The 115368-nt window shown below is 42.6% G+C and overlaps 5 protein-coding genes across 10 annotated transcripts; 3 read left to right on the top strand and 2 right to left on the bottom strand.

Moving 5' to 3' along the window:
* The first annotated feature begins 3099 nt into the window (after positions 1-3099).
* trip10b (thyroid hormone receptor interactor 10b) lies at positions 3100-27963 on the top strand. The gene is made up of 15 exons (XM_066660449.1): positions 3100-3255; positions 7895-8010; positions 8335-8388; positions 8957-9104; positions 18475-18537; positions 19379-19483; positions 20155-20283; positions 22061-22207; positions 22388-22546; positions 23008-23031; positions 24274-24383; positions 24523-24655; positions 24838-24890; positions 25046-25182; positions 26070-27963. The coding sequence occupies exons 1-15, from the start codon at positions 3232-3234 to the stop codon at positions 26210-26212; spliced, it is 1545 nt and encodes a 514-aa protein (XP_066516546.1). The 5' UTR covers positions 3100-3231; the 3' UTR covers positions 26213-27963.
* Positions 27964-27985: 22 nt separating this feature from the next.
* sh2d3a (SH2 domain containing 3A) lies at positions 27986-43742 on the bottom strand. Its single transcript, XM_066660447.1, has 14 exons — positions 43571-43742; positions 40375-40408; positions 39633-39739; positions 38952-39095; positions 36963-37219; positions 35960-36042; positions 35545-35801; positions 33708-33856; positions 32941-33184; positions 32667-32782; positions 32084-32255; positions 31593-31704; positions 30454-30639; positions 27986-30346 (listed from the first exon to the last, which is right to left on the bottom strand). The coding sequence occupies exons 3-14, from the start codon at positions 39726-39728 to the stop codon at positions 30171-30173; spliced, it is 1992 nt and encodes a 663-aa protein (XP_066516544.1). The 5' UTR covers positions 39729-39739; positions 40375-40408; positions 43571-43742; the 3' UTR covers positions 27986-30170.
* Positions 43743-46964: 3222 nt separating this feature from the next.
* On the top strand, positions 46965-86987 carry LOC136686572 (proto-oncogene vav-like). Of its 2 annotated transcripts, none has more exons than XM_066660446.1 (28): positions 46965-48097; positions 52421-52537; positions 57001-57117; positions 57506-57564; positions 57667-57732; positions 58020-58128; positions 59907-59999; positions 60206-60274; positions 60575-60678; positions 62644-62743; positions 62915-63010; positions 63220-63288; positions 63434-63520; positions 68242-68327; positions 70090-70225; positions 70509-70618; positions 72376-72477; positions 72595-72689; positions 72872-72894; positions 73189-73228; positions 73850-73866; positions 80070-80135; positions 84950-84981; positions 85124-85234; positions 85369-85456; positions 85630-85756; positions 85921-86072; positions 86192-86987. In XM_066660446.1, exons 1-28 carry the CDS (start codon positions 48011-48013, stop codon positions 86243-86245), a joined length of 2412 nt encoding a protein of 803 aa, XP_066516543.1. In that variant the 5' UTR covers positions 46965-48010; the 3' UTR covers positions 86246-86987. The 2 variants fall into 2 exon arrangements, with proteins under 2 accessions (XP_066516543.1, XP_066516542.1); XM_066660445.1 differs by having other exon boundaries at positions 46966-48097; positions 73850-73986.
* A 2621-nt stretch (positions 86988-89608) lies between these two features.
* ubl5 (ubiquitin like 5) lies at positions 89609-91827 on the bottom strand. 5 transcript variants are annotated; one of them, XM_066659679.1, is made up of 5 exons: positions 91217-91520; positions 91037-91107; positions 90730-90813; positions 90364-90401; positions 89609-89828 (listed from the first exon to the last, which is right to left on the bottom strand). In XM_066659679.1, exons 2-5 carry the CDS (start codon positions 91090-91092, stop codon positions 89785-89787), a joined length of 222 nt encoding a protein of 73 aa, XP_066515776.1. In that variant the 5' UTR covers positions 91093-91107; positions 91217-91520; the 3' UTR covers positions 89609-89784. The 5 variants fall into 5 exon arrangements, with proteins under 5 accessions (XP_066515776.1, XP_066515777.1, XP_066515775.1 ...); XM_066659680.1 differs by having other exon boundaries at positions 91258-91520; XM_066659678.1 differs by having other exon boundaries at positions 91265-91520.
* A 607-nt stretch (positions 91828-92434) lies between these two features.
* pin1 (peptidylprolyl cis/trans isomerase, NIMA-interacting 1) lies at positions 92435-96911 on the top strand. Its single transcript, XM_066659675.1, has 4 exons — positions 92435-92605; positions 93734-93928; positions 94749-94859; positions 96383-96911. The coding sequence occupies exons 1-4, from the start codon at positions 92548-92550 to the stop codon at positions 96490-96492; spliced, it is 474 nt and encodes a 157-aa protein (XP_066515772.1). The 5' UTR covers positions 92435-92547; the 3' UTR covers positions 96493-96911.
* The last annotated feature ends 18457 nt before the right edge of the window (positions 96912-115368 follow it).

The raw sequence follows: 115368 nt of genomic DNA, 5'->3' as shown, positions 1-115368 counted from the left end.
GTGTAGTCTATGGAGCTACATCTGTCCACAGAACACAGTTCCACTGTTGTACATTCCTCTAGCTCACCTTTGGCTCTGGATTCCAAAGTAGTTCAGAGATCGGACAGACTGTAGTGGTGTGTGATCACATGGAGGACCGGGTTAAATCTGAAAAAGAAACATTTCACAGCAAAATTACACAAGCTTCCAGCTGTAAAGGAGTGTTGGGAAAACACTTTAGCTGTGATGCCTCACTTCACCACAAGGTGTCAGTGTCAGCACTTTCTTCTTGTGACAGTCTGAAAACAAGGTTTCATTGGCCTTATTGCCAGTAACAGGACAATTTCGCACAATCACCCAGTCACACACCTGTGGACGAATTCACACACTCACCCAGTCACAAACATGTGGACAGTGACACACTCAGCCAGTCACACCTCTAGACGATTTCACACACTCACCCAGTCACACACCTGTGGACAGTGACACACACTTACCCAGTCACAAACCTATGGATGATTCCACACAGTCACCCAGTCACACACCTGTGGACGATTTCACACACTCACCCAGTCACACACCTATAGACGATTTCACACAGTCACACACCTGTAGACGATTTCACACACCTATCACACCTGTGGACGATTTCACACACTCACCCAGTCACACACCTATAGACGATTTCACACAGTCACACACCTGTAGATGATTTCACACACCTATCACACCTGTGGACGATTTCACACACTCACCCAGTCACACACCTATAGACGATTTCACACAGTCACACACCTGTAGACGATTTCACACACCTATCACACCTGTGGACGATTTCACACACACACACCCAGTCACTAACCTGTGCATGATTTCACACACTTATCCAGTCACTAACCTGTGAACGATTTCACACACTCACCCAGTCACTAACCTGTGGACAGTGACACACTCTCCCAGTCACACCTCTAGACGATTTCACACACTCACCCAGTCAGTAACCTGTGAACGATTTCTCACAGTCACCCAGTCACACCTGTAGATGATTTTATACACTCACCCAGTCACACACCTATGGACAGTGTCACACACTCACCCAGTCACACACCTATGGACAGTGTCACACACTCACCCAGTCACACACCTGTGGACAATTTCACACAGTCACTAACCTGTGAATGATTTCACACACTAACCCAATCACACACCTGTGGACAGTGTCGCACACTCACCCAGTCACTAACCTGTGAACGATTTCACACACTCACCCAGTCACACACCTGTGGACAGTGTCGCACACTCACTCAGTCACACACCTGTGGACGATTTCACACACCCAGTCACACACCTATGGACGGTGTCACACACTCACCCAGTCACTAACCTGTGAACGATTTCACACACTCACCCAGTCACTAACCTGTGAACGATTTCACACACTCACCCAGTCACTAACCTGTGAACGATTTCTCACAGTCACCCAGTCACACCTGTAGATGATTTTATACACTCACCCAGTCACACACCTATGGACAGTGTCACACAGTCACCCAGTCACACACCTGTGGAAGATTTCACACACTCACCCAGTCACTAACCTGTGAATGATTTCACACACTAACCCAATCACACACCTGTGGACAGTGTCGCACACTCACCCAGTCACTAACCTGTGAACGATTTCACACACTCACCCAGTCACACACCTGTGGACAGTGTCGCACACTCACTCAGTCACACACCTGTGGACGATTTCACACACCTATGGACGGTGTCACACACTCACCCAGTCTCTAACCTGTGAACGATTTCACACACTCACCCAGTCACTAACCTGTGAACGATTTCACACACTCACCCAGTCACACACCTGTGGACAATTTCACACACTCACCCAGTCAGTAACCTGTGAACGATTTCTCACAGTCACCCAGTCACACCTGTAGACGATTTTATACACTCACCCAGTCACACACCTATGGACAGTGTCACACACTCACCCAGTCTCACACCTGTGGACGATTTCACACACCCAGTCACACACCTATGGACGGTGTCACACACTCACCCAGTCACTAACCTGTGAACGATTTCACACACTTACCCAGTCACACACCTGTGAATGATTTCACACACTAACCCAATCACACACCTGTGAACCATTTCACACAGTCACCCAGTCTCACCTGTAGACGATTTCACACACTCACCCAGTCACACACCTGTGGACAATTTCACACACTCACCCAGTCACACACCTATGGACAGTGTCACACACTCACCCAGTCACACACCTGTGGACAGTGTCACACACTCACCCATTCACACACCTGTGGACGATTTCACACACTCACCCAGTCACACACAACTGTGGACGATTTCACACAGTCACACACCTGTGGACGATTTCACACACTCACCCAGTCACACGCCTGTGGACAGTGTCACACACTCACCCATTCACACACACCTGTGGACGATTTCACCCAGTCACAAACCTATGGACGATTCCACACAGTCACACACCTGTGGACGATTTCACACAGCCACCCAGTCACACACCTGTGGACGATTTCACACGCTCACTCAGTCACACACCTGTGGACAGTGTCACACACTCACCCAGTCACAAACCTGAAAACGATTTCACATAGTCATCCAGTCATACACCTGTGGACGATTTCACCCAGTCACACACCCGTGGACAGTGTCAAACAGTCACTCCATCTACCATAGTGTGTGTGGATTGTGGCACCTGGAGGAAACCCACACAGACACAGAGAGAACACAGACAGTGTCCTGTGGAGAGGGTCCCACCCTTGACCTGAGCCCCCTGCAAAACCTTTACCACTTTCATCCAAATTAGTCTGTGTATCTCTCACTTTTTGAAGTGAAACTGGAGGCAACAGAACTTCAGCTGAGACCAGGCTTCAGAGGAACTTCAGAGGAAAAGACACAAGCTGAGTGTGTGTGTGCGTGTTGATCTGGTGCCTTTAACACACACACACACTTCTGCAAGTGGAGGAGCAGAGGGAGTCCCGCCCTTCTCCAAACCTCACAAACACACAGCAGAAGAGAGGGCAGCAGTAAAGCCCTGCTCTGAGAGAGTAGAGGACTGAGGACCTAAAGCCTGAGAGACTAAAGTGGAGGACAGTAGCCAGAGCCTTATATCTGTTTATTCACCGCTCACTCAGGGACGCTGTGTGTGGTGCTGTGTGGACATTTCTGGGACGACAGATTTAAGTTAAAGCCATGGACTGGGGCACGGCGCTGTGGGTGAGTTTACTCCACATTCCTCTGTTAGTTTAAACCTTAAAGATCCGAGAGTCACAGCTGCTCTGTCCAGACTCCAGGAGTCGAGGGGGCTTCGAGTTCTGCTGAGGTTTAACCCCTGAGGAGCTGAGGAGCAGGTGCAGGATTAAAGCTCCACATCTGAACTGGACTCTCCTGTTTTTCACAGACTTTTAACTTAAAGGAAAACAGGCTTCACTCTGATCTTTCTAGAAAAACACATTCAGAAATTGTGAATTTCAGAATTCAAAAAGGAAAGAGAAAATACATTTTCCAGAAGAAAACCAACCAAAAAACCAGTAACTAATTTCCCTTTTTCCAGGAAACAAAACTCATTAATAAATGTTTCCCAAAATGGACATTTTCCAAGAAGTTTATTCAGTAACTGAAATTCTCCTAAAAAAAAAAAAAAAAAAAAAAAAAAAAAAGAATAAAATTGACTGAATGTCCATGATATTAAGTGTACTGTGACTTTTCCATAAAACAAGTAACTAATTAAAATGTTATTAAAACAAATCAGTAAATAAGCATTAAGTTAGAAATCAATAGAAATGAAAATGATAAAGGTTTTTATTAAAACAGTGTGTCACTGCTCAGGTTGGTGAAGTGTGTGCTGGGGTATCGTCCACAGTTTCGCTAAAATGGAAACTACATCACATTTAAAATTAATACAGAAGCCCCGGGTTAATCCCACTCTGAAGATTTAGTTGAAGGGAGGGTCGGGTGTGTGTGGGGGGGGTGGGGGCAGGTAGGACGGGTTTGTAAGAGACTGGACGAGGCGTAAGTTGCTGTCAATCAAACTCACTTCATCTTCAGAGCCATGGAGAGCAAGGAGAATGAAAGAGGACAGAGGACTGAGCAAGAATGAGGAAAGGGGGAGAGAGACGCAGAAACAGAAGGACAGAGATATAGAGAGGGGTATTTCCTGCTGATCTACATTCCTCTTCCTCTCTGTGCGCTGGGAGGTTGATCTGAATAATGTTCAGATGATTTTTTACTGACCTCCAGAAATAACAGCAAAGAGCTTTTATTATGAAGAGTTTCAGAGTATACTTTCAGATCTCAGATTAACTTCCAGATATGTCTGTGAGAGAGTGTGTGAGTGAGTGAGTGTGTGTGTGTGTGTGTGTGTGTTAGTCTCACAGCTATAGAGCCAGCCAAAGAACTGAGAGTTGACTGACTTGTCTAACAGGATTGTGTGTGTGTGTGTGTAAAGCACTCACATACACTCACAAATTTCTTCCATACATTGTCAGAACTTTACAAAGACCTCCAGGTATTTTGTGGAGTGTTAATTTTATCCAAACCGTAACATCATCTTAAAATGTATTGATGTAAACTGTGGGCTCCAGCTGATGGTCTCCACAAGGACGAGACGTCCCCACACGGTGTTTTACCCACTGCAGGGTCCCTACTGGACTCTACTCATCTACCCTTCTCTACCAGGTAAATCAGGTCCTGGATCTGGAAGCAGGTTCTTGTTTAGTCACTGTTCTCTCATGATTCAGAGCGAGACGATTAGGGACTAAACCGTGGTGTGTAAACCTTACAGAGCGCCGATTGTCCAGAGAGAGTCATCGCTCTACACCATGCAACGCAGACGTCCAGCACCAACTCTCCATCTGTAAAATCTCCAGCTGCAGCATCACATTTTTTTTATCCGACTCGTGATGGCAGCTCGTAAAATTATGCCATGGTCTAGAGGTTGAAAGAGGTTCAAACACTCCTTGGATCAGTGGCCGAAGAAAGAATCCAGCGAGAGCTGGACGCTGCAACAAGGAAAGAACAAAATCTACTGATCTATCTGAACTGACGACGGAGCTGTGTTCAGTCCCAAACAACAACAACAACAACACGCCTATACACCATGAGTAAACACCGCTTTACGTTACCGCCGTTGTTGTGGTTTCCAAAGCCCACTGTTCCCCATAGAGAGAGGGGTTTAGAGATGACACCAGATACATTTCAAGGGGGAGCTGTGGGAAACCAACCAGGGACCAATCAGAGAGTAGAGTCCAGTAGAGATCAGTAAAATCCAGTAGAGATTAGTGGAGTCCAGTAGAGATCAGTGGAGTCCAGTAGAGATCAGTGGAGTCCAGAAGAGATCAGTAGAGAGCAGTAGGAATCAGTCGTGTGGGGAATGTGCAGTGGAAAAGTGGTCAGATTTTGGTTTCCTCAGAGTAATACACACACAGTCATTGATGTATTTCACACATAAACACCCTCACAAGCTTCAGAATGTGGCTGCTCCTGAGATAAACACAGTGAAATCTACACTAGGTTGACCAGATGTCCTCTTTTACCCGGACATGTCCTCTTTTTTAGACTTAAAAAAATGTCCAGGCGGAATTTCACAAACGTCCGGGATTTTGTTTTTCTAGAGTTTACATAGAATTTCGATAAGCGTTTCATTCACAAACTAGTCCCGCCCTCCCCTACTCCGATTGGTTCGCTTGAGTGAGAAGGGGGAGTGGTGAAGTAGCCTAAAACCTTCTGATTGGACGGTCTGACTGTAGAGCTACCGCTATTGGTCGATAACCTTCTCTGTAAACATTTAATTGGTCAGTCTGCACTTCACTGCACATCAGAAGTCCTTGTTTACGTCAGGCAAAACTCATGTACCTACCTTCATCTCGAGCAGCTATGCCAAAATGTAAATGTAAGTCCTCAGATGAATTAAAAAAGAAATTCCCATGTTTTCCCCTGTGTAATAAAGGTGTAAAGGTCCTAAAAGCACACATAGGTTCAGCTAAGCATACAACGGAAGCAAGGGGCGAGAGCTCATCACCCCCTGGAGCGTGTTCTCTTTTTCACCATCTCAGATCTGGTCATCCTAATCTACACCGTAACCCCAGGGACCACCTGATTGTCCTGCTCGGGCTGTGCTGGAGGATGTAGAACTGAAGGCTCTAGGCCCAGTTCAGTAAAACACCTAAAGTGGACATTTCCCTGTTCCCACAGAATTCCCACAGAAACTCATTAGCACTGCCACTAATGTAGTTAGCTGTCTCATGAGTTTGGAGACATTTCCACCTTAAGTGATCCGATACATTAAACATAAGTCAGTGTTAACCCCGTATGGAGCAGGAATAGAGCAACATCCTCATCTCAGTTGGTGCTTTTGAGTGTTTGGAGTCTCTCCGTTGTCTAAAAACCTCCAGATTGCGTTTCTCTGCCATGAGCAGAGAGAGAGAAAGTCTAGCGTACTGGACCCAGACACTTTGTTTTTTTTACCCATTTACAGATATTGGGTCTTCATAAACACATTAGAGCGGTTTCCAGGGCAAACTGACTGCAGAGCAGTACATGGAGTTTTTGAATTATATCAATGAACTACACCTTTAAGTATTACTTTAAAAATGTTGCAAAAAACTACTTCATTCTCAGTACCCTTAGGATTATTGAAGGGATATAAAAGCTCCCCTTAAATGTTTCCTTCATGATTTTCACATAAGCTTTATGAAACACTGAAAAGCACCAACCGAGATGTAAATGTTGCTCCATTCCTGCTAATAGGGGGGTAACACTGACTCATTTTTGCTGTTACAGTTACATTACTTAAGGTGGAACTAACTCTATTGCTAACTGCATGAAAGTAAACACAGAGCAAAAGTGCTACAAAACTAAACAGCTCAAGTTACACATGAGTTTCTGTGGGAAGTCAAACAGTGAATAAACACTTCACGAATTACACTTCAGCCGCATACAGACAACATTCATTTCTTACTCAAATATACGATTCCACCTTAAACAATGTGGAGCTTCTGAATGTAAACAAACTACAGAGTATTTCAATTCCCAGAATCACATATATATCCTTTAACTCTCTAAAGACAGAGAATGTGTTTGAGGTTTTTGAAGCTGATTGTGTAACGCTGTTCTGAGTGATGAGACATATTTGACCATCATTAAACATATGACCCTCCACACAGCACCATCTAGTGTTACCTGCCGTTTACGGCACCCGATAACGCTTTACTTCTTCTTCTTCTTTGTTTTCCCATATTCTTCTCCTCCTCGGTCCAGGGTGGGTTTCTTTTCTTGTGGCTCTTTCTTTTCCACTGCATTTATTGAAAAAGTTCAGGTGACGTTTTTTTCTGAGGCATTGTTGTCATGGAAACAAAACCTCAGTCAGTGCAATAAAACCCCTCAGTTCAGTGAAACAGTGAAAGGGAATTTCATGCAGCTCACTGAAGTAATTCTTTAGGGGACATTCTCTCCCTGAGGTTTATTCTGAAGGGAAAGGCTCAGGGTGTTTTATGCTGCAGGGATCTGGGCTGAAAGACGGTAAACAAGTGTCTGTTTGTAAACAGCAGTCCTTTTGTTTCTGACAGCGGTCAGTTTTGGTTTCGGTGGTGAATTCCCACTTCTGCTCTTTTAGCTTCCCCCAGACCTTCTCACAGCGACCAGAAAACTATCCTCATTCACTCAGCGGACTCTCCTCAGGATTAGAAAGTCCCAGAATCACCAGGCCCACGTTTACATCAGCGTGATGACGTCATACACACACACACACACACACACACACACACACAAGGTTATGATTTAATTTATCCACCCAAACTCTGGGGTCTTGGGACAAACTTTGTGTATGTGTGTGTGTGTGTGTGTGTGTGTGTTACAGGACCAGCATGATGTCATAGAGAAACACACTCAGTCCGGTCTAGAGCTGGTGGAGCGCTACATCAAGTTTGTCAAAGAGAGAACGGAGATCGAGCAGACCTATGCCAAACAGCTCAGGCAAGTGTGTGTGTGTGTGTGTGTGTGTGTGTATGTACATTGTACATGGTACATGTCTGAAAGCTGCACACTGTCACCAAAGCCACAATAATTTAATCCTCATTCAAGTACATCCTATAAATGAGTGGAATGTCTCACTTTACCAACCCCCCAGAACTATTCTCAGCTCTCACCCTCTTATTTCAGCTGGACTTTCAGTGCATCATATAGAGTTCTGAAAAGGGACAGTGAAAAACCCATAGAGGAACTGACACTGATGTTGATACTAGATATTAATCATAATGTAGGAGTGTGTGTGTTCCTAAAGTTTTCTTTGTCTTACAGGGGTCTTTGTAAAAAATATTCAAGGCGAGGAAGCAAAGAGGACCAGGAGACAAAGTAAGTGTGTGTGTGTGTGTGTGTGTGTGTGTTTGGGAGAGAGAGGTAAAAGTGTCAGTTTTACAAACTCTATTTCCACAACCTTTGGGGCTTTTCTAAAGTGAAATAAAATTTGTGACGTGTTAATTTTCTCTGAAACTTTTTTTGTGAGTGTAAAAATGTAAAAATGTCCAGGGTTTTCACTGAACCACAGAGATTTATTGTGTAAATAGAGACACATTTAGAAAGTGAAAGGTTCATAGAAAGCTCCTAAATCATTGGATAAGAAGAAGGTAAAAGTCAAGGTTTAAATCAGTATAAATTAAAAATGTTTTTAGCATTCTCCTACTTTGTGATTTTTTGGTAACTGTTGTATAGCATTAAACATGACAGCTGTCATTTTATTTTAAAAACAAAAACAATTTAAATTTGATTAATTTTACAAATAATTTACATTTGATATTATTCAGTAAATACAATGTAAATCTAAACGACTGAGTTACATGTATTTGTTTAGGTATTATTTCAGGATCAGTTCTGCTGTTTAAGAACCAATCACATGCTGCGTTTATATCTGTCCTGTTTTCAGATTCACCAATCAGCAGGCATTTCAGGAAGTGGTGAATGAGCTGAACGATTATGCCACACACAGGGAGCAGCTGGCGGAAAACATGAGCGTCCAGATCTGCGTGGAGCTCACCAAAAATCTGCATGACCTCAAACTGGAGAGGAAGAGTGTGAGGAAAAGAAGATAAACAAAGCTTTTATTTTATATATATTATATTTTATAATAATGAATTTATCAAAATATCTTATAAAGATCCTACCTTTAGGTTAAAACTAAGACAAATCAGAATGTAAAATGGTCCTCCCTCTCCCCCATCACTCTGAGTGATACATGTCAGCACAGTATAGAGTTAGTGTTCTCTTCCGAGCGTGTTTAGTCTGAAGAACAGAGGTTAGTGTTCTCCTCCGAGCGTGTTGAGTCTGATGAACAGAGGCTAGTGTTCTCCTCTGAGCGTGTTGAGTCTGATGAATAGGGGTTAGTGTTCTCCTCCGAGCGTGTTGCGTCTGAAGTACGGAAGTTAGTGTTCTCCTCCGAGCGTGTTGAGTCTGATGAACAGATGTTAGTGTTCTCCTCCGAGCGTGTTGAGTCTGATGAACAGAGGTTAGTGTTCTCCTCCGAGCGTGTTGCATCTGATGAACAGAGGTTAGTGTTCTCCTCCAAGCGTGTTGAGTCTGATGAATTGAGGTTAGTGTTCTCCTCCGAGCGTGTTGAGTCTGATGAACAGAGGTTAGTGTTCTCCTCCGAGCGTGTTGCATCTGATGAACAGAGGTTAGTGTTCTCCTCCGAGCATGTTGAGTCTGATGAATTGAGGTTAGTGTTCTCCTCCGAGCGTGTTGAGTCTGATGAACAGAGGTTAGTGTTCTCCTCCGAGCGTGTTGAGTCTGATGAATTGAGGTGTGTTCTCCTCCGAGCGTGTTGAGTCTGATGAATAGAGGTTAGTGTTCTCCTCCGAGCGTGTTGCGTCTGATGAACAGAGGTTAGTGTTCTCCTCCGAGCGTGTTGAGTCTGATGAATAGGGGTTAGTGTTCTCCTCCGAGCGTGTTGCGTCTGAAGTACGGAAGTTAGTGTTCTCTTCCGAGCGTGTTGAGTCTGATGAACAGAGGTTAGTGTTCTCCTCCGAGCATGTTGAGTCTGAAGTACGGAAGTTAGTGTTCTCCTCCGTGCGTGTTGAGTCTGATGAACAGAGGTTAGTGTTCTCCTCCGAGCGTGTTGAGTCTGATGAACAGAGGTTAGTGTTCTCCTCCGAGCGTGTTGAGTCTGATGAACAGAGGTTAGTGTTCTCCTCCGAGTGTGTTGAGTCTAATGACCAGAGGTTAGTGTTCTCCTCCGAGCGTGTTGCATCTGATGAACAGAGGTTAGTGTTTTCCTCCAAGCGTGTTGAGTCTGATGAATTGAGGTTAGTGTTCTCCTCCGAGCGTGTTGAGTCTGATGAACAGAGGTTAGTGTTCTCCTCCGAGCGTGTTGCATCTGATGAACAGAGGTTAGTGTTCTCCTCCGAGCATGTTGAGTCTGATGAATTGAGGTTAGTGTTCTCCTCCGAGCGTGTTGAGTCTGATGAACAGAGGTTAGTGTTCTCCTCCGAGCGTGTTGAGTCTGATGAATTGAGGTGTGTTCTCCTCCGAGCGTGTTGAGTCTGATGAATAGAGGTTAGTGTTCTCCTCCGAGCGTGTTGCGTCTGATGAACAGAGGTTAGTGTTCTCCTCCGAGCGTGTTGAGTCTGATGAATAGGGGTTAGTGTTCTCCTCCGAGCGTGTTGCGTCTGAAGTACGGAAGTTAGTGTTCTCTTCCGAGCGTGTTGAGTCTGATGAACAGAGGTTAGTGTTCTCCTCCGAGCATGTTGAGTCTGAAGTACGGAAGTTAGTGTTCTCCTCCGTGCGTGTTGAGTCTGATGAACAGAGGTTAGTGTTCTCCTCCGAGCGTGTTGAGTCTGATGAACAGAGGTTAGTGTTCTCCTCCGAGCGTGTTGAGTCTGATGAACAGAGGTTAGTGTTCTCCTCCGAGTGTGTTGAGTCTAATGACCAGAGGTTAGTGTTCTCCTCCGAGCGTGTTGCATCTGATGAACTGAGGTTAGTGTTCTCCTCCAAGCGTGTTGAGTCTGATGAATTGAGGTTAGTGTTCTCCTCCGAGCGTGTTGAGTCTGATGAACAGAGGTTAGTGTTCTCCTCCGAGCGTGTTGCATCTGATGAACAGAGGTTAGTGTTCTCCTCCGAGCGTGTTGAGTCTGATGAATTGAGGTTAGTGTTCTCCTCCGAGCGTGTTGAGTCTGATGAACAGAGGTTAGTGTTCTCCTCCGAGCGTGTTGAGTCTGATGAATTGAGGTGTGTTCTCCTCCGAGCGTGTTGAGTCTGATGAATAGAGGTTAGTGTTCTCCTCCGAGCGTGTTGCATCTGATGAACAGAGGTTAGTGTTCTCCTCCGAGCATGTTGAGTCTGATGAATTGAGGTTAGTGTTCTCCTCCGAGCGTGTTGAGTCTGATGAACAGAGGTTAGTGTTCTCCTCCGAGCGTGTTGAGTCTGATGAATTGAGGTGTGTTCTCCTCCGAGCGTGTTGAGTCTGATGAATTGAGGTTAGTGTTCTCCTCCGAGCGTGTTGCGTCTGATGAACAGAGGTTAGTGTTGTCCTCCAAGCGTGTTGCGTCTGAAGAACAGAGGTTATTGTTCTCCTCCGAGCGTGTTGAGTCTGATGAATAGGGGTTAGTGTTCTCCTCCGAGCGTGTTGCGTCTGAAGTACGGAAGTTAGTGTTCTCCTCCGAGCGTGTTGAGTCTGATGAACAGATGTTAGTGTTCTCCTCCGAGCGTGTTGAGTCTGATGAACAGAGGTTAGTGTTCTCCTCCGAGCGTGTTGCATCTGATGAACAGAGGTTAGTGTTCTCCTCCGAGCATGTTGAGTCTGATGAATTGAGGTTAGTGTTCTCCTCCGAGCGTGTTGAGTCTGATGAACAGAGGTTAGTGTTGTCCTCCAAGCGTGTTGCGTCTGAAGAACAGAGGTTATTGTTCTCCTCCGAGCGTGTTGAGTCTGATGAATAGGGGTTAGTGTTCTCCTCCGAGCGTGTTGCGTCTGAAGTACGGAAGTTAGTGTTCTCTTCCGAGCGTGTTGAGTCTGATGAACAGAGGTTAGTGTTCTCCTCCGAGCATGTTGAGTCTGAAGTACGGAAGTTAGTGTTCTCCTCCGTGCGTGTTGAGTCTGATGAACAGAGGTTAGTGTTCTCCTCCGAGCGTGTTGAGTCTGATGAACAGAGGTTAGTGTTCTCCTCCGAGCGTGTTGAGTCTGATGAACAGAGGTTAGTGTTCTCCTCCGAGTGTGTTGAGTCTAATGACCAGAGGTTAGTGTTCTCCTCCGAGCGTGTTGCATCTGATGAACAGAGGTTAGTGTTCTCCTCCAAGCGTGTTGAGTCTGATGAATTGAGGTTAGTGTTCTCCTCCGAGCGTGTTGAGTCTGATGAACAGAGGTTAGTGTTCTCCTCCGAGCGTGTTGCATCTGATGAACAGAGGTTAGTGTTCTCCTCCGAGCATGTTGAGTCTGATGAATTGAGGTTAGTGTTCTCCTCCGAGCGTGTTGAGTCTGATGAACAGAGGTTAGTGTTCTCCTCCGAGCGTGTTGAGTCTGATGAATTGAGGTGTGTTCTCCTCCGAGCGTGTTGAGTCTGATGAATAGAGGTTAGTGTTCTCCTCCGAGCGTGTTGCGTCTGATGAACAGAGGTTAGTGTTGTCCTCCAAGCGTGTTGCGTCTGAAGAACAGAGGTTATTGTTCTCCTCCGAGCGTGTTGAGTCTGATGAATAGGGGTTAGTGTTCTCCTCCGAGCGTGTTGCGTCTGAAGTACGGAAGTTAGTGTTCTCTTCCGAGCGTGTTGAGTCTGATGAACAGAGGTTAGTGTTCTCCTCCGAGCATGTTGAGTCTGAAGTACGGAAGTTAGTGTTCTCCTCCGTGCGTGTTGAGTCTGATGAACAGAGGTTAGTGTTCTCCTCCGAGCGTGTTGAGTCTGATGAACAGAGGTTAGTGTTCTCCTCCGAGCGTGTTGAGTCTGATGAACAGAGGTTAGTGTTCTCCTCCGAGTGTGTTGAGTCTAATGACCAGAGGTTAGTGTTCTCCTCCGAGCGTGTTGCATCTGATGAACAGAGGTTAGTGTTCTCCTCCAAGCGTGTTGAGTCTGATGAATTGAGGTTAGTGTTCTCCTCCGAGCGTGTTGAGTCTGATGAACAGAGGTTAGTGTTCTCCTCCGAGCGTGTTGCATCTGATGAACAGAGGTTAGTGTTCTCCTCCGAGCATGTTGAGTCTGATGAACAGAGGTTAGTGTTCTCCTCCGAGCGTGTTGAGTCTGATGAATTGAGGTGTGTTCTCCTCCGAGCGTGTTGAGTCTGATGAATAGAGGTTAGTGTTCTCCTCCGAGCGTGTTGCATCTGATGAACAGAGGTTAGTGTTCTCCTCCGAGCGTGTTGCATCTGATGAACAGAGGTTAGTGTTCTCCTCCGAGCATGTTGAGTCTGATGAATTGAGGTTAGTGTTCTCCTCCGAGCGTGTTGAGTCTGATGAACAGAGGTTAGTGTTCTCCTCCGAGCGTGTTGAGTCTGATGAATTGAGGTGTGTTCTCCTCCGAGCGTGTTGAGTCTGATGAATTGAGGTTAGTGTTCTCCTCCGAGCGTGTTGCGTCTGATGAACAGAGGTTAGTGTTGTCCTCCAAGCGTGTTGCGTCTGAAGAACAGAGGTTATTGTTCTCCTCCGAGCGTGTTGAGTCTGATGAATAGGGGTTAGTGTTCTCCTCCGAGCGTGTTGCGTCTGAAGTACGGAAGTTAGTGTTCTCCTCCGAGCGTGTTGAGTCTGATGAACAGATGTTAGTGTTCTCCTCCGAGCGTGTTGAGTCTGATGAACAGAGGTTAGTGTTCTCCTCCGAGCGTGTTGCATCTGATGAACAGAGGTTAGTGTTCTCCTCCGAGCATGTTGAGTCTGATGAATTGAGGTTAGTGTTCTCCTCCGAGCGTGTTGAGTCTGATGAACAGAGGTTAGTGTTGTCCTCCAAGCGTGTTGCGTCTGAAGAACAGAGGTTATTGTTCTCCTCCGAGCGTGTTGAGTCTGATGAATAGGGGTTAGTGTTCTCCTCCGAGCGTGTTGCGTCTGAAGTACGGAAGTTAGTGTTCTCTTCCGAGCGTGTTGAGTCTGATGAACAGAGGTTAGTGTTCTCCTCCAAACATGTTGAGTCTGAAGTACGGAAGTTATTGTTCTCCTCCGTGCGTGTTGAGTCTGGTGAACAGAGGTTAGTGTTCTCCTCCGAGCGTGTTGAGTCTGAAGAACAGAGGTTAGTGTTCTCCTCCGAGCGTGTTGAGTCTGATGAACAGAGGTTAGTGTTCTCCTCCGAGTGTGTTGAGTCTAATGACCAGAGGTTAGTGTTCTCCTCCGAGCGTGTTGCATCTGATGAACAGAGGTTAGTGTTCTCCTCCAAGCGTGTTGAGTCTGATGAATTGAGGTTAGTGTTCTCCTCCGAGCGTGTTGAGTCTGATGAACAGAGGTTAGTGTTCTCCTCCGAGCGTGTTGCATCTGATGAACAGAGGTTAGTGTTCTCCTCCGAGCATGTTGAGTCTGATGAATTGAGGTTAGTGTTCTCCTCCGAGCGTGTTGAGTCTGATGAACAGAGGTTAGTGTTCTCCTCCGAGCGTGTTGAGTCTGATGAATTGAGGTGTGTTCTCCTCCGAGCGTGTTGAGTCTGATGAATAGAGGTTAGTGTTCTCCTCCGAGCGTGTTGCATCTGATGAACAGAGGTTAGTGTTCTCCTCCGAGCATGTTGAGTCTGATGAATTGAGGTTAGTGTTCTCCTCCGAGCGTGTTGAGTCTGATGAACAGAGGTTAGTGTTCTCCTCCGAGTGTGTTGAGTCTAATGACCAGAGGTTAGTGTTCTCCTCCGAGCGTGTTGCATCTGATGAACAGAGGTTAGTGTTCTCCTCCAAGCGTGTTGAGTCTGATGAATTGAGGTTAGTGTTCTCCTCCGAGCGTGTTGAGTCTGATGAACAGAGGTTAGTGTTCTCCTCCGAGCGTGTTGCATCTGATGAACAGAGGTTAGTGTTCTCCTCCGAGCATGTTGAGTCTGATGAATTGAGGTTAGTGTTCTCCTCCGAGCGTGTTGAGTCTGATGAACAGAGGTTAGTGTTCTCCTCCGAGCGTGTTGAGTCTGATGAATTGAGGTGTGTTCTCCTCCGAGCGTGTTGAGTCTGATGAATAGAGGTTAGTGTTCTCCTCCGAGCGTGTTGCGTCTGATGAACAGAGGTTAGTGTTGTCCTCCAAGCGTGTTGCGTCTGAAGAACAGAGGTTATTGTTCTCCTCCGAGCGTGTTGAGTCTGATGAATAGGGGTTAGTGTTCTCCTCCGAGCGTGTTGCGTCTGAAGTACGGAAGTTAGTGTTCTCTTCCGAGCGTGTTGAGTCTGATGAACAGAGGTTAGTGTTCTCCTCCGAGCATGTTGAGTCTGAAGTACGGAAGTTAGTGTTCTCCTCCGTGCGTGTTGAGTCTGATGAACAGAGGTTAGTGTTCTCCTCCGAGCGTGTTGAGTCTGATGAACAGAGGTTAGTGTTCTCCTCCGAGCGTGTTGAGTCTGATGAACAGAGGTTAGTGTTCTCCTCCGAGTGTGTTGAGTCTAATGACCAGAGGTTAGTGTTCTCCTCCGAGCGTGTTGCATCTGATGAACAGAGGTTAGTGTTCTCCTCCAAGCGTGTTGAGTCTGATGAATTGAGGTTAGTGTTCTCCTCCGAGCGTGTTGAGTCTGATGAACAGAGGTTAGTGTTCTCCTCCGAGCGTGTTGCATCTGATGAACAGAGGTTAGTGTTCTCCTCCGAGCATGTTGAGTCTGATGAACAGAGGTTAGTGTTCTCCTCCGAGCGTGTTGAGTCTGATGAATTGAGGTGTGTTCTCCTCCGAGCGTGTTGAGTCTGATGAATAGAGGTTAGTGTTCTCCTCCGAGCGTGTTGCATCTGATGAACAGAGGTTAGTGTTCTCCTCCGAGCGTGTTGCATCTGATGAACAGAGGTTAGTGTTCTCCTCCGAGCATGTTGAGTCTGATGAATTGAGGTTAGTGTTCTCCTCCGAGCGTGTTGAGTCTGATGAACAGAGGTTAGTGTTCTCCTCCGAGCGTGTTGAGTCTGATGAATTGAGGTGTGTTCTCCTCCGAGCGTGTTGAGTCTGATGAATTGAGGTTAGTGTTCTCCTCCGAGCGTGTTGCGTCTGATGAACAGAGGTTAGTGTTGTCCTCCAAGCGTGTTGCGTCTGAAGAACAGAGGTTATTGTTCTCCTCCGAGCGTGTTGAGTCTGATGAATAGGGGTTAGTGTTCTCCTCCGAGCGTGTTGCGTCTGAAGTACGGAAGTTAGTGTTCTCCTCCGAGCGTGTTGAGTCTGATGAACAGATGTTAGTGTTCTCCTCCGAGCGTGTTGAGTCTGATGAACAGAGGTTAGTGTTCTCCTCCGAGCGTGTTGCATCTGATGAACAGAGGTTAGTGTTCTCCTCCGAGCATGTTGAGTCTGATGAATTGAGGTTAGTGTTCTCCTCCGAGCGTGTTGAGTCTGATGAACAGAGGTTAGTGTTGTCCTCCAAGCGTGTTGCGTCTGAAGAACAGAGGTTATTGTTCTCCTCCGAGCGTGTTGAGTCTGATGAATAGGGGTTAGTGTTCTCCTCCGAGCGTGTTGCGTCTGAAGTACGGAAGTTAGTGTTCTCTTCCGAGCGTGTTGAGTCTGATGAACAGAGGTTAGTGTTCTCCTCCAAACATGTTGAGTCTGAAGTACGGAAGTTATTGTTCTCCTCCGTGCGTGTTGAGTCTGGTGAACAGAGGTTAGTGTTCTCCTCCGAGCGTGTTGAGTCTGAAGAACAGAGGTTAGTGTTCTCCTCCGAGCGTGTTGAGTCTGATGAACAGAGGTTAGTGTTCTCCTCCGAGTGTGTTGAGTCTAATGACCAGAGGTTAGTGTTCTCCTCCGAGCGTGTTGCATCTGATGAACAGAGGTTAGTGTTCTCCTCCAAGCGTGTTGAGTCTGATGAATTGAGGTTAGTGTTCTCCTCCGAGCGTGTTGAGTCTGATGAACAGAGGTTAGTGTTCTCCTCCGAGCGTGTTGCATCTGATGAACAGAGGTTAGTGTTCTCCTCCGAGCATGTTGAGTCTGATGAATTGAGGTTAGTGTTCTCCTCCGAGCGTGTTGAGTCTGATGAACAGAGGTTAGTGTTCTCCTCCGAGCGTGTTGAGTCTGATGAATTGAGGTGTGTTCTCCTCCGAGCGTGTTGAGTCTGATGAATAGAGGTTAGTGTTCTCCTCCGAGCGTGTTGCATCTGATGAACAGAGGTTAGTGTTCTCCTCCGAGCATGTTGAGTCTGATGAATTGAGGTTAGTGTTCTCCTCCGAGCGTGTTGAGTCTGATGAACAGAGGTTAGTGTTCTCCTCCGAGCGTGTTGAGTCTGATGAATTGAGGTGTGTTCTCCTCCGAGCGTGTTGAGTCTGATGAATTGAGGTTAGTGTTCTCCTCCGAGCGTGTTGCGTCTGATGAACAGAGGTTAGTGTTGTCCTCCAAGCGTGTTGCGTCTGAAGAACAGAGGTTATTGTTCTCCTCCGAGCGTGTTGAGTCTGATGAATAGGGGTTAGTGTTCTCCTCCGAGCGTGTTGCGTCTGAAGTACGGAAGTTAGTGTTTTCTTCCGAGCGTGTTGAGTCTGATGAACAGAGGTTAGTGTTCTCCTCCGAGCGTGTTGAGTCTGAAGTACGGAAGTTAGTGTTCTCCTCCGAGCGTGTTGAGTCTGATGAACAGAGGTTAGTGTTCTCCTCCGAGCATGTTGAGTCTGATGAACAGAGGTTAGTGTTCTCCTCCGAGCGTGTTGAGTCTGATGAACAGAGGTTAGTGTTCTCCTCCGAGCGTGTTGCATCTGATGAACAGAGGTTAGTGTTCTCCTCCAAGCGTGTTGAGTCTGATGAATTGAGGTTAGTGTTCTCCTCCGAGCGTGTTGAGTCTGATGAACAGAGGTTAGTGTTCTCCTCCGAGCGTGTTGCATCTGATGAACAGAGGTTAGTGTTCTCCTCCGAGCATGTTGAGTCTGATGAATTGAGGTCAGTGTTCTCCTCCGAGCGTGTTGAGTCTGATGAACAGAGGTTAGTGTTCTCCTCCGAGGGTGTTGCATCTGATGAACAGAGGTTAGTGTTCTCCTCCGAGCGTGTTGAGTCTGATGAATAGAGGTTAGTGTTCTCCTCCGAGCGTGTTGCATCTGATGAACAGAGGTTAGTGTTCTCCTCCAAGCGTGTTGAGTCTGATGAATTGAGGTTAGTGTTCTCCTCCGAGCGTGTTGAGTCTAATGAACAGAGGTTAGTGTTCTCCTCTGAGCGTGTTGCGTCTGAAGAACAGAGGTTAGTGTTCTCCTCTGAGCGTGTTGCGTCTGAAGAACAGAGGTTAGTGTTCTCCTCCGAGCGTGTTGAGTTGATGAACACTATTGGCCCATATTTCCAAAATTTGGAATTATTAAATTACTTTCATTACTGTTATTATTTATAAATCAGAAAAGACATTGAACATTTTGTTCTTTCTCTGTTTCAGCTCCTGGCTGAAGTTAAGAAAGCTCAGCAAAACCTTGAGAACAGCTTCAAACAACTGGAGATGGTACATACTTTGAATAATTGGCATGGCTGGTGGTAAATGAAGGTCATGTTTTAAATGAAAAAAATAAATTAAGGAACACCTCCTCTACAGAAACCTCACTTTGTACAGAGGAACAAATGAAATGAGTGAAACACAAGGGATGAATCTCATTTCACCCTTAGACACCCCTGTCCCCCTCCCCATTTTGCTTAGGGTTGGGGTTACTCAATTCATGTTGAGAAAAAGGGGTGGGGCCGAGGGGGAGGGCTGTATAACCCTTGAAACTAAGATTTTTCAGAGACACACTTCCAACAGAGGGTTATGATGCCTTCTGAATCAAGCGACCAAAAAAATAGCCACAGATGTATCTGAATTTCCATTTCCACCTTCAAAGGTGAAGCATTTATATTTTAGAGCCTGGGGCTACAACATTTAAGGTGGAACTGGAGGTTTCCCTCAATGGGGGCAAGATAACACTGAAAAGGTGGGATAGGTGTAAAATTAAAATGACTATCCCCCCTCCCCATCACTGTTCTGTTGTCAGGAGCCCCCACCTCACCCACAGTAACCTCCCAGAGTGAAGTGTGATTCACCTCTACAGAGAATAACTCTCCATGCTCTAGACGTCTCCTCAACATACACACATCAGCCATAAGCTTAAAGACACCTCCTGGTTTCTCCCCTCACCTAGTAGCTCCACTGACTGACCACACAGGAGCACGCTGCAGTTCTCTGAATACTCTGTAGCCACCTTTCACCCTCTTTTGCAATGGTCAGGATCAACCCCCCCCACCCCCCCCCCCCACCCCACCAAGACCCCCCAAGCAGGTGGATCATTGTCATTGTTTTTTGTTGACTTTAGACTAAGAAGCGTTTTGAAAAGGAGTGGAAAGAAGCAGAGAAATCCAATCAGCAAATGGAGAGAGTGGACCAGGATCCCACATCCACTAAAGTGGACGTAGATAAGGTACACACACACACACACACACACACACACACATACACATAAATGTATGTTGTGTCAGTCATTTCTTCCACTGATAATTCTTTTTCATCCAGTGAAACAGCCATTACTTGGACCCCTAGTGGCTTGGATGTGTCTCAACCATAATTAAACACGACCGCCCTCATGTGGCTGGCCCACTCTGTGGAGCATAAACTGCTTCATTAAAGGACGACAAAACAGTTTGATACTTTATCTCCCCTGAGCTGTGCTTTATAGAAAAACATAGAAATAATAATTTATAATTATTATCAACATAGTTTGCTTTGTTTCTAGTTGTAGGGACTGAATTAACACTATTAGAATGGTGCTATGTTTACAAAAAAAAAAAGGTTGGATCTCTGGTGAAACACAACCAGCCTCGCTCACTTTTCTGTTGAAAAGAAGCAGTGGTTCGGACCTTAGCTAATAATGGTTAATCACAATTATTTTAACCACTGGTGATATTAAACAAATTGTGTGTGTCGCCCTGTGAAGGACTGGTGCCCCCTCCAGGGTGTGTTCCCACCTTGTGCCCAGTGATTCCGGGTAAGCTCCGGACCGAACTGGATAAAGGTTACAGACAATGAATGAATGAATTAATAAAAGAATAAGTGAATGATTAAATAAGCAAGCATTTTTTGTGTGTAATCCAGGCCAGGGCTGCTGCCCAAATTCGTATCCACACAGCAGACGAGTGCAAGAATGAATACGCCGCTCAGCTCCAGAAATACAACAAAGAACAGAACAACTACTACCACAGAGAGATCCCTATGATACTCAACGTGAGTACAGTTCAAAGCCATTACAGTAAGGTTCCCACCCCAGAGTTCCTCACATTCTTCACATTCTTCATCACCAGCATCCGGTCTGACTCCACTGTACCTGTCCTCGCTCTGACACACACGCAAACACCTTCACACTTTCAGTTCTGACACACTCTTTATGTCTAGAACAATGTAGACACCTCTATAGTTAGTGAATAAAGCTGTTTTCTCCCAGTCACTGCCATAAAACTATATTAAATAAAAAAAATACAGAGCTTCTGAATGTAAACATACCAGAGATAACTGTGTTTCCCAAGAATCATAGATATTCTCTTAAATAACAATTAAATATACTGAATTTAAATCTTTTATAAAATTATAAATTTTCATCCAATATTTATTTAATTAATTCCATTATTTAAAGAGATTCCACAGGAGTAGAGATTTTTCTGCAGTGAAGAGGAACACACTCCCGATAAATACCCTATTTTGGAAGAATATTCACAGAAATAGTTTAGTACTTCCTTTTTCTTTCCTGGTATCTTTCACTTCTTAAAACATTTCTCTGAACAAAGAAAAGTACACAGAACCTTGTTTTACTTTCTTAAATTACCCCAGGTTCTCCCTCTTTAACTGTAACAGTGGTCAATCTGAGAGTCCCCTTCAGATTTCTTTAGCTTTACACTAGAGCTACAAAGCTAATGAGAGCATATGCTAACATAGCATGATTACAGTGTGATACAGTCTGTGAAACCACAGAATTCATTAAATTTCATAAAATTTGAGATTAAATAATTAAACTGGAGGTGACTGACTAACTCCACACTGTTTGAGACGATTCTGTGAAGATTCAGAAACGCACCTTGCACATTAGCTACATTAGCTTCACAGCTCCACTCTAAAGTCTCTCCAGCTCCAGTCCAGTGGCTCTAATCTGATTTGATCTGCAGTCTGAACAGTGAAAACCCACATGAAACTGGATTTTCAGATTTAAATCTGACCTGTACATGAGACACATTTTGGCCAGTAAGATCTTATAGCATTAGTTATTTCTTCATTTATGGCAATTCCTGCCTTCTGCCCTTAGGCCTTAGAGTACTCAGGCCTGCATCATTACTATGACAACCACTGTCTGATTTGTTAGTCAGAGCCTGCATCATTAATCTGACCATTTCTGCGTTATTACTACGACATGTAATTTCTTTGACAAACAATGTCTTCATTTTGACCGTGGCTGTGAATGAAATGTCTCCCTACTCCCTCATCAGTAGTGAGCTACTATAGTGGAGCACTATTGAGTTCACTAAAACAAGTGAATTTAGACACTTCCACTGTTGGTTGCTTAGTAACAAAGACACCCAGTGCATCCTGGTTCACATATGGCTCATGTAGTAAGTTCAGATGTTTATTATAAATTCCAGGTGCATTGTGTCCTAAAAATCATGCTTGAATTCAACTTAGTTCTTTGAGAAAAATGTATGACTCACTCAGTAGTGCCCTAAAAGTTAAACAGGGAGCCATTTCGGACATAACGCTATGTCAAACAATGTCTGCATTTTTACTGTGACAACCAATTCCTTTATCATTACTATACAAAGCAATAGCTGCATTATTACTATGACAACCAATTTCTTTGTCATTACTATGACAAGCATTGCATTGCATTGCATTAAAGTTTCTCTTTAGCAGTTAATATAGTCTTACTGCTATAGAGCCTTTGGGATTCTGGGTAAATGTGAGTGGTTAAAAGCTGAGTAATAAAGCTTAGGTTGTGCCCCCTGCTGTTGAGTGACAGAAGCTGCAGGATGTGGATGAGAGTAGGATAAAGAAACTGGCCGAAGGGTACCGACTCTTCGCCGAAACGGAGAGAAAGATCCTGCCGTCCATCGGCAGTTGTCTGGACAAGATCACTACGGCCAGCTGCAAGACCAAAGAGAAGCAGGTACACACACACACACACACACACACACACACACACACACACACACAGAACGTTTTAGGTTGATCATTATTAAATATGAGGTGTTGCTGCCCTCTGCTGGTAGGGCTTAGAGTTAGGGTTTATACATAAATATTGTCTAGAGGTTCAAAACTATAAAATGAAAACATTGTGTGTGTTTAGGACTCTCTGATCCTGATTGAACAAAACAAGTCTGGTCTAGCGCCCCCTGCTGATGTGGAGTTTGAAGATTACAGCCAAGGAATTAAACCAGCTGGTCTAGAAACCACACACAACCATGCGACAAAGGGGCGCATCAAACATTTATTCAAAAAGAACAAGGTTAGTCAACTGTATACACACTCCACACTGTACACACCGTCTGCTATTTACACACACTTCACACTGTACATAACCAACTGAAAATACTGGTTTCAATTTTGTGGAATAAATACACCCCAGTGTTTCACAGTAAACAATTTATTTTAAAAATACTACATCTGAAAGGGATTTCATTTATTACAGTTACATGGACCTTGAAGAATTTCAGCAAAACTTTAGAATTTGAACTTGAAGATTTCTAGTAAATTGACTTGTACAACTAGAATATTGTAGAATATTAACTAGACACTTAAAGTTGGATATCTGTCATTGAACCAGGCCGGAGACGTCTAGAGGCATTTACACTGCTGGAAATAAAACTGGATTTCTAGAATGAAGCCTGAATGAAGCAGTGAATGTTTACTGTGTGTTGTTGTGTGTGGTGTCATTTATCTTTGTGTCCACTGTATCTTTCCTCACAGGTTCCCGCTGCAGAGAAGAACATGGTACGGTGATCCTTTCTCTTCTTGTCTCTAAAAAAAAAGCAAAAAAAAAACAAAAAACAAATGCATAAATAAGTAGAGAATATGTTAAATAAGATTGTAATAAAGTTATTCTCCATCTGTTTATCTTGTACTAAATAGATAAAGTAGACACATTGTTTAAGTTAGGTGTTGACTTATTTTAATTTAGCAAATACACAGTACTGTGCAAATGATTTAGACCCCAGAGATTATTTAAAAAGCTTTTTATCTGAGCATTAGGTGTTTATTTGCTCAAAACAAACAAACTAATTATAACAAATAACATTAGAATAAACCCAATCACATTAATCCAGTATGATACTGTGTGTGTGTGAATGTGTTGGTTGTTGGTTTAACTTTGTCCAAATCTCTCCTGGTGGAGTCCGTATTATTTGAGGTTATCATCCATAAACTAGCTTTGCACTGGTGACAGACAGGATGTGTCTCCTTTTCTTTCACCTGGAGAACATGATGCCAATTGTCTCCTTGAATAATATGAAAATGTAACACTTCAGAACAATATCCACGTCAATTTCCGATGAGCTCAGTCCAGAGAAACTGGCAACAACTTTATACCAAAGAGGTTCCAACAAAACCTGAAAACTGACAATGGATTGTAGAAGTATTCCAGAGCACAGTTGGGATATAGATTACAGAAAAATGAGCTGGTTTCTAATGCAGGTGTGTCTGAGGGCTAGAAGGTCAGCTGGGACTTTCAGCCTTACCCATTACATACAGAACTTTTAGTGCATTACCTAAATATTTGGATGATGTTATTTATTGTAGAGAGCTAATAGCTGAAATTCATTGCAATTCTTCATTGAGGAACATTGTTCTTTAACCAGATTATTCACTGATGCACTTATTTGCAAAGTGTTATAGAACTAGATTTTCCTGGATGTCTCTTTGATACCTAAACAATTAATGCATTTTTTTAGTTTACAATATTTTTTTGTTTTTTATGTTTTGTAGCATTCCTAGTCTAATACAGACCCTGTCCAATGTTTTTGAATGTTGCAGGCATTAATTTCTGAATAAGTCAATAACTATGCACAAGAATGAAGATGATGGAGTTAAATATTATAGATTATTTAAATACTGATCACAGCAGATTTGGAAATCCCTGCTTTCAGTCTCGACTAGCGCTTCACATACTGTCTCCGTTTATTTGGGATTGAGTTTAGTAATTACCCTCTGTGTGTGTGTTTGTGTGTGTGTGTGTAGCCCCCTCCAGTGGAGGACTACTCTCACCTGCCTCCAGAGCAAAGGAAGAACCGTCTGCAGGAGAAGATCAGCGAGATCAGAAAAGAGATTCAGAAAGAAGTGGAGAAGAGGTAACACCAGCGTCATTCATTCAGCACTCTCTTTGGTTCTTTAGTGAAACAGAAGTGGCTCTTTATTTCATTCTCCTTCACTCCACAGAACTCTGATTATGTCTGTTTTCTCTCTCTCTCTCTCTCTCTCTCTCTCTAGTGAAGCCCTCAGTAAGATGAAGGGTGTGTATGAGCAGAACTCTCAGCTGGGAGACCCCTCTAGTCTGGAGCCCCAGATCAACCAGACCTCCCACAACATCTGCAAACTGAAAGGGGAACTCCAGAGATATGAGGTATCTACACACACACACACACACACACACACACACACGTTTATATATAAACCCCTAATGTTCATTCGTTCATTGTCTGTATCATGTTATATAAAACACTAACCCTAACTCCTACCAGTAGAGGGCATCAGTGCCTTATATTGAACATGAAAATAAAGTGTGTGTGTGTGTGTGTTTTGCAGGCATGGCTGAGTGAGGTTGGAGGAGTTGGTGCACCCAGCAACAACCAGCCAAAGTAAGTAAGAGAGACAGAGTTTACGTGTGTGTGTGTGTGTGCAGAACAGTTACGGCCTTCCAGCTTCTGCAAACAATAATACACACTCATTACTTGGTTGCCACAATGTTAATCTGTAAACTGTATGAATATGACAGTTGTGTGTGTATGTGCAGGTGTTTGTCAGTAAAAGAGTCCAGGCCCAGCCCCTCTCAGCCCCCAGAGCACATATATGAACATGACTTTGATGAAGATTTTGATGATGATGATGACGCTCCTATTGGTCAGTGCTTGGCGCTGTATGACTTTGACGGTGAGTTCAAATGACTTTGACCATCCCAGCTTTATACATACAGAGAAACCCAGAGGAATCACACAGAGGAGTGTGTGTTTCATCAGTGAGCCCGGTGTGTGTAAGCTTTAAAATTGAATGCTAGTATTCTCTTAAAACACTGTGATTAGTGATGACCTTGTGATAAATTGCTTAATGCTGAAACAGATTGGTTTCAGAGAGCTAGTCTAAGCCACAGATACTCTGTCACTACCAGAGACCTCCCACAGGGGGCGCTGGCCATCCTCAGGGTAAAATTGGTCATGAGAGGAGCGTAAGGCCAGACTTAGTGAATGTTAACAAGCCGCACTGAACCCACAGATTTACAGACGAACATCACAGTGTAACTACTTCACATCGCTGTTCCTTACATTGAACCATCACTGGATTAGGAACCGACCCTGTACCTGCACTCACTGTCCACTCTCTCAGCTCCACTCACCACTCTGGCGCACTCTGTAGTTAAACGCTTAGGACCCCCACAGAGCAGGTGTGATGTGGTGGTGGATCATTCTCAGCGCTTCAGTGACACTGACGTGGTGGTGGTGTGTTAGTGTGTGTTGTGCTGGTGCGAGTGGATCAGACACAGCAGTGCTGCTGGAGTTTTTAAACCCCTCAGTGTCTGTACTGAGAACCAAAAACATCCAGCCAACAACATCCTGTGTCACTGATGAAGGACTAGAGGATGACGATGTATCTGATCTACTTGTACCAGAACAACACACACTTACACATCAAGCTACAGCTGTTCTCCCAGGCTCAGGGCTGCAGTGTGTGATAAGGGGACCCCTCGCTGATGCGGGATTGGCAGTGGCTGAACTGGGGAGATATTAGAGAGAGATGTAATGAGTATTTTGACTGTATTTCAGGATCCAGCGAGGGGGCGGTGGGTATGAAGACCGGAGAGAAGCTGAGTTTGATGCAGGAGGATCAGGGAGACGGCTGGGTTCGAGTGAAGAGGTCAGATGGTAGCGAAGGATATGTACCTGCCTCCTACATCAAAATAATCTGAAACACAACGTACATCCAAATTCATCTGATAACCGCTTAGTTACAGCTATGTACACCATAACACAATGGACCCCACTCAGGTCTGTGAGGGCCCCTAAACCACGGGGTGGGGGGGTCCCAACACAATCTAAATCTCATTCCAACTAAATTTAGCAGGATTTCAGGCTTGATTCAGCAGTTCTTTTACGGTGTGGTAAATTTTGGAGATGTAGATTCAAGCAAAATCATGGAGCATCTTCAGCACGTGTTTACCACAGGTTTACTTTCATTTACAGAGGAGAGAGAGAGAGAGAGAGAGAGAGAGAGAGAGAGAGAGAACAAAGCCAGATCATTCAGCAGCTCATGAGCCCATGGTTGTCATAGACTGAGATTCTGTTCTTACAGAAGGTACACAGCTTGGTCGTATGGTCTTCCTTTGGCTCTTGCCTCTGAGGCCTGTGAAGTTGTGTGGTTATATTTCATTCATTCACTCATGCATATTCTGTTTTGGGAGGTAGTGGGTAAGGAGCTCACACAGAATCACTAGGCACAAGGCAGGAACAAAACTGGGACAGGGCTGGATAGAGTTCACCTTCAGTCAAACTGACCTTAAATTATACTTTGTCTCACTTTTTTTTTTTTTTTACCAAAGTGATTACCACAGTGGTAATGTTTTTTTTTTTTTTACATGAATCACAATTTCATTCATCATTAATTTAATGGTTCACATCAGTCATTTTCTCCACCTACTGGTCTGGACCTAATCATGATCGCCCCCCTGTGGGGGGCCCTCTCTATGGAGCATAAACTTGTTCACTGAGGGGCTTCAAAGCAGATCGATTTTTATATTTTTTTTATCTTCTGAGTTGAAATTTATAGAAAAAGTGTTCGGCAATGTTCTGCTAAGTTCTAAACATCAGGAGAAACGTGGACCAGGTTAATGTTGTTAAAAATCTTAGGAAAACTCCTGTTTGTATCAGTCCTTTGTTGCTTTAAGGTGAAGAAAATGCTGGAGGCTTCTCTTTGTTTGCAGACTACAACCTTAATGTTTTTTGTAATATTTTTATTGGAGGACTTGTTTCATGGGCGTGTCTTCAGGAGTTTGCAGAAAGACTCAAGTGCACAATGCGGGTCATGGTTTGGGTTCCCCTGAGCAGGGAACTGAACCCAAATTAGGTGATGTGGGGTTATTCATGATGCTGTTCGACCTGATCTACTAAACAGCCTGGACAAAACTATAGAAATCGGAAATAAACAAACTTTTAAAATTGAGATGATAAAGATTGTAGGGTATTATTAAATATATTTTGAGGTTTGTGTTAAACCCAATTAACTTTTACAGAATGTATAATATATTAGAGGTTTAACAGCATATTCATGTATAAACGTATGTCTAACCCTCTGTGTAAGAGGAGCTAACTGTTATCTTGTTGGATGTTTGGTCTGGTGGTTTGATCTGGATGTTGGAGCATGTTACTTTTTCCTAAATGTCTGGTTGCTTTGTTTAACTGTTTTCTCTGGTATTTTTTGTCGAGTGTTTTAGTAATTTTCAAGATTTCCTGCAGATTTAAAGTTTTTAGGACTTTTCTTATTTTTCTGTGCTCTTATTTTGTCTGAACATCTGAATCTTTGTGTCTCACAAAACGTACCCAAATAGGGTTTCATCAACATTAAAAAAAACCTTTTTAAAAAATACCATACAAAGGACCTTGGATTGATGTTTTATACAGGGAGGCTGTGAATGTGTCTGTGGTCAGAAAATCAATATACGAGTTTGCTGCACTAAAAATAATTTCATTTTTATTCTTAAAAGCATTTTTATATAATTTGAAATAATATTTCCAGTGATTTTCAGCTTCAGATAAAAATACAATCATGGTTTTTCACATGAACAGGGAAGACACAGGGCTGGAATTAAAAAATAATATAAAAAAGTAAACACAAAGTCAAACACAAATACACTGAAAAATAACTACTCAGCTTAAGACAGTGAGGAAACCTTTATGCAGAATCTCCAGTTAAATCAACTTGAGGAGAGAGTTCTCTTAGTTCTTATGACTTGGTGACAGTTGATGACAGTTTCTTCCAGTTTTTGGTTCAATTTACAGACTTCTGTGGCATCGCTAGTGTTCAAACTCTTGACTTAAAATGCATAACGTTTGCTTCATTAATGGGGCTCCTAAAGTTACTTAATTTTATGTCTGGAAAGGTTTATCTCACTGTACTTATGTTCATTTGCTTTTTTAAAATAACACATTCACATGATACCACCCGTAACTGTTCACAGCTCTGTTCTGATAAACCAAGACAGTTTACTCCTGCTGAGTAAAGGGTGTGGGTGTGGTTTATTTTATCTTCTCACAGTTCCTGTAACCTGGTTCATGCTCAGTTTTGGGTGTGGTCCATGCGTGTGAAGTACTGACTTTTCCCACTTGCTGAGACTATGTGCACCTCCTTGTCTACCATTTACGGATGACACCACTGGGGTGGGACATCTGATGCTGGAGTTAAACTTTCTACAGTTGTAACACTCTATTATTTTATTTTATATAAATATACAAATATAGTGTATTAACACACCCATGGACACAGATATCTCCCAAATGATGACTAAGTGATATTATCCATGCATAAAGTAGAACCCAGGAATAGGAAATGCTTGTTTGGATAATGAAATGTAATATAATGGATAGAAATTCAGATAGGATGAAGGGAGTAAGAAATAATCTCAATAGGGTTTGTTCCAACTGAGATTAATTTGGGATACACCTACAGAAATTTTAGTTTCCACAGTCTGAGAGAAAGCTAAGTTTACTCTGAAAATTCTTCGTAGTTCCTATAATTTAAACTGACTTCTTTACAGTGTGTACACACACACACAGACAGTTTGACAGTGGAATGTATAAACATGTCTGAACACCACCTCCACACATCTGTGTGTGAGAGTTTCTTTGGTAGCTCTGAAATATCTATAAATGTCTTAGAAATGTTCCTAATGCTACATTTCTCTGTTTTATTCTATTGGTTTTTATCCACTTCGTGACCCACCCACACCAGAGGCTCCTCTGCTGAAGATGTACTATAATATTCAGTTTATTCCTTTGGAATGTACTAAAATGAGACAGTAATGTGCTTAGTTTAAATGAGGGTATCCAAGCTCCACCCACCAATGTTTTTTCCCTAGCAACTGTTGCCGAACAATGCTCTCTGCCATTTGCTCTAATGCTAGCTCTGCTAAATATACAACACTACCCACTGCGTAATGTTGCTGTGAAGCAGACAGATGCTGAGTTGCTGGGGAAATTCAGTGTGATTTCAGTATGGCTCCCTGCCGTGGAACAGTCTGGTGTAAAAGTGGGTACTTCCTTGGGGCTCTAGCCCTGAAAGTAGGACTAGAAGAAAAGTTCCTCTGGTAATCATCTACGGCTGGGAAACAGGACCAGAGAAATCCTAATATACAGTCCCAACTGTATGAAAACAGTCTGTCAGTCACCATCCCTCTGTGTCCTCTACTGCCCGTCAGTCACCATCCCTCTGTGTCCTCTACTGCCCGTCAGTCACCATCCCTCTGTGTCCTCTACTGCCCGTCAGTCACCGTCCCTCTGTGTCCTCTGCTGCCCGTCAGTCACCGTCCCTCTGTGTCCTCTACTGCCCGTCAGTCACCATCCCTCTGTGTCCTCTACTGCCCATCAGTCACCATCCCTCTGTGTCCTCTACTGCCCCTCTGTGTCCTCTACTGCCAATCAGTCACCGTCCCTCTGTCCTCTACTGCCCATCAGTCGCCGTCCCTCTGTGTCCTCTACTGCCCCTCTGTGTCCCCAACTGCCCGTCAGTCGCCATCCCTCTGTGTCCTCTACTGCCCGTCAGTCACAGTCCCTCTGTGTCCTCTACTGCCCATCAGTTGCCATCCCTTGGTGTCCTCTACTGTCCATCAGGAGCTGGAAGAGTGGATGTCAGGTGGACCTCAGAAGGTCAGGTTGTCAGAGTTCGGACGTCTGATTGGGCTCCAGTTTATTCGACAGGACGGTGAGGATCTTCTCAAATTTTTCATATCGCTCCTTTTTTGGTGCCTCTGCTCCAGACTGACCCCAAAACAAGCGCAGGGCAAATTCTGTCCTGAAGGCCTCCAGCAGCTCCGGGATGGGCTCCCACCCAACTGCAAACAACACAAACTATATCAGACCACTCCCCTCACAGGCACACCAAAGGAAATCTGTATTATGTGTATATCTGGGAGCACTGTGTGTGTGTGTGTGTGTATACCTGAGAGCAGTGTGTGTGCATGTTGCTGACATTGGTCAGCATTTATGGCTGTTTTGCGTGATGACTGCAGGATGTTGTACAGTATCTGGCAACCGCTCTCTGAGTTCTCCACCACGTCCTCTCCCTCCATCAGCTTCAACACCGGGACAATGTGGGGGAGAGCTATGGGTCCAGACATCATAGAGTCTGTAAAACACACACACACATTGTGGTATAATATGCTAACTCTAACATAACTATAATTTTCTACAAGACCTAAATACTAATGCTAACAAACCAATGCTTTTCCAGGTAAAGTACAGTCAGAGAGTGTTTTATGCTATTGCTAAAGCTAGCAGCCTTCAGAGATAGTCTGGGTTTCAGAAGGTCTTTAAAAAGACAACCTTCTACCAACTGAGCTGTTGGTAGAAGCTCAGAGTTTATAGTAAGATGTCTTCACTAGGAGCGTAAGAGTCCTGGTCATCTTTCACAGACCACTATTAATGTAGGATGAGTTGTGTTAGCAGGATTAGCCTCCTCTGCATTGTTTTTCCGCTAAATTCAAACTGCTGCTACCGCTGCTTCAGAATTTTATGAAATGTCATGTTATTCCCAATTAAATCATTAGCAAAGGTCTTTAATTTGAAATGACAAATACAGAGAGGAGATAATTAGATTAAATTAGCTAATAATGTTTCATAGTTTTACAGTCAACAAGAACATTCATGAGGTAACATAAAAAAGCACACGCTAGCGGCACTGCACCATGGCACCAAGCCTGGAGGCACACAGCAGCTCCAACACCCTGAGCTCTGTTCAGTTCCATAGTGCTCCACAATGCCCCCTGCTGCATTCTGACAGTATTGCATTACATTAAAGCTCTATAGAGACTTATCGCCTAGGAGTTCTCTCAGCAGTGACGCCCCGCCTTTTCACATCCACCTGGGGGCTGTGTGGGGGGCTGCTGCTGTGAAAACTCTTAGAGGATAAATTACATCATCTGGACATTTATACAGTACGGAGATGCTAATGATAAGCTGATTGTGTTCTGTGATCTGTTGTGTATTACCACACAGAGAGTAGCTTTATTTTCATACAGTGGTCTTTACTAAGGTTAGCTCCCATGCTAAACCCCCCTCTCATTTGAAACACACACTGACCATCCCCTTCATTCAGAGACTTCATGAAGGGTTTCAGGTTCTTCTCGAACATCACGGCGCTCTCTGTGTGGTTCCTCCTTAACACTCGCCACGTCATCTCCAACCTCACCACCTAAACATACACACACACACACTTAGAAACACACCAGACGTCATGTGAACGTTGTTTTTTGGGTTACATCTGCTCAGTCTGTTGTGGCCTTTAGGCTGAAATTTGGGCTCTGTTTGGTTCGTCAGATTTGGTCCAAATTTAGCCCAAGACAGATTTCTTTTTTTCAGACTACTTACCACATTTCAACAATTTTTAGATGTAGAAGGACGTCTTTTTGTAGACATCTTTTCAGCTTTCATGTTTTAACCAAATATATAAACGTGGTTTAGACGGCTGAAACGGCCAAGTCATCTTTTCAACAAGTTTTCACAGGTTGGGACTGAACATATCTACATAAAAAAAACACACACACACACACACACACACACGCACCCCTGACCTGGGGCAGCTCCAGGGCCTTCATGATGGCAGAGAAGGCATAGAGGTCATGGGCTGTGTCCCTCAGGGCCTGGGCCAGTAGGATGACTTTATGGAGGACAGAGGCTCTCTGATTAACAGACCCTGTACATCCCAGAACATCCACAGCTATCCCCAACACAATCAGGTGATGCCTGAGAGAGAAAAAGAGAGAGAGGGGACAAGACAGTATGTGGCCAGTTTATTGGAAACACTATATATATAATTCGAGCCTGTCTGTTACTGCTCAATTTTGAAACCCCAAATTTACTGTATTCATCACTGAACATGGACCAACACACACAACTTCACACACAAAATCTTGTATCTGTGAATTGTGGGGACATTACATAGACCTCCATTAATTTTGTGAGGACTTATCATTAATTTTTCCATAAGTGTTACTACCTTAACCCTAACCCAACCTGTCTCTACTTGAAAATGTAATGGTTACATTGTGGGGACCTGCTGCTTTTCCACACAAGGAGGAAAAGTCCTGAGTGTGAAAAATGTCTGTAAAAGTGTAATTTTGGTCCCCACAGTATATCCCTGGTACACACACACACCTCTCCAGCAGGTCTTTTCTGAGCTGACTCCCATGAGGCAGTGTGATGAGCTCCAGTCCAGAATCCACTCCCATAATCCTTTTCTGCTCTGTCGTCACACCTGTTACACGAGCCACCTGACACACACACAAAGAGGGTCTTCTGCTTAGGATGATGTGCAGCTGCTTGTGTATCGTAGAGTATTTTAATTCTCCTCAAAGCTATGGAACACACAGACACAGGTCTAATAACAAGTGATCCTGTCTGCTGGTGGATGTGTGTCTGTGTTAGTTACCTGGCAGTCCACACTGAGCAGGTGCAGAGCGGTTGCCGTGGCGTCGGTGCGGGTGAACAGCTCTTTGAGGGCGTGCAGGACGCTCTGCTCCAGCGGACGGTTGTTGTCGGGTAGAAGCAGCGACCTGAAGGCATCCAAACGAAAGCAGGACATCGTCTCCGTCTGTGGACGCTCGAAGGTCCAGTCCCTGTCTCCATCCGTCCCTCCGCTCCCTTCCTCCAGCATAGGCTGCTCTCGCTTATACCTGCCACCAGCACAATGGATCATCTGCTCATTCATTCATTCACTCATCTGCTATAACTATTCTATTCATCTTCTCTTCATCCTGATCAGGGTCGCAGTGGGTCCAGAGCCCACTCGGAATCACAGGGAGCAAGGCAGGGACACACACTGGACTGGACATCACACACTCACTCAGTCACCCACAAACTCACTCCATCACACATTCACTCAGTCACCCACACACTCACTTAGCCACTCAGTCGCACACACACTCAAATATTCACTCATTCACTGGGCACTTTCACACAATCACTCAGTCACCCACACATTCACTCGGTCACTCACACACTCACTCAGTCACCCACACATTAACTCAGTCACTCACACACTCACTCAGTCATCCACACATTCACTCAGTCACTCTGGACAGCTTTACATGCTCAGTCATTCACACACTCACTCATACATACACACCCATTCAGTCACTCACACACTCACCCCAGTGACAGGATGAGACCTGTGGTCCCTCTGGTGGACAGTCTTACCATGTCCTGTCCTGCGTCCTCCCCCTCTCCTCATCTCTCTGAGATTCCAGGAAGCTGAAGCTGGTCTCTGTGATTCGAGCTCGGCTGCTCCACTTCTCCTCGGCCCGCAGTCGTGCTGTGTGTCCCTTCGGCAGCATGGACACCGGGATCTGAGGACAAGGACGTTAAAAGACGAATGTTAAAGGTGTGTCCTCAGGTGTCCATCTGTCTGACTGCTCGTCTTTTGTCTCCACGCTCATTGAGGAGTGTGGACTAGAGGGGTATGGAGCCGCTTAATCTTTAGTTGTGGAACAATGCAGTGTAAATTTCATTAAAGAAAAATATGATGAGAAATATTCACAGAGGACCAGTTTTTCACAAAGAAAACTAGATACATCATTCATTCATTCATTATCTGTAACCGCTTATCCAGTTCAGGGTCGCGGTGGGTCCAGAGCCTACCTGGAATCATTGGGCGCAAGGCGGGAATACACCCTGGAGGGGGCGCCAGTCCTTCACAGGGCAACACACACACACACACACACGTGTGTTTTTGGACTGTGGGAGGAAACCGGAGCACCCGGAGGAAACCCATGCGGACACGGGGAGAACACACCAACTCCTCACAGACAGTCACCAGGAGCGGGAATCAAACCCACAACCTCCAGGTCCCTGGAGCTGTGTGACTGCACCACCGTGCTGCTAGATACATTATTAAAAACTAAATTAAAATGTGAAAGACTGAAACTTGAAAACTCAGGGAAATGGCACAGAAAACACCCCGCAGTATCTTTTTACTTTAGGAGTGTGAGGAAATTTTTATTTAAAATGCAAAGAGTCGACTTTATTTCTATTTGTTCAGAGTAGATAGTGAAGAGGAGTTGACTCCCAAGGAATCGATCAACTGTTGGCCAATGATTCATAGAGTTGAATCTCTTGGAGTCGACTCAGTCTCCGTTTGCAAATTGTTCTGCAGTGACTTTGGCCTTAAAATGTTAAACAAATTATAAATGTATTTGAAGAAAAGAGTGGCATAGTCCTTCAATAATTTGGGACTCTAATGTGTTTTTAAAAGTAATGTAACTTTAAGCTGTTTTTAATGAAAGTTAGTAATAAATAAACAGTCTTAAACCTGCTAAAATTGTTAATGATTACAGTTATGCTTTTATTTATAAATGACTAAAGACTAAAATTAAACAAAAAAATACGATAATTTACATTTACATTTACATTTATGCATTTGGCAGACGCTTTTATCCAAAGCGACTTACAAAAGAGGATCTAACATTCGAACTACAGCACAAATTATACAAAATACCTTACATTAAGTGCAATATGCCAGGAAGTAATAAGTGCATTAAAGAAAGACATTCAGTGCAAAAGATACTCTCGGAAGAGCTGGGTTTTCAATGATTTCTTGAATGAAGAGAGGGTTTCTGTTGCTCTGATAGTGCTTGGAAGCTCGTACCAGAGATGAGAATAGCCTCAATAATAATAATAATAATAATAATAATAATAAAATTTCTAAATATAACTGAAATTAAAGACTGAGAATAAGAGACATTTAATTAAATAAAAATCAGCTGCAAATGTTCGCACATGGAACATTGGAACTGTGTTCTCTGGAGCGATGGAGCTCCATCCTGTTCCTCTGGGATGAGTCGAAGTGGTGGTTCTGATCCAGAACTTATCACCAACAACAACAATCCCCAACCTCACGAACATTTTTGTGGCTCAATACCATCAAGTCCTCACAGCAATGTTCCAGTGTCTAGTGAGGCTATTCCTGCAGTGAAGAGAGGAACACGCCCAGGTGTTCCTCCCTTCACACTCGTCTGTCCGCACCGTGTGCTCTCACCTGGGGGACGAGCTCGTCGTAGAAGGAGGCGGGGTCCACCTCTATCCTCGGGGTGGTGGGGAACAGCATGGACACTCTAAGGGGTTTGGGAGGGGCTCGGGGGTGCAGCTGTCCATCAGAGCCTCGGAGGGCGGAGCCTCCAGAGGGACGAGGAGACGGGGCGGAGCCAGGGCTGATTAATGGGTCACTGCCTGTCCGGTACATCTGGGACATGGGGGCGGGGCCAGAGTCTTGAGACGCACAGCTCGGAAGGACAGCTGCAACAACACAGTAACATGACCAACAGGTGAGTGTGTGTGTGTGTGTGTGTGTGTGTGTGTGTGTGTGTGCGTGTGTTTGCACATGTGTGTGTGTGTGTATGCCCACAGTTTCATTTATCATTGAACTGACTGTGTTGGTGTGTGTGTGTGTGCACCTGGGCGTAGGTTACTGTCGGACTGAGCTGATTGCAGAGAAGGTCTCCCCACTGTCTCCAGATTAGCAGGTTGACTACCACTCCTACACACACACACACACACTATATTATTATGATGATTATTTCATCATCATTAAAGACAAATTTTATATCAATGGTTCCCAAAGTGGGGGGCGCAGAGCTATGACTGGGGGTGGGTGGTGAGGGGGGGGGGTCATGTCAAAGTAAATGAATGAGATAACACCTGTCCCTTTAATAATTCTACTGTAAAGCTGTAAAACTCTGTATTTTCTTTAGTTTAATTAGAAGTTGCAGTTTTGTAAGATATACAATGTTTAAAATGAATTCCACTTTATTTTGATAATATTCTCATTAAAAAAAGGGAGCGCTGGAAAATAAAATAAAAATAATAAATATATAAATGTGAACCACTGTGAATAATTTTACACAACAGTAGTGCTGCGTTCCATTTGAACTCTGAGTTTCTGTGTTCCAAGTCGGAAATTTCAACTGGAATGACCTGGCGGGCGTCGGATTTCATACTGGGGAAAGTCAGGGTGAGCCTCACTGGCCCAGAGTTCAGAGTTTAAGATGGCTTCCCAAATAACAAGTATGTAAAATTAGTGTTATACGGTTTATTAGTGCATCCATCCATTAGTGTCTCATTAAATCAGTTGTACACTCAGTTCTGATCCACTGTTGTATGGGGACATGTTTCCATGGTGTTTGGAAGTGTAAAATATTACATAATGCACTGTTATCAACTGCTATCGCTAATAATTCTAATCAAAAACAAGCTAACAGTGAAAACCAAGGGCATTGGGTTTTCTGAACGTTAAACTGAAACACGCTCAGCTCCGGCTCATGAGGTCACTGATGAAGGAAATCTAGCACAATATAAAGTGCAGCTGAAGTTTTCAGATTGTGTTGGAAAAGACGGAGAAGTGAGGTTATACCTCAGGACCCTCTGATCAAGAAAAACACAGACCCCCGGGAAGCGTACCTCAGCAGGTTGTTGCTGACCTGCAGCGTTTCCATGTGGGTGGAGCTAAAGCTCCGCCTCTTGTTTTTCTCCACCCTGGACTTTGCCGCCTGGCGCTCACTGATGACTCGTAGAGGAAGGGAGCGTGTGATTGGATGAAAGATTATGGCTCCGGACGCCTGCGATATCGGGCGACGCCCACCAACATGGAACCGCACCAAAGCAGGAATGTTATCAAACTGATCGTTCTCAAACTGGAACCGCTCCCGTGAGTATCCCTAAATATCACACACACACAGCAGTTAAGTTCCATATGACTTATGGCAACGTTACACTCAAATACATTAATTATCCAGAGAATTACCCTGAACCAAAATACTGCTAATCTAATGCTAACCATTACCATAAACCTTATCCTTAACTACTAGCCTAATGCTAACCCCAACCTTTATCCCAACACTAACCTAAATCACTACTAGCCTAATTCACTACTAGCCTAATGCTAAGCCTAACAAATTCCATAACTCTAAACTACAACTAGTCTGTGGCTAAACCCAACCATTAACCCTAACTTAGCCTCAACTAATACTAGCCTAATGCTAAGCTTAACCATAACCCTAACTTTACCTACTACTAATGCTAACCCCACCCTGATGGCAAAAGCTATTTGGTCCAAATGTGTCTGCCATCTGGACCTTAACTTAACGCTATCCGTACACCAACCCTAATAATAACTCTAAACATAACGACTACTGGCCTAATGCTAACTCTAATCCTAACTTCAATATTAAGTGGTTTACATTGTTGAGACATGCTCTTGGTCCTCACAAGAAAAACAATTCCTCATAATGTGCCTGTGTGAACAGATTTTCTTTGGTTCACACAATAACAATTCAAACACGTTTTGCATGTTTCTGATTTAAGTTTTTTTTATATATTATTATTATTATTATTTATTGCAGGTCACATGACACCACTACTTCACCTTCTTGGCTCCACCCCTGAGTGCATGGAGAGTGATAGTGGATACATTGACTGCATGTTCAGGCAGGTCAGAGCTGGAAGATAAGCTACTGACCCGCTGTATCTGTGTGTGTGTGTGTGTTTGTGTTTGGAGATGGTAACCAACTACACCAAACATAACACAGTGACTGAGTCCTAATGCAGGGTTAGGGGTGTTGCCCAGGGGCTCTTAAAGTTGCAGTGTGCTTGTTAAGGCTTGTCCACTGCAATAAGCTACAGTAGTGACCACATGCTGAGTGTGTCATGAGTGTGCAATCTTTCTGCAACGTCAAAGGAGTGTCTCCCTTTACCGGACCACCAGCCAACATTCACGCCCCTCACCCTCCACTCCCTCTGACTCGGAGCTACATGCCCCCACCCTCTCAGACGGAGGATGTGGGACGTTTCTGGCAGGTCCCGACTGGTTCAGTGTGAGTCCAGCCGGCAGCCAAACCTTGCGCAACACAGGGTGCAGATTTGCCTCTGCCTTCCAGAGATCAGCAGGTAAGTAAACCTGTGTGTGTACTGAAACAGGGCCGTAGCGCTGTAGAGAGGTAAGTACACCTGTGTGTAATGGAACGGAGTTATAGAGAGGTAAGTAAACCTGTGTGAGTATTGGGACAGGGCCATAGAGCTGTAGAGAGCTAAGTAAAACCATGTGAGTATTGGAACGGGGCCATAGAGCTGTAGAGAGGTAAGTAAACCCATGTGAGTATTGGAACTGGGCTGTAGAGAGGTAAGTAAACCTGTGTGACTAATGGAACGGGGCTGTGGATCTGTAGAGAGGTAAGTAAGCCAGTGTGAGTATTGGAACTGGGCTGTAGAGAGGTAAGTAAACCCATGTGAGTATTGGAATGGGGCCATAGAGCTATAGAGAGGTAAGAAAACCTGTGTGAGTACTGGAACTGGGCTGTAGAGAGGTAAGTAAACCAGTGTGAGTATTGGAACAGGGCCGTAGAGTTGTAGAGAGGTAAGTAAACCTGTGAGAGTATTGGAAAGGGGCTGTACCTGTTTTGGCCTCAGGACGATGCGGATGATTTTGAAATGCATGGGCTGCTCCTTCCACCTGCAGCTGAGAACATAATCCCCACTGCAGGATAAAGAGTCTCTGACCAGAAAATCACCATCTCTCTGTAACAGCTCCTCAGCACCCTACACACACACCACACATGTTTATTAAACTATTCTATTTTACAACAATTCACTCACTTTGTGAATTGGAATATTTATATATGATTTATATTCTATGTAATCCCAGGGTATGTCTAAAGGGTGGTAGAAGGTGGAATCTGAAGGGTTAAATGGTTCGATCAGGATTTATTCTTTCTGGTATCTAGGTAGGTTCAACCAGGAGAGCTCTCCCATTCGTCAGGGCTTCAGCAGCTGGACTGTAGGCCTAACACTCCTCTCTGAATAGAGATCTAACTCTCACTGATAATGGCATCACAACTGTAAGAGAATATATCTCTATATTTAATTTCTTTTACAAGCTTAACACTAACGTACCACTAGAATCCCACAGGGCTACCAGCAGAAGTAAGCATCATAATTTCTGATTTAAACATTAGATCTAGCTCTAATTCAACACAGAACGTTATAAAACATAACATAAAATCTACTTCACCTGGATTTGATTTACTCTCTCTCTCTCTCTCTCTCTCTCTCTCAAAAACACACAAACACACACACCTCTCTCTGAAGCTGGCCATGGTACCAGGCGTGACTCCTGATATCTTCAGTGTTGAGTTTAAGCTCCTCCTCCAGCTCCTTCTTCAGGGAATCCATCTCCCTACGACCTAAAAACATGCCCAGGTTTTATAAATGGTTAAACAACTATATAATGTTTCTGTAATGGTTAAACAACTTCTACACAATGTTTCAGCAACATTAGGGCACACATTTCAGTAATGTTTAAATAAATACACAGCATTTTATCAAAGGTACCTAAAATATCTACACCATGTTTCAGTTTAACATTCAGCTGGTTATTAAAAAAACTGAATTAAAATATTAAGATGTTCAATAAACGTTATTTTCAATAAACAAACTTTCATATTCAAAACTGTATTAACGTATTTAATGTTCAATTTTCAGAGTACAATCAAATCTAGATCTATATGTTCTCTATATGACTCTAAAACACCAGCATGTTTCAGTAACGTTAAAATATATCACACTACTTCACACTGCAGCAGAACTCAGAGTACATCCCATTTATATTTTGGATATTATTTGTTAGATTAACGAGTCTGACCCGAAACTACTTCCATTTATCTCCACCTACAGCTAGTGTTAGTGTTCTTCAAAGGTACTAAACTTGCTACACCAGCCCACACCATTCCAGGAACACTCACCGTGTGAAGAAATTAAATCCCTATTTTACAGATGGTATTTTTCATGGTCAAGAATGAACTGGACACTAGAAACTCACCTGGGAGAGGAGGCCCCGTGCACTCTTCCACTCGCTGCCAAACACAGAGAAGTCATGTTTATACATTATGTATTACAGTCATTTTAATTCTCATAATCTGAACATGAGCAGCAAGTAGTGTCTCTGTCACAGCTCCGGGATCCTGAAGGTTGTGGGTTCAAGTCCCGCTCCGGGTGACTGTCTGTGAGGAGTGTGGTGTGTTCTCCCTGTGTCTACATGGGTTTCCTCCGGGTGACTGTCTGTGAGGAGTGTGGTGTGTTCTCCCTGTGTCTACATGGGTTTCCTCCGGGTGACTGTCTGTGAGGATTGTGGTGTGTTCTCCCTGTGTCTACATGGGTTTCCTCCGGGTGACTGTCTGTGAGGAGTGTGGTGTGTTCTCCCCGTGTCTGCGTGGGTTTCCTCCAGGTGCTCCGGTTTCCTGCCATGTTCCAAAAACACATGTTGGTAGGTGGATTGGCGACTCAAAAGTGTCCGTAGGTGTGAGTGAATGATGTCATGATTAGTTTCTGGGACACAAGTTGTTAAAAAAGGGGCATGGTCTTTAATTTTGCTTTAAAGTGTGTGTCTCTCTCTCTCTTTCTCCACCCCCCTCTCGCTTTCTCTCTGTATGAGTTGTGATTGCTGACCGCGCCCTCACACTGAATCTGAGACTCTTATCAGCGTTTAATAAATGAATTAATTAATGAATGTATGTAAGATCAGTGCTGGTCCTCAGAGTTAGACCCAGGAGCTGACGAAGGGTCTGCCCGTGGTGGACCCTCGGCCCGAGAAAGACCTAAGGCCAAGGTCACATCGACCTGCGATGATCTGACAACACACACAGCTTTTAATAGCACTTCCTTCCCGAGTCCTCGTCCACAACCCTCACACACACCAGCTCTGACCATCACTCACTACACACACACACACACACACACACAGATTAAATGTTTTACAGATTACAGTCCCGTTTCTCCGAGACAAAGTTGAAATGTTTGATTTGTTTTATACAATATTTTTACTGAGATTTAAAAAAAAATGGCTGACTTTTCTAAAAACTTGTCATTATTCTGGATTCTGCAGAAACCTCTGTTCATATTCATTCTCAGATTGAATAACTCAGTATACCATAAAAAAAACTACTGGTGTAATTGAATCAGTACTCAGACTCCAGTCTGAATGACTCCACTTTAGAATAGGACCACGCTGATAAAGGGTTTAAAATCTGTTTATTAATTATGTTTATAAGACATTAATAGTCATCAGTAATCTGTTATAACACACAGACAGAAAGGGCAACAGTAATCTGTTGTTTGCCAAATAGTGAACCCACATCCATCTACAGTTAACCCTCAGATCTCACTGAATACTGCCCTCACTGTGTCTCCTCCATTATTCAACATTAACCCTGTCACCTCCAGCAGATTTTTTAATGACTTTAACCCTTTAATGAATTACCCACTGACAAGAGTGTCTTTTAGACGTCAGAGATAAAGTGGTGTGGACTTTAACGTGTGAAATGACTATATTCACATCCTCAGCTCTGAACTTATTATTATTGATATTTTCAGTGAGTTCTGACTCTTTCAGCATTAGACACAAACCTTAATTTAAAGTGGTAGGGAATTATTTCATATGAACTAATCAGTATATAATACGCATTATTCCATATGTGACATGACATTTTCTATTAATAAATATAATATGAATATTTATTAATTATTAACTATGAACTATGCAGTATACACACACCCACACAAAGACTACAAATGAACGGTGTGAAGGAAGTAAAACACAAACATGCGTTTATCTATCGCTGCCATTCTTCATTTTCAGGTGTGATCGGCAAATCAGAGCGGAGTGTGCACTCCAGAGGTGGATGAGGATTGGACAGAGGGTGGACGGAGGACGGGCGGGGGACGTTAATGTCACCTGGGGGAGTTAGAGCTCTGGAAACTTGTTTTCCTGCTGTTTTGACTCTGTCTTCCTCTGGTCTTCCTCCCTGTGCTCAGGCTGTTCCACTGCGGTGGAGGGATACCACACAGTAACAAATCGACTGGAACTCATTCCCTCACTCTGAGGACCCAGTCAGGGCTGAGTTCCATAAGGAAGAGCATTCCCAACACAACTTTCTGAAAAATCTGGAATGTCTTTAAAACACAAACATTCTAAAGGCAAAATGTCACACACTCACCCAGTCACTCTCTCACACACACCCCTGTGGACAGTTTCACACACTCACCTTGTCAGTCTCACACACACACACACACCTCTGGACAGTTTCACACACTCACCCAGTCACTCACACACACACCCCTGTGGACAGTTTCACACACTCGCACAATCACTCACACCTCTGGACAGTTTCACACACTCACACATCTGTGGACAGTTTCACACACTTGTGGACAGTTTCACACACTCGCACAATCACTCACACACACACATCTGTGGAAAGTTTCACACACTTGCACAATCACTCACACACACACACCTGTGGACAGTTTCACACACTCGCACAATCACTCACACCTGTGGACAGTTTCACACACTCACCTTGTCAGTCTCACACACACACACACACACACCTCTGGACAGTTTCACACACTCACCCAGTCACTCACACACACACGCCTGTGGACAGTTTCACACACTCGCACAATCACTCACACACTCACACCTCTGGACAGTTTCACACACTCACACATCTGTGGACAGTTTCACACACTTGTGGACAGTTTCACACACTTGCACAATCACTCACACACACACACCTGTGGACAGTTTCACACACTCACCTTGTCAGTCTCACACACTCACAAAACACACAGCTGTGGAGAATGTCTCACACTCACTCCTCCTACCACACACACTCCTCACAGGCAGTGACTGGGGGAGAGGACCCAGAGACCCTGAAGCTGCACCATGTCGACCGCGTTACCGAGAAACTGACGAAGACGGACAGTTACGAGTTTACAGGATAACTCCACCCCAGGTCTCCACCTGGGGTCGGGTGGAGGTGTGGAGTCGCGGTGGGGTGGGTGTAGATGTTAAAAGAGTGTGGGGTGACACACCTCACAAAGTTAGAGCAGAATGAACAGGATGCAGCTGAGTTCAGCCCTCTCCACCTCAACCTCTCACTTCACTCTTACACCGGAGAGGGTTACAGGGATTAATCATTAACATCTGCTCCGCACACACACACTAAACAACTCACCTGGAATAAACTGACAGTCCACTACAGGTCCAGCCTTGCCGCCATGAGCAACGAGAAGTGTAAATACACACAGAGTCCAACCGAATCCAGAGTCCAAGTCTCTCTCTCTCTCTCTCTCTCTCTCTCTCCTGTGTCTCTCTGTCCTCTCTCCGTCTGTACTCCCTGAGCGTTCTCTCTCTCTCTCTCTCTCCTGACGAGTTTCCACACGTTGAACTCTGCGCATGCGCTCTCCGCCACATTCCCTAGATTCCGAGCGGCCACGCCTTCAGGCTAGAGGTGGAGTCACTGGTCAACACCCCGCCCTCAAACTGTGAGAAGCTCAGGGCTTCCGAGATCCCGCCTCCTTTTCCTCTTCCTCTATCACTCTCTCTCTCTCTCTGTTTGTGTGAGACTGTGCACAGGTGTGTGACAGGGTGAGTGTCTGTAGATGTATAACAACAATTCTAACAGGTAAGAGACCCCACCCTTCCCTGGAGCACATTCTCAACCTCACATCTGCTCGGTGTGTCTTTACTGAGTTTAGCCACCAGAGAGCGCCATCGATCCACATTAAATCTGTCAGGGCAGCGACTGCACAGAAACTGTACGTTACATGGCCAAAAGTTAGTGGACCCCCACTCCTCACCGTGTCCTCTCCCTGAGGGTCGTTATTAAGGAAGATGGGCTTAACTACACACTGGAACATTGCTGTGAGGATTTGATGGTGTTTGACACATAAACATTGGCAATGTTGCAGGATTAGTTCCACCACTACAGCTCTTTCCAGAGGAACTGGATCGCCATCTCTCCAGAGATCACAGCGCAGTGCAGGGGCTTTATTTCTGGAGAGGGATTAGTCTAAAAATACTTGACAAATGCGTAAATGTTAATCCACAAATTAAACACAAGTCGCAGGTAGTGACTCTGGCACAGCTCCAGGGACCTGGGGGTGGTGGATTCAAGTCCTGATCCGGGTGACCGTCTGTGAGGAGTGTGGTGTGTTCTCCCCGTGTCCGCGTGGGTTTCCTCCGGGTGCTCCGGTTTCCTCCAACGCGCCAAATACACGCGTTGGTGGGTGGATTGGAGACTCAATGTAGTGGGGACTGATGTGAGTATGTGTGATTGTGCGTGTGTATGTGTGAGTGTGTATGAGAGTGTGTGAATAATTGTGATGTAGGTTATAAATGTCTATTTATTTACGTATATTTATTAACATTATTTCAATGATCAGCCTGGTTCCGTCTTTTTTGTTTGTTGTTTATTTATTTTTGTTTCTTTCCCCAAACTCTAGAGCACAAGGCACATCCACGAAATGGACGACATAACTCATGAAAACATGAACCTCATTTCAAGAACTGACTTTAACACACACACACACATATGTAAACCATATTAAATTGACATTTAAATTCCTCAGTAACACACTCAGTCTGTGCCCGCTGTAGCGATACGTCATTAGTCCGATAGTATCGGCCAGTCCCTGCTATAGTGATAGCTCATTAGTCAGATAGTATCGGTCAGTCCCCACTGTAGCGATATATCATTAGTCCGATAGTATCGGTCAGTCCTGCTGTAGTGATACCTCATTAGTCAGATAGTATCGGTCAGTCCCCACTGTAGCGATACGTCATTAGTTCGATAGTATCGGTCAGTCCCGCTGTAGTGATACCTCATTAGTCCGATAGAATCTGTCAGTCCCCACTGTAGCGATACGTCATTAGTCAGATAGTATCAGTCAGTCCCCACTGTAGCGATACGTCATTAACCCGATAGTATCGGTCAGTCCCGCTGTAGTGATACCTCATTAGTCCGATAGTATCAGTCAGTCCCCACTGTAGCAATACGTCATTAGTTTGATAGTATCGGTCAGTCCCGCTGTAGTGATACCTCATTAGTCCAATAGTATCTGTCAGTCCTGCTGTAGTGATACCTTATTAGTCCGATAGTATCAGTCAATCCTGACTGTCCTCGCTGTACTGATATATCATGAGAGATAGATTGAGAGAGAGAGAAATAAAGAAAGAGAGAGAGAAAGAGAGAGAGAGAGGAAGTGGGAGAGAGAAAGAGAGAGAGAGAGAGAGAGGACAAAAGACAGAAAATGGGAGGGGAAAAATAGAAAGTGAAAGAGAAATGCAGAGTGAGAGAGAGAACATAGAGATGTTCACAAAGAGAGAGAGAGAGAGAGAGAAAGAGGGGAGAGAACAGCTGAAATGTTATGGTCCACTGCTGGTTTGTTCCTCCTCAGTGAAGCCTACAGTCCACATCTCTCTCTATCACAAACACACACACACACACACCTCACAAAAAAAAACTCATTTCACATACACAAACTCTCTCTCACACACATATATTTAGTAGCATACACACACACACACCTCACACAAAAAACTTCACATACAAAAACTCTCTGTCTCTTTCTCTCTTTCACACACACACACATATATATACCTAACACATACAGACACAAACACCTCACACACAAACATGCCTCAAATATGCCTCATACACACATACAAAATCTCTCTCTCTCTCTCTCTCTCTCTCTCTCTCTCTCTCTCTCTCTCTCTCTCTCTCTCTCACACACACACACACACACACACAAACAAAAATGTTAATTGTGTTGAAATCAAAGTCAATAAAATTAGTTAAAAAAGAAAACACTTTTTTTCTCAAACTCTGTGTGTGTGTGTGTATGTGTGTGTTTAGAAATCCCCCTTGGGATCACAGTATGAGCTGAGATATGTGTAATGAAGACGTTTGTGTACTGTCTATGCTATGATGACTATGAAACTATGATACTTTGCTGGATGTTGGTCATTTTAACACAACGCCACACAGCAGTGTCCAGACACTTCGCATTCCACATCACCACAACTGGGCTGTGTCCCAAACCGTGCCCTGCTCACTATACAGGGTTCTACCATTGTGTAGTGGTGTCCAAAAACATGGTGGACCATTTTCATTGCACTGATGCAATCCCACAATGCACTGCAATAAGTAGTGTAACCCTAATGGATAGTGGCTGCCCAAATGTCCCAAACCCACCCTCCCACAGGACCCCCACCATGTGAGCAAGGCTAGCACTGAAGTTTGGCACCGTCTCTCCTGTGGTGCGCTTGCCCTTGTGTTGAGGATCATTATCTTTCCTCATAACTCCACAGTGTTCAGACTCCGGATCACGGCCTGATGACTGAATATAATCTGCACACTGTTGCAGTACAGACATGCAGTGTGTGTGTGTGTGTGAGTGTGAGTGTGTGTGTGTGTGTGTGTGTGTGTGTGTGTGTGAGGAAAAAGGAAGTTAAGTGTGCATTTGAAAGGCTTCCTCTTTGCTGCAGCCTTGCAGTAAAATACACCCACCAGCGCTTGACAGAGCGAAAGAGAGAGAGATATTGAGGGGGGTGGGGAGAGGGTGAGTGACAGTACAGAGACAGAGACAGAGACAGAGAGAGAGAGAGAGAAAAGATTGAGAGTGAGACAAAAGATACATGGACAGAATGGAGAAATAAAGAAAAAGTGAGGGTGCAACAGACAAAGACAAGAAGACGGACAGCCAGGAAAAACGGAGAGTATCATACGGACTGAGAGAGAGCAAGACAGTGAGCCTTACAGAAGGAGATAACAGCAAGAAAGTGCGAGAGACATCTATATTGTGTGTGTGTGTGTGTGTGTGTGTTTGTGTGTGTGAGAGAGAGAGAGAGAGAGAGAGAGAGGGAGAGAGAGAGAGAAAGAGAGTGGAGGCCTCAGGACATTTTGTATATTTGGATTTGTTGTTTAAGAGATGTTTACAATTTGTTTAGATTTGTTTACCATTTGTGTGTAGATCAGTGTAGGGGTTGTGTGACAGGCTGTGTGTATGTTACATGTGTGTGAGTCTGAATGGCTGCTGTCTCTGGGGTCGTGCCTGACCTTCTCGTGGTGATTTTTTGACCCTTTGGTCATCCCCCTGACTCCGGGGTCTCTGGTCAATCTCAGGTCACTGGACGGAGTGTGTCTCGGTGTCTAGACAGAGGTTATCCACAGGTTAGCAGAAGGTGGTCTGAGGTTACTTTAGGAAATCAGGCACTGGGCAGAGGAGGTACTAAGGAGCAGAGACTGAAGGCTGTAGAAGTGGGTTTACAGTTGATTCTCTTATTTAAGTGGGTTTATGGGGTGTTTTAATGAGTTTACAGATGCTTATTTTAGGATTGAATTCAGGTTGTTGGACTAGGCTTAGAAGTGCTTTTAGTGAATGAAGGGTGACTTGGATATGTATGACTGGGTTTAGAAGTGATTTTAGGATCTGCAGTGTGGGGTGTATGTTTTTAGGGTGTATGTAACACCAGATTAGACGTGATTTAAGGATTTAGGAAGTTAAGAAGTGACTTTTAGAGAAATAAGGGTTGTTCTAGTCTCTGAGGTTTGTAGTGTTAGAGTATATGTAATAGCAGATTGAGATAACGGCGTAGTGAGGCTGTAGTAATGGAGCTGTGGAGGCAGTGTGCTTCGTGGCTGATTCAGTGCAGGGTTCTCCCGGATAATCACAGGGTCACCTGGGAGACTGCTCAGGTAAGTGTGCTTTAATATCTGCTGTGTTCAACAAGGTCTGTCTTTGCTAATGGCATTAAATTACTAAAACATTATTTGATTCAAACCCCATTTTTTTTAAAACTCCCTCCATTCATGTTGATTTGAGAGACAAGGTGTGTGATGATAAGAATAAGGAGAGACAGATCATGCTGAGGTTAGACAGACAGGTGACCGACAGATGACAGGTCAGCTGACTGGGTGTTCGCTATTCTGCATGTTACATAGGTTGGCAATGAAATATTAGCATCAGAGACTTCTCAGTCGACACCTTTTGGGTTCTGATCTCGTCAAGTCAAGGACCTGCCTGACAACTTCAGGCAGCAGACTATAAAACCTCACCAAGATACATGAACATTGGTTAAGCCTTAGCCTAAACAAGGCTGCTGTGGTCATCAGGAAATATCGGAAGAGGCACACTACCAGTACTCAATGTCAAAGTGGCTATCCTCAAAAGGCGACCATTTATGCAATCCGCTGCAAAACCGAAGGACATTTGCCTCTAGATTTACACAACACATATCATCAGGAACTGGTCACCCAGCTTTGGCTAATGTTACTCAAACGTTCTAATAAACTTTCAAAGAATATGTTTATGTTGGTCTTACACCAGGTGATTTTTAAAGGGATTTCAATGTGGCAGACAAATTTCTAAATTCAGAATAAAATCATGCAAATCCTTGCTGTTGAATCCTGAGTTGCATCGGTCTCCCGCCATCTCCATTGTTTGGTATGAGGGGGTCAGGAGCACTGTTTTTCTCTTGATGCTCCATTAAAATCAGCTGTGTAAAATGATCACAAGTGTTTAGTGTTTTAAGTATAGTTGAAGTGGAAGCTGTAAATAACCAATAAATGCTGTAAAGTACTGTATTTAATGTAGGAAAACCTCTTATAAGCTGCAATCTACCAATGTGCATGTCAGGCTTGGCACCCATATCCTATGACCAAATATACCAAATATAATGCAGCTTCACAGTGTCGATTCCTGACGAAGGGGGCTCCTGACCAAGCAGCTCTTTGACAGCAGTGAGATTGTGGAAGTGCCGGTCACTAATAAAATTGACGGTGAAACGGCAGTGGTTTGGTGGGTGAAGTGGTTCAGTCCATTCAGTCCTACACTGTCAAAGAAGAACAGCACTGTACAGGTACATAACTGTTACTAAAGGTACAAACAGTGTAAATAAACCTTTTAAAAGTACAGCCGTGGTTTTAAAGTCCACTTGTGTTCCCAAAAATTACATTCTCTTCTCCAGAAAAAGAGGATGATATCTGTAATCTTTCGGTATATTTTAATTAAAAGTTCTATAGATGAAATGGTTAATATACATATATGTTCCCTAACTAAAAGTACTGAATACACAGTGACAGTGCAGTCTTGCAGAGGAGATGGTTAGAGTGAGAGGAGAGGGCGGCCTTGTGCTGGTGATCACTAGTTGTGGACGAAGTGCACAAACCATGTACTTGATATAAATTAGAGATACTCACGGTAAAATATTACTCCAGAAAGAGTAGACGTCCTATTTTTGTACCTCACTCTGTGTAAAAGTATTAAAGTATCTGCCTTCAAAAGTACTAAAGTATCAAATATAAAAATACCATGATTTATTACAGCTATAACATCCTATTATCATTTTTGAGCACATTGTGGATTAAAAGACACTGGTGTCACTCTCAGTTCATCAGTCTTTAATGACACCACTCTCAGATTTATATGTTCGACAAATGGGTTCTTTGAACAACCACTTGTGGTTCCACAAAAAACCGTGTTTGTTTAAGACATATGTGAGTGTGGAGAACCTTTAAAGGTTTAAAAATTCATCACTCAATTAGTGAAAATGTTTTTTTATGGAACCAAAAGTGGTTAATCTATGCCACAAAGAACCTCATTTTTCTGACATCAAATGGTTTTCATCAAGTAGAACCAGGCGGCTCTGAAATAACTTTTTAGGAACCAGTATTGATTTTAAGATTCATTTCTCACTTAGTTAGAAGTTAACTTTTAATAAAACTTTGCTTTAAACAAAGGTTCACAAATGAGTGTGCACTGTTCCCGGAATGGTTTGGCTGATTCCTGCTGCTTTCACTTTGACATTGTTAAAGATTTTGTCTTATGAGACTGGTGTTCACACTTTGGCTTGAATCTTCTGTCAGAAACAGTGAAAAAGTGCAGCGATCCAGAGGTTTGAGTCTCTTTTTAAATTGTAGTTTATTCTAGAAGCCAAAGGTAGACAGTAAACAAACAGAATAATTTTAAAAAATGAAGAAACGGTGCACATACTGGGGTCAGTATGCTTGGCATCTGTAATGAAGTACATTAATACCATCCAGTTAGTAAAATACAAGCATTTTCAATACGTAACAGACATTTAAAACATGCAACAACACAGACTAATTTTCTAATGTTTCTGTTACATAACCGTGACCATAACTGGAGAGAGAAGTTAATATACAATAGCACACAGCCACAAAAAATCGTGAAGGAACTAAACACAGAGCAGGAATAGCCGAAGATAAAGTACAATGAACCAATGAACTATGTTATATTTACAGATCTGTAAACTGTGCAACCTCAGTGACACTGCAGTTCCTGCTGTATCATGCCCAATACTAAGCTGTACAATTCATTGTGTTAAAGCATAACAGGAACAATGCTGTCTCCTCTCTCAACATGCACAGCTGAAGTGCCCTTGAGCAAGGCATTTAACCCCCAACTGCCCTTGAGGGCAGAAATTGCCTCACTGCAATGTGAGGGGTAAATGCAAGGGCACAGTTTTGTTGCAAATTGTGTAAATTGTATACCTTTAAAACATTTCATATGGGAAGGAATATTTCAGCAAGACAATGATCCTAAACACTCTGCAAAAGCAGGAATGTGAGACATGCCCATTGTCTGAGTCTACTGACCCGATCCCACAGAGCAGTGCAGAAAGTAGAAGCTAGAGAGATTGTTTTGTCAGTCTCTAAAAGTTAGGTCTCATGGGCTACTCCCAGTGTGTGGTGGACAGTACCAGCCAAATGTGAGCCCAGGAAGGGCGAGTTGTGGACAGTGACATGTTCCTGGCGCCCTTAGGAGTCCTGGTTTATTTTGTCTTGTCTTGTTTTGTTTCGTAAACCTCTGATTTTGCCTTTATGTGTCCCATTAAACAATGTTAGGAATCTTTTTTTTCGTTTCTCTCTCCGCCACCTCTCTCTATCTCTACTGTCTCTCTCTTCTCTACTGTCACTCTCTCCCTCTCTCTCTCTCTCTCTCTCTCTCTCTCTCTCTCTCGCTATGTCTCTCTCTTCCTTCTAGTATGTTCACACTCCCCAGCTCTTACTGCATTCTGAACAGACTCTAGCTTCTCAGCTTTTATCTGTAGCACAGGGTACAGCATAGGGTTCACGTTGATGCATAGCTTACGGTTCGAAGCAGAAGTATAAATTGGGCTGGCCCTGGTTGTCCTCCACTGGAGCAGTTTGTGTTGGTACTGACTACTACACACTGGGAACATTCAACAAAACCTGAGCTCTGGAGCTGCTCTGACCGCTTTTGGTAGATTCTCCTGAGTCTGGGGGCACTGTGCAAGGTTGGGAGAGATTTACTTATGGTAGAATTGGTGATTATAATTGGCTATAAATTAGGACTTACACAGGATGAAAGACAGATTCAGACTCTGACCAGACCGACCAACAGACTGTGGATTAAATGACATCTCACTGGACTTAATAATGTGTCCATTTTCTACATCTATCTGCTGGAATAGGAAGTTAGTAAAGATCAGCTTGAGTGTGAAGAAAGCTGTTACCTAGCAGCAAGTTCAATCAGGGCCCAGATACTCAAACTACTGAGTGTTCAGGGAGACACTCATTGATGGACAAAGACACGGAAACATAAAAACAGTGAATGATATGTCCATCCATCCATTATCTGTAAGCGCTTATCCAATTGTTGGGTCACAGGGGGTCCAGAGCCTACCTGGAATCATTGGGCGCAAGGTGGGAATACACCCTGGAGGGGACGCCAGTTCTTCACAGGGCAACACAGACACACACACATTCACACCTACGGACACTTTCGAGTCGCCAATCCACCTGCAATGTGTGTTTTTGGACTGTGGGAGGAAACCGGAGCACCTGGAGGAAACCCACGCGGACAACACACCAATTCCTCACAGACAGTCACCTGGAGCGGGAATCGAACCCACAACCTCCAGGCCCCTGGAGCTGTGTGACTGCGACACTACCTGCTGCGCCACCGTGCCTGAATGATATGTGACTCATGTATATATATTTCTCCCATGTGTGTGTGTGTGTGTATGTGTGTAGGTGTGTGATTTGGCTCAGGCTCTGAGGGATGGTGTGTTGTTATGTCACCTGCTGAATAACCTACTCCCCCACTCCGTCAACCTGAGGGAGATCAACCTACGACCCCAGATGTCCCAGGTACAAGACAGAGTGTGTGTGTGTGTGTGTGTGTGTGTGTGTGTGTGTGTGGTCCTGACATATGTAAAAGCATGGGAACCAATGGGGTTTAGGGTTTAGTTTTAGAATTAGTGTTTAGAGTTAAGTTTTAGGGTTTAGGATTAGGATTAGTGTTTAGGGTTAAGTTTTAGGGTTTAGGATTATGATTAGTGTTTAGGGTTAAGTTTTAGGGTTTAGGATTAGTGTTTAGGGTTAAATTTTAGGGTTTAGGATTAGCATTCATTTTTAGGGTTAAGTTTTAGGGTTTAGGATTAGGATTAGTCTTTAGGGTTTAGGATTAGGATTAATTTTTAGGGTTAAGTTTTAGGGCTTAGGATTAGGATTAGTGTTTAGGGTTAAGTTTTAGGGTTTAGGATTAGGATTAGTGTTTAGGGTTAAGTTTTAGGGTTTAGGATTAGCATTCATTTTTAGGGTTAAGTTTTAGGGTTTAGGATTAGGATTAGTGTTTAGGGTTAAGTTTTAGGGTTTAGGATTAGGATTCATTTTTAGGGTTAAGTTTTTGGGTTTAGGATTAGGATTAGTGTTTAGGGTTAAGTTTTAGGGTTTAGGATTAGGATTAGTGTTTAGGGTTAAATTTTAGGGTTTAGGATTAGCATTTATTTTTAGGGTTAAGTTTTAGGGTTTAGGATTAGGATTAGTGTTTAGGGTTAAGTTTTAGGGTTTAGGATTAGTGTTTAGGGTTAAGTTTTAGGGTTTAGGATTAGGATTAGTGTTTAGGGTTAAGTTTTAGGGTTTAGGATTAGCATTCATTTTTAGGGTTAAGTTTTAGGGTTTAGGATTAGGGGTTATATTTTGGAGTAGGTTTTAGGGGTTAGGGTTAGGTTTGGGTCATTTTAAATTACGTATCAGTCTGAATCGTTTCCGGTGTGAATCAAATTGAGTCATACTGGAATATGACTCTGTGGTCTGTGTTGCAATGTGTGATGTCAGCATCCTCTGATTCATTTTCTAATGAACTGGATCAGAAGTGAATCCCACTGAGGTCACACTGCCCCCTTTAGGAAGGGGCTTCTCAGCTTGTCCCAAAGTTTGAAGATACTCTGACCCTGTAAGTCTTTACCCTCATTACCCAGTTTGCAGTGTGTAAAGTGTTCTCAGGAGAGTAGAGGCTGTTACTAATCAGGAACTCACTCCTGATTAATTAGTGTCTACTAACGTTTCATCACATATACAGCAGCTGTGGACATCAGGTGTCTGCACTGTGGTAGTAAGTGGTAGACAGTGGGTGAGTGTTTGAGAGAGAGAGAGAGAGAGAGAGAGAGAGAGTGTGTGTGAAAGGCTGGGAATCACTGTGGAGTGTGACTGTTTGTGTGTGTGTGTGTGTGTGTGAAAGGCTGGGAAACCCTGTGGAGTGTCACTGTGTGTGTGTGTGTTTGTGTGTGTGTGTGTGTGTGTGTGTGTGTCTGTGTGTGTGTTGTTTTTCGTGTGCTTGTTGAGAAAGACACAGTTTTCCTCAGTTGGTTCATTTCACGTGTGATTGGTTGCTCAAGCTGAAGGACGTTAACCCTTTAATTCCTCAACTCTTACATCAGCAACACGCAGATACCCATGTCTCCAAACAGCCAATCAGAGAGCAGATACAGGGCTATTGTGTGGTCACTGCTCCTTTCATCAAGGGTTCAGTCCCTGGTGATGCCCCAGCCCCATGTAAACCCCCCGCCTCTCTCTCTCTCTGTGAGGGGAGGACGGCACACTGCAGGCGTCTGTTCGCTGATAAACTAGAACTGGGCAGTGTTAGTGTTCCCCTCCAAGTGCATCGAGCTTATATACTGACCCTAATGGAGACTGCAGTTGCAGTAGAAGGATGACTAGGCCTCGCACTCTCTGGGTTGTAGAGGGTGGCCCTCCCTCTCCCTCATCATTCAGTGGGTGACATTATAGAACACTGTTAGTATTCTCCTCCAAGTGTTTTTAGCTACAGTGGCTTTGTGGCATCAGACATTGGAAAAGGAATAATACTACTACTAATAATAATAATATTAATAATAAAAATAATAGTAATAGTAGTATTTAGTATTGTTGACTCGGTGGTTGTCAGGGCAGGACAGTGATGCAGTAGGATGTCACACAGCTCCAGGGTCCTGGAGGTTGTGGGTTTGAGTCCCGCTCCGGGTGACTGTCTGTGGAGAGTGTGGTGTCTTCTCCCTGTGTCTGCATGGGTTTCCTCCAGGTGCTCTGGTTTCCTCCCACGCTCCAAAAACACACGTTGGTAGGTGGATTGGAGACTCAAAAGTGTCCGTAGATGTGACTGTGTGAGTGAATGTGTGTGTGTGTGTGTGTGTGTGTGTGTGTGTGTGTGTGTGTTACCCTGTGAAAGACTGGTCCCCCCCCCCAGGGTGTATTCTCGCCTTGCGCCCAGTGATTCTGGGTAGGCTCTGGACCCACCACTGCCCTGATCTGGATAAGGGTTACAGACAATGAGTGAATGAATGAATGGATTAATGGTGGTTGTCATTGTTTTGTTCTTGATTTAATAATAATTATAATAATAACAACAGCAACAGTATTTTTATTATTGTTGTTGTGGTTGTTGTTAAAAACAAAGGCGGAAGCCAGTGCTGAGGTGGGAACACACATGGTTTAATATTATTAATTGATTATAAGATAAATAATAATAAGAAAGAAAAAGGAACCAGAAACAAGAGTAACACGGACTAGAACAAGCAACAATGAACATCCAATACTAGAGACACAGGACAGGTTTCTACAGAGATAACCTGTGAGCTGGGTCACATGACTACAAACAGCTCACAGGGGTGTGGCCAGATCACAGGGGCGTGGCCAACTGAGACCAAGGGAGTTTACATAGGACAGGAAAACTAACACATAGCTGAAACAAAACAGAGATTAATCCTGCATTAACAACAACAACAATAATAATAACAATAATAATAATTATCATATCAATGATAACAATAAAGAGCATTATAACTAATAATGCTACCACCTGGTCTGTTCAGTTCAGGCCACTTCTTCTTATATGGAGTTTCCACGGTTTCAGAGAAACTAGAGGGTTTCCCTACACTTACTTGTGTGTGTGTGTGTGTGTGTGTGTGTGTGAGAGAGAGAGAGAGAGAAACTCTCACCCACTTTCTTTTCAATTCATATTGACAGAAATAGATTAAAATTCATTTCCTTAAACTGCAGTGTTTAGAAATGTGTGTATGTAAGTGTGTTGTGTGTGTGTTTGTGTGTAAGTGTGTTGTGTTTGTGTGTGTATGTAAGATGTAAATGTGCTGTGTGTGTTTGTGCGTAAGTGTGTTGTGTTGTGTTGTGTGTGTGTGAGTAGATGTGTGTGTGTGTGTGTTTGTGTATGTAAACGTGTTGTGTGTATGTTTTTGTGCGTAATTGTGTTGTGTGAGTGTATGTGTGTGTGTGTGTGTTTGTGTAAGTGTGTTGTGTGTGTTTGTGTGTAAGTGTGTTGTGTTTGTGTGTAAGTGTGCTGTGTGTGTTTTTGTGTGTAAGTGGGTTGTGTGTGTGTTTGTGTGTAAGTGTGCTGTGTGTGTATGTTAGTGTGTTTTGTTTGTGTGTAAGTGTGCTGTGTGTGTTTTTGTGTGTAAGTGGGTTGTGTGTGTGTTTGTGTGTAAGTGTGCTGTGTGTGTATATTAGTGTGTTTTGTTTGTGTGTAAGTGTGTTGTGTGTGTATGTAAGTGTGTTGTGTTTGTGTGTAAGTGTGCTGTGTGTGTATGTTAGTGTGTTGTGTTTGTGTGTGTGTTGTGTGTGTATGTAAGTGTGTTGTGTTTGTGTGTAAGTGTGCTGTGTGTTTTTTTGTGTGTAAGTGGGTTGTGTGTGTTTGTGTGTAAGTGTGCTGTGTGTGTGTTTGTGTGTAAGTGGGTTGTGTATGTGTGTGTGTGTGTGTGTGTGTATTATTATAGTGCAGCATCTCACACTCATTCACCACAGCGTCTCTCTACACTTCCCCTTTCTCAAATCAACTTCCTCTCTCGCTCATACACAGGAAGAACAAGTCCCCTCTCTCTCTCTCTCTCTCTCTCTCTCTCTCTCTCTCTCTCTCTCTCTCTCTCTCTATTTCTTGCTCTCTGTGTTTCTTTCTGTCTCTGTCTCTCTCTTTCTATGTCTCTCTCTCTATCTCTCTGTCTTTCTTTGTCTTTCTCTGTCTCTCTCTCTCTCTCTCTTTCTCTCTCTCTCTCTCTCTCTGTCTCTCTCTCTTTCTCTTTCTCTCTCTCTCTCTCTCTCTCTCTCTCTCTCTCTCTCTCCACTTCACTGTCTCCTTCACTACCATTTCATCACTCAGCAGTAACACTGACCCCTAGTGGTCTGGATGTGTCTGAGGTCCTGCACTAAACCTGTTCTGAAAATACCCTACTTCACCTCTCACTTCAACCTTCACTTCAACCTTAACTTCACCCTCCACTTCAGACTCTTCAGAGACTTTATCTGATTGGGTTGTGCTTTGTGCCCAGTTCCTGTGTCTGAAGAACATCAGGACCTTTCTCAGCTCCTGTCACGAGAAATTCGGAATAAAGAAAAGTGAACTTTTCGAAGCCTTTGATCTCTTCGACGTACGAGACTTCGGCAAGGTCTGAGAACATGTACAACACCTCGCACCTGATAAATCACCAATAAAACACCTCTTAATTACAATGTTATAACAGAGTATTACAATTTTTTTTAACTCACAGTTCAAGGATCAGAAATAAAACACCAATTACTTCTAATTATAATGTTATTACCCGATAATTACAGTATTAAGTATGTTATTACCAGTTACTGTCCAAAACCTTCTACTCAAAATAAAAAAATAAAACCTTTTGATTACAACAGTAATCACCTTTTGTTAGTATCTTTGTTATTCAGTGTTTATTCGTGTGTTATAAAGGGTTTTATCAGGTCAGTGATAACTAAAACTAATTGAAACTAAAAGCTGACACCCAACTCCTTCCTCATGTCTCACTCCCTCTGCTGCAGGTTCTCGACACTCTGTCCATCCTCTCACAAACACAAATATCAGTCCAGAGAGGATTCAGGTGAGGACAATACACACACACACACACACACACACACACACACACACACACACACACACACACACATATATATACAGGTTAACCCTTTGATTTTTTGCGCAGACCATTTCCTGACACAGCATGTGTTGGAGATGACGATATCTACAACGGCCTTTCGGACCAGATCGAGTGAGTATGTGTGTGTGTGTGTTAGTGGGAGTGTATAATTATATGAGTGAGTGAGAGTGTGAATGAATGACTGACAAATTTACAAGCCAAATCAGTGTGGTGTTCTGCATCAAAAAATGCACTTTGCTCTCTCCCTCCCTCCCTCTCTCTCTCTCTCTCTCTCTCTCTCTCTCTCCCTCCCTCCCTCCCTCCCTGTCTCTCTCTCTCTCTCTCTCTCTCTCTCTCTCTCTCTCTCTTCCTCTCCATCTCTCTCTCTCTCTCTCTCTCTCTCTCTCTCTCTCTCTCAGTGACACTGTGGATGAGGATGATGATTTGTACGACTGTGTGGAGGATGAGGAGAATGAAGGAGATGATATTTATGAAGATCTGATGAGGACGGAGGAGCCGCCAGAAACAGTGAGAGACAGTTTTCATATTTTTATTTAAAAATGTTCAGTATTTATTATCATATTAATGATGAAATTATTCGTTATTAAATAATTGGCAAAATTCTGTTCTTCGTGATCTTATTATTATTCTCTCCACAATTTTGTCAACTCTGCTCTTCCTACGGTTTTCATGCTACAGCCACAAAACTTCATCATAGGATCATAGATCTTATGCCAACTCAGGTTGCTTGTGCTTTTTGGAGCGATCCGACTTACGGATTCTGGAATACGAGCTTCCCAAATTTTTCCCATAGGAATGCATTGGCCAAAATTCCATCCTGCTCTAACTCAGTCAATTTTGAAGCTCCGGCCACAAGATTTGAGATGGTCAGACCCAGGCACACCGAGACCCATCACGTCGAATTTCAGACCTCTCGCACTCATCTATCCCATTTTATCTGTCCTTCAATATCCCTCCATTCACTTGAATGGGCGATGGCTAGAGTGCTTGATGTCATCGCACTCTAGCTCATCTGCCCGGAAAGCCTTTATTCACTTTTTAGCCAAGCATTTCCCCATAACTTCCGTATACTTTCACCTAGAGAAATTTTAAATGATAGAGAAATTTTCCCTTTCTAGCACCTGTGAATCTGTGCACCTGTGAAACATCCTTTGAAAATACGTTTTTTGAGTTATGAATTTTTGTTTGGCACTAGGGAGGGTTTCAGCTCCCATAGAATTCAATGTATTTTCAGAGCAGCTCAGTGCACAGAGTTTCAAAAACTTGTTCTGTGATTAACTCGTCATGACACAATCAATTATTGCTTAAACTGCAACATCGAGCTGCAACATCGAGCAGTGTGTCCTTGTCACTATGGTGTGTTTGAAAATTTTTGACCTATAAACATTTGTTTGGAGGGTGTACCCCCGTAGGAATTCATTGAATTGTGAATATCTGCCAGTCCTTCAGCTGTGTGCGTGCGTGTGTGTGTGATAGAGAGAGGGAGGGGGAGGGGGAGAGAGTGAGATTGGGGGGGGGTGTGAGGGACAAGGTGGAATTTTTTTAAAGGTGGGAATAAAGCACACCTTTTCAAATTTTTGTGTGTGTTTACCCTGCCATAACACAAACAATTATTGCTCAATCTGCAGATTTCTTGCACCAAATCGATAGGAAAAGGGTTCTTTCATGTACAATGTGGTATACCATTTTCTTACAATGTTCGTTCAAACAGGACAGAATCATCTAGAGCAGAATTTTCCAGAACATTGACATTTAACTGCCACTCTCACACAGACACTCATAGACAATACACACCGACTCATACACGAAGAGCCTAATGAATAGGAATAACAGCATAACCCACTGACTTAAGGAAACCCCAGATAAATGTGGCTGGATTCTTAAGGTGGAATGTAAAATTCTAGCAGCAGTTTATTGAACAAAGGTGGTAGGGTTTTTTAAGGTGTCTATTTATTTGGCATAGTCAGTTACTTTCCTAAATAAATAAGCCTAAATAAAATGAATGTTTATGTGGATTTCTTTTAAGATGCCCTGCAAAATATAACAGCAGGCTTTTTAAAGTGGTATTTCTTTTTAATGTGACCATTAGAGTGAAGAGGTCACTTACTTAAGATGGATTTTTAATGTGGATATTGGATAGATTCTTCTATAAATTTAAAGTCATAGCTATTAAGCAGCATATAAGCTAATGTGGCAATGATGCTAGCAATAAGGGACAAGTCAAATTCACAAAAACGTTTTTGAACTTTCACCCTCTAGTTATTACTCTGCTGTATTCTTTGCAGCATAAAGTAGAAGTGGACAAGAGGAGCTGCTGTCTGCAGGAGATTCATCAAACTGAGGAGAAATACACACAAACACTGGAGTCCATACTGCAGGTACAAACTTTACACATCACACATCTCTGAGAGTGTGAAAGAAGACTCTGAAGCTCAGAGAATGTTACAGAGAGACTCTGGAGCACAGATAATATTACAGAAAGTCTCTGGAACACAGATAATATTACAAAAAGACTCTGGAATGCAGAGAATATTACAGAAAGACACTGTATACTCTGTAAACTGTTTTGTTTGTTGTGTTTCAGCACTTTATGAAGCCATTACAAGCTTTTTTGAAAGCTCCTGACATTGAGAACATCTTCATTAACATAGAGGTGACATTCCTCACATTAACACAGGATTTAAATCTTCATTCATCTCCTTAAACATAGAGTACATCATCCATTCATTTGTTTCATCCTTCATTTAGTCACCACTCACTGTCCACTCATCTCCTTGATAAATTATCATTCATTCATTCATTCAGCACACACTTCATCCATAAATCCATCCATTCACCTCCTTATCTTTTTTGCACTTCCCCATTTCAGCCCTTTGTTGCTGTGTGTGTGTGTTTATATTCTTGGTGTATTTCATGTGTTTGCTGAGTACTGAATCATGTCTCTTGTATTCAGGAGTTAGTGGGGACTCACCGTTCTTTGCTGAAGGAGGTGCAGAGCTCTATCTGTTCGTACGGAGCAGAAAACCTCCACCAGATCTTCATTGACTACAAGGAGAAGTGAGACCAGCTTTCACCCATTTTCATTTCACTGCTGGAGTACTGATAACCGAAGTAGTAACACCGGTCACCATTTAATCAATCAAACGTCAATCAATCAATCAGTCACCCAATCAATATCCTCAGTGTGTGTATCAATAAATCAATCAACCAACCAACCAACAAATCAATCACTTCAGTGAGTAAATCAATCAAGTTATCTATCAGTCAGTCACCTCAGTGAGTCAGTCAATCAAATAACCATTTAATAAATCACAGCACTGTATCAATTAATCATTCATCCAATCAGTCACAGAAGTCAGTCCATCAACCAACCAATCAATTCAACATCCAACCAATCAATCACAGCCCTGAGTCGATCTATCAACCATCCAGTCAATCATTGAATCGATCAAATCAATCAGTTTTTCCTGAATCTGAGTACTGTGAGGTTGCTCCTGTTTGTGATGTAAATCTATTATAATTGGTGGACTCTTAGCTCCGCCTACAGTCTTATTGTTTATAGTGAGGTTGCTCCTGTTTGTGATGTAAATCTATTATAATTGGAGGACACTTAGCTCCACCCACAGTCTGATTGTTTATAGTGAGATTGCTCCTGTTTGTGATGTAAATGTATTATAATTGGAGGACTCTTAGCTCCGACCACAGTCTGATTATTTATAGTGAGGTTGCTCCTGTTTGTGATGTAAATCTTTTATAATTGCAGGACTCTTAGCTTCGCTCACAGTGTGATTGTTTATAGTGAGGTTGCTCCTGTTTGTGATGTAAATCTATTATAATTGGAGGATTCTTAGCTCCACCCACAGTCTGATTGTTTATAGTGAGGTTGCTCCTGTTTGTCATGTAAATCTATTATAATTGGAGGACTCTTAGCTTCGACCACAGTCTGATTGTTTATAGTGAGGTTGCTCCTGTTTGTCATGTAAATGTATTATAATTGGAGGACTCTTAGCTCCGCCCAGAGTTTGATTGTTTATAGTGAGGTTGCTCCTGTTTGTGATGTAAATCTATTATAATTGGAGGACTCTTAGCTCCGACCACAGTCTGATTATTTATAATGAGGTTGCCCCTTTTTGTGAGGTATATCTTTTATAATTGGAGGACTCTTAGCTCCGCCCACAGTCTGATTGTTTAAAGTGAGGTTGCTCCTGTTTGTGATATAAAAGTATTATAATTGCAGGACTCTTAGCTCTGCCCACAGTCTGATTGTTTAAAGTGAGGTTGCTCCTGTTTGTGATGTAAATCTATTATAATTGGAGGACTCTTAGCTCCAACCACAGTCTGATTGTTTATAGTGAGGTTGCCCCTATTTGTGATGTAAATCTTTTATAATTGCAGGACTCTTAGCTTCGCTCACAGTGTGATTGTTTATAGTGAGGTTGCTCCTGTTTGTGATGTAAATCTATTATAATTGGAGGATTCTTAGCTCCGCCCACAGTCTGATTGTTTATAGTGAGGTTGCCCCTGTTTGTGATGTAAATCTATTATAATTGGAGGACTCTTAGCTCTGACCACAGTCTGATTGTTTATAGTGATGTTGCTCCCGGTTTGTGCTGTAAATCTATTATAATTGGAGGACTCTTAGCTCCGCCCACAGTCTGATTGTTTAAAGTGAGGTTGCTCCTGTTTGTAATGTAAATGTATTATAATTGGAGGACTCTTAGCTCCACCCACAGTCTGATTGTTTAAAGTGAGGTTGCTCCTGTTTGTAAGGTAAATGTGTTATAATTGCAGGACTCTTAGCTCCACCCACAGTTATTTAAAGTGTTAATAAATAAGCTGACTAACTGTGTGTATCTATATATCCCTCCACTAAGACATTTCTGCTTAGTAACAATGGTTATTGAGAGTGTACTTGGCGTGGGAAGGGGTCTCCGAATGTTGCTCACCTGAGTCTCCCTCACAGCTGTTGTTGTTGTGTTCAGTAACTCACTTAAACATCTGTCTGACCGCGGGTGATTCCAGGTTACTGCTGTATGGACGCTACTGCAGCCAGGTGGAGTCCGCCACCAAACACCTGGACAAGATCGCCAGCTCCAGAGAGGATGTCCGGATGAAACTAGAGGTCTCTCTCTCTCTCTCTCTCTCTCTCTCTCTCTCTCTCTCTCTCTCTCATACACACACACACACATACACACTCACACACCCACACACACACACACACACACACACACACACACACACACAGACATAGTTGTGTTGAGTGTGTCTACTAATGAATGTTGCCTGTCCACAGGAGTGCTCTATGAGAGCCAACAGTGGACGCTTTTCTCTTAGAGACCTGCTGATGGTGCCCATGCAGAGGGTCTTAAAGTACCATTTATTGCTCCAGGTAACACACACACACACACACACACACACACACGCTACATGTCCAAACATTTCCAGACATTATGGTTAATCTACTGTGAATACATAGAGGGGCTAAAGAGGCATGGAACAATAGAGCTGTGTTCTCCATGGTGAATACCATCAGACCCTCACAGCAATGTTCCAGTGTCTACACGTCTGAATGTATGCCTGTGTGCTGTGCTTTGTCAGGAGCTGGTGAAACACACTGTTGACCCCACGGACAAAGAGAACCTGCGCACTGCACTGGATGCCATGAGGGTGAGTTTTTACCTTTATGCTCAGGACCCCCACTACAAAGTGCTGCTCTGTGGTCAGTGGAGCTAATTAATTACTGTTTTAATGGATGTCCATTTGTGTGTGTGTGTGTGTGTGTGTGTGTGTGTGTGTGTGTGTGTGTGTGTAGGATCTAGCGCAGTGTGTGAACGAGGTGAAGAGAGATAACGAAATCATTCGTCAGATCACAGCTTTCCAGCTCTGCATCGAGAACATGGTAAGACCTCCTTACACCTTAATATTAGTGTCCTCCTCCGAGCGTGTTGAGTCTGATGAACAGAGGTTAGTGTTCTCTTCAGAGCGTGTTGAGTCTGATGAACAGAGGTTAGTGTTCTCCTCTGAGCATGTTGAGCTGATGAACAGAGGTTAGTGCTCTCCTCTGAGTGTGTTGAGCTGATGAACAGAGGTTAGTGCTCTCCTCTCAGTGTGTTGAGTCTGATGAACAGAGGTTAGTGTTCTCCTGGGAGCATATTCAGTCTGATGAACAGAGGTTAGTGTTCTCCTGGGAGCATATTCAGTCTGATGAACAGAGGTTAGTGTTCTCCTGGGAGCATATTCAGTCTGATGAACAGAGGTTAGTGTTCTCCTGGGAGCATATTCAGTCTGATGAACAGAGGTTAGTGTTCTCCTGGGAGCATATTCAGTCTGATGAACAGAGGTTAATGTTCTTTGATCGTGTTGAGTTGATGAACAGAGGTTAGTGTTCTCCTCTGAGCATGTTGAGTTGATGAACAGAAGTTAGTATTCTCCTTCGAGCGTGTTGAGCTGATGAACAGAGGTTAGTGTTCTCCTCCAAGCGTGTTGAGCTGATAGTGCAGTATTAGCAGTTGGTATTATCTTGGTAAAAACTCATGGTATTCTCCTGGGTTCAGTTTTCAGGCCAAAGGCCCTTATGTTAAACTCTGTGCTGCTGAAGTAGAGGAAGTGCCTAATGTATGGTTTCCTGTTCCTCAGGGAGCTATAAATTCTTTTACCAACTTATCTGATTAAGGAAGCTATTACTGAGTTGTGGTATATTTACATTAACCCCTGTCCACACTGGTCTGAGTGCCAGCTATTGCATATCCTGTCCTGTGTTAACAGCATGAAGTGTCTCTGATCTTGGGCATATGTACTGGGGACGTGTCCCCACCACTTCCTGAAATTGTCCTTTCATTCTAGTGTCCATAACAGTTTTTTACTGTTAACATGCAATTTTTTTTTTCTTGATTCTTTAAGAAATGTGTAGAGTCTGTTGCTTGCAGCTGGTTCTGTGTGTGACTTGATGTAACACTAGCTCTACTGAACACACGCCTCTCCCCCTTCTTTATACTGATGTGGTCTTATATTGTGGTCTTTTTGAGATCACAGAGCAGACCGTAAGTGCTGTGGAGGTCCAGTGTGGCTATCTGCAGTGGAACAGTCTGGTATAAAAGTTTGTATGGAACTAAGACTAAGTTTTTCTGGTCCCTGTTTACATTAAGGAAACAGGACCAGAGGAAGGTAAGAAGATAATTGACCAAACTGTTGATAGAACAAGGATCAAGTGGCCCAAATCTCTAATCAAAAGCAACATTTAGAATGGTTGAGCATTATAAAGGTAAAACAGTATACAGTGGTATTTTATAATGTTGACAGCATTTCAAAATGAGAGCAGTATTTATATCGCAAACACAGGTCGGGCTGTGCTGAGCTGAACTGCACAGTGCCCGAAAACCCAACACTCACTGATATGAGGCTCATGCAGCATGATAATGCACCCCCCACTCCCCACAGTAATACCGTATACCATGTTAATATTCTGAGATGGTATCAAAAATGTGGATACCGCCCATCCCTATCTTTGAGCATTCTGAAAAACACTATACATATAAAGTATTATTATTATCGCTTTATTCAACGAGAAAGCTCTGATTCTGTTCTAATTTATCATACTCTGCCAAGCATGAACATGCACATGCTGGGGCAACCCTATCAGCAGATTTACACTAGGGAACAAAGCTAATTCTGCCCGTGAGCTTTGGCCATCAGGGGGTCTGCAGAAGGAGGATGTGGGCTGTAGTTCCCATCAGTGCATTTCACAGAACTAATCACCACAGCGCTATGTGATAACACAGATGATGTCCAGTGGTCTATAGATATCGTTTTTTTAAGGCCCATAATTTGTGGAGACTATAGTGATCTTTTTTATACACAGCAATATGTGGAGCAGCTGCACACAAGCCTTCATTATACTCAGTGCCAAGCATAGTCTAGTACCTATAGCTCAAAATACCGGTTAGAATAATTTACACTCTTAAAAAAAGGTGCTACAAAATGTTCCTTGAGCAATGCCATATACAAACCAATTTTGTTTCCAAAAGAACCATTTTTGCTAATGCATTTTAATTGGTGAAGAATCTTAAGATTGAATGATGGATTTTTAACCCTTTAAAAGTTTATTCACACTCACACACGATTCTTTAAAGAACCAAGTGAAGTAGTGTGGAATGGTGTCTGTGATCCAGAGCTAATCATTTGGCATTGGTCCCTGATCTGACTGATGTTAATGTGGCTGAAAGCCATCAAATCTCACCTCAATCTCACGTCACATCTCGTCTTCCCAGAAGAGTGCAGCACACCCCCTCACCACATAACTTATGTAATGCACTCCATTTCAGAAGTGACGTGGGATGAGTGGGTGTCATGGTGGATAGTTTAGGGTTGATCTGGATTTTCTGGGGGTTCTTCATGTAAACCAGTAAGTTACGATAAGGGCAGTGTGTGTGTGTGCACGCACCTGCTAATGAGGTCGTCATTGTAGGAATGCATGCTTTTTATTGGTCGCTGAGTGAGAGTTTCTCTTCAGTGATATGAGACACCTGGATCAGTACAGACATAACATACGAATCTATTAAATATTAAATCACTCTATTATATACACAGTGTTGTTTTCTCATATCACCGAACACCACATACTGTTAGGGGGTTTTGTGGAATTTAATTTTTTTTTAATTAAAACGATTACATTTTTATTGCAGAAGTATTAGAACTACAAATGGATCAGATAAAGTATTAATTATTAATAAACATGTTTTAAAACGGTGCAGATCTGACTGAAGAATAATGTACAAAACACAGAATAACTTCCTCCTTTACTATGTTCAGTGGTTGTTGTAAATGTAGACACAGCCAGGGAGAATTAATCATGATAAATAGCAGTAAATTGTCTGATTAATTTGTTGTTTTTTTTAATCAATTGACAGCAGTGAAAATAACTAATTAATCACACAGTTTGCTGCAGTTAATAATGATTCATCACTTTGAATATAATAAACACAATGTAGTTAAATCCATGGATTAAAAATGTAATCACCACAATAGAGTTAAAAACTAGCACGTACCTGTATTTGTGGGAGGGAGATAAATGTGTAGCGCGTTTCAGGAAAACTAGTGACAAGAAGCCATTTTTTTACTTTATTATAACATCACAGTGTATTTTGGTGATTTTTTTAAATTTGAATCTCTTAGGTTTCAGGGAGAGCTATAGCTTTAGACACAGGAGTTTTAAATGGAGAAAATAAAAAAAAATAGGACATGGAGGACTTCAGCAAGGTCGTAAATGACACAGGAGATCTGTGTGTGTGTGTGTGTGTGTGTGTGTGTGTGTAAGAGAGAGAGAGAGTAATGGTCATACACATTTCAGCATAAATAAAGGTAGTCTACTTTCTAAACTCATTTTATAAAATAAAAATATATTCCGTGTGCATTAACTGAATTAACTGAAATTAAATAATTTTCGTTTTCATTAACATGAACAAACAAACACACACACACACTCACACACACAGAATACAGATTTATGACAGTACGATAGTTTTAAAGGTAGTGCAAAATAAGCTAAAGTTCAATATTAGTCCTTTAATAAAATTATTATTATTAATATTTTAATGTTGTATCTTTAGTTACATATGTCTTTATTAAACTGCTGCATACTGCTATACAAGCACACTCCTCACAGTGTTGTAGAGCATTAGTAAGGGATTATTAAATATTTGTATATGTATTGTAGCTGTTAGGGTTGTCATTAATATTGTTTAATATAAGGCATTATCTGCTGTGTTTGAAAACAACATATTCAGTGCTGAGGAACAAACCCACAGCGACTCTGAAAAAGGTTATGGATTATTCCCATAAGCAGTGGCTCTCTCATGGCCACGAACTCTAACTGCATATTTGGCCCCATATGTGAATATTCATAAGGTTCAGGGCTAAATTAGCCTGTGTGGAGTTGGTGAAGGATGAAGATTAGTCTGTGTGTTTTATTCAGCGCTATCTTTAAAGTCCCAGTCAGGCAGATGTGAGAGGTCTCACGCTCTTCAGACGCTGCAAAAACCCCTGCATCTGCTCTGCAAACACGCTAACCACAGCGAGGCTGTGTTTCATTCTGACTGCACACACACACACACACACACACACACATACACACACACACACACATTCTGACCTCCTGAAATAAACCCACGCTCTTAAAGGTATAGTTCAGTCCTACAGGCACAGGGTACTGTACTCCAATAGGCAGAGACACCATAGATGTGTCTCACAGCTTCAGTGTCTAGGGGTTCCTGGGTGTGTCTGTGTGGGTTTCCTCTGGGTGCTACGTGTTCCTCCCACAGTCCAAGGAGGATCCACACAACGCAGGACCCCAAGACCTTGGAGCTGTGTGGCAGCCACAGATATTCCATCAACACCCTTGGAGGAGAACACTAAGCACACAGATTGGTCACAATAGCTATTAGATGCCTGCATTGGCCAGCTTTGTGTTGAGTTATAGGGGGACAGAGGGTCATCCTACCCACCCAGAGAGAGCAAGGGGGGACTCTGTTTACAGGTGGCTGTGGCATCACTGTGGACTCAGGCTGGTGCTGCTTCCCTGGTTTTGTTTTGTGTTCTCCATAACGTGTTAACCCCTCTCCTCAGGCTCAGTCCCTCGCTCTGTTCGGGCGGCCGAAGATCGATGGGGAGCTGAAGATCTGCAGCCCTGAAAAGAAGTCCAAGCAGGACAGGTGAGTCTTACCTGAGGGGTTCATCTTCTGCTCATGGGGCTGGCTCAGCTGAGCCGAACCCGGTGCCCCTATAACGCAGTAGGGTACCACTTCCCTGGGGCCCTCAGACAAATTCTGATAAGGGCCCATGTTACCGGAACTGAGCCAGTTCACCTGAAATTCCACTACTGTCCTCCTTTCTATTTTAGCTTATAAATAAACAGAAATATATATAAACTATATTTACTGAACCTTTAATATTCTCTGTACAGTCTCAATATCAATAACCATCAGCCTCACACAGGTCACTGTTAAAGTTTAAAAATGCTCTTTTGTGTTCGGCTTTCAGGCAAAAAATTCAAATGTAAAATTTAATGTGGAATATTTGTAACTGTAAGAAACCAAGCTGTAGCAGTGGAATTTAACTCCTTCACTATTTAAGGTGAAACAGGAATCAATTAAGCAACTGGCGAAAAAGGAGCCAACAAAAATTCAATAAAATCTGCAGCATTTAAGGTGGAATAGAAGTAAAAAGAACTGTTTATACTCCAGCTTGCAGCTCTGTGTAACCTTAAAAACACTGTTATAATAGATTGAGTGTGTCTCCTCTCCATATGCTGCTCTGCAGTTGGTTTGCGCTGGAAACCGCTCTAATGTGTTTATGTAGCCCCAGTGTCTGAAAATGGGTAAAAAAACAAAATGTCTGGTTACGGTATGCTAGGCTTTCTCTCTCTCTGCTCACGGCAGAGAAAAGCCATCTGGAGGTTTTTAGACAATGGAGAATGATGAAAAGCTACAACTGAGATGAGGCTGTTGCTCTATTCCTGCTCCATAGGGGGGTAACTGACTTATTTTTGCTGTTACAGTTACATTACCTAAGGTGGAACTGACTCTAAATTCAGGAGACTGTTTGAAAGTAAACACAGAGCTTAAGTGCTACAAAACTAAACAGCTCAAGTTACACATGAGTTTCTGTGGGAATTCAAACAGTGAATAAAAGCTATTTAAACTATATAAACTCAAGCGGCGTACAAACAATAGTGATTTTTTATCCTCAGACACACAGTTCCACCTTAGGAAACACAGAATTCTGCATGTAAATAAACTCGAGAGAACTGCAGTTCCCCAAAATAGCAGACATTGCCGTTAGAGCGTCAGTTTCATCCAGTCCACTGCAACAGCTTCACTGATTAAGGTGTAAATAAAATGTTCGGTGAGTGTGAGAATATAGCAGCAGCATTTAAGATGGAACTTAAACATTGAGGAACTTAGCACTTGGAAGTACTGCACTTTTTAATGTGGAATAATATAGTCTGGGACATTCAGAGAGCCCGCATTCCCTCTCCACATCCCACCTCTAAATATTTTGATGTGGCTATGGTTATTACTTGACTATAATTTATTAATAATCCAACCTGGAGGATCATGATCCCTAGTTTACCTGACATCTATATACACAGGTCACTCTACTGGAGTCTATTTTCGCTTCTTGTGTCCTGGGGGATAGATTTGCTTATTCTTCTGGTTAATAGGAGAGACAAACTCTCACTAACTTTAGAAAGGGGGGAGGTTCCATCATTAATTTGTGGAGCCCTACAGAATGTGCATACTCAGCATACAGCGTTGGTCCAGCTCTGGTACTACTTTATCTGGCAGAAGGAATTGTCAGAATTGTACTGGCCGGTTAGCTCAGATATGTCAAATATATAAGATCATTCCCTTTAAGGCTGTTGTCTGATTTACTAGGACACTGTTTTGTGTGTGTGTGTGTGTGTGTGTTCAGGTATGCCTTCCTCTTTGATAAAGCTCTGCTGGTGTGTAAAAAGAGGAGTGGAGAGAGCATGGAGCTGAAGGAACTCATCGACCTACAACAGTTTCAGCTCCGAGACGAGCCTTCGGGAGAGAAGGACAACAAAAAGGTCTTTCATCACCTTCATCATCATCATCTGCATCATCACATTCATCTTCATCATCTTCACTCATTTCATCATCATCATCATCTACACTCTCTTCATCATCTTCATCACTCTTGTCTACATCACTATCTTTATTTTCTTTTTCATCATCACCACATTTTATCTTCATCACCACTTTACAGAGGAACATATACCAAGCAGATTTACATCAGCCATTTATGTGTTTAATATGAACTGTGTGTGTGTGTGTGTGTGTGTGTGTGTGTGTGTGTGTGTATGGGTACAGTGGACGCACACATTCCTGCTGATGGACTCGTATGGTCAGGGAGGATATGACCTGTACTTTAAAACTCGGGAGCTGAAGAAGAAGTGGCTGGAGCAGTTTGAAATGGCTCTGTGAGTTCAACATTATTTTATAACACTCTCCTCACTCTCAGTGAAGCTCTGTTCTCATGTAGAACCCAGATAGTTCTGTCTCATTTATTCTAAACCATTTCCAATATTAGTTATCACTGACATGGTGTAGTTTCCGCTGCTATTCTAATGGACTTCAGCTACATCTGAGACCCTTCACTTACAGCTCAGTTGGTAGAAGGTCATTTTCCTCTAGAGTTCCTAAAATCTGCATTCCAGAGAATACTAGGAATCCAGGATCCAACATGTTGTTACCACTTGTTTGAATCATCCAGTGATTTGATTTAGAGGAGAGTCTGGAGACCTCCAATCCGGAGGGGATTGTGGAGGTGAGGTTGAGGGGCTTGTGGAGGTGAGGGTGAGGTCTTTGTGGAGGTGAGGGTGTGGGTGAGGGGCTTGTGGAGGTGAGGGGATTGTGGAGGTGAGGGTGTGGGTGAGGGGTTTGTGGAGGTGAGGGTGTGGGTGAGGGGTTTGTGGAGGTGAGAGTGAGGGGTTTGTGGAGGTGAGGGTGTGGGTGAGGGGCTTGTGGAGGTGAGGGTGAGGGGTTTGTAGAGGTGAGGGTGTGGGTGAGGGCTTTGTGGAGGTGAGAGTCAGGGGTCTGTGGAGGTGAGGTTGTGGGTGAGGGTATTGTGGAGGTGAGGGTGAGGGGTTTGTGGAGGTAAGGATGTGGATCAGGGGCTTATGGAGGTGAGGGTGAGGGGTTTGTGGAGGTGAGGGTTAGGGGATTGTGGAGGTGAGGGTGAGGGGATTGTGGAGGTGAGGGTGAGAGGATTGTGGAGGTGAGGGTGAGGGGATTGTGGAGGTGAGAGTGAGAGGTTTGTGGAGGTGAGGGTGAGGTCTTTATGGAGGTGAGAGTGTGGGTGAGGGACTTGTGGAGGTGAGGGGATTGTGGAGGTGAGGGTGTGGGTGAGGGGTTTGTGGAGGTGAGAGTGAGGGGTTTGTGGAGGTGAGGGTGTGGGTGAGGGGCTTGTGGAGGTGAGGGTGATGGGTTTGTAGAGGTGAGGGTGTGGGTGAGGGCTTTGTGGAGGTGAGAGTCAGGGGTCTGTGGAGGTGAAGTTGTGGGTGAGGGTATTGTGGAGGTGAGGGTGAGGGGTTTGTGGAGGTAAGGATGTGGATCAGGGGCTTGTGGAGGTGAGGGTGAGGGGTTTGTGGAGGTGAGGGTTAGGGGATTGTGGAGGTGAGGGTGAGGGGATTGTGGAGGTGAGGGTGAGAGGATTGTGGAGGTGAGGGTGAGGGGATTGTGGAGGTGAGTGAGAGGTTTGTGGAGGTGAGGGTGAGGGGATTGTGGAGGTGAGGGTGAGAGGTTTGTGGAGGTGAGGGTGAGAGGTTTGTGGAGGTGAAGGTGAGGGGATTGTGGAGCTGATGGTGAGGGGCTTGTGGAGGTGAGGGTGTGGGGTTTGTGGAGGTGAGGGTGAGGGGTTTGTGGAGGTAAGGATGTGGATCAGGGGCTTGTGGAGGTGAGGGTGAGGGGTTTGTTGAGGTGAGGGTGAGGGGATTGTGGAGGAGAGGGTGAGGGGATTGTGGAGGTGAGAGTGAGAGGTTTGTGGAGGTGAGGGTGAGGGGATTGTGGAGGTGAGGGTGAGAGGTTTGTGGAGGTGAGGGTGAGAGGTTTGTGGAGGTGAAGGTGAGGGGATTGTGGAGCTGATGGTGAGGGGCTTGTGGAGGTGAGGGTGTTGGGTTTGTGGAGGTGGGGGTGAGGGGTGCCGTGTTTTGATGGATTTTTTAATGTTTGTTTGCAGGTCTAACCTGAGTCCAGACAATAGTACGGCTAACGGTCACGACTTCCAGATGCACTGCTTTGAGGACACCACTTCCTGTAAAGCCTGCCAGATGTTACTCCGGTAATAAACACTTTGTTATTCCTTCTCTAGCTTTACAGTGATAATTTAATATCAGCTCAACACACTCAGAGGAGAAACAAACCGCTGATTCTAACAGCTTTTTTTCTCCTCCTCCAGAGGGATTTTCTTCCAAGGTTACCGCTGCAGTCGGTGTAAAATGGCGGCACACAAGGAGTGTCTGGGGAGGGTTCCTGTGTGTGGACGAACCTCAGGTGATAAAGCAGCAGAAATATTTTATACATTTATTAGAGAGAGAGAGAGAGAGAGAGAGAGAGAGAGAGAGAGAGAGAGAGAGAGAGAGAGAGAGAGAGAGAATGGGCCTGTTCCTCTCTGCAGGAACCATTATTAGATATTTTTTAATCATATATTAATTAAAACTGTTTTTCCTTGACAGAAAATTCTGGGACAATGAAAAAGGTGAGTTTGATTATTACAAAATCAACTAAATGTCTACGTCATGGTGTACTTTATTTTAAATATAATATAATTATAATTATTCACTATTCACCATTCACTATATTATTATTAATTATTCAGTGCTTACTTTAAATGATGCAGTATCCATTATGAAATATATATTAACTGCTCTTATTTATTTAGTAAATTATAGAATAATCTCTAATAAACTATTCATTAAAGCAATTCTGCATTTCCATAATATTTATGTTATTTATTTATTTATTTATTTGTTTATTTACTTTATTTTTCCAGACCAAATCCCGAGCTGCCACTCACAGACAGACAAAGCCAGGTCAGTTTACCCTCATTAAAACAAAAAGAATCAACTTTCATTAAGTAATATTTCTGTGAGGTTAGTTTTTGTAGACTGTAAATATATATGTGGATGATATTTTTTAATATTCATGAAATATTTTATTACGTGTTGATATCTTTTTTTATTACAAAATAAAAAGCAACAACAATTTGTATCAATATATAAACACTGAGGAGAAATAATGATTTTGTGGTAAATTACATAAAGAAATATACAAGATTACTATCATACTATCATCAACTATCATCATTGGTGTTCATTAATGTTGGTAATATTAAATATTTTTATTATATTTAATTACTGTTATTGTGATACATTAAGTGACCTTATGACGGACCAAAATGTTGACACGCCACAGAAAGATTAAGATCAAGTTAAGGTTACTAAGGTTAAAGATAGTTTTACAATAGTTAATAGTTAATAATAAGTGAATAGTTTTTTTTTAATCACAAAAATCAACTCAGACCTGGAACTCCTTATTTGGGCGTGACAGCATTAATATATTGATGATACAAATTAATTCATAATCATTAACACCCTGAATTAATAATCATTCATACCAGGTGTTCCTCTCCTCTTTTTATCCATCTCTCTCAGGTCTTCCTAAAATGGAGGTGTGTCATGATTATTATGGGCTGCCGCCACCCCCGGTGGCCTTCGGCCAACCTCTGCAACTCACCGTGGGTGAAGTCATTGAGCTGACACGAGCAGATGTGGATCTACAGTGGTGGGAGGTGGGGCTTAATCTTCATCCTGTAACCTCATTGGTCAGTGTCTGTAACGGCACTGTTCGGCCCTAGTGTTGACATGGGAGGGTGCTGGAAGGGCGTGAAGGACAGTAGTTATTAGCCAAAAGCTAATAAGGAATGCTAATTTAACAAGATAAGATAAATTAAGAGAGGGGCAGCATCATTGAATCTGAATCTGAAGGAAATTTAGTTACCACATTAGACTGATAGATCAGATAGCTTCAACTTTATTGTCACTGCTCAGTACAAGTACAAGGCAATGGAATGCAGTTAGCATCTACCAGAAGTGCAAATATCAACATAGTGCAAAGACAGACGAAATACAATAAATATGAAAAATATATATAAGAATGGTTGTTGGCACGGTTTTTACAGTTAGCATGCTTATGCTAACTGTGCATTTGTGACTTGCTATGCTCCTTGGTCAGTTTAGTATTGTTTGTTTATGTCTAAAGTGACAATAAATGAACACTTTACTGAACATTTTAGCATGTGATTTAACATATTTAGCTAAAACACAAAGTTACGATACCAGAAAATATGCAGTGACTAGCCCTCTGTGGGCTGACATGTGAGCTGTGTGGCCTCAGGGCAAACCCACCCTTAACCCCCAATGGCCCTGAGATGGCTACGGTGTCTTAGGGCTGCCCACACTGGGGCAACACTCATGGGCTGATAGGTTTAGTCCATTGTGGGCCAGTATTCAAGCCAGAAGTGGACAGAGTGCAACTATATGGCCTGTGAAGCTTATAAAATCAACTGAAAATTTTACACTTACATTTTACACTTACTTATTTTTTACATTTACAGCATTGATTTTTTTGATGAATTCAAACTGAACCTCTCTTTATGGAACTAAAAGTGGTCCTAGTGCAAAGACGCCTTTGGTTCTCTAGTGAGAGATGTGCAGAAATAACCCGCTACAGCTGAAATATACATCTCCAGAAGAGAAAGTAGTGTCCCTTTTACTTTCTGGTTCGTTTCTTAAAAAAAGCTGAGAAACTGTTGAGCCTTTGGTTTTGGTTCATTAAAAACACTCGAGTTCAGCACTTTCTGCTTCCCCTTCTTTCTTTGAGGGAAAAGAGATCAAGAGAACACTGGAGGACAAACCAAAGGACACTTTCTGTCCGTTTCAGATTTAAATACTGTGACTAATGTAGTATTTAACATAAAATGTGTGCATTTGCTTTTGCACTGGTCACCTTTCATTTCCAGTATTCATATAAACACTAATCAGTCATAGCATTAAAGCTACCACCTTGGTTCTATACCCACAATCCAGTTGAAAAGCTCCACTGAACATACTGTGTGATTCTTCAATTATAGACTGTAGCCCATCTGTGTTCTGCATACTGTGTTAGCCCCATACAGGGAACACTAAGCAGAAATGGCCAGGACTCTATGATGGACTGATTTTGGAAACCAGCATGGGTTAAATGTACTAAACCTGGTTTATTTGCAGAAGAACTGAATCATTTTTATAGTAGGTTCAATAACCACATCAATGTAGATGACACTTCCCTTCCCAGCACTGACTGTTTAACTGAAATGAAAGAAGGGAAAGTGATTTCAGTTCTTGCCAAAGTAAGTCCTTTTGAAGCAGGTGGATCACACGGGGCTTAGGGAACCTGAATTGATCCAGCTGCTTTTATATTCCAGCTGTGTTCCTCAGCTATGGAGAATCTATTACTAGTCCCATTCCTAAGAAGCCAAGAGACACATCTTTAAATGATTTCGGGCCTGTAGCACTTACATCACTTACATCTGTGCTGTCAAAACGCATGGAGAAAGATCACAGTGATCGAAGATAAGCTAGACACTCTGAAGTGAGAATAGGAAGGTGCTTGCCTGACCCTGCCAGACACAAGAGATCTTGGCGATACAGTCGCCTTTGAAAAGACTTTATTTCTGCTTTTAATATAGTATGCATACAAACCCTGCTGCACTGCCTGGAAAGCGTACACGTTACTTCAACCATGATCTTATGGATTAAGTACTTTCTGTTTTACAACATGAGGGTTACATCCCGTAATAAGGTTTTACATACAGTGCCTTGACAAGGATCCCCTCTTCTTTTTTATGCCTATATAAATGGAACTGTTTGCAGTGAGGGAAAGATGGAAAGATGTCTGTATTAAAATATGCAAATGATATCGCCCTAGAGGCTCTTGGGGATGCAGAGTATTACCTAAATGTAAAACTGTGTGGAGTCCCTGACTGTAGACACTGAAGAGAGCTCTTTAGAGCCAACATTAAGACTAATGGCATGTTCAGACAAGAAAGTCCGTACAAAGGTTCGAACCAAGGTTCGTAGGTTTTTTTTATACTGTATACATTTTATACGGTAAGTTTTGCTTTCACGTTGCAGTACAAGCAAACTATGGAACTTTGCAGGACATACACACGTCCTCTTGTCATCATGTATGTGTACAGCTTCTCTCCACGCCTACTTTTTATTGGTTTGTAGATGGTGTGCATGTGAAGTTTTTGTCCTGGTGACATCACACGCCTCTAAAATTGCTGCTGCAGCTTCTTTATCTTCAAGTGGCATTATTCCCCTGTCCTGTCATATCTCTCTCATCCTCTCAGAAAATAAGGCATGGGTTTCAGGATTTTAAGTTTTTTTCAAGCTGTTCCTTTTGTCAGACCAAATTCCAATTAAATATTAAAACTCCTCCCCCCCATGTGCTACCGAGGTTCATGTTTTCTTCCTTTTCTGTTTTTTCTTCTTCTATCATTTACTGGGTGTCTCAACGTTCTGTAATCGGACCGAAAGTCCAAACCATCCAAAAAGAGTTTTTACACTGCACACGAACCGAACCGTGGCTCGGTTTTATCCGGATTGGACCAAATTTAGGTTCTTTCACACCTTCTTTTAAGCCTTTCACACCTACAGTTTTGGTTCGGACTAAACTGAAAAGTCAGAAAGTCTGGACTAAACAAGGTAGGTGTGAAAACACCCCAAGAAGATATGATGATGTGTAATAAAGCGTACTTAAGAGGTACTGTAAATAAGAGGTACTTAACTCTTCTTATTATGTCTGAGTCTAAAGAGATAAAAGGAAATGTAGTGGAGCAGGATGAAGTTTGTAGTATTCTGAAGTCTGAAGTTATTTGCGCATGGAGACACGTCTCTGTACTTCTCTGAGAGTTCTGACTCTGTCTACAGGAGTCCACTCTGCAATTAACTCGTCTGAGGAGACTCAGGTATTGAATCAGTGCTGACTTGTCAAATCTGTCTCTGCTCCTGAGAATGTGGACTCCACTTCCCAGAGTTCTTCTGGGAGTCACATGCTACCAGACCAGCCCGTTACGCTGTGGCCAATCAGAGACTCAATCACCGTCGCTCGGTGCACTAACGCTAGGCACCTGTTTTAGATTATATACACTGTTGGTTTGTCTTTCTTGCCCTAAGGTTGCTGAGCTTTACTGTGCGTTATCGATTTATCGATTTGTACTTTGTATTCGATGCATGTTGGTTACTCTGCTTTTTTAACTTTGAATGTTCTCTGATATTGGGCTTTGGTTTATCCTCTTGTTTTTGCTTTACTCTGTATTCATCTCTAACACTAATTGTAACACTATGTAACTTTTGACACAAAACGCTGACCACAGGACTCTGTCTGCTCAGTGGTCTACTTTCAGTGCAGCAGACTCTGAGGTCTAAAATCTCCACAACACTGCTGTTCAGTGTCACAGTTTGTGTGAGACAGATACATTAAAAGGAAACAATGTAAGAATTGGATTTTTGTCTCAAGGCCACCCCCTACCTGTTGCTCAGTGTAATTAATTTTAACAATCATGAAATCAAGTCACACACTCTCTTTCCATCTCTAATTCTCCCTCTCTCTATCTGCTCTCGCTTTCTCTTCCTCCCTTCTCTATCTGCCCCCCCCCCTCTCTCTCTCACTCTCTCTTCCTACCCCTTTCTATCTGCCTCTCTTTCTGTCTCTCACTTCCTCCACCTCTCTATCTGCCTCTCTTAATTTGCCATAATATACAAGCTATACACCCATGAACTATGTGCTGTAAAGAGTCACTCAGTTCTGACGAGAGATCTCAAGTCTAGAGTTTAGTCAATGTTCATCCCATTACAGCTCGGAAGAGCACAATTATTTCACAGCTTTAATTATACAGTGTTGGGAGAGAGAGAGAGAGAGAGAGAATTAGTGTTCAATGCAATTCCTCTGTGTGGGTTTCTTGCAGTAGTTTCACATTCGCCACAGTCAGGTGATGATGAGCCCACACTCTGTGTAAAGACCCCGTTCCCAGAGTTACACACTATATTTACAGCATCATTATTTTAAAAACCTTACATCATCTAACAGTAGTTTAGCAGTAATATACTGGACATTAAATAAATGGTGTTCTTCTAAAAGTGCAAATAATGCTTTCTGGGGTTATTTGTATGGTTTCTCTATGAAAATAACCCACCTACTTCTGGCAGTCCAGGAGTTTTTCAGCTAAAGTAAGGCAAACAAGCACTTAATGTTCTCCTGCTGGAACGACCCCGTTACCACAGTTTTACCTTGTATTTACAGCTTCTTATACACAGAATAGCTACATCACAGGAATCTGTCAGCTAACATCTAGGGTCAGTGTTCTCCTCCAAGCGTGTTGAGTCTGATGAGCAGAGGTTAGTGTTCTCCTCCGAGCGTGTTGAGTCTGATGAGCAGAGGTTAGCGTTCTCCTCCGAGTGTGTTGAGCTGATAAACAGAGGTTAGTGTTCTCCTTCCAGCGTGTTGAGTTGATGACCTGAGGTTAGTGTTCTCCAAGCATGTTGAGTCTGATGAACAGATGTTAGTGTTCTCCTCCGAGTGTGTTGAGTTGATGACCAGAGGTTAGTGTTCTCCTCCGAGTGTGTTGAGTTGATGACCAGAGGTTAGTGTTCTCTGAGCGTGTTGAGCTGATGAACAGAGGTTAGTGTTCTCCACCGAGCGTGTTGAGTCTGATGAACAGAGGATTGTGTTCTCCTCTGACTGTGTTCAGTTGATGAACAGAGGTTAGTGTTCTCCTCCAAATGTGTTGAGCTGATGAACAGAGGATAGTTTTCTCCTCCGAGCGTGTTCAGTTGATGAACAGAGGTTTGTGTTCTCCTCCGAGCATGTTGAGTCTGATGAACAGAGGTTAGTGTTCTCCTCCAAATGTGCTGAGTCTGATGAACAGAGGTTAGTGTTCTCCACCGAGCGTGTTGAGCTGATGAACAGAGGATAGTTTTCTCCTCCGAGCATGTTGAGTCGGATGAACAGAGGATTGTGTTCTCTTCTGACTGTGTTCAGTTGATGAACAGAGGTTAGTGTTCTCCTCCAAATGTGCTGAGTCTGATGAACAGATGTTAGTGTTCTCCTCCGAGTATGTTGAGCTGATGAACAGAGGTAAGTGTTCTCCTCCAAGCGTGTTGAGTCTGATGAACAGAGGTTAGTGTTCTCCTCCGAGCGTGTTGAGTCTGATGAACAGAGGTTAGTGTTCTCCTCCGAGTGTGTTGAGTTGATGACCAGAGGTTAGTGTTATCCTCCGAGTGTGTTGAGTCTGATGAACAGAGGTTAGTGTTCTCTGAGCGTGTTGAGCTGATGAACAGAGGATAGTGTTCTCCTCCGAGTGTGTTGAGTTGATGACCAGAGGTTAGTGTTCTCCTCCGAGTGTGTTGAGTCTGATGAACAGAGGTTAGTGTTCTCTGAGCGTGTTGAGCTGATGAACAGAGGTTAGTGTTCTCCACCGAGCGTGTTGAGCTGATGAACAGAGGTTTGTGTTCTCCTCCGAGTGTGTTGAGTCTGATGAACAGATGTTAGTGTTCTCCTCCGAGTGTGTTGAGTCTGATGAACAGAGGTTAGTGTTCCCCTCCAAATGTGTTGAGTCTGATGAACAGATGTTAGTGTTCTCTTCCGAGCGTGTTGAGCTGATGAACAGATGTTAGTGTTCTCCTCCGAGCGTGTTGAGTTGATGAGCAGAGGTTAGTTTTCTCCTCCGAGCATGTTGAGTCTGATGAACAGAATCAGAGTATTTATTTTTTTCTATGTATTTTTCTCTCATATAAATTTTTTATTAATTTGTGTGTGTGTGTGTTTCAGGGCAGGAATCTGACTGTGGGGGAAGTTGGATGGTTTCCCTGCAGCAAAGTTCAACCCTTCTTACCGGTGAGTGAGCCTCGCGTCACAGGAGAAATTCACATCCACACTGTAACATATACAGTGGCATTGAGTCACTGGGAGAGCTGTTTTTTTCTCATTGGTTTTCACTAAGGGTCTTATATGAGTTTGGCTGGTGTAGTGGACAACACCACTCCCCTCCACACAGTAGGACAACTCAAGCAGGAACACAAAACTAAAACAATAAAAGTCCCTGAGCAAGACTCACAAACTACATCACACACCCTATGTAAAATGATCCAGAATGTAGGACATAATCAGAAGTTACTGGTCTCCTCTGAGCGTGTTGAATCTGATGAACAGAGGTTAATGTTCTCCTCCGAGCGTGTTGAGTCTGATGAACAGGGGTTAGTGTTCTCCTCCGAGCGTGTTGAGTCTGATGAACAGAGGTTAGTGTTCTCCTCTGAGCGTGTTGAGTCTGATGAGCAGAGGTTAGTGTTCTCCTTCCAGCGTGTTGAGTTGATGACCAGAGGTTAGTGTTCTCCAAGCGTGTTGAGTCTGATGAACAGATCTTAGTGTTCTCCTCCGAATGTGTTGAGTTGATGACCAGAGGTTAGTGTTCTCTGAGCATGCTGAGTTGATGACCAGAGGTTAGTGTTCTCTGAGCATGTTGAGTTTGATAAACAGAGGTTAGTGTTCTCCTTCCAGCATGTTGAGTTGATGACCAGAGGTTAGTGTTCTCTGAGCGTGTTGAGTTTGATGAACAGATGTTAGTGTTCTCCTGTGATCGTGTTGAGTCTGATGACCAGAGGTAAGTATTCTCCTTTGAGCGTGTTGTGCTGATGAACAGAGGTTAGTGCTCTCCTCTAAACACATTGAGTTGATGAACAGAGGTTAGTGTTCTCCTCCGAGCATGTTGAGTCTGATGAACAGAGGTTAGTGTTCTCCTCCGAGCGTGTTGAGTTGATGAACAGAGGTTAGTGTTCTCCTCCGAGTGTGTTGAGTTGATGAACAGAGGTTAGTGTTCTCCTCCGAGCGTGTTGAGTCTGATGAACAGAGGTTAGTGTTCTCCTCCGAGTGTGTTGAGTTGATGAACAGAGGTTAGTGTTCTCCTCCGAGCGTGTTGAGTTGATGAACAGAGGTTAGTGTTCTACTCCGAGCGTCTTGAGCTGATGAACAGAGGTTAGTGTTCTCCTCCGAGCGTGTTGAGTCTGATGAACAGAGGTTAGTGTTCTCCTCCGAGCGTGTTGAGTCTGATGAACAGAGGTAAGTGTTCTCCTCCGATCGTATTGAGTCTGATGAACAGATGTTAGTGTTCTCCTCCGAGCGTGTTGAGTCTGATGAACAAAGGTTAGTGCTCTCCTCCGAGCGTGTTGAGTTGATGACCAGAGGTTAGTGTTCTCCAAGCATGTTGAGTTGATGAGTAGAGGTTAGTGTTCTCTGAGCATGTTGAGTTTGATAAACAGAGGTTGGTGTTCTCCTTCCAGCGTGTTGAGTTGATGACCAGAGGTTAGTATTCTCTGAGCGTGTTGAGTCTGATGAACAGATGTTAGTGTTCTCCGAGTGTGTTGAGTTGATGACCAGAGGTTAGTGTTCTCCTCCGAGTGTGTTGAGCTGATGAACAGAGGTTACTGTTATCCTCCGAGCATGTTGAGTCTGATGAACAGAGGTTAGTGTTCTCCTCCGAGCATGTTGAGTCTGATGAACAGATGTTAGTGTTCTCCTGTGATCGTGTTGAGTCTGATGACCAGAGGTTAGTGTTCTCCGAGTGTGTTGAGTTGATGACCAGAGGTTAGTGTTCTCCTCCGAGTGTGTTGAGCTGATGAACAGAGGTTAGTGTTATCCTCCGAGCATGTTGAGTCTGATGAACAGAGGTTAGTGTTCTCCTCCGAGCGTGTTGAGTCTGATGAACAGATGTTAGTGTTCTCTTGTGAGCATGTTGCGTCTGATGAACAAAGGTTAGTGCTCTCCTCCGAGCGTGTTGAGTTGATGACCAGAGGTTAGTGTTCTCCTCCGAGCGTGTTGAGTTGATGACCAGAGGTTAGTGTTCTCCAAGCGTGTTGAGTTGATGACCAGAGGTTAGTGTTCTCTGAGCATGTTGAGTTTGATAAACAGAGGTTAGTGTTCTCCTTCCAGCGTGTTGAGTTGATGACCAGAGGTTAGTGTTCTCCAAGCGTGTTGAGTTGATGACCAGAGGTTAGTGTTCTCTGAGCATGTTGAGTTTGATAAACAGAGGTTAGTGTTCTCCTTCCAGTGTGTTGAGTTGATGACCAGAGGTTAGTGTTCTCCAAGCGTGTTGAGTTGATGACCAGAGGTTAGTGTTCTCTGAGCATGTTGAGTTTGATGAACAGAGGTTAGTGTTCTCCTTCCAGCGTGTTGAGTTGATGACCAGAGGTTAGTGTTCTCTGAGCGTGTTGAGTCTGATCAACAGATGTTAGTGTTCTCCTGTGATCGTGTTGAGTCTGATGACCAGAGGTTAGTATTCTCCTTTGAGCGTGTTGTGCTGATGAACAGAGGTTAATGCTCTCCTCTAAACGCGTTGAGTTGATGAACAGAGGTTAGTGTTCTCTGAGTGTGTCGAGTTGATGAACAGAGGTAAGTGTTCCCCTCCGAGTGTGTTGAGCTGATGAACAGAGGTTAGTGTTCTCTTCTGAGCGTGTTGAGTCTGATGAACAGAGGTTAGTGTTCTCTTCCGAGCGTGTTGAGTCTGATGAACAGATGTTAGTGTTCTCCTCCGAGCATGTTGAGTCTGATGAACAGAGGTTAGTGTTCTCCTCTGAGTGTGTTGAGTCTGATGAACAGATGTTAGTGTTCTCCTGTGAGCGTGTTGCGTCTGATGAACAAAGGTTAGTGCTCTCCTCCGAGCGTGTTGAGTTGATGACCAGAGGTTAGTGTTCTCCTCCGAGCGTGTTGAGTTGATGACCAGAGGTTAGTGTTCTCCAAGCGTGTTGAGTTGATGACCAGAGGTTAGTGTTCTCTGAGCATGTTGAGTTTGATAAACAGAGGTTAGTGTTCTCCTTCCAGCGTGTTGAGTTGATGACCAGAGGTTAGTGTTCTCCAAGCGTGTTGAGTTGATGACCAGAGGTTAGTGTTCTCTGAGCATGTTGAGTTTAATAAACAGAGGTTAGTGTTCTCCTTCCAGCGTGTTGAGTTGATGACCAGAGGTTAGTGTTCTCTGAGCGTGTTGAGTCTGATCAACAGATGTTAATGTTCTCCTGTGATCGTGTTGAGTCTGATGACCAGAGGTTAGTATTCTCCTTTGAGCGTGTTGTGCTGATGAACAGAGGTTAGTGCTCTCCTCTAAACGCGTTGAGTTGATGAACAGAGGTTAGTGTTCTCCGAGTGTGTTGAGTTGATGACCAGAGGTTAGTGTTCTCCTCCGAGTGTGTTGAATTGATGAACAGAGGTAAGTGTTCCCCTCCGAGTGTGTTGAGCTGATGAACAGAGGTTAGTGTTCTCCTCCGAGCGTGTTGAGTCTGATGAACAGAGGTTAGTGTTCTCCTCCGAGTGTGTTGAGTCTGATGAACAGATGTTAGTGTTCTCCTCCGAGCGTGTTGAGTCTGATGAACAGAGGTTAGTGTTCTCCTCTGAGTGTGTTGAGTCTGATGAACAGATGTTAGTGTTCTCCTGTGAGCGTGTTGCGTCTGATGAACAAAGGTTAGTGCTCTCCTCCGAGCGTGTTGAATTGATGACCAGAGGTTAGTATTCTCTGAGCATGTTGAGTTTGATAAACAGAGGTTAGTGTTCTCCTTCCAGCGTGTTGAGTTGATGACCAGAGGTTAGTGTTCTCCAAGCGTGTTGAATCTGATGAACAGATGTTAGTGTTCTCCTCCGAGCGTGTTGAGTTGATGACCAGAGGTTAGTGTTCTCTGAGCGTGTTGAGTCTGATGAACAGATGTTAGTGTTCTCCTGTGACCGTGTTGAGTCTGATGACCAGAGGTTAGTATTCTCCTTTGAGCGTGTTGTGCTGATGAACAGAGGTTAGTGTTCTCCTCCGAGCGTGTTGAGTCTGATGAACAGAGGTTAGTGTTCTCCTCTGAGTGTGTTGAGTCTGATGAACAGATGTTAGTGTTCTCCTGTGAGCGTGTTGCGTCTGATGAACAAAGGTTAGTGCTCTCCTCCGAGCGTGTTGTGCTGATGAACAGAGGTTAGTGTTCTCCTCCGAGCGTGTTGAGTTGATGACCAGAGGTTAGTATTCTCTGAGCATGTTGAGTTTGATAAACAGAGGTTAGTGTTCTCCTTCCAGCGTGTTGAGTTGATGACCAGAGGTTAGTATTCTCCTTTGAGCGTGTTGTGTTGATGAACAGAGGTTAGTGCTCTCCTCTAAACGCATTGAGTTGATGAACAGAGGTTAGTGTTCTCCTTCCAGCGTGTTGAGTTGATGAGCAGAGGTTAGTGTTCTCTGAGCATGTTGATTCTGATGAACAGAGGTTAGTGTTCTTCTCTGAGCGTGTTGAGTCTGATGAACAGAGGTTAGTGTTCTCCTCCGAGTGTTGAGCTGATGAACAGAGGTTAGTGTTCTCCTCCGAGCGTGTTCAGTCTGATGAACAGATGTTAGTGTTCTCTGAGCATGTTGAGTTTGATAAACAGAGGTTAGCGTTCTTCTTCGAGCGTGTTGAGTCTGATGTTAGTGTTCTCCTACAGAAGTGTTCAAAACATCAGTTCAGCAGATTCATATTATTGGACATAATGGTCATTAAAATGCATAAAAACATTTTGGTCCTTCTTTAAATCTGGTGTGAGTTTAAACAATGTTCATTAATAATGAAAGATCATGATTGTGTTAATGTAATAAAGCAGTAATAACAAAACTGTTAATAAACGCTTAACAAAACTGACAGCTGCTGCTTCTCTTTTCTCAGAGACAGACACCGGACCTGACAGGGTTCAACTGGTGAGTCAACATACATCAACTCTCTCTCGCTCTCTCTCTCTCTCTCTCTTTATTCTCTCTATCTCTTTTATTAGCTCCCTCTCTCTTTTCCCTCTTTACCTTTAACTATTCAACTATTACTCTAATATTTGTGCGTGTGTAGGTTTGCAGGCAACATGGACCGCTCAGAGGCAAAGAGTTTGCTGATGCCTCGCTCAGACGGAACATTCCTTGTGCGACAGAAAGATGGAGGAGAATTCGCCATCAGCATCAAGTACACACACACTCACACACACACACAAAGACATACAACACACATGCACACAATTTAATGCACAAAAGCATTAGGATTGAGTTCAACTTATTAACCCTCTTTCTCTCTCTGTTTCCTCTCTCTATCTCTCACAGGTTTAATATGGACATAAGGCATATAAAGATCACTCTGGCCGAGGGACTCTACAGGATCAATGATAAAAAGGCCTTTAAAGGGTTAATAGTAAGTCCCACTCTTCTCTTCCCTCCTTTTTCTTTCATCTTTTTAAAAGTGTCCTTTAAAACTATCTTGGTCTTTATTTTTTCTCTCTCTCCCTGTTTCTCTCTCTCGGTCTCTCTCTCTCCCTTTGTTTCTGGTTCTCTCCCTCTCTCTCTCTTTCTCTCTCTCTCTCTCAGGATTTGGTGCAGTATTATCAGGAATATTCTCTGAAGGAATGCTTTAAAGACGTTGACACTCGTCTCCAAACCCCCTTCAAACAACCAGAGCAGAGTGTGTCCTCACATGCAAATACACACAGGAGAGGTACACACACACACACACTCCCACCCACATATACACACACACACACACACACTCCCACCCACACACACACAGAAAGAATGGCCAACTGAATTACATACAAAAACCCTAAGAAAGTCATCCACGCAACAGATAACCACATGGTAGTTTTGTGTGTGTGTGTGCAGGGGCGAGTGAGCGGTATTTCGGGACAGCAAAGGTGCGCTACGATTTTTCTGCAAGGGATCGAACTGAACTCTCTCTGAGAGAAGGAGACACTGTGAAAATCATCTCAAAGAAAGCACACAATGGCTGGTGGAAAGGAGAAGTGTACGGCAGGGTAAGACACACACACATATACACTAACACACACACTCGTCATAGCTGGAAGGTTTTCAGATTCACAGTGAACTATTTAACTACACAATTTTATAATTGCTTGCGTGTGTGTGTTTGCAGGTGGGCCTCTTTCCTGCTAACTACGTAGAGGAGGAGCATTCTGACTACTGCTGATTCACATTCAGGGCAGTCTGACTCCTCGACTCTGATTCACTCTGAGTCGTTTACACACCAAATCATCAGCTATGACTCCATGATGATGAGGTGATGCTGAGTCGTTTACACCGAGTAATTCCTCAAGTCTCTCTGATCTGATTCTTTGAATCATTTGTATTTTTTCTTTAATGCAATCAATTTTGCAATTTTTGTCACAATTAAAGTAACCTAGAGCATAACTCCCTGAGTCTCTGAAGGATTTGACTCACTTTGGGTTGAAGCTTTTGAATGAATTGAATTCCATTACAATTACAATAGCCATTACAATAATTTGACACAAGAAATAAAGGATCATTCTACATTTTAAGATTTGGCGTTTCCCATAATGCATTTCACCTGGCCCTTATTTAAACTCACGATAACCCTGGCAACCCACTGTAATCCCACCAGTTTGCTTTAATTCATCTGTGTCTGTTGATGTTAACGAAACAGCAGGAAACTATTAGGAAAACAGCAGGTTTTCCTAGTAAAGATTCGCTGAGTCATTCATGGTACTAGATTCACTGTGCATAAATCAAACCAGTTTGGTTCGTTTAGTCTGAGAAATAATTTCTGATTGGATGTTTAGGGATATAACATTGTAAGCAGTTGATGAAAAACATTGTGGACGTCTTGTGCCAGTTCTTTTGAAATATTTAACTCTTTATGTTTTTATGACACTGTTTTTGATTGTAATTCTTTAATAAAACTGAAATGTGAAAACTCAAATGACCAAGTGAATCATATCTGAATCATAAGGGAATCATAAAAGTGAATCGTTATGAACTACATTCATGCTATGCTGTTATAGTCTGCACAGAACACGCCCTCAACTGATCCAAACACATGATGCTAATCACACATTCAAAAACCCTGGAACACTCACTTTATCAATCCACAATGGGAAGTTGTTTCTCTACATTTAACCCATCTGTGGAAGTGAACACACAAACACACTAGTGAGCAACTCTTCACACACAGTAGGGGCAATGAACACACACACAATCGGAGCAGGGGGCTGCCAAACACATGGATGTATTTTTCCAGAACTGGGTGTCTCAGAAATGTCATCTGGTACAAGCCAGGGCAAAACCCATTTGACCCTGTTGATTTTATCACAGTATCAAGAAAAGAAAAAGACTTTGGACAGACACATTGAACTCCTGAGATGACGAGAGGGCACCATTACTCAAGCAAACCCTTGTCATCAGCCTCTGATATTGGAGACTTGTGCGACAGTACCATTAATTGTGATTTGGTGTAAGGCCAGTTTTAAAGGGAACGTCTGTGATTGTGGCTGAAAGCAGTTCAATCCTCTGCATCTTTTCAGGTGGAATGGTGTGTTTGAGGAGCATAATGACTGTTGTTTGTATGTGTCTGAAGTGTAAATTGTCTGTAAGTGTTTATTCACTGTTTGAATTCCCACAGAAACATATATGTAAATCAAGTTTAATTTTGTAGCACTATCACTAATGCAGTTAGCCGTCTCCTGAGTTTGGAGACGTTTACACCTTAAGTGATCTGAAACAGCAAAAATAAGTCAGTGTTACCCCCCTATGGAGCAGGAGTAGAGCAACATCCTCATCTCGGTTGGTGCTTTTTAACATTTGGAGTCTCTCCATTGTCTAAAAACCTGCAGATGGCGGTTCTCTGCCATGAGCAGAGAGAGAGAAGGCCTAGTATACTGGACTGAGACATTGTTTTTTTTAACCATTTACAGACTCATTTACAGACAGATTCATAAACACATTAGAGGAGTTTCCAGCACAAACAGACTGCAGAGCAGCACATGGAGAGGAGACACACTCAGAGATTTATACACAGGGTTTTTTGCCAGTACTGGGCAGGTTTGGTGCTCATTTGTTTTCATGTTGTTGTTTTTTTTAATTGGATGTCATCCAAACAATTGATTATGTTTTACCCACAGCTGACAGGTTTTTGTCCGTACAGCGTTTGATGCTCTGGTGGGTTGTAGAACAGAGCAGTGTTGCGGGGACAGTGATGTCTCTATTCTACAAAACTAGACCACAGCCTCTCAGCTTCAGGGGCGTCCAAATCCATGCTAAAAAAATTTAACTAGCTTCAGGGTTTTTCACAGAAGTTCTCAATAGAGCCGGTAGTTTACTTCTATTTAAGTTGCTATGTGATGTCCCTGTTAATCATTCAGACATTTCACCTACCTTTGCAGCTCAGAGCAGTTAAACTACTTTAGTGAATAAATATAATCATACCCTAAATAGGAGTTTCAGTTTCAGCAGTAGGAAAATGCCCTTTTATAATTAACAAACAGAGGTGACTCATTTCCCTACTTGCCCCTACCACTTAGCCCCACCTCTCCATTCCCCCTAGGGGTGGGGAGTCTCAGTCCTCATTGGGGTAGAGGGGTGGGCTGAAGTGTGAGGGCGACATGGCTCTTCAAACAGATTTTTCAGTCACACTCTAATCCAGGGGTGTGAAACCAAATACACGAGGAGGGCCGTGTGGGTGCAGGTGTTCTTTTCAACCACGCAAAAGCCCCACACTACTGAAAGTCAAGATCTATTGATTATATCCAATGATTAAAAACAGGTGGAATGAGGTGTGGCTTCTGCATGGTTGGAAAGAAAACCTGCACCCACACGGCCCTCCGTGGATTTGGTTTGACACCCCTGCTCTAAACTGAAGGTATGGCGCCTTGTGAATCTCCAGCGAGACGCGGTGCAGCGCCCAAAGAAACCCTATGAAACTCTATGATATATAAACTCTATGATCTTGAGTGTATTATCTGAATTTAATGTAGTCTCAGTGGATTATGGCCTTTACTTCAGAATGAGCAGAAAACAGCACGAGGAGCAGCTGATGTCTCGGGAGTTAGCTCTAAATTTACAGTTCAACCTTAAATTGTGAAGCAGTTACAGTCATTTAAGGTGGAACTGGAAGTTTGAACAGAAATCTGCAGAATGAGAATCTGAAATGAGCTCCATATCCCAGAAGAGTGAAGAGAGGGTGGTAATATCTGATCGTGGAACCCTTCTGAAGGAGAATGAGGCCCTAAATGTAACTAAAGTCCAACAGCTCCTCTGATATCACTGCAGATTGATGCAGGACGGCGTTAGTCGCCTGGGAATGAAGTGCAGCTCTGTTTAATTTGTGTTCGGATGACGTATCAGGATCCTGAAGGGTCGTCCGGTGTCGTAGGGGGAGATTTTAACATTACGCCCCGTAACTCAGCTCCAAGAGGCAGGAGGACACTCAGCAAGGGGGAGAGGGGAAATAAGAAATGGGACTGAGCAACATACTCACCATCCCCATATTTACCACTCACACACTGAATCATGGGAAATGCTGAAGGAAACTGAGGAGATTCATGTTTATTTTATTAGTGCTTAAGTGAACAAATGCAAAGGATTAATGTACATAAATATTTTTATTTCCAAATATCAAAACAAACTTCGAATTAACAAAAACATACTGATTAATTCCTGCTCTAATGAACAATGCTTGTGTATTTGGTAAAGTGTGTGTGTGATTGCCGCCCTCTACTGGTAGTAAAGTTCCAGGTTCATCCCATCATGGATCTCATCTGATCATCAGAAATTAAGGACAATGACTGTCCTGGGAAGGTTTTATTCAGATTTATTAGATTGCTGGGAGCGTCTGATGGAATTCAGCCACACAATCACTGGTGAGGGTCTGATGTTGTAGAATTAACTCTGGTTCCCAAATCATCCCAAACTTGGATGTAGCTCCATCACTCCAGAGAACACTGCTCCACTGGGGAGATTTATACCACTCTGGCTGACACTTGGCATTAGCCTTTATGAGTGTAGGCTCATGTGCAGCTGAACCCCATTTTATTGGTCAATGAACTGAGCCATTGGACACAAGTTAAAAAGCACTGGTTTAAAATGGAGACCCCATCCACACGGACGTGTTTATTTTTACACACGAGAATCGTTGTCTCTGTTCTCGTGTGGACATCAGTGAAGGTATTATTTTCAGAAAAGCTGACATCACACAGATTTTGGAGATATTTTAAAAACAGAGAGAGGAAAATCTATTTTTAAAAATAAACTGATCTGTGTGGATGGGTTTGAGTTCACAGTCAGGAAGGATACAGTCTCCAAGTGTTACATGGTCCTTGAATATGGTGTACCTGTCCAGAGGAACACAGAGAGAGAGAGAGAGAGAGAGAGAGAGAGAGATTGATTCAGTAAGATAGCAGTAAAGGAAAAAACTAAAATGGGAAATATGTTAAAAAAGTGTAATGTCGTGGAGGTGAAACAGTGAACAGCACCCCCTTGTGAAGCAGCTCCTAAATGAGTTTGTGAGAGAGTGAGTGAATGATTAAGAGGGTGAGTGAGAATTTGAGTGAGTGAGCAACATGGATATTCAGTGAGGTGTTTCACATCTAAGACCTTTAATGAACACACAACCACATACTCTACTACCTATAATAATAATGACTGAAAATTAAAACTCACCATTTCTTGAGGACAATTTTGTCCCATCGTGTTCCAGTCTGAGCTGCTATCAGCTTCTTCAGGTCTCCTATTGTGTCCTCAGAGCTGAACACGCACACGATTAAGGTCCACACAGACACAGATACACACACACACTTTTGGATCAGTGGTGTAATGTACATATAGACACTGTCTGGGTAAGACACCCACCCACACACACACACACACACACACACTTATAAAAACGAATCACTGGACATTGCCAGGCAGGGGGCTTTAAAAAGTGACTACTCTGAAGTGTGTGTGGAGTATGTTTTTTAAAGGATACTTGCACTTGACCCTGACTTTTTTGCCCAGTCGGTCGTTACACACCACCTCGATCATCTCCGCACCTTAAACCTGTAACACACACACACACACACACACACACAAACATTCATTTACCAACATAACTCACACACACATGCACATTTAAACAACACACATAATACACAAATAACACACACACACGTTAGAACAATGTGAGGAGATATGAACACAGTACTAAACCGTGTACCGCACACAGGAGGACCGAGGCTCTACGGAAAGAGTAGAGGAGCAGTCTCTACTCTGGGAAGGTTTAACACCACATGGTGGAACATTGCTGTAAGCATCTGATGGTGTTCCGCCTTCAGAAAACCACGAGTGAGGGTCAGGGACCGGTGTTTGTGACTAGTTCCGATCACACACACCACTCTAAGTCATCTTAAAAGACCTGGACGGAGCTCCATCTCTCCAGAGAACACGGTTCCCCTGTTCCACAGCGCAGTGATGGGGGTCTTCACTCTCCTCTAACACACGCAGGCCGGTGGGCATGAGACCACAGGCTCACGTGCGCGTTAAGCTCGGCTCCGTAAAGCAGGGTTAATTCGGACATAAATCTCTGCGTAAACATGTTTTAAAAATAAATCTTAATGAAATACAACTTTACCAAAATCAGCCACTTCGCCCCGAGAATCAGCAACACGACCAACGCAGATCAGCTGCACGACACAAACATCAGCCAATCAGAATCAAGGAAACCTGACTGATTTCATTAAGCGACCAATTAAATTAGAGATCTGCGCAAAATAGGGTGGGACTCTATGTCAACATTGTGAGGTCTCTACCGGAAGTATTATAAAAGTTCAAAGAAAATAAAATAGAAAAACTTCTTATTTTAATCGTTTTCATTAGAATTTTATACATGACCTTTAATAACCTGACGTGTTTTTTTCTAAAGAGTACATTTATTTATTTGTTCGTTTTATTTATAAAAAATATCATTTTTATTATTATTATTTACACGTAGCATCGTTTTATATTCACTAAAAAAAACAGCTTTTGTTGTTTAAATCTGTTTAGCTCAATCTTTTTATTCATTAAATTATCAATTATTTCTGTTTGTCTTTCAATGTTTACTAACATGTCAATGTATATTTTTTATTTTGGATTATTTAATTTAATTTATTCTTTGTGTATTTCTCTGATTGCAAATAAAACAGCGCACCGATGTTTAAAAAACTTCTACTGTAAGAGTAATTTTCTTTTATCCATTTTTTAAAATCACGCATATTTCATATATCTTGTTAACATTAACAATGTAGCACCCCTTGACGGCTGAGAGCAGGACCGGAAGAGAGCCACTGTTTTATCGTCCCCTGGCGGCAGAGAGCGGGACATGCAGTGAGCCAATATTTTATCGCCCCCTTGCGGCGGAGAGGGGGACCTGCAGAGAGTGGCAGTATCGTATGAATTTAGCGCTGTGCGGCTAAAGCTTACTCTGCGGTGTTCATTTTATAATTTTGTATTTGTGTGAAAATGTGTGATGATGATAAGTTACCAGCCGGGTGGGAGAAGCGGATGAGCCGCAGTTCGGGTAAAAACCAGCGTTTAAAAACTCTAAGAAATGGGCAGAAATGTCCCAGAGAGAGGGGTGTAACGAACTGCGGAGAATTAGCGCCGCGCTCCGTTCAGCTCCAGCTGCAGTTCTATCTACGTTTTACTCTTTTAATGGCTCTAAAATCCTCATGTCGCTGAGTTCAGTGCTCTTTGAGGTTTGTGGAGTTTCTGCTGAAAGTCTGAGCTACAAGAATATGCGCAAATATAAACTAGGCGCAGAAAAAGCAGAGTTAGCTTAATATTGGAATTCTCCCTTCCACCTTAAATAGCGCTGCAGTGTCGCTCTGGCGCCAGAGACTAGCTGCAGCATTTAAGGTGGAAGGGGACAGTGGGAAATTCAGATAGTGAAGTTAGCGCTGATGTTTGTTCTCAATTAATCGTTCTGATAACCAGTTCAGGTTGAAGACACCTTGCTCTGCTCATTTCATGATTTGTTAATTACTAATTAATTCATTTCAATTAAGTTTTTGCTTAGTCTTTAAATCTAACATTTTGTCATTTTATTTTGACTTTTTTTTTTACCCTATTTCAATCTGTTTTCATGATCCATACTTATTAATCTCCATTTTGCCAAACCTTTTAGCGTTTAATAAAATATGTAAATTGAATAAATGTATAGATATTCAACATTCAGCAAAAACAAACATTATTGCTGTTGTTTTTTTTTTAATATCCATTATCTTCCACTGAAGCTGTTTGTTTGAACGTGTTGATGGTGCTATTGATTTGTTATATGGTTATATTTTCTGTATGGATCAACATAACCCTTTGTTCCACGCACTACACAAGGGAATCGTGGTTAATTGTAGCCCGTCACAGCTTGTGGACACGCTGACGTGCACACTTCCAGAATCTCAGCTGTGTCCTGCAGATCTGCAGAGCTGTGCCTCAGTAAACGCTGACTGGCGCTGATCTGGTAGCCAGGGTCAGGAGACTCAAACATAACTTGAACAAAGCTAGGACAGCTAGCTCTGACAGAGTTAACCAGTGCCCCCTAGTGCTTATCTGACACCTGTCTGAAAGACTGCGTATGAAGAGATGTTTTATGTGGACCTTTACAGAAGTACACACCACCCTTAACATTCTCTCTCTCTCTCATTTTCAGGTAGGGTTTACTACTTTAACCACATCACGAATGCGAGTCAATGGGAGCGTCCGACAGGTGAGGCCGGCTCGGGGGCTGTGGATAAAGTCCGCTGCTCTCACCTGCTGGTCAAACACAATCAGTCGCGCAGACCTTCATCCTGGAGAGAGGAGAACATCACACGCAGCAAAGAAGAGGCTCTGCAACTCATTCAGAGTAAGGGTGGGGTGCCTGTACTCTGTACACCTCTAGAGGGCAGCGTTTCTGCTCAGTTTAGGCCAGTGAAGGAACCACAAATGTCGATTTTCCACTGCAAGGGTCTGGCTCTAATCGAATCGACTCTGCATGACTTGGCTTGTCGTTTTCCACTGGCAGACTCCCCCGGTGACATTGCAAAACCCTGTCTTTAACAGGAATCGCTGGCTTTTCAAAAACTACAACAACGGCAGCGGAAAATTAGGCGCTGTTTACTCATCGTTTACTCATGTATTCGCATGTTGTTTTTATTTTTTGGGCTGAACATGGCTCCACGCTCAGTTCTCACAGATCAGTTACTGGTTGCACGTTCAGCGTTCACTGGAAATTTTCGTCAGCCACCGAACTATGGAGCATATAAACCTCTTCAAATCACCTGAAGATAAAGTTACAAGATGCCACTGTGAGAAGAAGAGAGTTTGTGCTGGATTTGAATTAGCTCTGTATTTCGTTGTAATTGACATGGCTCTGGCCAATCAGTGCTCTGCAGAGTTTACACCTCACCATTTAGTAACTACTCTGTACAGAGGGAGCTGGGACTGAAAACCTACACAGTTCCAGGGACCAGATTTGGCCAGTGGAAAAGCAAAAGAGCTGTGCCGAATCGAGTAGAGTCTTGTAGTTTTATGCAGTGGAAAAGAGCCAAAAGACTACTACAGGTGTCTAAATGCTACCACAGCTTTAGGAGATAGGAGGCAGCTCTAGAGCATAAAAGACACAGGTGATCAACAGGTTTGAAATGCTGTGATTCAACTGTGTGTGTATGTGTGTGTTTGTACAGAGTATATAGAACAAATAAAGTCAGGTGAGGAGGATTTTGAGACGTTGGCGTCTCGGTTCAGTGACTGCAGCTCAGCACGTAATGGAGGAGACCTCGGCATGTTCGGCAGAGGTAAAACGCATGCTACAGTTCTCTGTAAAATACCACAACACCCTGCATTTCATTACTGTACTGTATACTATTCTTCAAGTCCAAAATTAAGGAGACACCCATACAGGTGCTGGTCATAAAATTAGAATATTAGAGTGTGGCACCAGGTGTTTTCAATATTGAACCTAATTCTTATTTTCTGAGATACTGAATTTGGGGTTTTCATTAGTTGTCACTTATAATCATCAAATTAACAGAAAGAAACGCTTGAAATATATCAGCTTGTGTATAATGAATGAATATAATATACAAGTTTCACTTTTTGAATGGAATTATTGAAATAAATCAATTATTCGTGATATTCTAATTTTATGACCAGCACCTCTATATTTATTAAAAAAAAAAAAAAAAAAAAAGTGATCCAATTTTAGACACTAGATTTAAGTTAAGAGCAATGTTTCCCCCTGCCCCACAGTAAATTGTATCACCATTGTTTATATAGGTGTTTCTTTTTGGGATTAAGCTCCCTACAGTGCATTAGAGCACTCTACAGTGGAGTAGTCTAAAGTAAGATATGGCGCGCTACAGTGGAGCAGTCTACAGTAAGATACGGCGCTCTACAGTGGAGTAGTCTACAGTAAGATATGGCGCTCTACAGTGGAGTAGTCTACAGTAAGATACGGCGCTCTACAATAAAGACAGATCCCTGAACCTGCTGCAGTGACTTTAAGACACTGCTGTTTTTCCATCTGCAGATTCAGGGTGCTTTCCTGCAAAACAAACATGTACTCACTAAGATTTCATCAGCTCACACTGATTTTCAGCAATGAGAGCTACTCCAAAGAGCAACCAAACCCAGAGACCGCTCCATGTTTCACACCCTTGCATTTTGAAGATATTCTCTGACTGTGCTGCTGTATGGTGAGGCAGTAAATTTGCCATAGAGTTTACCACACCAACAGCAAAATATTCCAGTGGGTGTCTTGTGATACACAGCCATTAAAAAATGGGAACCCCTGCCTTAAAATTAATTACACTCCAACACAGTACAGCACAATGCCCTCTCAGAAAAAAAGTTATGGTAGAGGTCTGTTATTGTCACCAAAAGTGCAATGTAAATGTATCTTTAAAGGTACAGCAGTGGTGTTAAAGTCCAGTTGTGTTCCCTAAAGGTTCAGTGCATTCTCTTCTCCAGAAGGAGAGGGGGATATCTGTAATATTTCATTATACATCTGTGGAGAATAATTGAACACAATAAAAGTCCTGGAGATGAAACGGGGTGTGTGAGAGAGTGTATAGAGCCTGCAGTTCATACAGTCTCATACAGCATGGTATATGCTACTATTATGTATGTGTAAATGTGTTTGTGAAGTGATTCTGTTTTGTTTTGGGGCTGAAGAACTGCATTCCAGTGTGTGTTTGTTTATATAAATATACTGAGAATAACTACCTTAAACACTGGAGAAATGCAGAAATGTGAAAAGTCAAATTTGTTCTGCAGTTAACTTTACTTTAATTTGATGTGAGTTTGTTCTTTGTTCCAGGTCAGATGCAGAAGCCTTTTGAAGAAGCATCTTTTGCTCTGAAAATCGGAGACATGAGTGGCCCAGTGTTCACCGACTCCGGCGTCCACATTATCCTCCGCACAGGATAATCCCTCTCTTTCCCTCTTTTATTCATTCCTCTGTCTTCTCCTTAATATTCTTCTGCTCATATAACAGTCCCTGGACTCAACATCAAACACAAAAACTCCATTCTGACTTAAACATTCATAAAGACATGATAGAAATTTTGAAATTTTCCTGAAATGCCTTTAAAGCAATGTTGCCTCGCAGATGGGCCATTTGTCTAGGGTCCAAAACATTTAGACACTTGCTTGTATGGTAAAATGAACATCTACATCGGCCTCTTGCTTGATGATGTCATTTCTTACTTAGAAAATAATGACATCATCTGCCAGTGCCAAGGTGGTGTCTTTCCTTCATCTGACATTATGACATCATTCATTTGTACCATTAACTTCATCATTAAAACCTCAGAATGAAAATGAATGACCAATAAAGACAATAAATGTTGAAGCCATCTCTGTGTGGTTTATATAACTGTAATCTAAAACCGTAATACAACCTGTGGTCATCAATACTTTCCCTTTCATCATCTCAACATAGACACAAAATATGGAGGGTTTAATGACAGTGCCATAAACTGGATATTCATTTCCTGAAATCTTAACTCCAGGGTTTTATCAAAACGAACATGAATTTCAAGTTGATCAGCTCAGGTCAGAAAACGTTTGGGAGGGTAAGTAAAATGCTGATATTTCACAGTGGCGCAGCAGGTAGTGTCTCTGTCACAGCTCCAGGGTCCTGGAGGTTTTGGGTTCGAGTCCTGCTCCAGGTGACTGTCTGTGAGGAGTGTGGTGTTTTCTCCCTGTGTCTGCGTGGGGTTCCTCCGGGTGGTCCAGTTTCCTTCTACGGTCCAAAAAACACCTTGGAATGATGACTCAAAAGTGTCTGTAGGTGTGACTGTGTGTTCCCACCTTGCACCCAGTGATTCCTGGTAGGTCCTTAAATGGATAAGGGTTACAGAGAATGAATATTATTGTGTTTACAGCAACACGAAAAGCTTCAGTCTGTTACGAGCAGAAATGGGCCAAGAACCTCCACTTTGATAATGACTGAAATATTTAAAACCATTTCCACTAAAACAAAACAGGAAAATATACGGCTATTTGTTTATCTATGGCCCATGCAGTAAATAAAATTATTAAGGAATCTGGAGGACTTTTGGTGCATTAAAGGACCCAAGCCTGAGCTAAATAACTGACCTCTCAGCCCTCAGACAGCACTGCATCAGGAATCATAATTTATTAATTATAAATATAACCACATGGAAGTCAGGTTTTTTTGACAAACCTAATATCAAACACAATCAGATGTAATTACCTCTACAAGTGATATTTCCACTATATGGCATCAATTTCTATAGGCTCAGAGGTATGTGGGATGGGTCATAAAAAGTGGAGCTGTGTTGTGGCCAATATTTCAAACCTTTCTTTTAAGTAATGAACAAAGCTAGATTAGCTCTGGAAAATAATAAGAGGATCATCCACACTAATCTAAAATAAGTCTTTTATGGTTTGAGGTCTTGTCAAAGGTCAAAAGCCTCTGATGGCTTCTTTTATGCTCAGATGTACACATGACATCATATTCTGCCTTTATGATGTCTTCTGTCTTTTTCGGGGACGCCCATGCCCTCTGAAGAACAAACTGATCTTCTGTCCCATCGAGTCACCAACAAATTAGATTTGAACTTCCGTGTCTTCAGTCACTAAATATCTTTGTGTGGCTGTGAAATATAATGCTAGCATTGCGAAGAGGTAAATGCTTAAATCACTACAATCACATTTTTATTTAAAATATCTTATGAAATATAAACAGAATAGATACTGCTCATTTACATCATGGTGTAAGATTGGGATACTTTCATTCCTGTCTGTAATATTCTCAGTACTCCAGAGTGTTTCTGTAATATTCTCTACGCTCCAGAGTTTTTCTGTAATATTCTCATTGCTCCAGAGTCTTTCTGTAATATTCTCTATGCTCCAGTGTCTCTCTTTAATATTCTCTGTGCTCCAGAGTCTTTCTGTAATATTCTCTGTGCTCCAGAGTCTTTCTGTAATATTCTCTGCGCTTCAGAGTCTCTCTGTAATATTCTCTATGCTCCAGTGTCTCTCTGTAATATTCTCTGTGCTCCAGAGTCTCTCTGTAATATTATCTGTGCTCCAGAGTCTTTCTGTAATATTCTCTGTGCTCCAGAGTCTGTAATATTCTCAGTGCTCCAGAGTCTCTCTGTAATATTCTCTGTGCTCCAGTCTTTCTGTAATATTCTCTGTGCTCCAGAGTCTCTCTGTAATATTCTCTGCGCTTCAGAGTCTCTCTGTAATATTCTCTATGCTCCAGTGTCTCTCTGTAATATTCTCTGTGCTCCAGAGTCTCTCTGTAATATTATCTGTGCTCCAGAGTCTTTCTGTAATATTCTCTGTGCTCCAGAGTCTGTAATATTCTCAGTGCTCCAGAGTCCCTCTGTAATATTCTCTGCGCTCCAGAGTCTTTCTGTAATATTTTCTGTGCTTCAGAGTCTTTGTGTAATATTCTCAATGCACGAGAGTCTTTCTGTAATATTCTGTGTGCTCCCGAGTCTCTCTGTAATATTCTCTGTGCTCCAGAGTCTCTCTCTAATATTCTCTGCGCTCCAGAGTCTTTCTGTAATATTATCTGCGCTCCAGAGTCTTTCTGTAATATTCTCTGCGCTCCAAAGCCTCTCTATAATCTTTTCTGCGCTCCAGAGTCTTTCTGTGATATTCTCTGCGCTCCAGAGTTTTTCTGTAATATTCTCTGCGCTCCACAGTCTTTCTGTAAAATTCTCTGTGCTTCAGGCTTTCTGTAATATTCTCTGTGCCACAGAGTCTTTCTGTAATATTCTTTATGCTCCAGAGTCTTTCTGTAATATTCTCATTGCTCCAGAGTCTTTCTGTAATATTCTCTATGCTCCAGTGTCTCTCTTTAATATTCTCTGTGCTCCAGAGTCTTTCTGTAATATTCTCTGTGCTCCAGAGTCTTTCTGTAATATTCTCTGCGCTTCAGAGTCTCTCTGTAATATTCTCTATGCTCCAGTGTCTCTCTGAAATATTCTCTGTGCTCCAGAGTCTCTCTGTAATATTATCTGTGCTCCAGAGTCTTTCTGTAATATTCTCTGTGCTCCAGAGTCTGTAATATTCTCAGTGCTCCAGAGTCTCTCTGTAATATTCTCTGTGCTCCAGAGTCTGTAATATTCTCAGTGCTCCAGAGTCTCTCTGTAATATTCTCTATGCTCCAGTGTCTCTCTGTAATATTCTCTGTGCTCCAGAGTCTCTCTGTAATATTATCTGTGCTCCAGAGTCTTTCTGTAATATTCTCTGTGCTCCAGAGTCTGTAATATTCTCAGTGCTCCAGAGTCCCTCTGTAATATTCTCTGCGCTCCAGAGTCTTTCTGTAATATTTTCTGTGCTTCAGAGTCTTTGTGTAATATTCTCAATGCACGAGAGTCTTTCTGTAATATTCTGTGTGCTCCCGAGTCTCTCTGTAATATTCTCTGTGCTCCAGAGTCTCTCTCTAATATTCTCTGTGCTCCAGAGTCTTTCTGTAATATTATCTGCGCTCCAGAGTCTTTCTGTAATATATTCTCTGCGCTCCAAAGCCTCTCTATAATCTTTTCTGCGCTCCAGAGTCTTTCTGTGATATTCTCTGCGCTCCAGAGTTTTTCTGTAATATTCTCTGCGCTCCACAGTCTTTCTGTAAAATTCTCTGTGCTTCAGGCTTTCTGTAATATTCTCTGCGCTCCAGAGTCTTTCTGTAATATTTTCTGTGCTTCAGAGTCTTTGTGTAATATTCTCAATGCACGAGAGTCTTTCTGTAATATTCTGTGTGCTCCCGAGTCTCTCTGTAATATTCTCTGTGCTCCAGAGTCTCTCTCTAATATTCTCTGCGCTCCAGAGTCTTTCTGTAATATTATCTGCGCTCCAGAGTCTTTCTGTAATATTCTCTGCGCTCCAAAGCCTCTCTATAATCTTTTCTGCGCTCCAGAGTCTTTCTGTGATATTCTCTGCGCTCCAGAGTTTTTCTGTAATATTCTCTGCGCTCCACAGTCTTTCTGTAAAATTCTCTGTGCTTCAGGCTTTCTGTAATATTCTCTGTGCCACAGAGTCTTTCTGTAATATTCTTTATGCTCCAGAGTCTTTCTGTAATATTCTCATTGCTCCAGAGTCTTTCTGTAATATTCTCTATGCTCCAGTGTCTCTCTTTAATATTCTCTGTGCTCCAGAGTCTTTCTGTAATATTCTCTGTGCTCCAGAGTCTTTCTGTAATATTCTCTGCGCTTCAGAGTCTCTCTGTAATATTCTCTATGCTCCAGTGTCTCTCTGAAATATTCTCTGTGCTCCAGAGTCTCTCTGTAATATTATCTGTGCTCCAGAGTCTTTCTGTAATATTCTCTGTGCTCCAGAGTCTGTAATATTCTCAGTGCTCCAGAGTCTCTCTGTAATATTCTCTGTGCTCCAGAGTCTGTAATATTCTCAGTGCTCCAGAGTCTCTCTGTAATATTCTCTATGCTCCAGTGTCTCTCTGTAATATTCTCTGTGCTCCAGAGTCTCTCTGTAATATTATCTGTGCTCCAGAGTCTTTCTGTAATATTCTCTGTGCTCCAGAGTCTGTAATATTCTCAGTGCTCCAGAGTCCCTCTGTAATATTCTCTGCGCTCCAGAGTCTTTCTGTAATATTTTCTGTGCTTCAGAGTCTTTGTGTAATATTCTCAATGCACGAGAGTCTTTCTGTAATATTCTGTGTGCTCCCGAGTCTCTCTGTAATATTCTCTGTGCTCCAGAGTCTCTCTCTAATATTCTCTGTGCTCCAGAGTCTTTCTGTAATATTATCTGCGCTCCAGAGTCTTTCTGTAAAATTCTCTGTGCTTCAGGCTTTCTGTAATATTCTCTGTGCCACAGAGTCTTTCTGTAATATTCTTTATGCTCCAGAGTCTTTCTGTAATATTCTCATTGCTCCAGAGTCTTTCTGTAATATTCTCTATGCTCCAGTGTCTCTCTTTAATATTCTCTGTGCTCCAGAGTCTTTCTGTAATATTCTCTGTGCTCCAGAGTCTTTCTGTAATATTCTCTGCGCTTCAGAGTCTCTCTGTAATATTCTCTATGCTCCAGTGTCTCTCTGAAATATTCTCTGTGCTCCAGAGTCTCTCTGTAATATTATCTGTGCTCCAGAGTCTCTCTGTAATATTATCTGTGCTCCAGAGTCTTTCTGTAATATTCTCTGTGCTCCAGAGTCTGTAATATTCTCAGTGCTCCAGAGTCTCTCTGTAATATTCTCTGTGCTCCAGAGTCTGTAATATTCTCAGTGCTCCAGAGTCTCTCTGTAATATTCTCTATGCTCCAGTGTCTCTCTGTAATATTCTCTGTGCTCCAGAGTCTCTCTGTAATATTATCTGTGCTCCAGAGTCTTTCTGTAATATTCTCTGTGCTCCAGAGTCTCTCTCTAATATTCTATGCGCTCCAGAGTCTTTCTGTAATATTATCTGCGCTCCAGAGTCTTTCTGTAATATTCTCTGCGCTCCAAAGCCTCTCTATAATCTTTTCTGCGCTCCAGAGTCTTTCTGTGATATTCTCTGCGCTCCAGAGTTTTTCTGTAATATTCTCTGCGCTCCACAGTCTTTCTGTAAAATTCTCTGTGCTTCAGGCTTTCTGTAATATTCTCTGTGCCACAGAGTCTTTCTGTAATATTCTCATTACTCCAGAGTCTTTCTGTAATATTCTCTATGCTCCAGTGTCTCTCTTTAATATTCTCTGTGCTCCAGAGTCTTTCTGTAATATTCTCTGTGCTCCAGAGTCTTTCTGTAATATTCTCTGCGCTTCAGAGTCTCTCTGTAATATTCTCTATGCTCCAGTGTCTCTCTGAAATATTCTCTGTGCTCCAGAGTCTCTCTGTAATATTATCTGTGCTCCAGAGTCTTTCTGTAATATTCTCTGTGCTCCAGAGTCTGTAATATTCTCAGTGCTCCAGAGTCTCTCTGTAATATTCTCTGTGCTCCAGAGTCTGTAATATTCTCAGTGCTCCAGAGTCTCTCTGTAATATTCTCTATGCTCCAGTGTCTCTCTGTAATATTCTCTGTGCCCCGGAGTCTTTCTGTAATATTCTCTGAGCTCCAGAGTCTTTCTGTAATATTCTCTGTGCTCCACAGTCTTTCTGTAATATTCTCTGTGCTCCAGTCTTTCTGTAATATTCTCTGTGCCACACAGTCTTTCTGTAAAATTCTTTATGCTCCACAGTCTTTCTGTAATATTCTCTGCGCTCCAGAATCTTTCTGTAATATTCTCTGTGCTCCAGTCTTTCTGTAATATTCTCTGTGCCACAGACTCTCTCTGTAATATTCTCTGTGCTCCAGTCTTTCTGTAATATTCTCTGTGCCCCGGAGTCTGTCTGTGATATTCTCTGCGCTCCAGAGTCTTTCTGTAATATTCTCTGCGCTCCACAGTCTTTCTGTAAAATTCTCTGTGCTTCAGGCTTTCCGTAATAGTCTCTGTGCCACAGAGTCTTTCTGTAATATTCTTTGTGCTCCAGAGTCTTTCTTTAATATTCTCTGTGCTACAGAGTCTTTCTGTAATATTCTCTGTGCCCCGGAGTCTTTCTGTAATATTCTCTGAGCTCCAGAGTCTTTCTGTAATATTCTCTGTGCTCCACAGTCTTTCTGTAATATTCTCTGTGCTCCAGTCTTTCTGTAATATTCTCTGTGCCCTGGAGTCTTTCTGCAATATTCTCTGCGCTCCACAGTTTTTCTGTAATATTCTCTGCGCTCCAGAGTCTTTCTGTAATATTCTCTGTGCCCTGGAGTCTTTCTGCAATATTCTCTGCACTCCAGAGTTTTTCTGTAATATTCTCTGCGCTCCAGAGTCTTTGTGTAATATTCTCAATGCACGAGAGTCTTTCTGTAATATTCTCTGTGCTCCAGAGTCTGTCTGTGATATTCTCTGTGCCACAGACTCTCTCTGTAATATTCTCTGTGCTCCAGTCTTTCTGTAATATTCTCTGTGCCCCGGAGTCTGTCTGTGATATTCTCTGCGCTCCAGAGTTTTTCTGTAATATTCTCTGCGCTCCACAGTCTTTCTGTAAAACTCTTTGTGCTTCAGGCTTTCTGTAATAGTCTCTGTGCCACAGAGTCTGTCTGTAATATTCTTTGTGCTCCAGAGTCTTTCTGTAATATTCTCTGTGCTCCAATCTTTCTGTAATATTCTCTGTGCCACAGAGTCTTTCTGTATTATTCTCTGTGCTCCAGAGTCTTTCTGAAATATTCTCTGTGCTCCAGAGTTTCTGTAATATTCTCTGTGCTCCAGTCTTTCTGTAATATTCTCTGTGCCACACAGTCTTTCTGTAAAATTCTTTATGCTCCAGAGTCTTTCTGTAATATTCTCTGTGCTCCAGAATCTTTCTGTAATATTCTCTGTGCTCCAGTCTTTCTGTAATATTCTCTGTGCCACAGACTCTCTCTGTAATATTCTCTGTGCCCCGGAGTCTGTCTGTGATATTCTCTGCGCTCCAGAGTCTTTCTGTAATATTCTCTGCGCTCCACAGTCTTTCTGTAAAATTCTCTGTGCTTCAGGCTTTCCGTAATAGTCTCTGTGCCACAGAGTCTTTCTGTAATATTCTTTGTGCTCTAGAGTCTTTCTTTAATTTTCTCTGTGCTCCAGAGTCTTTCTGTAATATTCTCTGTGCCCCGGAGTCTTTCTGTAATATTCTCTGAGCTCCAGAGTCTTTCTGTAATATTCTCTGTGCTCCAGAGTCTTTCTGTAATATTCTCTGTGCTCCAGTCTTTCTGTAATATTCTCTGTGCCCTGGAGTCTTTCTGCAATATTCTCTGCGCTCCACAGTTTTTCTGTAATATTCTCTGCGCTCCAGAGTCTTTCTGTAATATTCTCTGTGCCCTGGAGTCTTTCTGCAATATTCTCTGCACTCCAGAGTTTTCTGTAATATTCTCTGCGCTCCAGAGTCTTTGTGTAATATTCTCAATGCACGAGAGTCTTTCTGTAATATTCTCTGTGCCCCAGAGTCTGTCTGTGATATTCTCTGTGCCACAGACTCTCTCTGTAATATTCTCTGTGCTCCAGTCTTTCTGTAATATTCTCTGTGCCCCAGAGTCTGTCTGTGATATTCTCTGCGCTCCAGAGTTTTTCTGTAATATTCTCTGCGCTCCACAGTCTTTCTGTAAAATTCTCTGTGCTTCAGGCTTTCTGTAATAGTCTCTGTGCCACAGAGTCTGTCTGTAATATTCTTTGTGCTCCAGAGTCTTTCTGTAATATTCTCTGTGCTCCAGTCTTTCTGTAAAATTCTCTGTGCCCTGGAGTCTTTCTGCAATATTCTCTGCGCTCCACAGTTTTTCTGTAATATTCTCTGTGCTTCAGAGTCTTTCTGTAATATTCTCTGTGCCCTGGAGTCTTTCTGCAATATTCTCTGCGCTCCAGAGTTTTTCTGTAATATTCTCTGTGCCCATGAGTCTTTCTGTAATAATCTCTGTGCCCCAGAGTCTTTCTATAATAGTCTCTGTGCTCCAGAGTCTTTCTGTAATATTCTCAGTGCTCCAGAGTCTTTCTGTAGTATTCTCTGTGCTCCAGTCTTTCTGTAATATTCTCTGTGCCACAGACTCTCTCTGTAATATTCTCTGTGCTCCAGTCTTTCTGTAATATTCTCTGTGCCCTGGAGTCTGTCTGTGATATTCTCTGCGCTCCAGAGTCTTTCTGTAATATTCTCTGCGCTCCACAGTCTTTCTGTAAAATTCTCTGTGCTTCAGGCTTTCCGTAATAGTCTCTGTGCCAGAGAGTCTTTCTGTAATATTCTTTGTGCTCCAGAGTCTTTCTGTAATATTCTTTGTGCTCCAGAGTCTTTCTGTAATATTCTCTGTGCCCCGGAGTCTTTCTGTAATATTCTTTATGCTCCAGAGTCTTTCTGTAATATTCTCTGCGCTCCACAGTTTTTCTGTAATATTCTCTGCGCTCCAGAGTCTTTCTGTAATATTCTCTGTGCCCTGGAGTCTTTCTGCAATATTCTCTGCACTCCAGAGTTTTTCTGTAATATTCTCTGCGCTCCAGAGTCTTTGTGTAATATTCTCAATGCACGAGAGTCTTTCTGTAATATTCTCTGTGCTCCAGAGTCTGTCTGTGATATTCTCTGTGCCACAGACTCTCTCTGTAATATTCTCTGTGCTCCAGAGTCTTTCTGTAATATTCTCTGCGCCCCAGAGTTTTTCTGTAATATTCTCTGCGCTCCAGAGTCTTTCTGTAATATTCTCTGTGCTCCAGTCTTTCTGTAATATTCTCTGTGCTCCAGTCTTTCTGTAATATTCTCTGTGCCACAGAGTCTTTCTGTAATATTCTTTATGCTCCAGAGTCTTTCTGTAATATTCTCTGTGCTCCAGTCTTTCTGTAATATTCTCTGTGCCACAGACTCTCTCTGTAATATTCTCTGTGCTCCAGAGCCTTTCTGTAATATTCTCTGTGCCCTGGAGTCTGTCTGTGATATTCTCTGCGCTCCAAAGTTTTTTTGTAATATTCTCTGCGCTCCACAGTCTTTCTGTAAAATTCTCTGTGCTTCAGGCTTTCTGTAACAGTCTCTGTGCCACAGAGTCTGTCTGTAATATTCTTTGTGCTCCAGAGTCTTTCTGTAATATTCTCTGTGCTCCAATCTTTCTGTAATATTCTCTGTGCCACAGAGTCTTTCTGTATTATTCTCTGTGCTCCAGAGTTTCTGTAATATTCTCTGTGCTCCAGTCTTTCTGTAATATTCTCTGTGCCACACAGTCTTTCTGTAAAATTCTTTATGCTCCACAGTCTTTCTGTAATATTCTCTGCGCTCCAGAATCTTTCTGTAATATTCTCTGTGCTCCAGTCTTTCTGTAATATTCTCTGTGCCACAGACTCTCTCTGTAATATTCTCTGTGCTCCAGTCTTTCTGTAATATTCTCTGTGCCCCGGAGTCTGTCTGTGATATTCTCTGCGCTCCAGAGTCTTTCTGTAATATTCTCTGCGCTCCACAGTCTTTCTGTAAAATTCTCTGTGCTTCAGGCTTTCCGTAATAGTCTCTGTGCCACAGAGTCTTTCTGTAATATTCTTTGTGCTCCAGAGTCTTTCTTTAATATTCTCTGTGCTACAGAGTCTTTCTGTAATATTCTCTGTGCCCCGGAGTCTTTCTGTAATATTCTCTGAGCTCCAGAGTCTTTCTGTAATATTCTCTGTGCTCCACAGTCTTTCTGTAATATTCTCTGTGCTCCAGTCTTTCTGTAATATTCTCTGTGCCCTGGAGTCTTTCTGCAATATTCTCTGCGCTCCACAGTTTTTCTGTAATATTCTCTGCGCTCCAGAGTCTTTCTGTAATATTCTCTGTGCCCTGGAGTCTTTCTGCAATATTCTCTGCACTCCAGAGTTTTTCTGTAATATTCTCTGCGCTCCAGAGTCTTTGTGTAATATTCTCAATGCACGAGAGTCTTTCTGTAATATTCTCTGTGCTCCAGAGTCTGTCTGTGATATTCTCTGTGCCACAGACTCTCTCTGTAATATTCTCTGTGCTCCAGTCTTTCTGTAATATTCTCTGTGCCCCGGAGTCTGTCTGTGATATTCTCTGCGCTCCAGAGTTTTTCTGTAATATTCTCTGCGCTCCACAGTCTTTCTGTAAAATTCTTTGTGCTTCAGGCTTTCTGTAATAGTCTCTGTGCCACAGAGTCTGTCTGTAATATTCTTTGTGCTCCAGAGTCTTTCTGTAATATTCTCTGTGCTCCAATCTTTCTGTAATATTCTCTGTGCCACAGAGTCTTTCTGTATTATTCTCTGTGCTCCAGAGTCTTTCTGAAATATTCTCTGTGCTCCAGAGTTTCTGTAATATTCTCTGTGCTCCAGTCTTTCTGTAATATTCTCTGTGCCACACAGTCTTTCTGTAAAATTCTTTATGCTCCAGAGTCTTTCTGTAATATTCTCTGTGCTCCAGAATCTTTCTGTAATATTCTCTGTGCTCCAGTCTTTCTGTAATATTCTCTGTGCCACAGACTCTCTCTGTAATATTCTCTGTGCCCCGGAGTCTGTCTGTGATATTCTCTGCGCTCCAGAGTCTTTCTGTAATATTCTCTGCGCTCCACAGTCTTTCTGTAAAATTCTCTGTGCTTCAGGCTTTCCGTAATAGTCTCTGTGCCACAGAGTCTTTCTGTAATATTCTTTGTGCTCTAGAGTCTTTCTTTAATTTTCTCTGTGCTCCAGAGTCTTTCTGTAATATTCTCTGTGCCCCGGAGTCTTTCTGTAATATTCTCTGAGCTCCAGAGTCTTTCTGTAATATTCTCTGTGCTCCAGAGTCTTTCTGTAATATTCTCTGTGCTCCAGTCTTTCTGTAATATTCTCTGTGCCCTGGAGTCTTTCTGCAATATTCTCTGCGCTCCACAGTTTTTCTGTAATATTCTCTGCGCTCCAGAGTCTTTCTGTAATATTCTCTGTGCCCTGGAGTCTTTCTGCAATATTCTCTGCACTCCAGAGTTTTCTGTAATATTCTCTGCGCTCCAGAGTCTTTGTGTAATATTCTCAATGCACGAGAGTCTTTCTGTAATATTCTCTGTGCCCCAGAGTCTGTCTGTGATATTCTCTGTGCCACAGACTCTCTCTGTAATATTCTCTGTGCTCCAGTCTTTCTGTAATATTCTCTGTGCCCCAGAGTCTGTCTGTGATATTCTCTGCGCTCCAGAGTTTTTCTGTAATATTCTCTGCGCTCCACAGTCTTTCTGTAAAATTCTCTGTGCTTCAGGCTTTCTGTAATAGTCTCTGTGCCACAGAGTCTGTCTGTAATATTCTTTGTGCTCCAGAGTCTTTCTGTAATATTCTCTGTGCTCCAGTCTTTCTGTAAAATTCTCTGTGCCCTGGAGTCTTTCTGCAATATTCTCTGCGCTCCACAGTTTTTCTGTAATATTCTCTGTGCTTCAGAGTCTTTCTGTAATATTCTCTGTGCCCTGGAGTCTTTCTGCAATATTCTCTGCGCTCCAGAGTTTTTCTGTAATATTCTCTGTGCCCATGAGTCTTTCTGTAATAATCTCTGTGCCCCAGAGTCTTTCTATAATAGTCTCTGTGCTCCAGAGTCTTTCTGTAATATTCTCAGTGCTCCAGAGTCTTTCTGTAGTATTCTCTGTGCTCCAGAGTCTCTCTGTAAAATTCTCAGTGCTCCAGAGTCTCTCTGTAATATTCTCTGTGCTCCAGAGTTGTTGTTTTAGTTCTTGAAGCAGTAGACCTATGTTCTCTGAAGTGATGGACAGTTACAGAGTGGTGTTTGTGATTTATTAAATCACATTATTGTCTACAGCAATGTCCTGTTATTATTATTATCCTATTAGTGTAAATCTTTTTCAGAGTTGCTGCAGAAAAGACAGACAAACCTCTGATTAACATTATTCATTAGTAAAGAAATGTTTTATGAAAATGTACTTTAAGTTTTGGACACAAACTGCATTTCCTCTTTTCACTAGTTTCCAATACAGAGATCAAATAGCGAGCATCTGTTGACAGTACATCTTAAACTTGATATCCACTTCCTGGACTCATGTTGAGATCAAAAGTCTGAGGTTTTTGTGAAAATCCAGATGTAATTCAAGTGTTCAAATTTCCCTTTGACTCGTATGACACTCAATCAGATAAACCATAATTAATTATATCCTGACAAAAAAATACACTTTTAGTGTTTGTCCTTTTACTCTTGGTGTTTGATGTTATGCCTATTTTCATGAATTTTACTTTAAAGTATTGGGCATAATGAAAGGCCTCAATTGTTCGATTCATATTCCCGTCTAAAATGATTCCTTTTTTCCGTCATAAGATTTTTGTGAGGAGTTGATAGTTGCGTAAGAACTGGGTGAACACATGAGTTTCTTTAGGGTGTTTGGGTTTAGTGTTCCTAGTTAATAATCTATTAAAAAATTTATTGTTCGTACTCTCAGTTTTTAGGGCTTTTACTCTTCATAGTCCCAGGTTTAGGGATTTTCCTCTTGGTAGTCCTAGCATTTAGGACCTTATTTGATGTACCCCCAGTCTTTAGGGTTGTGTTTGTGGTAGTGGTAGACTTTAGGCCTCTTACTGTTGGTATTACTAGATATTGTATTCTTTTAGTCTGGGTAGTGCTGGTCTTAAGACCTCTAAATCATAGATGTTCTAGTCTCTAGGGCCTTAACCCATCGTATCCCTAATCTTTAGGGCTTTTAATCTTATTAAATCGATAGTGCTCATCTTTTCCATGTTTCACACCCTTGCATTTTGAAGATTTAACTCTGACTGTGCTGCTGTATGGTGAGGCAGTAAATTTGCCATAGAGTTTACCACACCAACAGCAACATATTCCAGTGGGTGTCTTGTGATACACAGCCATTAAAAAATGGGAACCCCTGCCTTAAAATTAATTACACTCGAACACAGTACAGCACAATGCCCTCTCAGAAAAAAAGTTATGGTAGAGGTCTGTTATTGTCACCAAAAGTGCAATGTAAATGTATCTTTAAAGGTACAGCAGTGGTGTTAAAGTCCAGTTGTGTTCCCTAAAGGTTCAGTGCATTCTCTTCTCCAGAAGGAGAGGGGGATATCTGTAATATTTCATTATACATCTGTGGAGAATAATTGAACACAATAAAAGTCCTGGAGATGAAACGGGGTGTGTGAGAGAGTGTATAGAGCCTGCAGTTCATACAGTCTCATACAGCATGGTATATGCTACTATTATGTATGTGTAAATGTGTTTGTGAAGTGATTCTGTTTTGTTTTGGGGCAGAAGAACTGCATTCCAGTGTGTGTTTGTTTATGTAAATATACTGAGAATAACTACCTTAAACACTGGAGAAATGCAGAAATGTGAAAAATCAAATTTGTTCTGCAGTTAACTTTACTTTAATTTGATGTGAGTTTGTTCTTTGTTCCAGGTCAGATGCAGAAGCCTTTTGAAGAAGCATCTTTTGCTCTGAAAATCGGAGACATGAGTGGCCCAGTGTTCACCGACTCCGGCGTCCACATTATCCTCCGCACAGGATAATCCCTCTCTTTCCCTCTTTTATTCATTCCTCTGTCTTCTCCTTAATATTCTTCTGCTCATATAACAGTCCCTGGACTCAACATCAAACACAAAAACTCCATTCTGACTTAAACATTCATAAAGACATGATAGAAATTTTGAAATTTTCCTGAAATGCCTTTAAAGCAATGTTGCCTCGCAGATGGGCCATTTGTCTAGGGTCCAAAACATTTAGACACTTGCTTGTATGGTAAAATGAACATCTACATCGGCCTCTTGCTTGATGATGTCATTTCTTACTTAGAAAATAATGACATCATCTGCCAGTGCCAAGGTGGTGTCTTTCCTTCATCTGACATTATGACATCATACATTTGTACCATTAACTTCATCATTAAAACCTCAGAATGAAAATGAATGACCAATAAAGACAATAAATGTTGAGGCCATCTCTGTGTGGTTTATATAACTGTAATCTAAAACTGTAATACAACCTGTGGTCATCAATACTTTCCCTTTCATCATCTCAACATAGACACAAAATATGGAGGGTTTAATGACAGTGCCATAAACTGGATATTCATTTCCTGAAATCTTAACTCCAGGGTTTTATCAAAACGAACATGAATTTCAAGTTGATCAGCTCAGGTCAGAAAACGTTTGGGAGGGTAAGTAAAATGCTGATATTTCACAGTGGCGCAGCAGGTAGTGTCTCTGTCACAGCTCCAGGGTCCTGGAGGTTTTGGGTTCGAGTCCTGCTCCAGGTGACTGTCTGTGAGGAGTGTGGTGTTTTCTCCCTGTGTCTGCGTGGGGTTCCTCCGGGTGGTCCAGTTTCCTTCTACGGTCCAAAAAACACCTTGGAATGATGACTCAAAAGTGTCTGTAGGTGTGACTGTGTGTTCCCACCTTGCACCCAGTGATTCCTGGTAGGTCCTTAAATGGATAAGGGTTACAGAGAATGAATATTATTGTGTTTACAGCAACACGAAAAGCTTCAGTCTGTTACGAGCAGAAATGGGCCAAGAACCTCCACTTTGATAATGACTGAAATATTTAAAACCATTTCCACTAAAACAAAACAGGAAAATATACGGCTATTTGTTTATCTATGGCCCATGCAGTAAATAAAATTATTAAGGAATCTGGAGGACTTTTGGTGCATTAAAGGACCCAAGCCTGAGCTAAATAACTGACCTCTCAGCCCTCAGACAGCACTGCATCAGGAATCATAATTTATTAATTATAAATATAACCACATGGAAGTCAGGTTTTTTTGACAAACCTAATATCAAACACAATCAGATGTAATTACCTCTACAAGTGATATTTCCACTATATGGCATCAATTTCTATAGGCTCAGAGGTATGTGGGATGGGTCATAAAAAGTGGAGCTGTGTTGTGGCCAATATTTCAAACCTTTCTTTTAAGTAATGAACAAAGCTAGATTAGCTCTGGAAAATAATAAGAGGATCATCCACACTAATCTAAAATAAGTCTTTTATGGTTTGAGGTCTTGTCAAAGGTCAAAAGCCTCTGATGGCTTCTTTTATGCTCAGATGTACACATGACATCATATTCTGCCTTTATGATGTCTTCTGTCTTTTTCGGGGACGCCCATGCCCTCTGAAGAACAAACTGATCTTCTGTCCCATCGAGTCACCAACAAATTAGATTTGAACTTCCGTGTCTTCAGTCACTAAATATCTTTGTGTGGCTGTGAAATATAATGCTAGCATTGCGAAGAGGTAAATGCTTAAATCACTACAATCACATTTTTATTTAAAATATCTTATGAAATATAAACAGAATAGATACTGCTCATTTACATCATGGTGTAAGATTGGGATACTTTCATTCCTGTCTGTAATATTCTCAGTACTCCAGAGTGTTTCTGTAATATTCTCTACGCTCCAGAGTCTTTCTGTAATATTCTTTATGCTCCAGAGTCTTTCTGTAATATTCTCTGCGCCCCAGAGTTTTTCTGTAATATTCTCTGCGCTCCAGAGTCTTTCTGTAATATTCTCTGTGCTCCAGTCTTTCTGTAATATTCTCTGTGCTCCAGTCTTTCTGTAATATTCTCTGTGCCACAGAGTCTTTCTGTAATATTCTTTATGCTCCAGAGTCTTTCTGTAATATTCTCTGTGCTCCAGTCTTTCTGTAATATTCTCTGTGCCACAGACTCTCTCTGTAATATTCTCTGTGCTCCAGTCTTTCTGTAATATTCTCTGTGCCCCGGAGTCTGTCTGTGATATTCTCTGCGCTCCAAAGTTTTTCTGTAATATTCTCTGCGCTCCAGAGTCTTTCTGTAAAATTCTCTGTGCTTCAGGCTTTCTGTAATAGTCTCTGTGCCACAGAGTCTGTCTGTAATATTCTTTGTGCTCCAGAGTCTTTCTGTAATATTCTCTGTGCTCCAATCTTTCTGTAATATTCTCTGTGCCCTGGAGTCTTTCTGCAATATTCTCTGCGCTCCACAGTTTTTCTGTAATATTCTCTGCGCTCCAGAGTCTTTCTGTAATATTCTCTGTGCCCTGGATTCTTTCTGCAATATTCTCTGCACTCCAGAGTTTTTCTGTAATATTCTCTGCGCTCCAGAGTCTTTGTGTAAAATTCTCTGTGCTTCAGGCTTTCTGTAATAGTCTCTGTGCCACAGAGTCTGTCTGTAATATTCTTTGTGCTCCAGAGTCTTTCTGTAATATTCTCTGTGCTCCAATCTTTCTGTAATATTCTCTGTGCCCTGGAGTCTTTCTGCAATATTCTCTGCGCTCCACAGTTTTTCTGTAATATTCTCTGCGCTCCAGAGTCTTTCTGTAATATTCTCTGTGCCCTGGATTCTTTCTGCAATATTCTCTGCACTCCAGAGTTTTTCTGTAATATTCTCTGCGCTCCAGAGTCTTTGTGTAATATTCTCAATGCACGAGAGTCTTTCTGTAATATTCTCTGTGCCCCAGAGTCTGTCTGTGATATTCTCTGTGCCACAGACTCTCTCTGTAATATTCTCTGTGCTCCAGTCTTTCTGTAATATTCTCTGTGCCCCGGAGTCTGTCTGTGATATTCTCTGCGCTCCAGAGTTTTTCTGTAATATTCTCTGCGCTCCACAGTCTTTATGTAAAATTCTCTGTGCTTCAGGCTTTCTGTAATAGTCTCTGTGCCACAGAGTCTGTCTGTAATATTCTTTGTGCTCCAGAGTCTTTCTGTAATATTCTCTGTGCTCCAATCTTTCTGTAATATTCTCTGTGCCACAGAGTCTTTCTGTATTATTCTCTGTGCTCCAGAGTCTTTCTGAAATATTCTCTGTGCTCCAGAGTTTCTGTAATATTCTCTGTGCTCCAGTCTTTCTGTAATATTCTTTGTGCCACACAGTCTTTCTGTAAAATTCTTTATGCTCCAGAGTCTTTCTGTAATATTCTCTGTGCTCCAGAATCTTTCTGTAATATTCTCTGTGCTCCAGTCTTTCTGTAATATTCTCTGTGCCACAGACTCTCTCTGTAATATTCTCTGTGCTCCAGTCTTTCTGTAATATTCTCTGTGCCCCGGAGTCTGTCTGTGATATTCTCTGCGCTCCAAAGTTTTTCTGTAATATTCTCTGCGCTCCACAGTCTTTCTGTAAAATTCTCTGTGCTTCAGGCTTTCTGTAAAAGTCTCTGTGCCACAGAGTCTTTCTGTAATATTCTTTGTGCTCCAGAGTCTTTCTGTAATATTCTTTATGCCCCAGAGTTTTTCTGTAATATTCTCTGCGCTCCAGAGTCTTTCTGTAATATTCTCTGTGCTCCAGTCTTTCTGTAATATTCTCTGTGCCACAGACTCTCTCTGTAATATTCTCTGTGCTCCAGTCTTTCTGTAATATTCTCTGTGCCCCAGAGTCTGTCTGTGATATTCTCTGCGCTCCAGAGTTTTTCTGTAATATTCTCTGCGCTCCACAGTCTTTCTGTAAAATTCTTTGTGCTTCAGGCTTTCTGTAATAGTCTCTGTGCCACAGAGTCTGTCTGTAATATTCTTTGTGCTCCAGAGTCTTTCTGTAATATTCTCTGTGCTCCAATCTTTCTGTAATATTCTCTGTGCCACAGAGTCTTTCTGTAATATTCTCTGTGCTCCAGAGTCTTTCTGAAATATTCTCTGTGCTCCAGAGTTTCTGTAATATTCTCTGTGCTCCAGTCTTTCTGTAATATTCTCTGTGCCACAGACTCTCTCTGTAATATTCTCTGTGCTCCAGTCTTTCTGTAATATTCTCTGTGCCCTGGAGTCTGTCTGTGATATTCTCTGCGCTCCAGAGTCTTTCTGTAATATTCTCTGCGCTCCACAGTCTTTCTGTAAAATTCTCTGTGCTTCAGGCTTTCCGTAATAGTCTCTGTGCCAGAGAGTCTTTCTGTAATATTCTTTGTGCTCCAGAGTCTTTCTGTAATATTCTTTGTGCTCCAGAGTCTTTCTGTAATATTCTCTGTGCCCCGGAGTCTTTCTGTAATATTCTTTATGCTCCAGAGTCTTTCTGTAATATTCTCTGCGCTCCACAGTTTTTCTGTAATATTCTCTGCGCTCCAGAGTCTTTCTGTAATATTCTCTGTGCCCTGGAGTCTTTCTGCAATATTCTCTGCACTCCAGAGTCTTTCTGTAATATTCTCTGTGCTCCAGTCTTTCTGTAATATTCTCTGCGCTCCAGAATCTTTCTGTAATATTCTCTGTGCTCCAGTCTTTCTGTAATATTCTCTGTGCCACAGACTCTCTCTGTAATATTCTCTGTGCTCCAGTCTTTCTGTAATATTCTCTGTGCCCCGGAGTCTGTCTGTGATATTCTCTGCGCTCCAGAGTCTTTCTGTAATATTCTCTGCGCTCCACAGTCTTTCTGTAAAATTCTCTGTGCTTCAGGCTTTCCGTAATAGTCTCTGTGCCACAGAGTCTTTCTGTAATATTCTTTGTGCTCCAGAGT

Source organism: Hoplias malabaricus, chromosome 2 (assembly GCF_029633855.1).
Source record: "Hoplias malabaricus isolate fHopMal1 chromosome 2, fHopMal1.hap1, whole genome shotgun sequence".
Taxonomy (NCBI): Eukaryota; Metazoa; Chordata; class Actinopteri; order Characiformes; family Erythrinidae; genus Hoplias; species Hoplias malabaricus.
This window is presented reverse-complemented; position numbering and strand designations above follow the sequence as displayed.

What these genes read in the sequence shown, in the direction of transcription:
- trip10b (XM_066660449.1), top strand. Translation starts at nt 3,232, where the DNA reads ATGGACTGGGGCACGGCGCTGTGG. An exon ending in AAAGAGGACCAGGAGACAAA is followed by an intron (nt 8,389 to 8,956) that starts GTAAGTGTGTGT and finishes TCCTGTTTTCAG; the next exon opens with ATTCACCAATCAGCAGGCAT. An exon ending in AGATCCCTATGATACTCAAC is followed by an intron (nt 20,284 to 22,060) that starts GTGAGTACAGTT and finishes GTTGAGTGACAG; the next exon opens with AAGCTGCAGGATGTGGATGA.
- sh2d3a (XM_066660447.1), bottom strand. Translation starts at nt 39,728, where the DNA reads ATGGATTCCCTGAAGAAGGAGCTGGAGGAGGAGCTTAAACTCAACACT. An exon ending in CGACAGTAACCTACGCCCAG is followed by an intron (nt 35,802 to 35,959) that starts GTGCACACACAC and finishes GTGTTGTTGCAG; the next exon opens with CTGTCCTTCCGAGCTGTGCG. An exon ending in AGAAAAGACCTGCTGGAGAG is followed by an intron (nt 32,256 to 32,666) that starts GTGTGTGTGTGT and finishes TTTCTCTCTCAG; the next exon opens with GCATCACCTGATTGTGTTGG.
- LOC136686572 (XM_066660445.1), top strand. Translation starts at nt 48,011, where the DNA reads ATGGAGCTGTGGAGGCAGTGTGCTTCGTGGCTGATTCAGTGCAGGGTT. An exon ending in CGGAGGAGCCGCCAGAAACA is followed by an intron (nt 58,129 to 59,906) that starts GTGAGAGACAGT and finishes TATTCTTTGCAG; the next exon opens with CATAAAGTAGAAGTGGACAA. An exon ending in CACTGGAGTCCATACTGCAG is followed by an intron (nt 60,000 to 60,205) that starts GTACAAACTTTA and finishes GTTGTGTTTCAG; the next exon opens with CACTTTATGAAGCCATTACA.
- ubl5 (XM_066659677.1), bottom strand. Translation starts at nt 91,092, where the DNA reads ATGATCGAGGTGGTGTGTAACGACCGACTGGGCAAAAAAGTCAGGGTC. An exon ending in AAAATTGTCCTCAAGAAATG is followed by an intron (nt 90,402 to 90,729) that starts GTGAGTTTTAAT and finishes TCCTCTGGACAG; the next exon opens with GTACACCATATTCAAGGACC. An exon ending in CCATGTAACACTTGGAGACT is followed by an intron (nt 89,829 to 90,363) that starts GTATCCTTCCTG and finishes TCTGATGATCAG; the next exon opens with ATGAGATCCATGATGGGATG.
- pin1 (XM_066659675.1), top strand. Translation starts at nt 92,548, where the DNA reads ATGTGTGATGATGATAAGTTACCAGCCGGGTGGGAGAAGCGGATGAGC. An exon ending in GCGGATGAGCCGCAGTTCGG is followed by an intron (nt 92,606 to 93,733) that starts GTAAAAACCAGC and finishes TCTCATTTTCAG; the next exon opens with GTAGGGTTTACTACTTTAAC. An exon ending in GGCTCTGCAACTCATTCAGA is followed by an intron (nt 93,929 to 94,748) that starts GTAAGGGTGGGG and finishes GTGTTTGTACAG; the next exon opens with AGTATATAGAACAAATAAAG.